The sequence below is a fragment of the Vigna umbellata genome, chromosome 3, assembly GCF_029865625.1.
Source record: "Vigna umbellata cultivar VRB3 chromosome 3, Vumbellata_1.0, whole genome shotgun sequence".
NCBI classification, from domain to species: domain Eukaryota; kingdom Viridiplantae; phylum Streptophyta; class Magnoliopsida; order Fabales; family Fabaceae; genus Vigna; species Vigna umbellata.
This window is the reverse complement of record NC_142167.1, coordinates 8,767,528-8,911,706: the sequence shown is the minus strand read 5'-3', so window position 1 is coordinate 8,911,706 and position 144,179 is coordinate 8,767,528. Positions and strand designations below refer to the sequence as shown.

At 33.2% G+C, this 144,179-nt stretch overlaps 10 protein-coding genes and 1 long non-coding RNA gene across 18 annotated transcripts; 4 read left to right on the top strand and 7 right to left on the bottom strand.

Annotated features, from left to right (window-relative positions):
* Positions 1-193: 193 nt before the first annotated feature.
* LOC148201571 (uncharacterized) lies at positions 194-3,715 on the bottom strand. The gene is made up of 3 exons (XM_088110623.1): positions 2,792-3,715; positions 822-2,714; positions 194-729 (listed from the first exon to the last, which is right to left on the bottom strand). The coding sequence occupies exon 2, from the start codon at positions 2,704-2,706 to the stop codon at positions 928-930; it is 1,779 nt and encodes a 592-aa protein (XP_087966749.1). The 5' UTR covers positions 2,707-2,714; positions 2,792-3,715; the 3' UTR covers positions 194-729; positions 822-927.
* Positions 3,716-4,453: 738 nt separating this feature from the next.
* On the top strand, positions 4,454-4,885 carry LOC124838309 (uncharacterized). Its single transcript, XR_007028832.2, has 2 exons — positions 4,454-4,595; positions 4,674-4,885. It is a non-coding gene; the product is annotated as an uncharacterized LOC124838309 (long non-coding RNA).
* Positions 4,886-30,696: 25,811 nt separating this feature from the next.
* Positions 30,697-32,282, bottom strand: LOC148201570 (uncharacterized). Its single transcript, XM_088109437.1, has 2 exons — positions 31,939-32,282; positions 30,697-31,669 (listed from the first exon to the last, which is right to left on the bottom strand). The coding sequence occupies exons 1-2, from the start codon at positions 32,280-32,282 to the stop codon at positions 30,697-30,699; spliced, it is 1,317 nt and encodes a 438-aa protein (XP_087965563.1).
* Positions 32,283-32,579: 297 nt separating this feature from the next.
* LOC148201569 (uncharacterized) lies at positions 32,580-33,038 on the bottom strand. Its single transcript, XM_088109436.1, has one exon. The coding sequence runs from the start codon at positions 33,036-33,038 to the stop codon at positions 32,580-32,582; it is 459 nt and encodes a 152-aa protein (XP_087965562.1).
* Positions 33,039-37,569: 4,531 nt separating this feature from the next.
* On the bottom strand, positions 37,570-40,640 carry LOC124838308 (eugenol synthase 1-like). Its single transcript, XM_047313876.2, has 5 exons — positions 40,420-40,640; positions 39,669-39,800; positions 39,303-39,531; positions 38,991-39,194; positions 37,570-37,934 (listed from the first exon to the last, which is right to left on the bottom strand). The coding sequence occupies exons 1-5, from the start codon at positions 40,624-40,626 to the stop codon at positions 37,735-37,737; spliced, it is 972 nt and encodes a 323-aa protein (XP_047169832.1). The 5' UTR covers positions 40,627-40,640; the 3' UTR covers positions 37,570-37,734.
* Positions 40,641-70,623: 29,983 nt separating this feature from the next.
* LOC124838313 (eugenol synthase 1-like) lies at positions 70,624-84,065 on the top strand. Its single transcript, XM_047313880.2, has 5 exons — positions 70,624-70,853; positions 71,656-71,787; positions 76,394-76,622; positions 78,575-78,778; positions 83,774-84,065. Exons 1-5 carry the CDS (start codon positions 70,668-70,670, stop codon positions 83,971-83,973), a joined length of 951 nt encoding a protein of 316 aa, XP_047169836.1. The 5' UTR covers positions 70,624-70,667; the 3' UTR covers positions 83,974-84,065.
* Positions 73,424-74,759, bottom strand: LOC148201568 (uncharacterized). 2 transcript variants are annotated; one of them, XM_088108544.1, is made up of 6 exons: positions 74,327-74,759; positions 74,085-74,246; positions 73,903-74,007; positions 73,761-73,836; positions 73,574-73,669; positions 73,424-73,490 (listed from the first exon to the last, which is right to left on the bottom strand). In XM_088108544.1, exons 1-5 carry the CDS (start codon positions 74,536-74,538, stop codon positions 73,580-73,582), a joined length of 645 nt encoding a protein of 214 aa, XP_087964670.1. In that variant the 5' UTR covers positions 74,539-74,759; the 3' UTR covers positions 73,424-73,490; positions 73,574-73,579. The 2 variants fall into 2 exon arrangements, with proteins under 2 accessions (XP_087964670.1, XP_087964669.1); XM_088108543.1 differs by having other exon boundaries at positions 73,449-73,669.
* Positions 84,066-98,695: 14,630 nt separating the features above from the next.
* Positions 98,696-104,335, bottom strand: LOC124838311 (eugenol synthase 1-like). The gene is made up of 5 exons (XM_047313878.2): positions 104,131-104,335; positions 103,536-103,667; positions 102,394-102,622; positions 99,108-99,311; positions 98,696-99,019 (listed from the first exon to the last, which is right to left on the bottom strand). The coding sequence occupies exons 1-5, from the start codon at positions 104,314-104,316 to the stop codon at positions 98,820-98,822; spliced, it is 951 nt and encodes a 316-aa protein (XP_047169834.2). The 5' UTR covers positions 104,317-104,335; the 3' UTR covers positions 98,696-98,819.
* Positions 104,336-118,095: 13,760 nt separating this feature from the next.
* LOC124838310 (hexose carrier protein HEX6-like) lies at positions 118,096-120,381 on the top strand. Its single transcript, XM_047313877.2, has 2 exons — positions 118,096-118,750; positions 119,180-120,381. The coding sequence occupies exons 1-2, from the start codon at positions 118,301-118,303 to the stop codon at positions 120,257-120,259; spliced, it is 1,530 nt and encodes a 509-aa protein (XP_047169833.2). The 5' UTR covers positions 118,096-118,300; the 3' UTR covers positions 120,260-120,381.
* A 14,056-nt stretch (positions 120,382-134,437) lies between these two features.
* LOC148201567 (hexose carrier protein HEX6-like) lies at positions 134,438-136,519 on the top strand. The gene is made up of 2 exons (XM_088110374.1): positions 134,438-134,887; positions 135,372-136,519. Exons 1-2 carry the CDS (start codon positions 134,438-134,440, stop codon positions 136,449-136,451), a joined length of 1,530 nt encoding a protein of 509 aa, XP_087966500.1. The 3' UTR covers positions 136,452-136,519.
* Positions 136,520-136,982: 463 nt separating this feature from the next.
* Positions 136,983-140,378, bottom strand: LOC124822493 (N-terminal nucleophile aminohydrolases (Ntn hydrolases) superfamily protein). Of its 7 annotated transcripts, none has more exons than XM_047294498.2 (8): positions 140,225-140,378; positions 139,883-140,067; positions 139,593-139,764; positions 138,944-139,008; positions 138,439-138,831; positions 138,308-138,366; positions 137,790-137,894; positions 136,983-137,387 (listed from the first exon to the last, which is right to left on the bottom strand). In XM_047294498.2, the coding sequence occupies exons 2-8, from the start codon at positions 139,988-139,990 to the stop codon at positions 137,168-137,170; spliced, it is 1,122 nt and encodes a 373-aa protein (XP_047150454.1). In that variant the 5' UTR covers positions 139,991-140,067; positions 140,225-140,378; the 3' UTR covers positions 136,983-137,167. The 7 variants fall into 7 exon arrangements, with proteins under 7 accessions (XP_047150454.1, XP_087967013.1, XP_087967014.1 ...); XM_088110886.1 differs by having other exon boundaries at positions 137,247-137,387; positions 137,778-137,894; XM_088110887.1 differs by lacking the exon at positions 140,225-140,378 and having other exon boundaries at positions 139,962-140,203.
* Positions 140,379-144,179: the final 3,801 nt, after the last annotated feature.

Genomic DNA, 144,179 nt, shown 5'->3' with positions numbered 1-144,179 from the left:
ATTATGTTTTTGTTAAAGATGAATTGTAACTAAGAATTATGGTGTTGAATAAAATGAGGATTGTCTGGAAATTGTTTATGTTGTTGTTTGTTTTCCCTTTAACATTGGACTGATACTGTTACTGGTGTATTCATTTATGTTGATAAAGAAAACAGTTCACAGCATAAGAAAGCACAGGCAGAGTATCTGTAAATGTGGACTTGGAATAAATAAAGTTAACTTGCCATTGTGCAAAGATGGAATACAACTCAAAGTTTAGTGGTCCCTTTGAAAATGAAGTGGTCACATACTATTAAATAACATAAGTTTAGTGGTCCCTTTCCACTACAAAAAATATTAAAAGCAACCACACCAACCACTGTAGCCAGTACTATAATTGTTCCCTTAGTGGGTCACTTTCAATTACAAAATTCAATACAATAAAGGGTTGGAACAAAGGCATCTTCAATTGGTACTAGCTTGGGACCCTAGATGTTGTGCAGCCAGTCTTGAGGATGTTCTTCTTCCAGCTTCGTGCCCTAATGCAGGTCCTGCTCCACTGGCACTTCTTCTTCCCCTTGAGGATGTTCCTCCTCCTTGGTGACTTGATGCAGCTCCTGCTTCACTGCCAGTTGTTCTTCCCCTTGATGCAGCTCCTTCTGACCTTGATGCAGCTCCTTGAGAACCTCGTGCACTGGAAGTGGCCCTTGTGCTGCCAAATCCTCCTGTACTGGAAGTGGCCCTTGTGTTCTGTAAATGGAAGTAAGCAACATTGCAATTGTAAGATTGTAAATAAGTTTGAATGTGTAAATAAGTGAACCAGTAAAAGATTGATTTTGTACCTTTTTGTTTGCCCTTTTACATGTTCTTACATTATGACCAAATTCATTGCAGCTGCTACACTTCATAAGAAGATTCTTCTTTGATAATTTTGTATGAGTGACATATTCATGGAGGCAAACTTGGTTGGGGTTGGTTGACTTTAATTTTAAATGTTCCAGCCTTCACTCTTAGCAATTCACCCACATAATCATATACACGAACATATTGTCGCTCTCCATCACCAACCAAAGAATCCAAGGCAATTTGCTTTGCCTTTCCAGCTTTCCAAGCAGTGATTCCAACACTGAATGACTTCTTAATGTCATCAATTATTTGGTTGACAGTCATGTTAGCCACATTTACAAACCTATCTACTAATACTTGTGCAATCCAGTTCACACTTGCACTTTTGTTTCCAAAGGTCCTTCCACAACTGTGTCGTCCAACCAAGGTTTTCACCCTAAATGTTTCCTTCCCTCCTACCTTGCTAGCCATAATCACAAAACCACATTTGTTTTTACAAACTGCCCTTACTCTGTTCAGGTCATTCTTCACAAACTTAACCTCTTTTCCATTTAATACACTATGCTCCAATAGTGCATTTTTGAATTCCTTTAAAGAACAGAACTCCATCCCCAATTCAAATCTGAAGTTCTTGTTCATATCATCTTTTCTAAACTTTTTAAATTTCCCCTTTGACCTCACATCCTCATCACTATCTACATTTGAATCCAATTCATCACTGTTGTATTCTTCATTGATCTCATGATCTCCAACTTCTTCATTCAGTAAAAATGAACCTTCCCCAACATTGCCTCTTCCACGGACACATTTCTTCTTCTTTGTCATTCTATTCCACCTATCCAAAACTGGATTAATGTTTCTCCGAAATTGGTCCACCCTATCATTCTGAACATCAAACCCATCATCTTCATTAGCCATTCTGTCTTCTTCACTGTCATCCATACATTCTTCAGCTGAAGCTTCTACTTCCCCCTCAACAACATTCCCCCCTTCCTCTTCTTCCCCAAGATAATCATATTCATCACCAAAAACAAACTCTTGTTCTTCCTGACCCATTTGAACATCTTCATGTTCATCATGACCATCACACTCTTCTTCTTCCTCACCCATTTCAACGTCTTCATGCTCATCATCACCATCACACTCTTCTTCCTCACTCATTTGAACCTCTTGCTGTTCATGACCACCACCATACTCTTCTTCCTCACTCATTTGAACCTCTTCACCACCACCAAACTCTTCTTCCTCACCCATTTGAACCTCTTGCTGTTCCTCACCCATTTGAACCTCTTGTTGTTCCTCACCACCATCACACTCTTCCTCCTCACCCTTTTCAACCTCTTGCTGTTCATGACCACCATCACAGTCTTCCTCACCCTTATCAACCTCCTGCGGTTCATTACCACCATCACAGTCTTCCTCACCCTCTTCTAGACCCATTCCACCCTCTTGTACAATCTCATCCACTTTGGAAACCACTTCCTCCGTGTCTATGTTTCCTTTTTCAACATCACCCTCTTCCACTTCCTCAGCCACTTCACCACAACTAAGAAAGTGAACTTCCACTGCCTCACTAGGAAGAACATGTTCAACATAAATTTCTACCTCTTCGTTATTCTCCTCTGCATAATTAGCCAAGTACAGTGCTTCTCTGTCATCACTCAATAATCTGACATTATTCATCAGCCTTTGTTTGGACCCCTTCCACCAAAGTTTGAACTCTGCATCATACTTAAATTCTCTAACTATTCCAACCGCTTCAAAATATGACCAACGATCCGGATCAACTCCTTTGATCACGTGTATCTCTCCTCCAACATACTGTAACCCCTTATTACTAACAAACTTCCCCATGTGATGCAAACAAATGTCGAAAACCATTTCTAGACCTACATTCACACATCAACGCTTTACGCACAAATTGGAACAACCATAACCGAAAAACAAAAACAATAGCTTAACTTACCTTTAAGCTTGTCTTTACGCTTGTCTGTGACGACCACCGGAACGACCACCGGAACGACCACCGGAACGACCACCGCAACCACCACCGCAAGGACAATCAAGATACAATGCTTCCTGTCAAAGCTTTCCACTACAATGCTTGCAGTAAAACTACGTTTTCCCCCCAATTGAAATATTTACTTTTCACAAATTCTGAACCCTATATCTAATTTCAATTAACAACGTAATTAACTGCTTAATCTAAGTTCAACAGTTAAACATTCCACGTGGCAGAGAGTGGAGGCACAGATCACAGCTCACGTGGCATCGCCGTTTGACACATCCACAAAAACTTAACGCCGTCCATTTTTAAGGACTATTATTCAGAGTTTCAAAACTATAAGGACTAAAAACCATCAAAGTTCTGAGCAGGGACTAAAAACAAAATCGTCTGATAGTTCAGGGACTAAAAACATATTTAACCCTTTTGAAAATGCAGAAAGGCCCTGGGATAATTGGGCTTGGACTTGAACAAAAGGAGTTTATTTAATTGCATATTTTGGGCCATTAGGTGGTTGTTCTGGGTGTTGCTCCCTCCACCACCACACCTTTCTCCCTCCACCTCTCCAATTTTTTTTAATTCCAATTATATCCTCAGATTAAAATTTTTTACTTTTACTATTTTAATTTATTTCAAACCTAGTTCTCCTACTTTACTCCCTGCACCCAATCTTTCCATCTCTCATTTTCGTTTAACAATTTGTCTTCTCCATTTCACTTCTCCTCCTCCGTTTCTTTCTTCTTCATTTTCCTTACATTATTAAAATACATTAAAAATATATTCAAAAATAATAAATCAAAACATTTAAATTAAATTATTAAAATATTTCCAAAATAAAGAATAAGCTAATAAAACAAACCCTAAAATAAAAAATGTAACCTTTAAACGGAGGTGACATCCTTCAACGGAGGTCAACATCCTTCAACGGATGTCAACATCCTTCAACGGATGTCAACATCCTTCAACGGATGTCAACATCCGTTTAAGGTAAAACGAATCCGTTTTTCCTTAAACGGATGTTGACATCCGTTGAAGGATGTCACCTCCGTTTAAAGGTTACATTTTTTATTTTAGGATTTTATTTGAAGGTTTATTTGAATACGCACCTGGAGGAAGCAACACACGCACTACACCACGAGAGCGACACTGTATCACGAGAAGGAGACTGCTTGATAATTCTTTCCACCACCAACCTTTGCAGCTTGTATCTCATAGCGGCGAAAGAAAGAGAGGAAGAAATATAATGTTAAAATGAAAGAAAAATATTTTACTCACGGGAGACTAGAATAGGTTATCAGTGGAATAGGTTGTGAATGAATAAAATTAAAAAGTAATAATCCTAAAAATAAAATTTTAGATAGAGACGTAATAGTAAATGGGAGATAGAAGAAGAAAGGTGTGGTGACGGAGGAAGCAACACCCGATTGTTCTGCACCGCTGCCTGGGAGTTGTTGCACAAGCTTTGGGCCAAAGCACAAACTAGGTCCTGGTTCCTTAATGGGTCGCTTGCATGGGTGTGGGCTTAAGTGAAAGGGTGAGTTGGTAGGCAGCCTTTGAGGGTCTTTGCTCGAGACTTCATTTGGAGAAGGAAAAACACTTCCTCGAGCTAGGGCTTATGCGAGATAATGCGAGAAAGAGAGGAGAAGAAAAAGTTGCAATCTTGCCTGGAGAAGAAGCTGATCGGAGCTGATCGAAGAGAGGATGATTAGAGAGCTGGTGATCAATGCGAACAAAGTCCGTTGGATTGAGGCCAAGCGTCGAAGAGGTTTTCTTCCCCTTTCCCTTCTCCTCTATTTTTTCACCCTATAAAAGAGGGGTCTGTAAATAGTTTTTTGTGGTACAGTGAAGGGTGACAGACTCCACGGGAGACGATTCATAACGAGCGAGAGAGTAGTTAGTGTAGTTAGATTTTCAGCTTTTCGTAGAGTAGAGAAACATTGCTTTCCTTCGCTGGAACAACTGTTGGCGTTGGTGACAGACCACGAACAGTTTGGTGATTCCAATACCTTTGTATTTCTATCGTTCTTGGTAATAACGAGTTTGATTTCTTTTTTATTTTTTTGTTGCAATTTTACATTCTTTGCTTTTTACTTTGATAGCTTTTATTTTCCAGCACTTGCTTTTACATTGAACGAATTACAATTGAATTTTTCAAATTCTTGAAATGACTTCTTGTTTCCTTTGAGATTCTTGAATTATTTTAGGTTTATGATGATTTTGCTTTTACTGCAATTTGCACATATTAGGTTTATGATGATTTTGCTTTTCCTACAATTTGCACATAATCGTTGAAGTTCTGTTCTTGTTAGTTTCTTTGAATCTTATTTATGTTCCTAGTTTTATATTTCTTCTTTCAATTAGTTTTCTAGTCATTGTTTCTTTTGTAATTGAATTTCAATTTCTATGATCATTCACTCAAGCATAAATCAATTTTATGTATTGCATTGGTTAGATAAATGAGTGTGAATTACAAAAAAAAGGTTCTGCAATTTGAACCAAAATACTCCACAGTGAGTTTAGAGCTTTACAGGGTGTCTTCCTGAAGTGTAACTCTTCAATCCAAATCAATTGCATTTGCCTCTGAATTTGATTTCTGCCTGTATCTTTGGTTAGTTTCTTGGTTTCTACATTTGCTAAATATATGTTACATTAGTTATAGCTTAGGTAATAAGTTCCTATTCTTCTTTCATTGGATTTTATTCTTTCACATAATGATTCTTGCTTTGTAGTAATTTTGAGTAGGATTTGCTATTATTTTCATTAGTTAGATTTTTTTAGTCCATTCTTAGGTACTATTTCTATTATGTTTTACATTACATTTCATTGTATAAATTCAATTTCATGTCTTTCTTTCTTTAGCTTAGAGTCTTTAATTCTTTCATTTTATTTTCATTCTTTTTAATGTCTCCACCTTGCATTAATAATTTAGATAATTATTAGTAAACAATACAAGACTTAACTCTACATTTTAAAACTTGATTTTTGCTGAGTCTTGGGATTGATTCCCTGGTGAGCCCTATACTTCATTAGTGGGGACTAGGTTTTGTTGACTTTTTGTGCGACCAAAAAGCCTTTTAATAAGGTGTTTGTTGACCTAATGAGAAATATAATGGGGTCTACATGGATGATATGGTCATCAAATTTGTCACTGCAATCGACCATTTGACACACTTGTAGGGCGGCTTTAACAAGGTATGCCACCATAACACGAGACTAAACTCGAAAAAAAAATGTTTCTTTGGTGTAGGTAGCAACAAGTTATTGGGCTTCATGATAACTTGATAAGAGATAAAGGCCAACACAGACAAATGCGAAGCCATACTCAAAATGAGAAGCTCAACCAACCTGAAAGAGGTCTATAGTTTGAACGATAGACTGATCTCACGAGCCCATTTCTTGCCATGCCTAACAAAAAAGGTAAAACTCTTCTTCAAAATCTTCAAAAGAGCTTAAACCTACAATTGGACCGAGGAGTGTGAAACCATGTTTCAACAACTAAAGAGGGAGGTTACAACACTCCCTGTCCTCAACAGTTCTTAACCAAACCAGTCCTTGACTTTTTACCTAACAACATCTTGGCGATCAACTCAGTCCTCGTCATGGAGGAAGACAAGAATCAATACTCAATATATTTCACAAGTTAGACTCTTCAACACGCATAAGGGTAATCGCCACCACTTTCACAACTTCAGTATTTGTGCCTGCACAAATTATCCCATTAAGCACATCTTATAGAAGCCCGAGCTAGCAAGGCACATGACGATATGGTCGGTAAAACTTTCTTAGTTCGGGCTAACCTATCAAAATAAGGGACTAATGAAATCATAGTTCTTAGCAGATTTCTCACTGAGCTCCCCGCTAAAGGGGAACAACTTGCATGATGGTCCTTTCGCGTCGATGGGTCCTCCAACAAAAAAGTAGTAGTGTAGTCATTATCTTAAAAAGACCCAACAATTTTATCCTATAACAGACCATTCATTTTAAGTTCAACGCCTCCAACAATGAGGTTGAGTATGAAGCCTTAATCATCAAATTATAACTAGTTCATGAGCTAGGAGTAAAAAAGTCGTGTTGCTACAATGACTCCCAATAAGTCGTAGGCCAAGCCAGAGCAAGTTACCAAGCTAAATAACCATTCTTGCATAAATATTTCCATATGGTAGAAAACCTCATGGAACATTTCGAAGAATTCAAGATCAACCATGTGCTAATGGAAGAAAATGGCATTGCCAATGTGTCATCTAAGCTCGCCAACATAAAGAAACTTGACCAACGTAGGAATCTATTCAAATAAACTCTTTCAAGCCCAAGTTAGGATCATTAAGATGTCCTTAAGATGTCCTTAAGATCTCCTCAACATTGTAGTGTTGGATGACCTCAATCTTGAGTAATCTAACTGTTGACGTGCTCCTCGCTGACCCAATAGAAGTAAAGCATATACGACAAAAAAACATCATTCTATATCGTGTAGAATGGGGAGATCTTCAAAAAAGGTTTTATCCTATCTTTACTTAAGTGCCTAGATTTGGAACAATCCCAATATGTATTTGTCAAGATGCATCACGACATATTCGACATGCAATCTAGATCTTGATGCATGGTCGTACGAGTACTAAAAGTCGGGTATTACTAGCCCACGTTAAGAAAGGATGTCCATGTGTACATCATGAAATGCCAAGAGTGTCTATAGTTCGGCCCACTACAAAAGGTTCCCTGAAAAACTACACATTATAACCCTCTCCCTCATCATTCGTTACATGGGACATGGACACACTCGACCCCTTTTTCCTAGCAACGGCACATGTCAAGTTTCTCGTAGTGGTCGTAGACTATTTAACTTAGTGTATAGAAGTATAACCATTGACCACCATCTCGGCCCATCAAGTTCAAAAGTTTTGTTGGAAGAACATTATCTGTTAGCATGGACTACCAAACTCCATAATTATTGATAACGAATGATAGATCATCGATGTTAGTTTTGATCAATTTCTTAGCCAGCTCGACATCAAACATAGACTTTCATCAGTTGAACACCTTCAAGCAAATGGGTAGACCAAAGTTGCAAACAAAGTCATCCTTACTAAGCTAAGGAAGAAGTCGGGGAAGGCTAAAGGTCTCTAGGCTGAGGAGATATTGACCATGTTATGGGGTTATCACTACACCCCACAATCGTCAACAAAAGAAACACCCTTCCGACTAGACCATGGCACTAATGTTATGATACCAATAGATCTCGGCTAAACTTTATGGCGACGACAACACTTTGACAAATTGCACAACAAAGAAAACCTCTGAGCCGAGCTAGAACTTATACACGTGATTCAAGAAAAAGGTCACGTAAGGGAGGCAATAGCCAAACAAAAAGTGATACGATGTTATAACTCCTGAGTTCAAGAAAGATCCTTCTAGAAGGGAGATCTAGTTTGGAAAATGCTCAATAGTGCCCGCAAAACTAGAGGCTAACTCACCCCCAATTAGGAGGTATCTTTCTTTGTAATGAACTCTCTCTAGAATGACACCTACAAACTAGAGGAAGCTTGGAGGAAAGCTCATCCCAAGAATGTGGAATGACACACACTTAAAGATTTATTATAGTTAAACATTTGAGGATATGTGTACTCTTTTTCCTTCATATGGATTTGATCCCTAAGTTAGGTTTTGTTGGATAAGGTTTTAATGAGGCATGCTTTACTTTCTAATAAAAGTATTATTTTCAAATCATATTTGTGTCTTTTTTTTTACACAAAGCTCTCTAAATTACTAAGACACGTAACATTAACAAAAAAATCTCAAGACGAGACACCGAGTTACTTATAAGATAACGTAAACAAAGGCCTCTAGACGAGGAACCAATTTACTCATACAAGTAACATTAATGAAAAGTCCTTCAGGCGAGACATTGAATTACTTAAAAAGTAATGTAAACAAAGTCCTCTAGACGAGACACTGAGTTACTTAGACAAGTAGTATTCAACAAAAAGCTCTTTAAGACTATGCACCAAGTTACTTAATAGTAACCCTAAAGCCCATTTAATGAGACATCAAGTTATTTAAAATAATAATCCTAAAACCTTCTTAACGAGACACCAAGTTACTTTCTTAAAAAGTAACGCTAAAACCTTTTTAGCGAGGTGCCGAGTTACTTAAACAATAACCTCAAAACCCTATTATCGAAGCGTTGAGTTACTTAGATAGTAACCTTAAAGTCCTCTAGGAGAGGAACTAAGTTACTTAAGCAACAACACAAAGCATTGAATTACTTAAACTCAAGTAGAGCATGGAAGGCCAAATAAAGGCCACGTTCAAGCATCAATCGCAAATTACAAGTCCAAGAGTTGAGCATTGCAAGAGTTTAAAAGAATGAAAAAATCCTAAGCAGAGTTCAATGGTCTGATCAACGACCTCCATAGCAAGGTTACCTTCTATCGAGTAGCTTATTGAGTAGAGTGTGCCTCTGGAGATAGTGTACCTAATTAGCGACGAGGTATCCGAGGAGTTGGCAAACTTGGGTAAGGACTTCGTGTTGAAAAGGCTATCGAGGAGCCGACAAAGGCTTTTCCTTTTTTTTACAAAAGATTCTTAAAATTAAATAATTATTTTAAATCAAACTTTTTTTTTGTTTAGTGTTTCGATTTTTTTAATCAAAACAAAATGTTGACATTTTTGCTTTGGTTCATAACCAATGCCAAAAACTCTCTCTTTTTACCTGGTCTTGATATACTGCAGTTGTGAAATTGGTACCAATTATAAAAAATAATTGTTATCGTATCTCTTACCTCCACTAGTGAAATGTATCTAAAGTAACATATTAGACAATGTGATACTACATGGTGTGGACATGTGTTGAATTCTCAACACCACTTTCAATTTTCAAAACTAACTTGAATAATTTCTTTTTTGTTTTGATTTATTTACTAGAAGTGCAAAAATTTATTTGTGTTACCTCAATGTGTATAATTAATAGTATTGCCACGGCATTTTTTTTTTTACATGAGTAGCTTATGATGGTTGTTAATGTAAGTCGTTAGTAAGTTTTTTCAGTAGTGAATGAACCTTCTTTTTTTCTTGGTGGTATTGGTTTTGGTTGCTATATGTTCTTCTTTCTCTATCTCTTCATATAGCTGACTTTCCAAACCTCTTATGATGGAAGGATCTATGCTTCTTCTTAGCAACATTTTTGCATTTGAAAGCAACGGAACCATTGCATGGACCTTGCATTTGTCTACAAATGCTACCTTGTATTGCCTCATTTCGTGTGGGTCAATTCAAAGTTATCTAAATTCACTTTTATTAATTATTTGCATAGCTTTGAATTTCTAATACTTTTAGTCTCTAATTGACTCGGATTAAGAAATGTAATGAATAATTAAATTCAATTTCTCTTTTCGATTTCTTTTATGCATGTAATGGCATCAATTACAAAATATCAACTAGAAAGGGAAATCAACAGAAAAGTGAAGAAATTGGCGAGAAATAATTTTCCATGCATAAAATTTTATATGCATCCGCAATAAAAAAAAGTCATAGATTATGATATTTCTGTAACTTTTAACACATATAGTGTAAAACTCAATAAAATTTTATATATGACCATTTTTTACCGAATAAAAGTGATGTGACAAAATCTTTTACATCGCTATCATATACACTATTTACTCAAATTAAAATGATGAAAAATTGATATGTACTCAGAAGTCAAACCAAAGTAATAGTTTTTGCGACAGTTGTGATGTTGGGTCGTTTCTTTCTGCAGCTCCATATATTTCTTTATGTACCTCTAAATTATAAAATTTCAATTTTATCATTTTTTTTAATTGTGGAAGCCATTGTTTTTAAAGATTTCTGGATTATATAACGCACAAAGCAATAATAATCACCAGATTATGTAATTTCAAAGCTGAATGATTTTCGAATTGTGTAATGACTTTATCTGAAAATTATTTTTCTTAATTTCATTTTTTTATTGTATAATCTGGAAGTACTTTTACTTTATAATTATACAATTTAAAAGTTCTTTTTTACATAAAAAAAAGTAACGTTTGAATTATGTAATTAAATAAAAAACGTTCAGATTACATAATTAAAAAATTTTCAAATCATTTTTTACTTTGAAATTAATTATATATGGAATAAAAGAAGAAACTGTCATTATTATGATGACTCTACAAATTTAGTATATATGGATTATGTGTGATCTCAAGTTATGCGAAAATAGTGTAAATTACATGTACTTATACTTAAATAGTAATAGTAACACTTCATTTTTAATAATATATAATTATTAAAAAAACATAACACATTTAATATCAAATAACATAACTTAAAGAAATATATATATATATATATATATATATATATATATATATATATATATATATAACTATTACATTGATTTAAAATAACATAAAACGTTTTTCAAAAACTAACATAAACAAGAATAAAATAATTTATTTTACACTTCAGCATCACTTTTGTCCTACACTAGATTTATTAGAACATCTACGTCTGTTCAGACCACTAACATGGTCATGGTAAACAAGAAAAAACACAAACAAACACAGAGAAACAAAAGGTAAGTTAATGTATCAAAAAAACTCATAAAACATATATAGATGTTAACACAAATAAACACTCATATCTACAACTCCTAAGACATGCAATCATTCATGCTAGACTTGACCATCTGGATACATGTATTTATATCACACGTTGGCGAGTTATGCACTTGTAATGACATCTACTACTCTGTAGAGCCATTACCAATGGATTTCATCATATCACACAAGATGTTAGTTTGTTCTTGTAAGACCCTTGAAAATAGTTGTAATTAAGATACTAGATTTTTTGAAATAAAAAATAATAATTTTATGTATAATGCTACAGTAAAATGCTATAGTAAAATGGTACAGTAAAATACGTATAGTGCTACAGTGAAATATGTACAGTGCTACAATAAGAATACCTCGTGAATCATGTGTTGCTACAGTACTGCTATAGGAAAAATGTAGTACAAGCTATAGTACTGCTACCGAAAAATGTAGTACAAGCTACAATACTGCTACAGTGAATTGTAGTATAGCTACAATACTACAACAGTACTACTACAGTAACCCTAACTTTAACTATAAATAGGGGTGAAAAATGAATTTTTGGGGGGATGAGAGTGAAATTGAGCAAGACTTTCGTCGAAAATAACGAGATATTAGGACTAGAATCTAAGCTGTAGAGAAGGTAGTAAGAGCTTCTGAAGAGGTGTTCTTCATCGAGGAAGGAGCGAGAATCAGATAAGGGGAGCTAACCTTAAGTCTTGTGTTTTTTGTATGATATGAAATCTTGAATATGTTTAGAATTTTGATTCTCTTTATGGATTTAGAATGATATTTTTCTTCTGTTGCATTTTTCTAGAAGGATAAGAAGTTGTTTAACCCGCTTTGCCAGATTCAACTTCTTGTTTCCCCATAACTTTTATTGTGTTTCTTTTTCTCTTACATTTTCTGGAAGGATAAGAAGTTGGCTAACCGGCTTTTCTAGATTCAACTTCTTGTTTCCCCAAAACTTTTATTGTGTTTTTTTCTCTCTTGCATTTTCTGGAAGGATAAGAAGTTGTCTAACCGGCTTTGCTAGATTCAACTTCTCGTTTCCCCAGAACTTTTATTGTGTTTATTTTTCTCTTGCATTTTTCTGGAAGGATAAGAAGTTGTCTAACCGGCATTGCCAGATTTAACTTCTTATTTCCCCATAACTTTTATTGTGTTTCCTTTTCTCTTGCATTTTTTTGGAAGGATAAGAAGATGTCTACCCGGCTATGCCAGATTCAACTTCTTAGTTTCACAGAACGTTTATTTTGTGATATTTTATTAATGTTAATTTATTTTGTGATATATTCATTTTGTATGGAATATGTGATGAATACATTTTATTATGTTGAATAAGTAAACTATAAAATTGTTAGAGTAAATATTCAATCAAATTGTGAAATGTAAAATTCTGATAATGTTTTTCCATTTTTCGAAGTTATCTTAGTAAAACCTAATTGCTACTTAGTCTACCATTAGATCAATCTAGAAATTTAATATATAGTTTATAAGACGTAGAAATTAACTTTGACCGTCAGGATCTTTAATTTGAGAATTGTACTTAGAGGAGATAATATTATAATTTTGGGTAGAATGACCATCACTTTATTTCTATCTCTAACTTATATCCAAAAAATCTAAATTCACCCTTCTTTTGCCAATAGATTATGTTGGAAATTTTGATAAATGATTCCAGAATTATATTACTATATTTTGACCACTCGAATTTGTAACTGGATGCCTGTACTTGGAGGAATTAATTTCGCAATTTTGATAGAGTCGACAACCCAATTGAATAATTTTTTCGAATTGTATAAATCTCAATCTCTACCTAGTTAACCGTTAGATTAACCTAAAATTTAGATATGTAGTTGCTAAGACATCTTGATGTATTTTGACTGTTCCATTTTAAAAAAAAAAAAACTAAGTGGTGTTTATTAAGGATCTCAATTTTATGTTCCTGAATTATGGATGCAAAATTTCAAATTTCCACTTTATTAATGGTTAGATCAAACTGAAATTTTTATCAATCATTAATTATGAAATGATGTTTACTACCGAGAGTAGTAATGGTTAGATCGAATTGAAATTTTTATCCAAGATTATAGTAAATTATGATTCAATTTATCAGTTTAGATCCTGAATGTGAAACTTGTACTAAGAACACATTTTTATGTAACGTAAAAAAAATAATTTTGGCTGATTTATAACCTTTTATTGGTGAAATTATGTTGAGTTTGTACTAGTTATGGAAAAGATGAGATTATAAGAAGAGTATGTATCTGACAATATGTTTATTTTATTTTGGATATTGACACGAAAATGAGTTATTATCAATTTATGATTAGAGAACGAACATGATTGAGTTAGGTGGACGAGAAGATATCATTTGTTGATGTTAGGAAATGCTGGGGTGAATATAAGAAATCATTAATTATGAAATGATGTTTATTACTAAGAGTAGTATATGTGGTTTATACCATGAGACCTTGATATGAGCAGAGTAACACATGAGGTTTATGAAAGCAGGTAGAGAGTGGTCTGGCCATAAGGCTTTGACATAAACATATTACTCATAAGTCTTATAGAAGCAGGCAGAGAGCGGTCTGACCATAAGGCTTCGTGAGTAAGCATAATATACTTGTAAGGTTTATGAAAATGAGAAGGATGATTTTGAAGAAGTTAAGGAAAAATGAATTAATGACATCAGGATAATTGTGTTAATCCATGATTGAATTATATGTTATAAATAAGTTTAATGATTGTATGTTATGGTTAGCTTACTCTTATTTGTTTGTGCTATGATCGTATAACTCATGTTATACGTGAGCAGATAATGTTGCATATCTAGTTGAAAAAACTTAGAGATGATGAGAGACATGTTAGGAAAAACTTTCAGGTATTTTTGTAAAAAGAATAAATTTGTATTGGAAAAATATGTTGTGTAAGACTTGGAAGTTTAATTTCGAATTTATGTTAAGTGGTGAAGACTATATTGTTTAAAGTTTGTAAGTTTGGAACCGTACTTTGGTTGAATTGAAATAAAGTTTGGTTGTTTATATCAAATATCAAATGAATTTAGTTTTTACTACTAGTAATACCCTTAAATTATTTGGGTGTTACATTGTGGTATCAGAGCAATGGTTTTCGAAAAGCTTTTGGGGCTATGGGGAGTGAACTTGTTATTCTTAGTAAAACTCTTTACTGTGTATGGTGAGAATGACTATTTGAAGAAGGTCATATCATATACTAAATTGTATTACTTTTTGTGGAAGAAATAACTTAAATCTTGACAAAGATGCAACAACAATAAGTTGATCAAGTACCTCAAAATCATTCTAGCTTGAATAACTCATGATCCTACTAAGTTTAATGGGGAGGCTACTCCTGATGAGGTCGACTCATGGCTAAAGTAGAATGAGAAGATTTTTCGAGTAATAACTTGCTCAAAAGAACAAAAATTGACTATTGCATCATTTCTTTTTGTGGGTGAGGCTGAATATTGGTGGGAAAGTATGCAATAGGTGATGACGGTTTGTGGTAAGGCTGTGAATTGGGAGAACTTTAAGATAAGGTTCTTGGAAAAATATTTTCCAAACAGTGCAAAATTCGCAAGGGAGGCAGAGTTTTTGACTTTATAACAAAGAAGGCTATCAGTGCAGGAGTACGTGGTAAAATTTAACTATCTCTCGAGATTTTATACCCAGAATATTATAGAAGAATGGAGATGTCGAAAATTCGAGGGAGGACTAAGGCATGAGCTGAAGAAGGTACTTATGGCATTAGAAATACAAGAGTTTCCAACATTGGTAGAGAAAGCCAAAATGATAGAATTGTTGGAGGTTGATCCAAATAGGGTTTCCAGACCTTCAAAGGGAGAATCTTCAATGAAATTCAACAAAAAGCCTTATGAAAAACCACAACTATCCTATCGAGGAAAAGTGAAGTGTTTTGAGTGTGGAGGAGCACATTTCAAATGTGACTGCTCTAAACTTATTGGAGAAAAGGTTGAAGGGAAGAAATGTTTCATCTGCAATGATCCGAGACACTTTGCTAATGTTTGTCCAAAGAAAAAAAAAGTGGGTGAATCACAACAACAAGATTATGTTGAAATAAAACCCCGGGCAACAGGAAGAGCATCCGCAATGTCTGCGGAAGAGGCTACTAAGCTAGGTACATTAATCTTACACACCTGTATGTTGTTAGGAGCATGTGTATATGTTTTGTTTGATTCTGGAGCCACACATTCTTTTATATCCCTTGCATGTTTGAAAAGACTCAGATTACCAACGCGTGATCTAGGGTGTGAATTAGTAGTTTGTATACCAGCTTCAGGACCAGTTTCGACCAATTCAGTTTGTGTCGGATGCCCAATCCAAATTGCAGGACGGAAGTTCAAAGTAGACTTGATCTACTTACCCCTTTAAAATCTAGACATTATTTTAGGAATAGATTGGTTGTCTGCCAATCACGTTCGTATTGACTGCGGGAAACAAAAGATAGAGTTTCTAAATTTGAATGATTTAGAATTAAGCTCAACTCGGGTCGTTTCGAAGCATATCAAAGATGGAGCTACCTGTTATGTAGTGTTAGCTTAGGAGAAAAGAGAGAATACGAAAGAACAAATCATCGGGATACCAGCGATAGAAGAATATGTTGATGTTTTTCCAGAAGAAGTACCAGGTTTACCACCTAGTCGAGAGATCAATTTCACAATAGACCTAATGCCAGTAGTTGGTCCGATGCCTATGGCTCCATACAAAATGGCTCATGCCAAACTAGCGAAGTTGAAAAATTAAATCGAAGATCTCTTGGAGAAGAAGTTTATCCGTCCAAGTGTGTCTCCATGGGGAGCTCCTGTCTTGCTGGTAAAGAAGAAGGATGGAAGTTCAAGGTTGTGTGTGGACTATCGAAAATTGAACAAGGTTACAATTAAGAACAAGTATCCTTTGCCAAGAATTGATGATCTATTAGATCAGTTGAGAGGAGTAGGGGTGTTTTCAAAAATTAATCTCAAATCTGGTTACCACCAGATTCTTGTCAAGACGGAGGATGTATAAAAGACGACTTTCAGATCTCGCTACGGACACTTTGAGTACGTAGTAATGTCGTTTGGTGTGACGAATGCTCCAACGATTTTTATGGACTACATGAACAAAATATTTTGGTCATGTTTAGATAAGTTTGTGGTAATATTTATAGACGATATTCTTATATATTCGAAGAATAAGGAAGAGCATGCAGAACACTTGAGGGTGGCGTTGGAAATTTTGAGAACACATCAGCTCTATGGGAAACTGTCAAAGTGTGAGTTCTGGTTGGAGAAAGTACAATTTTTGGGTCATGTGATTTCTGCTCAAGGAATCCCAGTGGATCCAGCAAAAGTTAAAGTTGTGCTAAAGTAGGAGCGACCAAAAAATATAACTGAAGCTTTGTAGGATTAGCCAGTTATTACCGAGGTTTATCGAAGGGTTTTCTAAGATTGTGGGTCCTCTAACTCATTTAACTCGCAAGGATCAACCATTTGTGTGGACTGACAAGTGTGAAGCCAATTTCGAAGAGATGAAGCAACAACTAACATCAACACCAATATTAGTCATTCCAGACTCCAGGAAATCTTTTGAGGTGTATTGTGATGCGTCATACCAAGGATTGGGGTGAGTTCTGATGCAAGAAAGAAGACTAGTGGCTTATGCATCTAGGCAGCTGAAGGCGCATGAGAAGAACTACCTGACGCCTGACATAGAAGTTGCAACAATAGTATTTGCATTAAATACATGGAGACACTACCTCTATGGGGCAAGTTTCCAAGTTTTTAGTGAACATAAGAGTCTAAAGTACTTGTTTGACCTAAAGGAGTTGAACATGCGACAAAGAAGATGTAGAACACCGTTATGTTGGTTTCAAGATGGGGAATCACTAATAGTAGGACCAGAGTTATTACAACGCACCACAAAAAGGATAAAAGTCATATGCCGACAAAAGGAGAAGACCGTTAGAATTTGAGGTAGGAGATCATGTAGTCTTACGAGTAACACCAACTACAGGAGTCAGGAGAGCTATCAAGATGAGGAAGCTGACACCAAAATTTCTTGGATGTATCAGATTCTCAAAAAGATTGGGCCAGTGGCTTATGAGATAACATTACCGCCTTGATTGGAAATTTGCATAACGTTTTTCATGTATCCCAACTGAGGAAGTATATTTCGGATCCAAAGCATGTGTTGGAAGTTGATGAAATTTAGGTCAAGGAGAACTTAAACATGGAGGTTACACCAATATAAATACTAGATGTTCAAATGAAAAAGCTAAGAGGAAAGGATATTCGCACGGTAAAGGTACTTTGGAATGAAGACACACAGGAAATGACTTGGGAATTAGAGGAATTTATGATAAAAGAATATCCATATCTCTTTTGTTAAAATAGTTAATTTTCAAGGGCGAAAATTTTTGTTGTTGGAGAGATTGTAAGACCCTTGAAAATAGTTGTAATTAAGATACTGGATTTTTTGAAATAAAACAAAAATCTATGTATAATGCTATAGTAAAATACATATAGTGCTACAGTGAAATATGTACAGTGCTATAGTAAGAATACCATGTGAATCGTGTGTTGCTACAGTACTGCTACAAGAAAAATGTAGTACAAGCTACAATACTGTTAAGTGAATTGTAGCACAACTACAATACTGATACAGTAACCCTACTTCAACTATAAATAGGGGTGAGAAATGAAGTTTTGGGGGAGGAGAGTGAAATTGAGCAAGACTTTCGTAAAAAATAAAGAGATATTAGGACTAGAATTTGAGTTGTAGAGAAGGTAGCAAGAGCTTCTGAAGAAGTGTTCTTCATCTAGGAAGGAGCGAGAATCAGGTAAGAGGAGCTAACCTAAGTCTTGTGTTTTTCGTATGATTTGAAATCTTGAATATTTTTAGAATTTTGATTCTCTTTATGGATTTAGAATGATATTCTGCTTCTGTTGCATTTTTCTGCAAGTATAAGAAGTTGTCTAACCCGCTTTGCCAGATTCAACTTCTTGTTTCCCCATAACTTTTATTGTGTTTCTTTTTCTCTTACATTTTCTGGATGGATAATGTTGCAGATGCAGTTGAAAAAGCTTAGAGATGATGAGAGACATGCTGGGAAAAACTTTCAGGGATTTTTGTAAAAAGAATAAATTTGTATTCGAAAAATATGTTGTGTAAGACTTGTAAGTTTAATTTCGAATTTATGTTAAGTGGTGAAGACTATATTGTTTAATGTTTGTAAGTTTGGAACCGTACTTTGGTTGAATTGAAACAAAGTTTGGTTGTTTCGATCAGAGATCGAATTAATTTAGTTTTTACTACTAGTAATACACTTAATATATTTGGGTGTTATAGTTCCCGTCTTTGGTCTAGGTAAATTCTCTATACTAGAACCTATTACTCCTCTCACAACATACTTCACCTTTCTCTACTTGAGATTGAATGGTTATTTGAGCATTGGGATAACTCCCAATACGGAATATGTACATCAATACATACACTGCTTTAACCACCACCAATCCTCCTTGGATTAGTACCAATGTTCACATATCATATTAAAAACCAGCCATTGTTTTAACATTCCCATAATCCCACACATTAAACACATCATAAGGGCTATATGAAAATTTAGTTAAAATTATGATATTTTCGCTTAGCTACTAAATCTTTTTGCTTAGTGAGTAGTGCTTGACAACACACTTGCTCAACCATAAGATCTTTTAGCTCAACAAGTAGTGCCTGACAACACATTTGCTCAACCACCATATTTGCTTACTCAACAAATGGTGGTTGACAATACACTCGTCCAACCACCATATATGCTCGTTCAATAAGTAGTGTCTGACAACACACACATCCAACGACGAGATACGTTGCTTAGAGAGAATATCACTAGGACTTACAAACTTAAATTCTTCCAAAAGTCACCCAATGAGTATATTCTCGTATAGCAACAGTCAAGTTAGTGAACTCTTTGACTTTGGTCTTGCCCGACTAAATTTTTATCGTCCAACGATAACCTAGTCAGTAGCTCTCCAACTTTGACTTTGCTCAACAAGTATATGCTTGCCCAACGAGTTTGCATAACTCTACAGAATATAATTCTACATATTTATGTCATTCCAACCTAAAAAATCAGTCAAACACTAACCACAAATATCAAATCAACCAACCATCATATTATACACAATTCAATGACTCAATTCACCTCAAATGCAATCTCAAGCATACAACATATCAACATTTCAACATACAATCACTAAAGACGATTCAAAACCCCTAACTCAACTCAACAAGTCATAATTCATCATATAACTCAATTTCACAAACTAACTAACATACAAACCTATAATCAACAATTATAAGTTGCCTATCAATTAAAATCATAGTAATTAGTTTTTCTTACCTGACAAATGATCAAATGGTTTTAAAGATCCTACAACAACTCCAAAAGCATAGGAAACTCTATCTACTGATACAAACAACATAAATACAATCGGGATACATTGTTAGTACACTACAAAAAAGAAGGGCATTATCGAAGGTCAGAAGCCCTCGGAAACAGCCGGAAACCGTCGGTACAAGGTAATTACAGACGACTTATTGACGGCCAAAGAGCCCTCGATAAATCACTTGTCGCTAAGATTTAGCGAGGGCTTATCGTCGACTTTGGTGGGGCGGCAGGGGCGCGATGCGACAGTGACAACCAAGTGGAGGCCGCGACGGGCCTCACGGAGGCGTGCGATAAGGGTTTCTTTGCCAACGCCGCTGGAGCTGCTGATGGCAATGATGAGAGGGTTGGGGTTGGGAGAGAGAGGGTCGGAGCTGAAGGGGGAGCTTAGGGAAGCTTCCAGAGGGTGGAAGAGATCAGAGAGTTCGAGCATTTAGGATCGGCGTGCTCCACTCCACCGGCTTCTTTCCCGCGGTGATAACCCTGGCCTTCATCACTTCACTTATGGTAATCCACGTCATTAAGTTTTATTTTTAAAATCGACACCTCTATTCATTTCAGAGTGCCACGTAATGATAAATTGGACAACTCATTCAGTAGTTGCCAGGAGAGCAACTCTGTCGTTAGTTTTTTAACGCCGTAGGCAAAAAGGATCAACTTGAACTATTTTTTACAAAACATAGGACGTTTATGAATTTTTGAGAAAAGAAGGACCAATTTGAACACATCTAATAAATGGAGGGATCAAAATAGGTATTAAACCTTATATACATTAAGGAACCAAACAAACCAGACATTTTATTTAAGGTTGCCTCCGATATTGACCTTTTCAAAGCCTATGAAAACAGACGCAAATAAGTCAAGAAAATATCACTATGAACTGAAAAGTTCATAAATATAAAATGAAGCTAGCAAATTGCAATCTCATCATGTCAAGAATGACAATGAACTGAGCAAGGTGAACTCACTGGTATCTTTCGGGAACATCTAAATTTATTCTGCAATAGGGAAAACAAATATAAAGTAAGAATATTTGTAAATTCAAGCTGAGGCAGTAACGTCAGAGATTACCTTCGTTGCATCTCTCTCCCTTAGAACGGATAATCGCGGCCTGTCGCTTCTGCTTGGCCTTAATCACAACGATCTTGGACCGCTCAACCTCCTGCTACGCCACCTGCTTCTACGCCACCGCTTGCGAGAACTCGCTGTTGTAGGAGAGGTGCGATTTTTCTACCACTACAACCTACAAAAAATCACAAGCTCCTCAAAATCGTCATTGGAGAGCTCCTAAAAAATGTCAAGGTCGGTAAGCTCTTGAAGCTTGGGTTTTCAAAATTATGGATTTGGAGGAGGAGAAGAAAAGGGAATTAGGGATCGGAAACGACCAGAACACCCGAAGTTCTGATGGAGGTATAAAACAAAGTACCCGAAGCACGGCTTTGGGTGCCAAATATTTTAGAAAGTACTGGAGGTGCGACTTAGAGCGTCAAATACTTTAGATATTTCACTTAATTGCGGCTTTGTATTGAAACCGCCGATAATTAGGAGAGATTTTCAAAATCTCGGGAAAGAAATCCCTAGAATACTGCTTTATTTTTACAGTGAAAGAGCATAAACCAACTCACTATTTTGCAGAAACTAATAAGATAAAGTTGAAGATCTTATCTCAAGAATTACTTTGATAGCTGCCTATATTTAAACAGATGAAAAAAAATAATAACTTTTATAGGAAAGTAAGAAAACTCTAAAAAAAAATTTATAAAAAAATAATGTGTTTTAAAATAATAAAATTTGTTAATTACAAAACTATTTATCGAGTTATTTTTAAATAAAATGTCATGTTTTTAATGTTTACACTAATTAAAAAAAAAGTTTACAATCTATTCACTAAAAACATATACAGTTGCCAACTAATAAAAGAACCATTGTATTAAGAAATCGTTTTAAAAGTCAACAAATTTATTTGATCTTTACGTTTATACCACTATTTTTGGTTTATTACTTATTTTTCAAAGTGTAATTTACAAGTGAGATTAAATACTTTTTCTATTTTATACCAACCTTTTTCCTGTATTAATTAATTTCTAAAGTGTTCAAATAAAACATAACTTAAAATGGATAATTATAAACTTATTCGCTTCCAATATTTACAATAAAAAAGATACTTGTTTACAATATATAGAATTGTATGTCACTTTTGTAGCATTGTAATCAATTCACAGCACGCAACAAAAGTATAATGCGAGGGTAAAACGGTAAATTACTCAGTTCTTTCCATGGCCTTTTCTAATTGCGCCTCAACAATTTAATCCTGCACCTTTAAATTTTCAAAATGATTATTTTACCTTTTGTAAAAGTCACTTCCACTTTCAAACTATTTAATTTGGAAATTTTGTAAAACAAGTTTTTTTTTTTAATTTCTGGAATATGAGTTTGAAAATGGTATTTTTTGAACAAACTTTTCGAAATAACATTTTTGGAACAGAGAATTATCAGAACACATGAAATGCGTTTTGGAACATGTTTTTAGAACATGTTTTCTGGAACAAGTTTTCCGGAACATGCCATTCATATATCTACTTATTAATCACTCAATATTAAGAAGAATTAAAAACAAGTGGTCCAAGATGCATATCAGAACCATAGATTCCTTATCAGCATCTTCTCAGATGAATTGTACATAGTAAATAAGTGGACTATCTTTTGTCAGAAAAAAAAACGGTGAGTTGAGTTTAGAAAATTTACCAACATTATTAAAATATGTTTCCGCGGTTCAAAAATATTTATATAAAGATTTAATTGTTGAATTGGTCTCCAAAATTAAATGGTTAGCGTCAACTTCCTCTCCCTCTTAAAAGAGATTTCAATTTCATCCCACTTTATATAATAGAATCAAATCGATTATATTAATTTATGTAATGATGTGACATAAAAATCTATACTTTTTTTTTCTCCTATACTCCTCTGTACTCATTTCTTTTTGTCTTTTCTCTGTTCTCATTTTCTTCACTCTACTCCTTTATTTATATGGATAAAAATCTATTGAGTGTTTCTCCTTACACCTTTATCTGGATAAAAATCTATTGAGTGTTTCTCCCTACACCTCACTAAGTTCATTCTGCACCTCCAAATTTCTTTTAGTTCCAAATGTGCCTCTGTCAGTAGCGTTAGTCAGTAGTTTTTGGTTTTATAAAAGGCTGACCCATTTTCAAACCTTCCTCTGCCGCATCTCACACTTCAAACTCTACACTCCCTTTCTAAAACACTTTTCTTTTGTCTCCGTCCTCCTGTGCCACATCTGAAAGCTTTCTCTACGCTCCTCCCGTGCTCCCCTCCTCCGTCTTTTTTGGTCTTCCTTCCGCCTCCTTCCTAGTGTTGGTGTCCTTGTGGGCTATTGTAGCAGGGTATCTTCTTCTCACAAATCTCACGTACATCAAGTTTTCTGGCGTTCAGGTTAGTAATTTAGATTTCGTTCGAGCTATAGTATACAATGCATGATGCGTGATGCTATGATAGAATATATGTATGTGCTTGTTTTCTTGTTGATCTGCTTGAGTTCAGGTTCATCTGTGTTGGGTTTTTTCCGCTTCGTCGTTGTTGGCCGGTGATGGGCGGAGTCGCAAGCTTAATCGTAGTTGGACTTGCGGTTAAAGCCTCCCGTAGTTGGAAGTGCGGATAAGTATACTCCTAGTTCGATTTGCAACCGCAGTTGGATCTGCGATTGGGTTTTTCAGCGAATGGCGGTGTTATCCGCAGTTGGAACCGTGGCTGAGACTAACCGCACTTGGATCTGCGATTAGTTGTCGTCGCAGATGGATTTGCGGTCTACGTTATCATTTCTGGTTTTTTGTTTTTTTTATTCTGTTAGTATATTTTATTTATTTTTAACATATTGTTTGTTTGTAAAATTTGATATTGATATATTCTTTAATTCCAATTTTTATGTTAGTTGTTAAATAAAATGTAATATATTTTTTAAGTTTATTTTAAATTATTTTATTTGTTTGTTAAAATTTGTTGAAATTGTTATTTTTTTTTTAAATTTTAAATATTTATATATTATTTATTATGTATATAATTTTATTTAATTTTTTAAAATTTTTTATGAAATTGCAATATTTATTAAATTGTTTATTTAATTAAATAATTATAATCATCAGTAAATTTTATTTTCTTACATATTATTTTTATTTATTTCTAATTATTTAAGTATTATATATGTAATTTTTTTGGAATTTTATATTTTTCGATTACATATTATTTGTTTGAATATTTTTTATTATATAATTATTAATTTTTTGTATATAATATGTTAATAATATAATTGGTTAATAGGAATGGTTAGAACTAGAGGTGCATCATCTTATCGTGGTGAGACTTCATCCTCTCGTGGTAAGCCATCATCTTCATCACATGATGAAAGGAGACGATCTACGACATTTGCTCGTAGAAGACGGGTAGAAGAATATCGCGTGAACATCATTGATGAGCATGATTATGAGGAGCAGGACGAGTTTATACAACATGGACATGGTGAGGATGATTATGTAGAGCAGAAGGATGTTCAGCAGCAGGATGACTCTAGTGAGGAAGAACATGAAGCTGAAGGTGAAGATGAAGATGAAGAGGGTGGATTCCCAAGAGGTCCACATGACACCTCCTTACTTACTCACTATACCCAACATGTTGCATTTGCCATATGGCAAGGCCGGGTTAGTGATCAACCTAAATGTTAATTGTTTAATAATTGTTAGATTATTTTTTTTATATAATTGTGTGTTTTTTTTAGGATCGAATGGGGATAAAGGTGGTCTCCCATGGCAAAAAATTGAAGCATTTTGGAATGTACCATGAGGCCATTGAGCCTTATATCTCCATGTCAAGGTTGGGTTCTTTAGTGAACCTCTCATACGAGTATGTCGATCATGGATTGATCGTTGTCCTTTCGGAGAGGTGGCACCTAGAGACTAATACTTTCCACCTACCGATAGGTGAGATGAGTGTCACATTAGATGACGTTCTGAATCTGCTCCACCTACCCATCATGGGTCAATTTTGTGAGGTTGAGGAGTTAGAGTATGATGAGGCTCAATCTCATATCATGGAGCTGCTTGGTGTGGACCGCGCCAAAGCTTCAGCTGAGATGAAACAATCACGCAGTCCAAAAATTAGGCTCAACTAGCTACACGAGGTCTAACAGAAGTGCATTGAGCAGGAGCGTTGGGAGTGTGCTGCTCGGGCATACTTGTTGCATCTACTTGGATGCACAATTTTTACGACTAAGAGTGCTACTCTAATTCGAGTCTCGTATCCCCTTCTCTTGCGAGACTTGAATGCTTGTTCGAGATATGCTTGGGGAGCAGTAGCACTTGCACATACATATGAGCAGGTAGGAGATGCTAGCTTCAATGAGGTTAGACAAATAAGTGGATATTCTACTCTTTTACAGGTACATTACCATCTCTTAAGTTTATTTTAATATATTTTAGCAATGAATAAAACAATTGAAGTAATGTTTTCTGTAGAGTTGGATATATAAGCACTTTCCTGCCATGGGAAGGAGGGAAGTGTTTGAGAGGTACACAAACCTTGATCCACGCGCTTCACGATACATACCTCCGAGGGTGGGTTGGAGTTTGATTGAGGGTCGGACATATCTGGATGCCCTCACTTATGATGCGGTTATCTGGCATCCATACGTTTCTCACACACGTACATGCCCATTCATGGCCATATCTATGTTTTCGAGATGGATCCGACTAAGCGACATGATTCATCGACATCTACCTGAACGCGTGTTGCGTTAGTTTGGTTTTAAGCAGACCATACCATGGTCGCCGTAGACTCTTTTGATGCCAGACATTCCTAAGATTGATCTACATTGGCTGCGGTATGTAGAGCATGCCATTACTAGTGTCGTTGAAGCTCATAAGCCATATGCATGTGTTGATGGATACATAGCGTGGTTTAGGCAGGTGTCGCACCCGTACAACACTCCAGGCGACGACGATGAATGACCCAGTCTTGCACCGCGCATGAGGCGAGACCTTCCAGATGACAGGCTGGTGCCTCCAGTTCGTCGTAGACGGTCAATTGAGCTAGGATTGTTGGTATGTATTGAAACTAAGTGATATGATTTTTTTTCATCAATTTTTGTTCTTGTTTACTTAATACATTTTTTTTTCTTATCTTAATTTCAAGGGGGTATGAGGCGTGTGATCAGGATGTTGTAGAGCATGTTAACCTATCGAGACATTATAGAGGACACTATAGCTTATCAACGTACTACTGAGACACTGGAGGTAGCTCTGTCAACACTCAATTTTGTCCGGGTTGTAAAAAATTCTATTTTTATTGGTTATTTATTATTTTCCTTTTTATTATTTTACCTTTTTGTTTTATTCTATTTTTATGTATTTAGATTTTTTGCTTTTAATTCAATTTCTATTTTTCTTATCTTCAATTTGTTTTAATAGAGTTAATTAATCAAAATAATTAAAAAATTGAAAAATAAAATTAAAACTGAAAACAATTAAAAAATAAAATAAAAATTAAAAAAAAGGGAAATAGAAAAAGAGAAAAAACGTGGGAAAGGGGTATGCGAGAGGCGTGTTGGAGGAGGGGGGACCAGGTGGTTAGAATAGGATAATTCCAAGATTTTGGGGGAGCAGAATTTGGTTCTGATCAGAGAGAGAAAAAAGGGAAAAGGGTGCACACGAGAAAACCATCATCTGGGATCATCATCCAGGGTCATCATTGGCACCAGCACCGGCAAGAGGAGGTCACCGAATACACAGCTAGCAGTAGCAGCAGCCCTAGCAGCAGGTAGGTCTTTTGTTCACCTGTACATTCAAATTCATCATGTATGCTTACTGCATAAACTCCATGCACCCCTGTCTCGCCAGCCCATGCACCATTATTAGAATGATCTATCCCACTCATGCTCATATGCACACTACACACTCATCGTTTCCAATACTGAATAGAGAGAAATCAATCAACATTAAACCAATCAGAAAACAATAAAAATTAAGGGAGGCAGAGAGGAAAAACGGTGTTGCGGGGGGCATTTGGCAGTTGAGAAAATACTCGAAAGGGGAAGAAGAAGAGTGGCGTTGGTGGCACCGGTGAGGTTAGTGGCGCGAGGGTGTTGAGTCCCGGCGGCCTGGAGCTGTTGAGAAGGAATCTGGTGGCCGTGGAGGTGACTGAGGAGGTAGACGAAGGTAGGCACGGGGAGCCTTATCGTGGCAGTGGTCGTGGAGATTTTAGTAATGGTGAAGTTGATGATGATGGGTGTTGATGACGCGAAGGGATCAGAGATGAACGTGGAAGAAGACCCTCCCTGAGAATCGCTGTTTTCGAAAAGAGAAAGGCGGAGACAGTGGCGTCATGACTGGTGGTGGTTCTGGTGGCGCGAAGTGTCGCCGGCGAGGCCAAGGCTTATTCTGGTTGAGGTGACGGTGGCCGGATATGGCAGAGGTGGTGGTGAGTTCGTGGTGCAGAGCTTGGGACCTTGGGTCAGAGAAGACGCGAGCTGGGGAATGGGGAATGAGGATGAACCTCCTGAACCCCTAGAAAATTCTAGGTTAGAAAGCATTGGACTGGGCCAAGCCCAGAAATGGGCGTACGTCTGGTGCATTGGGCCTCTTTTGGAGCGCTCGTTATTTGGCGTCCGTTCGCCATCTCCCCACAACGAACGCTTGTTATCCAAACAAACGAGCGCTCGTTAAAACTTAAGCCTTTTTGACCGTTCGCTCAACCTTCTCCCTAACGAGTGTTCGTTCTCCAAACGAATGAGTGTTCGTTAGCTAAACGAATGAGCGTTCGTTAGCCTTAAGCCTTTTTGACCGTTCGCTCAGCCTTCTATCTAACGAGCGTTCGTTCTCCAAACGAATGAGCGCTCGTTAGCTAAACAAATGAGTGTTCGTTAGCCTTAAGCCTTTACGTCCGTTCCCCATTTCAATAACGAACGTTCGTCTTTAAGCTCCCATTTTTTGAACGTTCGTTCGCCATTTCAATAACGAACGTTCGTCATTTAGCCCCAATTTTTGAACGTCCGTTCGTCACTTCAATAACGAACGTTCGTCCTTAGGCTCCCATTTTTTTTTTTTTGAACGTCCGTTCGTCTTCTCAAATAACGAGCGTTCGTCATTAAGCTTCATTTTTGAACGTCCGTTCGTTATTTCAATAACGAACGTTCGTCCTTAAGCTTCAATTTTTCAACGTCCGTTCGTCATCTCTTCAACGAGCGTTCGTCATTCAGCCTTCGCTCTCAACGTCCGTTCGTCATATCTCTTGACGAACGCTCGTCATTCAGCTCACATTTCTAAACGTCCGTCTGTTATATTCCACAACGGACGTTCGTCCTCTCCCCAACGAACGTTCGTTCTCTACCTAACGAACGCTCATTATTCTGAATCTCTTCCCAACGTCCGTTCGGCAGTTCCATTTCTTTTGTTTGTTCAATTTTATTTTGTTTTATCTATTTATTTTAGACATTTACTTATCCTAAAATATATATTTAATAATACAATATTGATAGTTTAAATAAAAAGAATTTACAAGAAAAGTTTTAAAGGTTTAAGCGCACGTGTGACCGCTCGCGTCGTCCTTGTGCTAAAAACCTTTTCTTCTTTTCTTAAATAAAATTTCAAAAATATGTTTGGAAGGTTTAAGCACACGTGTGACCGCTCGCGTCGTCCTTGTGCTAAAAACCTTTTCTTCTTCTTAAATAAAATTTCAAAAATATGTTTTGAAGGTTTAAGCACACGTGTGACCGCTCGCGTCGTCCTTGTGCTAAAAAACCTTTTCTTCTTCCTTAAATAAAATTTCAAAAATACGTTTTGAAGGTTAAGCACACGTGTGACCGCTCGCGTCGTCCTTGTGCTAAAAACCTTTTCTTCTTCTTAAATAAAATTTCAAAAATACGTTTAAAGGTTGAACACTCGTGTGATCGTTCACATCGTCCTAGTGTTCAATACTTTTCTCTCTTATTTACGTAATATTAAACGAGGGTATGAGTGCTCGTGCGATCGTCCGCATCAGCCTAGCACTCAATACTCTCAAGTCTTCCTAAATAAGCAGATAACGGTATGAGTGCTTGTGTGATCGTTCGCATCGTCCTAGTGCTTAATATCGTTATCTCTCTTTTCAAAAATAATTAAAAATATTTAAATATCATTTTAAAGGTATGAGTACTTGTGCGACCGTTCGCGTCGGCCTAGTACTCGTTACCTTCTTTTTCTCGAAAATATTAAAAATATAAAATCTCCAAAAATTAAAAACATCTGCTTTTCCAAACAACAAACAGTCTTTCAAACTAGAACTACGTAACCCTGATTTCTCATTTTGAATGAGAATACGTAGGAGCAAGGTCAATCCTTGTCGGGCCCAAAAAACTAAAAAAATATGTTTTGTTTATCTAGAATTTTATTTTAGGGGATAATTAAACATTTTGAAAGACCACATCATATTCGTGCATTTAGTTAAAGGTACTGCCTTAGGGCAGGCGTTGTGGGGTGCTAACACCTTCCCCACGCGTAACCGACTCCCGAACCCAATCTTTGGTTTTCGTGGACCGTGCTTTATCGTTTTGAGGTTTTTCCATAGTTTTCCATAATAAACTATGGTGGCGACTCCAAATCTCTTTTTAAAACCCGTTTCTTTTTGGATCGTCGTCCCGTCGCGATTCCGGTTGCGACAAGCTCGAAGGTATATTGAGGAGTATGAGTCTAGTACTAGAAGAGGTGGTGGTCATGTGCGTGGACGTGCATCATTTTCTTGAAAAGACATTGTTATATATGTTTACCTTTTTAATGGTAATTTATGAAACAATTATTTATACTTTAAGTATTTAAAATATTGCATGATTATGTATGATTTTAATACTTTGACTAATTATAATATATTTAACAAATTGTATGAATCGACTTTGTTGATTCAAATTATATAACGAAAAGTATTTACAATTGAAAAAAAAAAGTTACATAACAAACTTAGTTTCAATCTTCTCCAAGATCTATATAAGTCGAATTAACTCTCATTAACTCCATAAATGATTGCATCCTATGTGTATAAAATGAAGACCATGCTCGCGCCTATGGGTAACAATAGTTTGACGAAATTATGTCCACCATGGGTAAGGGACAACCCTGTTATAACTGAACCTGAAAAATTAATATTAGTAAGTGAATCATAATGGGTAATGGTTCACTTTTGATACGAAGGTTTACCTGATAAGTGTGAAAAACAGATGTTTTGACACTTATAAAGGATCTCAATTTTGTAATTATTCATGTTATTACTCAGTGAAAAGTCGTAATAGGAAGTAGATTTTGTTGTAAATTATTGTTCAGGAAAAGTTGTACAAAAGTGAAATTGTCAGCCAATTCTCGCATAGCATAAGTAAAATTCGCAGAGCCAGGAGAATACATTCGCACAGCGCACCACCATTGGTTCGCTGAGCGAATCATGCCAGTTTGGAGATTTCAAGTCTTGAATTCGCACAGCGCATCAGAGGCTGTGCGCTTAGCGAGTTGGTGTGCGAAATGACATCCATTAACAAATCTAATACATAGGATTCGATGTTGTGTGATATCTGTAGGTGGTGAAGTGCGTAATGGAAATATGGTAAAACTCTGAACATAGGACAAACATACTAAGATGAGATTGTATCGATTTGCAATTGGATAGCCAATGTCCGGTATGGTCATCCACTTCTTAGCATTAACCTGTAATGCATGTAGGTAAGTACTTATGAAAAGAAATACAAAATTAGAAATATGTTATGTTTATGAGGTAAATAAGAAATACCTATGATCGATCATGGACAATCAATGATTGTCGTAGTTCTTCCAATCGATTGTAGCTTCCTACTAGTTCTGCATATTCATCAAGCCACTCAGTTAATTCTTGGTAGAGGTCATGTCGGATAACGGGCCATGCCTCTTCACCTAGGCCCAACATAGCAGCAATACATCGATAACCGCAATGACCATCAGCAACAACATTAACAACATCTACAATGTATGGACGACAGATCGGATGAAATTGATTTAACATCGGTACTATCCTTCGTGTTTCTTCTTTGGCCTTCGATTTCACTTTTGACTTTTGTGCTGAAGACTCTATCATCGAATGTAAAGTGTCAACATGCTCAAAATATGATGGGTCACATTTTGTAGACCTCTCATGACGTGCAACTTTAGTCTTCTGTGCACCTTTTGTTTTCACTTTATGCGAAGGAGAAACCATAGATGTCATCTCTAGGCAAACAATTTCGACCATCTTCTGCTTTATGTTGACTTTTTCACTAATGTCAACCTTCTTGAATCTTTCTTGTACCAATTCAACTTCACGATCAATGCTAAACTCTGGAAGCGATTCATTAGAAACAATACTTGAAATGCTTAAACGGGTCCACATAACATGAATTTCACCAAGAGGAATTAATCCAAGTTGATATCGTGCTAATACACAAGCACATGGTAGGTTGTACGTTGAGCTCAAAATGCATCCACAACGAGCACTGTCCATACCTATTTGATTCACTCGCTCAATTTCATCAACAATAAGTCCTAGAGCGTATCGTGAAACACGTCCAACAAGTCTTCTATATATCAATCCTTTGTAAGCATCACTCATTATGTTAAGACTTTTTTCAAAGGACGCCTTGATCTTATTATGTTGTAGGATATTGATGTTATGCATAGCATCCCAACACGAGCATAGGTCTCCCATACTAGATCCCAATAATCTCTTCAGGTTCCAGTGCGCAGACTCAACCCTATCACATATCACATTAATACATTACACATAAATATGAAATACATAAGTACACAAGCCGATGAAAATAAAAATTACCTGTTTGTTGTAGTGTTGACTAGAGGCATAACTTTGTTCGTCCATGCTTTGACGAAGTATGTCTTGTACAGAATGATCCAAGTGTGGTTGACATAATAAAAAAATAAAGGCCATGCAAAAGAGGCATACTCAAGACGATGAACATAAGCACTAAACATCGACTAGTCGTCACAATCCATGACATTCTACTACATGTCCATCAACACATCCCATGCCTCAACCTTATCTACTAACATCTTGCATTTCGCTCTAACATTTTTCGTAATGTGGAATGTACATAGCATTTGATACGTCTCCGGAAAGACATTACTAATTGCATTTATCAAAGCAAGGTCTCTGTCAGTGACAATAACGCGTGGACCGCCCTCTGATGTCAATAATAATCCTTTGAACCTTTCTAATGCCCAACTGAAATTATTTTGGCGTTCACTTGAAAGCAATGAAAAGGCGGCTGTGAATGTCAAACTAGTTGATGTGACTCCCACAATCTCCAGCGATGGAAGTCGGTATTTGTTCGTCTTGTACGTCGTATCCATTAAGAAAACAATATTAAATGAATTGACTAAGTGCACTGAATCGGGATGTGTCCAAAACAGGTCACTTACCACGTCAAAATCGTCCAAACATCTACTTCTCTGGATGTATTTGTCTCTATCTAACAACATAATCAACTACTGCATTTCGGTTCTCGACCCTCTCAAAGATCGTTTGTACGTGTACCTCGCATTATATATTTGCTTTATCGTGGTCACGTTATCTTCATTATGTTCTTTCAGAGTCAAAAGAATATTTGATGGATTTACTTGACTATTAGTCATGTCCACAAGAATTGACTATTCAGCAGCATTTAACCTCCCCACGAAAGGATGGCCGACCAAAGTCTCTACTAATTCATGGTTGTGATAGCCGCACATAACCTTTAACACCGAACCCTCTCCTTTAGGTTGACCCCTCAACCTAAATGGACACTTACATTTTCTTGTGCCAGATACACTAGGTTGAACATCTGGCTTATACTTCCTATACTCCCCGCTTCTTTCAAAGCCTAACAAAATAAATGTATTTCTGTCAGCTTCACCAGTTGTTGTGTCAGATCTTATAATGACGACAACAAATCCAAGATCAAATGCAATCTTTCGAACCCATTCAATTAAATCAGCGTGTGATGGAAATATTTGATCAGTGGAAAACTGATCTGTGTAATCACCCTCACCCACTTCTTTTAGAAAAGAAGAAAACTCCGACATAAAATCAGAATTTATTTGAGAATCGAAAAATGGATAGTTATCCATCTTATATAATTAAATATGACCTACAATAAATATTACAATATTAAAATTTAATAAATAACAAATAAAAAATTAAGGAAAACTTTTAAAATTAAAATCAAGCTATAAAGAAGTTGTTTAAGCTAATCTTAGTCAAAACTTATATTTTTAGAACTAGAAATAATGATTATGCTCCCCAAACTAGATAAAGTATCTTTCTTTCCGAAGTGGACCTTAAGTTCAATTTCCAGAATCAAAATATACTACATTTCTCATCTTAAAGCCGCACTAATAATACATAAATCAAAATATATATTGTTAGCTTTTACTAAGGGCAAAAAAAAAAGATAATTAGAGAAGGACATTGGGTTGCTGGAGAAGGCAAAAGAATGGTAAGACATAATTGGAGAAGAATCGAGAGACCAATCTACGGCACAAGGTAAGAAGACTATAATGGACACTAATATTTTCACTATTAGAAACCTCATAAGTCATCCAACTTGATTTCATGTAGCTGACAAAAACCAACGACAGAAACTATATGTTGCTATGCACACTCATGCAGGTTGCTAGACAAGTGGCTTTGCAAGCACCATGGTTACAGGTTTCAATTCTCCCACTAAGCACAAAGATCTACCAAACGGAGGATATTCTAAAAAGACTAAGAACATGAAAATACTAATAAAGAAATCCACCGTATTATAACAATACTAACAACATGAAAGTAGTCACAAAATTTATCTCAATGGCTGAGTCTGGGAAAAGAAGCTTGATCTCTACTTCCATATTCACCTTTTCAACATGAAAATCAACTAAGCTAAAAATTACCTAGGAGGTTTTTCCCAACTTCGTGAAATGGAGGTCATTCATGACTAAATCTATGACTAATAACTAACACATCTAGCATAATCCATAAATAACAAATATTAAATCAAAAATCATATACCATAATAAAGAAAAACAAAGGAAATTAGGTTGCACAGTGGAAACGCACTTGAAAGTGCGACCCTTAAAAACTGCATATCGAAGTGCGGTTACGAGCAGCCAAAAATCAAAGTGCGGTTGTCTATAACCGACGTTCGAATGGCTTCAATCTAAAATCGCAGGTCCAACTACGGTTAAGTGTGTTTAAATGAAATGCTAACCTGTGATATCTTCTTCCTCTCGTCCAATGCCACAACACCACCACCAAGGATAACCTCGCACAGATCACCGCCACCACAAATCACAACCACCAACTCAAAACACTCACCCAGTGAACAAAATGCCAACAATAGTGAAAAAAATGCTATGCTACAGTGAGTGAAACAATGGGAACGAAGAAGAGGGGTGCATGTTAGGGTTTATACAATCAGAAAAATATTTGGGTTGGTAGTTAGAAAAAGTGTTGGTGGTTAGGAATCGTTAAGTAATCATTAATTATGTTTTGACTTTATTAAATGAAGGACAAAGATGTAAAATTGGGGGTGCAAGATGAAAGAGATGGGGTGCAGGAAGAATCACTCAAACCTATTCGGTTAATTAGGAACCAACTTCCTTTAACTATAAACCCAAAATTCTAACCCTAATTTTTGAAATAAAAATATAAATAAAACCCCACTTCAAAACGCTTACTCAGTCAAATAATTATAATAATAATTATTATTATTATTATTATTATTTTATTACTATTATTATTATCATTATTATTATTATTATTTATTATTATTATTAGTTATTATTATTATATTATTATTATCATTATATTATCATTATTATTATTATATTATTATTATTAATATATTATTATTATTATTATTAAAATTATTATTATTATAATGATTATTATTATTAATACATTATTATTATTAGGTTTAATCATTCAGGAGGTCCCTATTTTGGAGGAGAATCTCAATTTCGTCCTGTTCTTTTCGGTTTCTCAATTGGGTCCTAATTTTGTGAAAATTGTAACAATTGGGTTCCTACCGTTAAATTGGGCCCAACAACATTAGTGTGTGGTTGACGTGGCCTGGAGTCCTTTCTTAATTGATGTGGCACACTAGAGTAGAGGCACCTCAATTCTCTACTATTTTTTATTTTTTCGGATTTGAAAAGGAGCCTAAGCCCATGCCATTTCAAGGTATTCCTCTCTCGCAGAGGGAAAAGAAAGCTTTCCCATCGCTTCTTTTCTTGGCTAGCCGCGCAGGGAAAGGATCCTCTCTTTAGCAACAAGATTCACGCCGAGAGAAAGGTTCATCCGAAGCAACCCTACCATTAGCGCGTCGATGGTCGTCCTTCCTATCCCGGTGACCGTGTTCACGAGGAAGAGTTCGCAGTTGTGAAGCCAATGGGGACCTTCCAACAGCGAGGGTGGCAAGAGCGACGATGATTAAACCCGATTGGACGAGATTTGGAGGGAAGGTCAAGATAATGGAGACTGGCTCTTAGCGGCGGTAAGGGAGATTCAAGGTGGTGTAGATGGTGGAGTTGAACGGAGGTGGGTTAGAGATTCATGATGCGACTCTGATGAAGGAGAAGACGATGACGCAATGGAGGTAGTGAGGCGCGCTACGGTGGCTGACGATGGCTTGGAGAAGGGGCGGAGGCGAAGGGGAAGCGCGATGGTTCAGGGTAGATGAAAATGGTGATGCTGAGGCGCAATTCACGGTAGCTGCTTAAATGTGGTGGAAGTTGCGGTGGAGATGAGTGGAGGTTCACGGCACTACCGTGATGAAGGAGAAGACGGTGCCACGATGATGGAGGAATGAACCTAGGTTGAGGTCCGAATGGGACTCCAGCTTTTCTTTTCTTTGTATTTTAAAAAAATACAATTATCCACGTCAATTAAGGTGTCTCTACTCCAGCGTGTCACGTCAATTAAGAAAGAGACTCCAGCGCGCCACTTCAACCACACACTAATGCCGCTGGGCCAATTTACGGTAGGAACCCAATTGTTACAATTTTCACAAAATTAGGACGAAATTGAGATTCTTCTCCAAAATAGGGATATCCTGAATGCTTAAACCTTATTATTATCCTTATATTATTTATTATTATTAATACATTATTATTATTATTATTATTATTATTATTATTATTATTATTATTATTATTATTATTATTATTTAGGATTTGAATTAATTCTTACGTAAAGAGAGAAATAGAAGGGAGAAAATGAGAACATTAAAAGAAGTATAAATATATATTTATAATGTTGCGACACCAATAATTGTATTTTTCATATTGTTACGTTTTTTCTTCAAAAAAAATTAAGTGCATCTCGTATAAAAGCAGAGGAGAGAAAAAAATATAAATTTTTTTGCCATGTCACATAAATTAACAGGCTTGATTGGGGTATCGTGAGAACGAATTTGAGACCTTTTCAAAAGGGAGACGAAATTGACACTAACAACTGAATTTGGGACCAATCAAACTTTATATAAAAGTGTCAAAACATATTTATAGTTTATGGGTCAACCAAATTCATTTTTAAAAAAATCTTTTTTAGAAAACTTATTTTTTGGAAGCCAAAGAAAAACTTTAGTATCTAAAGTCCTTTCTTAAGTGGGATACACTCAGAGTAAAGTGAGTTTAGCTCTACTACAAGGTTTTAGTTAATTCTTAAAAACAGTATCATTTATGTATACATATAAAATTATATATTTTATTAGACAATCTAATAAGTTAATATTTTATTATATATTAAATCAATATTTTTATATCATACTTATTATTATGTTATTAAATAAAATATATAATATATAAATTTATATCGTTATTAACTATAATCTCTTTATTAATTTTATCAATTTCTTAAAGGAAAAAACTTATAGTATTTAATACAGTGGTGCATAGTACAAAGTCTCAATCACGTAAGAAACATGGAGTCTAACTAAAATGTGAGAATATTGGGTTAATTTTAATAAAATTCACACTATTTTCTTTATAATTACTAAATATTATATATATATATAATATTTATATATTAATAAAGATAAATAAATAATTAGTAGAAGTTAAGTATAAATTTAAGTCATACACTAAAAATAGAAAAAAAAAACAACATATAATAAAAAATCCATAAACTTATTACTCATAAATACATTATTTTAAACTTTCAAATTGAAATGTCGTATTTAGTTTTGATTCATATATAGATGAATTTTTCGCACAACAAAATTAAATGACTATCTTATATACTTTAGAAATATGTTTAGTCACTCAAGAAAAATTAAATATGTTTAATAAGTTAAGGATTTCAACATCCTACTCTTGCATAATTTTCATATATAAACAAGCAATCAAGTTTATTGAAACTTCTTATAAAGTCTATGTTAATTAGTTTGATTAAAATGTTTCTATAGAGTTCTTTGTCAAATTAAAAATACTTATATTCATGACAAATTAGGAGGTAATTACATTTTTATTATATTCAAAATGATTTTTTTTTTCTAAAAAGAAGACCCATGGATTGATCTAACCTACATGGCTTTTGTGAATATTTTAGTTCGTTGACTTTTGTAATGGAGAGACTTTTTAGTCCTAAATTCTTCACTATATCTATCTTACATATGTGTAAACAAACCAATGTAAAATATATTATATTGGACTAAAATCATGCTAATTAACAATTATGCTCACAAACTATAAGAGATTTATTGTACACAATCTTAAATTTGAATACAACATAAATAAATTGATTCTAAATTCCAAGGCACTAGAAGAGTAGTATAAAATATGTTCATTCAAAAGCAGCAGATGCGGGAGGCAAAGGATGAACAAGAAAAATATCAAGAAGTTGATCAATGGAGGTATAGTTGTAATCAGGATATAACTCTGAAGCTTCGAGATCATCTTTCCCTAACTCAAAGTTCATGAGGTCTCCTTTAACAAACACACTATGGAGAATAGAAACTGGAATATTATGTGGAGAAGGTAATGCTGCATCAACATTCAACAAGTTTAATTTTAACATAACAAAGCATGAAGAAAAACATATATAATTAAAATGAAAATGTAATCTAATTATAGTGAAAAAAAATCAAATTATAATGAAACTTTAAATTTCAACATTAAAGACTGAATATATAGAACTTTGAAAATAGGAGATAATCTAAGTGAAACAATAAACCTAATTGTTCTTATTCAATCCAATAAACCTAATTGTTCTTATTCAATTCAATAAACATATTAAAGAGCATCATTCAATAAGGGTTTTTAAGTCTCTTCATCATGGAATAACCCAATTTTCATCTATTTGGATCATATTTATATATTATAACTAAATCTTGATACATAATTACTATTTATTATGTTGTTATTATACTCTCCATGTAAATATTATTCTAAAATGTACATAGATCCATGGTTTATGTTGATCCTATAAATACTAGCACTAGCAATCAAATCACAATTAGAATTTTGTCAGTTGTCCATAAGTCTATGCTCAAGATGCAAATAAAAACATTAATAAATTTGATTATTGTACCGACCGTCCCATCAACCTTGAACATAACTGTCCAAACGGTTAGTCTTACTACAAACACAACTACGCATTGCTTCTTAGACCAAACAGTTGTCACCAACATACCGAACGATCAACTTATAGAACAGTTACCTCTAATACTAACCAATTTAAGAAAAAATATGATTATTACCAATTAGGTCATAATTAGGTCGTTCCTAATGCAAAAGTCATTTTAAAATCTTTAAATATAGGTTTGAGGTAAAGATGTAGGTGATGATATTTAATATACATTAATAGCTTGAGTTGTTGAATCTTTATTGATTTTGATATCAGAATGCCTTGGATAAGTAACCTCAAATATAAATGATCAAAAATAACATCAGACACCTTGTACATCATTAAGTCATTAACCTCGACTCCCACACCAGAAATAATTTTGATAGGTACTAAATGACTCTAATATCAATTTTAAAAAAATATAATTCAAGTTTATATATCAAGAAAAAGAAGTTAAAAAGAAAATGTCTTACTCCGTGATAGATTGATAATCTCTTCCTCAGATACAAAATCTTTGATAAAATTCTTTCCAGTTTTCTGTTCCCACAATGATATCAAATCATTTTGTGATACAATGTTCTTAGAGGGTCGATAAATAACAACACGATTGCATGTTCTTGGATCATCTGCTACTTTAATGGAGTACATGGCAATATCTTCTTCATAGTTTAGCACAGCTGAAATTTACATTAGATTTTCTTCATCATCAAGGCAATGTGTAGAGAAAATAAATGAAAAATGTCAAATAAAATAAAATAAAATAAGTAAATAAATAAAATGTGTACCTTTGGCATGACCATTGCCATAAACAATAGTATGATTGTTTTCTTCGTGAGGACGAATCAAATAATTAACAAAGTATGCACCAAAGCAATTTGCAGAGATATAGGTAAAAGGGATCTTAGATGCTTCAATTTCCCTTCTAATTTTTCTTTTCTTATCAAGGAAAGCTTGAAATGGAGGAAGAGGGTTTACTCTATCTTCTTCCACCCCAAAATCCGATGGAAGAAATCTCTGCAACACCAATTAATATAAAAAAAATTCATCAATCATCAGCTATTAAAAATTATTTTATCTTATATTTTTTATACAAAGATGTGATAATGTTAACTTAATTGACAATCTAATAAATTACAAAATGTTGTCAGTACCTTAATATTACCAGCAACTTTGATAGCTTCTATGATTTTGAGTTGCTCCATCACTTGAGGGTATGGAAGTGCACATATCACAATGTCTACCTTTTCAATCACTTTCAAAATCTGCTCATGCTCAAGTTCTCCCTGCTCATAGCAACCATACTCATCAGGAAGAAAAAATTGTATAACTAAAAGTAACTTAATTTTCTAAAATTAAACTTTCACCTAAAAGTTTAATACATAATTATATTTTCAAGGATAACCAAGTATGATAAGAAATTAAATGTATTTATCAAACTAAAATTATATCCCCTGTATATTCACAATTTTGGGAAAGAAAAACAGAACAAAAATTAGACAAATTAACTTATATAATTAGTTTCACAAAGTCAACTCTAAACATAATTTAACTTTATAGAGATTTGCATTTAAAGATAATATTTTTTAAATAATGTTAATATCATATTAAAAATAGATTTTAAACCTAACTCAACACTCATAAAAATAAAATTTATACGTTAGAAAAAATTTATCTTATTTTTAATCGATACAAAATCTTTAACTATTTTAATTTTGTAAAAAAACTCGTTAAATAACTCGTATTAATTGGAATGAAATTAAAATAAGTAAGACGTAAATTTGAAGTTATAAATTATGTTTATGAGATTGAATCAAACATAGATCTACATAATGAGAAATATTTCATCTTAATTTTTTATTCAAAATTCCATGTAAAGGGGAAGAAAGAAGAGAATAGACTAACTTGGATAAGGGTAACTCCCATGTGGCTGAACTCCTTGCAAAGTTGTATCTTTGAAGAAGAAGTTTGTGAATTAAGAGAACGAGTATACACAAAAGTTGGATGTCCTAAAGAAACACTTGCCTTCACCAAGTACTTCCCAATATAACCAGTTCCTCCAAATACAACTATCTTACTCTTCATTCCCTCCATTCTTAACAAATGCTGCATATGCTTACAATGTGACCACACCCTCTTTTATAACTTCTTTCCAACTTCAAAACCTGCCAAAATACATGCATTTTTTCTGCTGTAAAGCTTCCAACTTTCAAAAATATCTTTGGACAAATTTGAATTTCAATTCATTTCTAAAATGTTATCAAAATTTTAATATAAACACAACAAAACAAGGGGACTTAAATTAAAACTTTGAATTTGTATCTTCTGGACTTTGTGGGCAGCCACTGGATTTGGAAGGATCCACAAGTGGTGAATAAATTGTGTTTTGTTTTTTTTTAAGTATATGATTCGAATTTAACTTTTTATTATTTTGGATAAATGAAAATATTTATTGACTAGTTAATATTTTTTTTTAAATAAATCTTGATTCTTTTTGTGAGATTAATTGTTGTTTTTTTGTAAAAGATTCTCCTTTAAAAGAAAGTTGCTGTGGCTTGAAATTTGATAGGATGGTTGAAAAAGTTTTGGTGGCGACCAAACTTGTTGGTAAAAAGGTTACTTTAGACGGCCGTCTTAGCTGGATTGGGCTTTATTTGAACTAAAGAGGAAATAGGAAGAAAACAAAATGGATGATGCTCCCTCCATCACCACTGGATACTTCTTCCACTCTCCACATTATTTTAAATATAATTATATTCTTAAGTTAAAAAGATTTTTACTAAAGAGGAAATAGGAAAAAAACAAAATAGTAAGTGGATGTTGTTTAATTTGGAAAAAAGAAAGCGTAAAATAGGTTTTCTTTGAATAGAAAAGGAAATAAAAATAGAAAAATAGTACGTGATATTGTTTAATTTGAAGAAAAAAAAAGTGTAAAATGATTGAAAAATTTACAATAGGTGTAACTTATGTAATAAAATAAATTTTTAATACATATTTAGAAAAAATGGAAATCGTTTTTAAAATATAAATTTAAAATTAAAATTAAAATATATTATCAAATCTTAATAAATAAAACTTTTACATTTTAAAATATAAATATATTGAAATGAATTATTTATAAATATAAAATATAAATTTTACATTAATTAATTTTATTATTTTATCAATTTAATATTTTATTTATGCTAAATAATATATTCTAATGAAATATTAGGTTTTTTTAATTGTTTTTTCATTATAATATAAAACACATAGATACACATAAATAATAATAATAACAGTAGGTTTGAAACATGATTAATTATGTAAAAATATCATAATTATACATATTTTTCTTTCTAAACCCCTTGTTTTATTAAGGTTTAATTAGTGGGATCGTTTCTATTTTGAAGGCTATGTATTAAACGGGTTCACTTTTAAAAAATTTCAATTTTGTTCTCAAATTCGTTAATGTAAATTAATCAAGTCTTTTCTTTTACCTAGTTTAAAACGTTATGTTTTTATGATAGTTTATGCAGTTGGCACATAAGGATTTTTTGATATAAAATTTTGGACTGATAAGAAAAATCAAAAGATGAAAATCTTGACGACTTTAACAAAATCAACAAAATAGCTGGAGAGCTCAACTAAGCGTATTAAAAACTCAAACAACTCATCAAGACATCTAGAGAGTTTGATAAAGTGTATGGAGAAGTAAAATAGCTCGACAAGACATTAAGAGAACTCAGTAAAGTGTATTGAGAAGTCACATTGCTTAGCAAAACATTAAGAAAGCTTGGTAAAATGCATGGAGAAGCAACATTTTGACAAGACATCAGGAGAGTTCGATAAAGTGCATGGGGAAGTAAAATAACTCAGCAAGACATCGGGAGAGCTCGGTAAAGTGCATAGAGAAGTAACATAGCTCGGCAAGACATCAAAGAGCTTAACTAAGTGTATAGAGAACTAAAATAGCTCGGATAAACATACAAAGAGCTCGATAAAGTGCATGGAGACGTCAAATAGCTCGATGGGAAGTCTAAATAGCTTGATCTGACTTGCCGAGATCTTTAGATTTTTGTCGAGCTATATTACTTCTCCATGCACTTGACCAAACACTCTTGATGTCTTGTTGGGCTATGTTACTTCTCCATGCACTTTACCAAACTCTCTCGCTGTCTTGTCGATATATATTACTTTTTCATGCATTTTACTGAGCTCTCTTGATGTCTTGTTGAGGTATGTTACTTCTTCATGCACCTTACCATGCTCTCATGATGTCTTATTGAGCTATGTGACTTCTCTGAATGTCCTCTCGAAGTGTTTGAGTTTTTCATGCTTTTAGTCGAACTTTTCTAATGTATTGTGGACCTTTCCACCTCTCCAATGTACAATTACAAATTTTGACATTATACACTGTCCTTTGCCACGTCACCACACTCTTAATGTCGTTTTTAGAAAACTAATGATAAAGACTTAATTGATGCACATTAACGAATTTGAAAATAAAATTAATTTTTTTTAGAAATAAGGACCCAATTAACACATTATCCTCAAAATGATATCTAAATAATTAAGACTTTTATTAAATTAGAAAAATTATATATTTTCTTTGTGTTTTGTTTTTTTGTGCTTTACTTTATAATATCTATCAATTAAATGTAAACAGTGGATTAATGATTCAAACAGAGAGTAAAAGGTAAAATTATATTTTTATTTTTATTCTTTTCAATAATTATAGATAATCTTCATTGAAGATGTTTACGATCACATATTAGTAGAAATATAAAAACAGGCCGGTTTATAGGCGTATAATAGGTGAAATAGTAAACTTTAATGATTTAATTTCATTTATATTGTTAAAAAATGATTTATTAATGTTAAAATAATTAAAATTCGAAAATAAAATACTCTGTACCTATTTTGTTTTGTATTTTTTTATGCATGGAAAACTATGAAACGTCATTTTCAGATTTCTAACTTAATCATATCTCACACGAAAGAAGAAAAGTGCATTCACATGGCATGTAGGACCTTGGCGTATTGGGTTGGATAACAAAATAGACATGTTTATGTTATGTATTTATATAATTTTCAAAGAAAAAATTTAAATGACAAATAATAATTTTATTTATAGTTTTTGAACTATAATTATGTTGATTTGTCTCATTTGTTCGTCCTGTTAATTTTTGTTTGGATTCCCTTGAAAATAAATATAATAGAAGTTTTTCTAATCTATTAGAATTAGAAAAATGATCTTTCATATTTACACAATTATTTGTTATGGTAATTAAAAAAATAATCTTTTGTAATTATAGAAAGTAAGAAAAGATGAAATATTGATTTTTTTAGAGCTAAGTGTTTATGTTTTATTTTTTTTTTCAAAGTAACAAGATTCTCAATCAAAATTTTTCTACATATATTATTCGTAATATTTACTTAAATATCATTTTATAATTTATGTTAAAAAATTTGTTGAAAATGAAGACTAAACTTTATTTTGACACATTATTAAAAAAAAGTTAGAATTAGGTTACATGTAACGTCCCAATAATATAGTATAAATATTATATAAAGAATTATCACATATATATTATGATAAGACAACACAATTATCCAACTAAAATATAAAGTATAAATATTACAGTCATCCAAAATAACTATAAAATTTAAACTTTAGTTATAATCTGACTAATACAAAACTATATACAATACAAGTCTACCAAACCTAAGCTGTCGCATCACCACCATCCAAAGCCTTCTCCAGGGAAACCTCATCTCCCTCTCTCACACCCAAAGGATGATCATTGCAAAGGAAAGAACACCAACACATACAAAACACAAAAACAAACTGATAGGCTGTCGTTGAAGCTATCAAATTAATACTACTTTTCAAGGCAACTTCAGTATTGCCAAGTAGTATTCAAGAAGGTAGATAGGGCTAAAGTAACCCTGAGTCGTCTCTCAACGAACACGGAATTGCTTTTGAATATCTGACTCTTACGAATTCTATGCAATGCTTATGGATAAAAGTAATGTTTGGAGAATGTTTAAAGAACAAATAAGAAACTTAAAAATAGTTACGATGAAATAGGCTAATTCCACTGCTTTTCCAAGATAGATTCATCATCGGTTATTCACGGATAATTGTTCAATTGATTATTATTTAAGTTTCAAATTAATTAAAGTACATTCTTAATTAATTCGAGGGCGATCATGCATTTAACCAAAGTAAATTCTCAATCAAATGCAAAACCTTTCTAGATTATTCACAATAAATTCAACCAAAGTACATTCTCAATCAAATTCTATTGTGTTTAATCATGTCTATTCTTAAATCTCCTAACCAAATTAAAAGCTAATCAATCAAAGTAAATTCTCAATTGATTATAATTGAAATTATTACTAATCAATCAAAGTACATTCTCAATTGATAGTAAAAACCATTTAATCATATGAAAGTTCCTAAATTAAATCAAAGTAGATTATCAATTTAAACCTAAAAACCCTAAAACTCATATAATCAATATGCATGTAGATTCAAACATATTATGATGCAAAAATCTTTGCTTTTAACAAGATAAAGAGATGAAAGACATAGAGAGAACAACTTAAATCAATAATCAAAGTAAACAATTGCATTAACTGAACGTAACCTCAGAATCTGTCATGGAATTACAGCAGAATAGCCCTAGATGCTTAGCTCTCCATGAATGGAGTTGAATACAAGATGAAAGAAAAGTGAGAGAAGTATGAGAGAATGAATTAAGTGAAGTCCCTTTTTCTGCCTCCCTTGGGTCTCTTTATATAGGCTTGATTGGGCTTGGACTCTAAATAGTTTGTTGATAAGATATTTTCTGTTGATATATTATATCTTTCAAATATTCATTAGATTAAATCAATTTTAAAGAATATTTGATAGATATTAACTCAATTATCTTATATCTTATATCTTCCAAATAACTAAAAGATTTAGATAATGATAAAATTATTTGGAAGATATTTTCTGTTGATATTCCCAAATTAAATTCAACAACTGAATTTTATCTTTTAGATTTTCTGACTTTCCAAAATTGCACAAATACCTTGAAATTTCCTCCATCTGCACTTTAACCCCTTCTGAATTTTCCAAATAAAATCTGATTTTGGGCCTTGAATTGCCATTTGGACCAATAAAACTTATATTCTGAGCTGCACAAATAAACATTAGAACATCCAAGAATAATTTATGCACTAAAACTCACTTTTACGTCTCTTTATTTTCCAAACCCAACAATTCCAATCATCACAAATTCACTTAAAATCAACCATTTAAGCACAATTATCCCATCAAAAATTTGAACTTTAAAGCATAAATGTGGGCATAAATATACACTCATCACAAACACAAACAACAGGGTAAATTAGTTTAAATAAAAGAACAAACATACTATTTATCAACTACATATCATACAATCATATATAGACATTTCATCACAAAAACACTTTATGCATGACACTACACTCACTTTGACCGTCCGGACTTAGAATGATTGTCGAGCTATAGCGGGTTGTGCACTCGTGGTGGGTTCTACTGCTTTGCAAAGCCATAGCCAATGGGTTTCACTGTACCACACTCACAAGGTTAGTCTGTTCCGGGCATTAGAGCATATTGGAAGCCTCCAAGACTAAGACCTCTTGCTACTCTGCACGACATGGATCAATCCGCTCTACGTGAGAATGAAAGACCATTGGAGTTTCAGGATAACCCCCAAGACTGAGCTCCTGCATTCATTCTAAATATACTTGAATCTCACCAAGAGGATTCACTTTGGAACTTACTTTCACCACTTTGAAAACATACTTTGAATCTTAACTCATGACTTTATTGCTCATACAACTCATACATAATCATACTTCATTCACAACAAATTTAATTTATATTTCAAACAAATCAAGAACAAGAAAAGAAAGAGTACTCAAAGACATGAACCAGTCGCTCAGCGCATACCCTCGCTAAGCGACTATAGAGTATTCTTGCACAACGAGCCGGGTCATTATGCGAATCAACAGACAGTGCCTCCAGGTTCCAACCCACTCGCTTAGCGACCCAGGTCGTTGAGCAAATAAAACTTCCAGTGGTAACAGGCCCCAAATACCTTGCTCAGCAGATACTCGCTAAGCGTACCCATTCGCTATTCGAATAAAACACACAATGCTCTTAGACCTCAACCAGTCGCTCATCGCACATTCTCGTTGTGTGAAAGTAGAGACAGTGACTCAGACCCCCAACTTGCTAAGCGAAAAACCTGAGACAGTGACCCAGACTCCTTGACCTCTCGTTGAGTGAGTGAAGTCGCTCAACGAGTCTACATAATTTTGTAGCACGAAAATTGCAGAATTATTGCCCTCAAACCACTCTTGACCAAATGAACATATTTTTCCCAACTTCTAATCCTCCTAGATCATGTTATACACCCAATATTACTTAACTAAGTGTGTTTAAACCATTCTAACACCAATCTAAACAAGTAGCCTCAAGATCTCACCCAAAAACTTACAAAAACTCAACTTAGAGACTCAAATTGAATTCTACCATTTGTGGCACAATTCGAAACAACTTAGGTGATGGAAAACCATTTAGGACATTCCATTCAAAGGAGTACCAACTTAACTTAAGGCTAAGAAAGGAAAGTTGGAGAAGGACTTTTAAAAAAAAAGAACTTTCTTGATTTTCTTTCTCTAAAGTCTTAGAAGGATTATCTTTAATATGTTTGTATGTGTAGGGTTTAATAAGGCTAGGAAATCATGGATCGACTAGCCAAGAAGCTTGATGAATCAAGAAGAAAGGAAACTTCAAGAGTAGAGAATCAAGTTAAATCTTTACTTGGATGCATTATACAATTGCCTAGCAAGCTACTCTAGGAAGCCTAACGTGAGCCATATTTTAGCAGCTTTGTTGAAGAAGAAAGAAGCCTCGCGCCCAGCGGAAGGGAGTTTGTGCTCAGCGGCTAAAACTGCACCAAACTTGTTGTCCACGTACTGCTAGCTTGTTGCCCACGTAGCCACTCACGTTTCTTCACCAAGATGTTTGCTTATTGTCCACGTGGAGCTTCACGTTTATTCACCCTTTCACAACTAGCATTGTTGGAACGTTAGCCGAGTAAAGGCGTGAACCAGGAGCTTTGTATTTTTTCTTTTTAAATAGCTTGCTTAGCCATTGTAAAAGATACCTTTGATTTAAATGAAGAATTGATTCTGTTGATTTCTGTCCAAAACTTTCTTCTTGTTGAAGGTCACCGAGAGAGAGCTTAAGGGTTTCCTCTAGCCTCTCTCCCTAGTTAGGCTCAATTCCTAGCATTTCTCCACCCATCCGCATCACATTTCAGCACCCAAATCTCTACCTTCATTCCACTTTTCTCCATCACCACTTCATCACTTTATCACCACCTATTGGAGTGTTGCTTTAATTCCTCTTGATTCCTTACGTCTTCATTCCACCGAACACACCTACTCTTTCAATCCTTCTTCATTCTACTGCGTTCTTTCATCCATTCATTCACATAACCAGCTGCTTGCATCAGACATCCAGTTGTGAAAATAGAAGCAGTTGCGTCCATATCTATTCAAAGAAGAAGATCTGGTTGATAGCTTCCACCACCAGAACCATCTGGATCCTTCTTCCATCATTAGGGACTCTAACAAGTCCCAAATGGTTTACCAAGACTCTCCAAACTGACCATTTGCACACACAGAACTCCAAACTCAAGTTTTCACTACCTCACTTCCTCCAAATTAAGTTTTAACACAAGTAGAACTCTACCTCACCACCACCATACACTCACAATTCAGATTTCTATCAATTTTAGATGCCAAAACATGACATATCCCAACTCATACTCAATTGTACAATAAACAGTTCTCCAACCATTTCCTTCCTTAAGAACACATTCTAGACCAAAATACTCTACTATCAAATTTCCCCTTTCTTCCAACAATTTCAATCAACACCAAAATACTCTAACAGTACAAATTCAACATCTCATACACACATACAACCAGATTCATCATTCATATAATTACATATCATCATAAAATTCATAAATTTCACTAAAATACCTAAATAATCAAGAACACCAACTAACATTCAAATTTCAACAGTTCATCATTCATACACTATCAATTTATACAACATACATACAATTTAAAAGTAATTAACTAGCTCCCCTTACCTCTAGAAATTTGTACAACTCTACAAAATATCCCGACCGCGACTTGCACCGCAAGGAAATTCTAAAAAAATACCCACAAATCACCGATTGGTGATAGGAAACCAACTTTAGAACCTAAATTGAGTTAAGAATCAAGAAGGAGAAACTTACATCTCATGCAAGGCAGATTTCCTTGCATGATCACACATTATGAAAAAAATTTAAGAAAAAGGGAACGAACTTACTGACTCAAAATAAGAAATTGATCGTTTGCAAAGAAAACTCTCTACGCCAGGATCACCTAGACACTTTTTGATCGTTGAACAGATGATCCAAGTGTGCGAAAAGTTAGAGAGATGTGAGAGAAAGGGAAGAGAATAGTGCTTTAGAGAGATAGAAGTATTCTAGATAATGAACCGAGCTTTAGAAAGTTCTATTTATATTATAAGATTATTTTATAATAAAGGCTTAATACCATTATTGGTCCCAATTTTATTTACTATGTTCGATTTGGTCCTTTTTTTTTGTTCAATGTAGTCCTAAAGATCGTAATTTATGTTAGTCCTTTTTGCAAACGTTGCAAAAATCGTTAACGACCAAATGTCCATATGTGTAATCAGAGAGTGAAATGTCATTTATTGGTTGACGTGGAGTCCTTAAGGGGTAATGAGGTGGATTTATTATTTTTGAAATTCTATTTCTGATATTAGGGTTCTTCTTTTGAAAATTAAATTAAGGGTATTGGGTTGATCATGGTTTGGGAGGGAAATATGCAAGATTGGGAAGAACATCAGTGATCGTGCTGTTTGAATTAGAAGCATTCATTTTTGGGAAAGTCATGTGTCGCATCTCCAACCCATCACCGAATCAACCTTCCCTTCACCTTCGCCCTTTAATCGGCCGCCACCGATGTTCCAAAGCTGTTGTTTTCCTCACGCCTCTCCAACTTCGACGTTTGCCCGTCACCTCTTCAGCCTCACCGCGTTGCCGTGAATTGTTGCATCAACCGCGAGCAACCACCACGAGCTCCTCTCCGCGAGAATGGAGCACCTGTTAAACCCCAAAATTGCATGATCTTCCCCATCACAAAAAAAATCGTTAAGTTTTCTCACCCACCAACAACAATATAGCGCCTACATCATTCATCATTGAGGTCATCGTTGCTGGCGGCAACCCCCATTGGAAGTATTTCTGAAGCCGACACCAGTATCGCTCGTTGTTTCTCCATTCCCTTTTGCACGAAACATCCACACCAACCTATGTCTTCGTCTCCTTTGTCTGGCCAATACCACCAACATTAGTCCAGGCGTCGTCCTAGTCACGATCGAAATCGTTGAAGAACTTAAGCAGAGTTGCCATTGCCGGCGGCGGGAACGACATCGCAGCGACCATGGAAGAGAGGGTCGATGTCGCCGCTACTTCTACAAGCCGAGATCATTCTCTACCCCCAACTTCTCGTCCAACCAGGACGATCACTCGTGTTGTCGCTGTTAATGAAGACCGTCTTCGACGGGGAAGGTGGTGGGAATACCGTCACGACCCTCCCAAACCACAATCAACCCTTCAGACCTCAATACCCTTAATTTAATTTTCAAAAGAAGAACCCTAATATCAGAAATAGAATTACAAAAATTATATTTTTAATAAATTATATTTTTAATAATCATTTTTAATTATTTAGAAACAATTTTTTTAATATATTTAAATAAATAAATATAAATTTAAAATATTAGTGTAAATAATTAACTTAAATTATGATTTAAATTTTAAATTTGTTATTATAAAATAATTTTATCACTATTAAACAATTTAAAATATCATTAATTTTAAATAACAAAATTTCATTATGCAAAAAAGGTAATAACATATTACTTAACAAATACAAAATAGTTGTAACACGTTATTTTATGTAACTTAATTTCATATATCATTTGATATTTCACATAATTAACATAATAGATTTATTAAAATGTTTACGATATTTAATAAGTTTGTAAAATTTGATTGAGACTCAATTTATTTAAAAAAAAAAAAATCATCAGAATCATGAATAGTAAAAAGTGCTATTTAAATAAATATTAAAAAGGGGTTTCTCACGGTTTTTTTTCCTGCACGATCAAACTTTCTTTTATTGCTAAAACCACTTTTCTTATAAGGTAATTCTTTTTCTCTCTCTTTACTCATTTTTCTCTCACTTTTTCTTAATTTGAACTTGCACATTCTTTTCCTACTTCTTTCTTCTTTGTTTACCTTCATTCCACTCATTGAATTTCATTTTGTTACTTTTTTCCTTAATAAATTGGTTTTGTTCGGTTATATTTATTTATAAATGTTTAGTATAGAATAAATGAAGGTAAAAATGATTGATTCAAATATAGGATTACATATTAAAGAAAATAAGTTTTCAATTTTGAAATTTAATTATAAATTTTATTTAATTTTGAAATTCAGTTAAAAGTTTTATCAGATTTTAAAATTCGGTTCACAATCCTTATCAAATTTTTAAATTCGATAAAATCTTTAATGAAACTCTTAACTAAATTTTGAAATCCATTATATATTAATTAGTGTTTTGATTTTATTAAAAGACTTACTCATTATATTTCACTTTTGGAAGATTAAATTGAGTATTACTAAATAAATATTTTTATTTTTATTTTGATTATTGTGCTATTAAATATAATTTGATTATTTTTATTATTCAAAAACTTACCCATTACGTTATTTAAAGAATACAATTTGTTTAAATTCAGTTGTAATAAATAAAAATAATAATAATTGATATATTATTATTGGAATAATTAATGATGATAAATTATATCATTAATTTTATTATAATATCATTAATAATATTATATTAGTTATAATATTATTAATAATATTAATAATAAATTATTTATGAATTAAAATAAGTAAATATATTTAGTGTTTACCAGATTTCAAAATTTGAGAGAAATGATTATCGGATTTCGAAATTTAATAATCAAATTTAAAAATTTCCTTAATTAAATTTTAAAACTTAATGAGTTTCTTACTTGAATTTTGAAATTCGATGAATTTTTAACTAGGATTTCAAAACATGGTAAGTTTTTAAATTAGATCTTGAAATCCAGTAACTTTTTAAACTAAATTTCAAAAATTCAGTATATATAAAAAAGATAATAGAGAAAAAGAAAATGTGTGAAGATTTGGGAATACATGATCCAATAAATATAAATGATACAGTAAAGGTATTTTAGTAAGTAATTGCCTAATTGTTTATTTATTTTATATAAATTTTTACTAAAAGACAAAACTACAAATTTGAAGGTGCAGAAAAAACTTGGAAGTAGAAAGTATAAATCCTCTTATTAAAAATAATATGTCATTGTTTGGGAAAAGAAAATTAAATATGCACAAAATCAATTGCTTCACTCAGTAGTAAAATATGAGGTTAATAGATTTCAAAGGACTTTGTTTAAATAAAATAATCTGTAAATTTTAAATATACTTTAAGAATGTAATATATTTTTTAAAAGAATATTATTAAGATTTTGTAATTTTGGATTTTAAAGGATTTATAAGAAGTTAAAAAAGTTCAAACAATTTTGTAATATGAAACTTACATGTGAATTATCGTTGGGTGTATTAATAGATTTTGATCCTAATTAATAGATGGATAATGATATTTTGACAACATTTTTTTGACAACATTTTAACATCATTTATGTGTCATTCTGTGATTGGACCATGTTGGTGTTTATCCTTATTATTATTGATTGCGGAGTAATTTTGAACCAATCACATGATAACACGTAAATGGTATTAAAATGTTGTCAATAAAATATTGTCAAATATCATTATCTTTAATAGATTTTGATCATAAATCATATGTTAGTGTGAGGTGTATTTGTTGAATATTCATCTTTTGAAAGCCATTAAGTTTTCATCATTTGTATTTAAATGTAATTATGATGTGTTTTTATAATAGGTTGAGAGCTATGAAGATTTGTGTCCTTAATTAGGTAAGAATGATTGTGTAAGTCTTTGATGAGACACATTGAAAGTAGAGTGGAAGTGTGTGCCGTCGTTTAAAGTAAAAAAAGAGTGTCGTTTAGGATTACCAATGTATTCATATTTCCATATTTGGAAGTATGTACATTTCCAAATAGGGCTGGGCATAGTTAATTAAAAAAACTTAAACTATAGTTTATTTGTACTGTTTTAAACTTAAAAAACTTAAACTAATTTTACTTAAAACTAATTATACTTATTAATAGTTCAGTTTAAAAATATTGAACTGTTTTTATTCTAGTATAGTTAACCAGTTAATTGTGTTTCAGTTTCCCAATTCTTTTTCTCAATCACAATTTCTCTCAAAATTAGGTTTTCTTTTCCCTTTCTCCACCACAGTTTTCGCTTGCCGCCGTTGAAGGTTTCCGAAGGTTCGTTGCCGACTTGCTGTAGTCAAAGACTCACCGTCCTCTCGTCACTTCCCGTTCGTCAAAGGTTTGCTCGCCGCCGTTGAAGGTTCTCGAAGGTTCGTTGCCGTTGAAGACTCTCTGTAGTCAAAGACTCGCCGTCGTCGAAGACTTGCCACTGTTGAAGGCTTTGCCGCACTCTGCCGTAGCCAAACTGTTGTCGAAGACTCGCCCTCGTCAAAGGTGAGTTTACCAGGCGGCTGTGAACTTTTGGTGTGAACCCTAGTCGCATTGTTCGATGTGATTTTTAGCATTTTTTTACCTTGGCATATTTGTGTCTTGTTTAGCTTTTGACAGATGGAATCCATGCTCTCCCAATATTTTTTCTGTGTTGATTGTTACCATCTGGTATGACTGCTGTATGTTACCACTAAATTTTCATCTCGTAGCTACTGTTTTATTTAATTGAATGTTTGTTTTTTTATCTGTATGAGAATACAAGAAATGGTATGGTTGTGTCCCTGTTGGTTCACGAGACAGAGAAAGTAGCCACAAAATTTGTGGGCATAATATACAAGACACGACCCTGCTGGATTCACATTGAGAGCTACCATAAATTGTGTTAGCATTACCTGTTTGGATATGAATTCCAAGCTGCAACGTGTGAGCATCTTGTGATGCAGATATGCATGAGTATTTTACTATTATAATAAATGGTCTTGGGAGTTTAATATGATGGGTTATGTTGTTTAGGAGATAAGCATATGATAAAACAGAGACAAAATAACAAATTGTTGCAGAAATGACACTTATTCTCACCTCACAGTTCAAAGCTAAAACAAGAATATATTCAGCCGAGTATAAACAAAATGGTGTTAGTACATCTTTTTTTTGGAAAAAATATTATGATTATTTATGTTCTAGATATGATAAATCAATAGGCATAACTTTACTAAACCTTTGAATTACCTTCCACTTATTTGCTGTTAGTTTTAACTTTGGTTGTGTTGTGTCAAAGTTAACATCCATGTAGTTTATTCTTGATATATACATGAAAACAGACGGGAATACAAAATATTGAATTAAATCATTAATGTGCAGCATCAGTCGTTATGATGTTGTTACCATCGCTTCAGATTGTGCATATTAACATATTAAAAACTAGCTCAATTTCAAAAATGAGTGTGGTAAGCTTTAAAGGTAATTTGATTGTACACTGCAGCAACATATTGATCCAATTTTCATTTGCAGAAATTGATAAAAAAAAACTCTAGAGTAAATAACCTAAGTCAAGGGTTGGTTTTTTTATCACTCTGTCTTCTATTCAGTTTATTTGATGTTCATGTTATTACAGTCAAAATGAACACATATACTTTGAAAATGTGACATACTGGTCGAAATTTACTAGTATGATAAAATTAATTTTTTTAATATAAATTCAAAAACAGATTCCTAGTAATTGCTCACTTACCCTGTAAACTCTAAATTATACCATACCCATAGCACTGTATACTTCCACTGTATGGGCAGCTCAATTTACAATGATCACGATATGCACACCCATAACACTATATATATAAAAAGTAGAAGCAGGTCAAGTAGTTTATTTTGTTTACAGTGGAACACTATAAAATTGCCTTTTGAAATACATTTAAGATTAAATACTTTAAGTAGAGAAGAAACTTTTGAAATAGATAAAAATTGGATTAGACAAGATCATGAAGCTAATTTTAATAAAGAAAGGAGAGATTGGTATTATAAAACATTTACAAAACAACAAGTCTATAAATCTAATATATAAGTTATTCAACGTACCACATAAAGAATTAGATTCATTAAGATTAAAAAACGATACAGATTTAAAAATAGAAGAATTGAAAAAGAAATTAGATCGGCTAAATAAACCATCAGTGAATACATTAGAAGTCTATAAATTAAAAACATATCCAAAGCTTATAAACTATTATCATCATCCTATGACTGCTGATGTGCAGTCTGCTGATCTACTCTATTTCTTTTTATTTCTATTGGGTCCTCTTTTCTCTTCCTTTTGTTAACTCAAAATCTAAATAGATATTAATCTTTTTTTATCTAACTAGTATGTTTGAAATTATTGGGTGAGTACAGACTGACTAGGTACTTTAACACTTAACTAGATACGTAATATCATCATCATTTAGATAAATTTGCCTTTTGTTTGATTGAACTCTTAATTAATGTAGTGACGTGAATGTCAGAAACGGTAGAAACCCTCACACCAAATACTTCTAGAATGGATTATTTACCTCCTTGTATCGATTCATCGTCAACTGAGAATAGTAAGGGTCGATCAGATGTGTGGGGACATTTTACTAAACAAAAACCACATTCTGAGAAGAAGGCCAAATGCAATTATTGTGGTGATTTGATTAAATATTTGGCTGGAACAAGTGGGATAAGGAATCATTTGGCGAGATGTAAAGAAAATCCTAATAGAGAAGCATTCAAAAGGCAAAAGCTTTCATCATCAATTGCAGAAGTTAGTGTTAGCCCTTCACCAACTATTTCTAAATTTGACCAAAATGCATCTCGAATGAAGTTGGTGAAGATGTTTGTGAAGTCTGAGCTTCCTTTTCGATTTGTGGAAAATGAGGACTTCCGTGACTTTGTATGGTCCTTGCAACCACGATTTGAAGTCCCATCCCGCACTACATTGAGACGTGAAATATGGGAACTCTATGAAGAGGAAAAAGCAAAGTTGAAAATGTTTCTATCAAAGCAGTGTGAGAGGGTTTGTTTAACTACAGACACATGGACATCAATCCAAAACCTAAATTACATGAGTTTAACAACTCATTTTATTGATAATGATTGGAAACTTCAAAAGAAAATTTTGAATTTTTCTCAAACAACGAGACATTCAGGAGAGCTCATTGCTAAACATGTTGAGGCTTGTTTGAATAATTGGGAGTTGAAGCGAGTCCTTAGCATCACAGTGGATAATGCTAGCGCAAATGATGTTGGGGTCCAATACCTTAAAAGAAGGATGTTATCATGGAATTGTCTTGTTTTGAAGGGAGAATATGTTCATATGCGTTGTTGTGCTCATATATTAGGTTTGATTGTGAAGGATGGCTTAAAAGAGATAAAAGATTCAATTTCAAAAGTCCGGAGTGCAGATAAATATGTGAAATCTTCTCCTGCTAGATTTGCTAGATTCAAGGCATGTGTTGAACAAGAGGGAATTTCTTACAAAGGTATTGTTTGTCTTGATGTTGAAACTAGGTGGAATTCAACTTACTTAATGTTAGAGGCAAGCTTGAAGTATAAAGATGCCTTTGTCTTGCTAGATATGCAAGATAAGAAATTTGGGATTGAAATGGCCAAAAGTAATGATGGTGTGCCATTAGAAGAAGATTGGGAATATGCGAGGTCTATTCTACCATTTCTAAAGATATTTTATGACTCTACCCTACGTATTTCTGGTTCATCTTATGTCACGAATCATATGTATATGAAGGAGGTGTTTTGAAGTTCTATTTTGTATTGAAGAGTTTATAAAGACTTATTTTCAGTTTGTAAGTTTTATTTAGCATTATATTATATGTACTTGTCAAGATTGATTTATGATATGTTCTTTGATTTTTATTAATGATGCTCTTCTCATGTTTAATTTACAGGATGAAGTGCAGTTTTATTAATGCAATTTTACTAGTTAGTGTTGTATAGTTAGTGCAGTTCTTGGTTAAAATTAGTATAATTCAGTTCAAAATTAGTATAGTTAGTAGTTCAGTTCAGTTTATAGTGTAGTTTAGTACAGTTAAGTATAGTTCAGTTCAGTACAGTTTAATAAAACAAAAGCAGTTCAATTCAGTTTTTCTCAACTATTTTATAGTGCAGTTTAGTTTTTCTGAACTAGTTTTTAGTTCAATACAGTTTTTAGTAGTGCAGTACAATTTAGTTTGATTTGTCCACCCCTATTTCCAAATATATTTTTTAATATATTTGAGAATACACATCTTCAAATGTATTTTAAGATTTGAAAATATGTTTTGGAACGCGCGTTTTGAAACGTATTTTTTCAATATATTGCATAATGTGTATTTTGAAAAAATATTTTTTGAAATATATATTTCAGAATATATTTTTAAATTTATTTTACAATGCACCTTCCAAAATATATTTTTGAATATGAAAATATCTTTCAGAATACATAAAGCTGCAGAGTTAATTTTTAGATTTTTATTATAATTTTAATCAAGGATAATTTTGGATTTATGGATTATATTGAAGTACATGAGAAAAAAAAGGGAGGTTTAGGAAGAAATAGTCCAAAGACAAGCTAACGACCTAATGAATTGGTCTGCCAATATATTTTTTTAATTCTTTTATTTATTTTCCTAGTTTTATTTTAAGTAACAAATATAATTATTTATCATAATAATAAGAATTCTGCTAATTAGTACTGATTAAGAATAGTTAATAAAGATTAAATTTTACAAACATTCATTATTAACTTTGATATTAAATGAATTCTGACATTAATAATTATTAATGTAGTTTGATTTTAGGCTTAAATGCTTACTTTTTCGGTGAATTTCTCTTTATTATCCGATTTTAAAAATGAAAATATTGGGTGCCTATGTTATGAAAAATACATGAATAAGGTCTACAAATAAAGAAAAAGTTCAACAAATCATTAAAGAAAAAGTCAAACAAGAGATAGAAAAAACTGGACAACAGAAGAGAGGAGAGAAAAATTACAACCACATCAGCATGAACTTAACGTTTATTCATACAATTTTTATAACATAGGGACCAATGTCTTCATTTTTAAAACCGGATACTAAACAAAAATTCACCTCTTAACATGAGGACGAAGTAAATATTTAAACCTTGAGATTTAGAATATAAAAATATTTATAAGTGTTATACAGTTGTATTTGATAATTTATTTGATGTTCATGAAAATAAAGTTTAAAAAGAATTAAATAATAAAATAATTTTGAAACTGTGGTACCGTTCTTTTTCTTTAACCGTTTCTCTTTTTTTAACTGTTTTTTTTTTCATTTTAGTGTTGTCAAAAATTAATATATAATTAAACGTAAAAAAATTTTAAATTAACCGCAGAAAGCAACAAACCAAAATAAAAAGCGTTTCTTTTGTGTTTAGAAAACATTGTAGATATAAAAGACAAAAAAATAGATTTTTATATTTAAAAAATGTGTTATATGAATTTATATTATTTTAATTAGTGAAGTTAATTATTCCATATTTTAAAAAATATATAATAGAATCAATGATTAGTAATTATATTTTATTCAGTGTTATGAATTTATATTATTTTAATTAGCGGAGTTAATTATTTCAGCATTAATTATATCTTAAACAGTATTTTTAAGTCATTTATTAGCTTTCCTTAATAATAATAACCCATAAATTGAATGTAGAAGTTAACAACTCAAAGTAATAATAGAAAAAAAAAATCATGAATGCAAAAAAGGTCTAAAACATAAGAAAAAACAGTCTTCCATATTGAGTGAGATTGTTTTATGGGAATAATATTTATACATATAAATAAAATGTCATACAAAATTTAATCCGCAATATAACTCATTAAACTTTGTACGATTCTAAATACTATATTATATTTGTTAGTCTTCTAAAAATCTCACTTGAATACCAAGAAATTTTGTTGTCCTTCTAAAAATGTAATTTGTAACCATGTTGATAAATAAGCTTTTTTAATTATATTAAAAGAAATTAAGTTTAAAGTTTGTGACAAAGTTGGTAAAATTATGTTGTAATATGATTGTTTTTGTTGGAATGATATTACACTTACATTTGTCTTTTTTTCTCGTAGTCTATTCAATGTCGATCACTCACTTTTTTTTGTCTGATAGTCTATTCGATCAACTATATATGAAAAGTATTATGAAGTTTAAGTTTGTGTTCGTTTAAGGCATGTTACCATAAATATCATAGGTTCAAAAGTATTAAATGTCTCATTCATATGTAATATTCATAAGTTTTTGAATGAGTTTTTACTAGCCTAATGATGATTCAATATCCTTCTAATCTTGTTTAGTGTGGTAATTTTGTAATTATATTCAATTATTGATCTTGTCATACCCGATCAGACATGTAAATCGACACTAACTATCTCAGATTGTCTACCCTGATCAAATCAATTTATCTTTTTCTTTGTTCCATAAGCAATATGTACAATGATCATTTGAGCATGAACATTGAACCATACAAGTTTAAAACAAGTTTTTCTAATATTACATGATAGACTTGGGATTATGAATGATAATGGTAAAATTGTTAATTTGGTCCACTTTACAGGGTGTAATCCTGATCCATAAGGACTAGAGCAAAAAACTCCATATGGCTAAAAAGCTTTTTTTATTGGGAAAGCTTGTAGGGTCAAAATGTCCACAAAAGTCTCATGTCATTAGTGCAAAATAGACTTAGTAAGTTTGTGAATTTAAGTCTATTAAAAAAAGTACTTAAAAAATGTGCAATGACAATTTTGTAAATAAAAATAATATTTTTACATTTGTTACTTTTCTAATAAACTTAAATTAAATTAGTATTTTTACATCTATTACTTTTGTAACAGACTTAAAAATATGTTATTTTTACATCTCTTACTTTTTTTAACATACTTAATTTAATATTTTTACATTTGTATCTTTTATAACAAACTTAAAAATGTCTTTTAACCTACCCCAAGTGCATTCACATCTTCACTTTCACTTGCTAATCCCGTAAAAAAATTCATTCTTCAACATTTTCACTGCTCCATCTAGCCTTAACAACCACCAACAGCAGCAACATTTTTCCAGCGACAACAATATTCTTCTGGCGACAACATGATTTTTCCGACAACGACAACAACAACAGGTACAATAAATCATTTCTTTATGAGTGAATGATGTGCATGTTCTGTTTTAAATGATAGGTTTTCTTAGGAAAGTGATATGGTGGGTGTAGAAGATGAGTATATATAAAATGATATTGCAGTTTACTTCTTTAGTCACACAAATGGTGTAGTTCTCTTCAGTGTTTCTACAATTTTAGAAAATATTAAGATTGAGTATAAGAACCCAAAACCATTATTTAATACATAACACTAGGTCGATGGTAGAAGTTCCTTCGGCATTAAAGCCACCCTGGATATTCCCCCGTTGCCATTACCATTGAAAGTACTACTACTATCAAAACATGTTCACCGTAGTGTCTGAGTGTTACGATTACCTGCATATTGGCCATTGTTGATGGTTGCACTGCCGAAATCCTGGGGACCGCTAGCATGGTTGTTGAATGAGTTTGAAGAACAACTGTTGTAGCCTTTGGCTGCTTGCTCAGCCTCGATCGTTTCCATGATTCTCTGTATTGAGTTGGTTAGAATCAGTTGGTTTGTTAAGATTACTTCTTAAATACAATAATCAATTTGTATCCTAATAGTTTTTTGTCTATTAGGGTTCCTATTATTTTTTCCCTTTTCGATTGTGAGAACCCTATAAATAGGGTTTCTCCTTTTTCCCTTTCCCCCGGTCGTAACAAATATTAAACACACTACAGAGTAAAGATACATGATTGCTTTCTTAACTACGTTTTGTGCGTTCTCCACCTGTGTGCTTTGCCTCTATGTGCGTTCGCTTCTTCTCTTTGACCATGGAAGCTCCCAGAAGCCCTTTCCTCTTTTCACGTTATGTTTCTCTTTCTTTGTACCATTCCTAATATGGTATCAGAGCAGGTTTAAGGCCTGCTCTACTTTCGTTGTGCCCAGCTTTCTGCAAACAACGTTCTTGTTTCCTTCTTGCTTCAACCTTGGTGTGAATGGAACACATGGATCAATCAATCAATCCTACCAGTCCTTTTTATCTACATCCTGAAGAAAATACAGGCCTCACTCTTATTTCTCAAGTCCTAAATGAGACCAACTATTCTTCTTGGAGTACAAGTATGAGAAGGGCTCTCCTCTCCAAAAACAAAGTGAAATTCATAGACGGATCTATCAAGAAACCTCCAAGGGAAGATGCTATTTTTGACACTTGGGAAAGATGCAATATGATGGTCCTTTCTTGGATCATAAAGACACTTTCTTCACAAATTGTAGAAAGTGTAATATATGTTGAAGATGCCAAAGAGTTGTGGGATGAATTAAAGGAAAGATTCTCAAAAGGTGACTACTTTAAAATTTCATATTTGCTTCAGGACATCCATTCAATTAAATAAGGAGAAAGAAATGTTAGCCAATTCTTTACAGATTTAAAGATTCTTTGGAAAGAATTAGAATCTCTTAGACCTATACCTAGTTGTACATGTAACATTCCTTGCAACTGTGAATTGTCAAAAATATCTCTCAAATACAGAGAAATAGAGCATGTAATATGCTTTCTGAAGGGGGTGAATGACACTTACAACACTGTGAGAACTCATATTCTCTTAATGGAACCTGTCCCTAGCATCAGCTGTGTCTTCTCCCTCATCATGCAACAAGAGAGGCAAGAAAGACAAGACATAGGGACCACCAATCGAAATACTGCCAACCAGAATGCTGAAACAAAGATTCTAGTTAATGTTGCAAACAAATATAGCCACTGGAAACCTGAGCAAACCTGGAGGGGACAGGTACGTGGTGTTGGATCACATGGATCAGGAAGAGGGAGAGGAAGAAACTCTAATGATGGGAAACAGTGCTCATACTGCCACAAAATGAACCATACTATAGATGAATGTTATTCTAAGCATAGCTATCCACCATGGTACAAAAAGAATGACAACAATCAGGACAAAGGATTGCAGAGTGACTGGAGTTCTACCAACATCTGTAAAAGTGATTCTAACCCAGAAAGTATACAGGCCACTCAACAGCCCAACAATAGTGTTGCCTTCAATTCTTTTACCCCAGAACAAATGCAAAAACTTTTCAGAATGATAGAAAAGGATAATAATTCCTCACACAAGGTCAATCAAGTACAAAGAAACACTATGGAAGACAAACAAGGTAAGGGTAAATCTTCTTGGATTATTGACACTAGAGCCACTGACCATGTGACTCATGAGAAAGAACAATTTGTTACCTTTTATAAAATAAAACCTATATATGTTAAACTTCCAAATAATTCCACTGTCATTGCTGAACATGCTGGAACTGTCCAATTTTCTAAAGATTTTGTCATCTTTAATGTGTTATACATTCCAGATTTCTCTTTTAATTTAATTTATGTCCAGAATCTAATTAAGGACTTAAACTGCACACTAACTTTTTCCTCTGAGATGTGTCAGATAATGGACAACTCTACATTGAAGATGATTGGGCGTGCTAACATCTCCCATGGACTTTATTACTTACAACTTTTTCCCATCTCTGACCAGAACTTTGTTCACAAATCTGTTTTCTCCTATGAGTGTGTTGATGTGAATTTGTGGCACTATAGATTAGGCCATCCAGGACACAAAACTATAGAACAAATATGTAAAAGTTTTCCTTATGTGCAAATGACCTCTAATACTGTTTGTGATACTTGCCACTATGCTGAACAACATAAATTACCTTTTTCTAAAAGTGTTTCTTTATCCAATGAATGTTTCGACATAATTCACTGTGATATCTGGGGTCCTATCTCTACTCCTTCTGTTCATGATCATAAATATTTCCTTACTATAGTTGATGATTGCAGTAGACATACTTGGGCTTTCTTAATGCATAATAAAGGTCAAACTAGAGATCTGTTGCAGAATTTCATTATAAGAGTTAAAAACCAGTTTAATAAGTCTATTAAAACTATTAGATTTGATAATGGACCTGAATTTAATTGTGTTGCTTTGTATGATTCTCATGGAATTGATCACCAAAAGAGCTGTGTTGAAACTCCTCAACAAAATTTTGTTGTGGAGCGCAAACACCAGCACATTCTAAATGTAACCCGTAGCCTTCTTTTTCAGTCTAATGTTCCTAATGCTTATTGGTCCTATGTTGTCACTCATGCTATATATCTAATAAATAGGCTGCCTTCTACTGTTCTTAATGGCAAAACCCCTCATGACATAATGTATGATGCCCCTCCCACTTATCTCAATTTAAAAACTTTTGGGTGTTTGTGTTTTGCTTCTACTCTTGAAAATAACAGGAGTAAACTTGATCCCAGAGCTAGGAAGGGAGTCTTTCTTGGTTATAAGAATGGTGTCAAGGGTTATATTGTGCTTGACATCAATATTAGGGAACTTTTCTTGAGCAGGAACGTGGTCTTCTATGAAGATGTTTTTCCCTATAAAGACCAACAAAGCAGCAGGGAAACCCACAACAAGGAAGAAGACAAAATTGCCTTTCTTAATGACCTTATATGCAGCTATAATCCTATTGAAAGACCACCTGAAAGGGATACTGATGACTAGAGACATACTGAACTTGCTAATACTAACAATAACAACAACAACAACCCTGCTGAAGGAGAAGAAAATTTCAATCACAGAAGATCTATCAGAGTCCAACGAACTCCAAAATACCTAAATGACTATGATGTTAGGATTTCATTTTTGATTTAAATATCTTTCTTTTAAATTAACACCACAAACTAAAAGGAGTGATAATAAATATTCACCTAAATTGGAGTGGGAGTGGGATACGAGAGATAGGAAGAAAGAAAAAACAATAGACAATAGTAACTTATAAAATAAAATAAGAGAAAAATATATTAGGCTAAATATAAGTGTTAAATTTCTGTCTCTTTTGGGAATTGAATGAGAATTTCTCTTCATGTAAAATATGAATTTTTTAAATATATTGTTGGACATATAACTAACAATTAGTATGGAAATAAAAACTTTAGTTTGAATCAACTTTTAGTTTAGATTCGTTTATCTCGACCTTCGTTCTAGATCAGCTTATTTAGATCGGAGTAACTTATTACTATATTTCATATGAAAAGTAATCTTAATATTTATTTGATATTTTGTGAAAAATATTCGTTGATTTCTTTTATACTTGAAAAAATATTTTAAAGTATAAATTCATATAAAAAAGAGTATAATTCTCATAAAATTAAATATTAAAATATTTGTGCAAATAAAATTAGTTGTTAAATAAATTTAAATAATTTATCCAACTTTTTTAAAAAAAAAACAACTTCAATTTCATATAAAATTAAATTTTAAACCGTTGTTCAATAATTAAAATTCTCAACTTTAATCTAATCACATTTTTTTTACTTGAGTTGAAATATGACTATTGTGTTATCAAATACTTGTATTTGTACTTTTGCCATGATCTTATATTACTTTCTACTTTTATATAATTCTCGTTTTACACTTAGATTCTCACAAGAAGAACAAAATCTATCTAAGAGTGGGTATTGAGAAGATTCTTACCTAAAACCTCTTAGCTATGATAGAAGAGCTTAAAAGTCCTTTTTGCATGAATTCAAATTTATCCTTAATCAAAATATGCACAAATAGCTAAAAGTCAAACAAGGTATCCATAGTCTTTGGGCACTTTTCTTCCTAATAATGCAAATTTTGACTAAGCATTGGAAGACAACATATGTTATTTTCTATTATTTGGTCAATATAATTGGCTCTAACATCTTATGTTTAAAGCATTTGGAAGAAAGAGATATATGAATTTAATTGCATCATTGTAACTATGACTTTACATCGAAATGGTTGGTGTTTGATTTTTAAGTACGAAAAATGGTAGCTTTCTAGCAATAAGTCATAGGGTGTAGATTAATTAGGTATTGAATTTTTTGCACCATTATTCGTGGCATTCAACTTTCAAGGAATTACTTTAATTTTCGTTACTTAATTGTTATTGTTGTAAATTTCAATATTATTTTTTAAATATTCTTCTATTACACTTTTAAAATTTTACACCTTTTGCTATAAGAATATATTAAAAAATTATGATGAAACGATCTTGTTTTATAGAAACACGTCAATATTTTATTATTCATTTAACATAGTTGAAAATTACTTTATAATAACAGTTGGACAAGTAACCTTTGTTAAAAGTAAAATAATGATAATTAGTTAAGGAAATGTTATTGAAAGTATTAACGCTTCAAAAAAATACTATGTTATGCACAAAATTGATAAAACAAAATTTATTATGTTATTGAAAGTATTAACGCTTCAAGAAAATACTATGTTATGCACAAAATTGATAAAACAAAATTTATTGATGAATTTTATAGACGGATTTTAAAATTTTAATTATCTTAAAATTTGATAATAATTCAGAATTTTTAAAATATATATATATATATATATATATATATATATATATATATATATATATATAATAAAATTTGTAAATAGTTCTACCTATGTGGAACACCCACAATATTTAAGTTTCTCTTTAAATATATTTTTATAAATAAATTGATAAATTATGAAAAAAAAGACTTTGTAAAAATTTAAAAAAAAAATTGATTTTCTTGTGTCAACTAGTTCCTTCCTTAGTTGTCTCGATAAAATTATGATCACAACCTCAAATAATTGGATTATGCTGTAATTTTTATATAGTATTATTGAAATATAGTTCTCCAGTATGACTAGTAAGATTTATAATTGAAGGTTTATGCTAAGAAAAATAAATCCCGTATTTTAGTATAAAAATTAGGTCTTTATATACTCTATAGTTCTTAGTTGTCATGGTAAAATATTATTCTTGTTTCTTTAACCATTAAATCAAGATTAAATTTTTATCTCGATTTCTTAAGACATATTACTTTATTTTGATCGTGGGGATTTCTAGTTAGAGGTTGTGGTTAGAGAAAAAAAAATTCATAATTTGATCTAGCATCATCTATTTTCTGTTTCAGGTTATTTCAATAACAATTCGATTCTAGCTTTGTTAACCGTTGGATTAAGCTCAAAATTTAGCAATATGTTCTTAAGATAATATTCTTCACTTTGACTATTTAAATTTACATTCAGAAGTTTGTAATAAGAAATATTATTTTCGCATTTTAGATAAAGAACAACTTTTCTAAAAAATCAAAAGTCTTATCCCAACTACTATAACTTGTCAAATGTGAAATACTATCATGATATTTAAACCCTAAATGATGGTTTTACTATTACATGCCTATGAATCTATAGGAAAAATAATAATAATATAATAATATAAATGTTCTATATAATGTTAATAAGATAAGTAAATAAGATAGTTTGGTAGTTGCATCTATCCATCTTTCTTCCTCGTACTTTTCCATTTTCTTCTTCTTTGTCTATTGATCAAAATTTTAAAATACTTTGAAAAAAATTATTCAATCTATTGAGAAGCAGTGTTTTACTTAGATAAGTTATTTTTAGGTAAGAGAAATCTATTTATTTTTATAAGTTTCAAATTTATTTTAATAGTTATTTATTTTATTTTTATGTCCTTTTATTTATTTATTTATTTATTGTTCTTATTTTTTATTAGTGAGATGTTTATAACCTCATTTTTATTTATTGATTATTATTATTTTTATTTCGTTAATGAGATTTTTATAACATCATTTTTATTTACTTATTATTATTATTTTATTAAGATGTTGATAACTTATTTTTATTTATTTATTATTATTATTTTATTTATGAGATGGTGATACCTCAGTTTTATTTATCGTTATTATTTTTATTTTCTTAGTGAAGCGTTTATAACCTCATTTTTATTTATTTACTATTATTATTTTATTAGTGAGGTATTTATAGCTTCATTTTTATTTATTTATTATCATCATTGTTTTTATTTTATTAGTGAGGTGTTTAACCTCATTTTTATTTATTTATTTTTATTATTTTTATTTTATTAGTGAGATGTTTATTTATTGTTGTTATATTTATTTTATTAGTGAGGTATTCATAATCTCATTCTTATATATTTATTATTATTATTATTATTATTATTATTATTATTATTATTATTTTTATTGGTGATGTGTTTATAATCTCATTATTATTAATTATTTTCATTTATCTATTAAGATGTCCATAACTCATTTTCATTTATTTATATTTATTTATTTAAGTGAAATGTTTTAAACCTCATTTTTATTTATTTATCTCTATTATTGAAATTAATTTTATTTGCTGCGATGTTAATAATCTCATTTCATCTCGTTCTTACTTGTGAAGTACTTGAACACAAAATGAGTTTTGTTCATCTATAAAATAAATTAAGAGGAGAAGTAGTATATTGACTAGAAAAGTGGAGAGCCTTCGAAATCGATGTGAGACTTTCAAGCCTATTCGCTACCGTCATAAGACACAATAATGTCACGTACTATGTTCGTAGGAATAATAGTTCTTAACTCAAAAAGAAAAATTTTAGTCTTAGTTTAAAAAATAAGAAGAACATAGTTTAGAAGTTCTGAAATGGTTAGGTAAAATTGGTAACTCAAAGTAAAAACTATTGGATGGATGCTAGGAGACGTAATACCTAAAAAGTTTTTATTTTCAAAAAATAAGATATAGATTAGTTGCTTTGAAATTGTAGTATGTTGTGTAATTGAGAAATACCTAAAATTATTGTATTGATATATGTTGGATGAATTGTATGAATATGAATATTTCTAAGGAGAAATATCCATATTATGTAGTGTAATGTATACATTGGTGTATGAATTCCAGCATGTAGTCATTCTGACTCTACTAAATTCTCATACTCATATAGAGAAGGGGATTTAGGCGGTGAGAACCAAAGGAGGTTCCTAGTCTGTGGGAACGAGATGAAATAGTACAGTGACTTAAAGGATGGAAGGGAATTAACCTTGTAATGATGGTTTTTGTAATAAGGATGGTGATTTTGGGATAAGGGAAAATATTGTTATTGAAGATGAATATATTGTATAAAATTTATGATAAGTACAAGACTTTACAAGAACATTGACACCATATGTATATGTCTCTAAAACTAGAGTCTTATATGTTTTTGTGTTTAATATTAAAGGATGAGTCAAATGATTAATATTTTATTACTAATTGATTGATATGATATGAAATTTTTTATGATGATTTTTTATGACTTAATGAGAATGAATGGTATGAGAATTCTTGAAGTGAGGGTGTGTCTGAGAATGAATAGAATTTAGGTTTGAATACCAAACCTTTGAGATCATGTGATACAAATATATTATGAGAATTCTTGAAGTGAGGGTGTGTCTGAGAATGAATAGAATTTAGGTTTGAATACCAAATCTTTGAGATCATGTGATACAAATATATTATGATTGTGATCATTTCCTAAGGAGAAGTGTCACATTCAATAAGATATGGTTACATTGAGTTTGAATCCAAAGAGTGAAGTTATCCTGATTCTACTAAACTCTCATACTCATGTAGAGAATGGGATTTAGGTGGTGGGTATGGAAAAACGTTTTGAATGAATTGATTTTATCATTGGGTTAGAGTAGTATAAATATACAAATTGATAACGTAAATTGGAAATAGTCAAAGGAACAAACTCCACCAATTTAGCACTAACAGTTAGCCTAAATAAAGGAAAAGGAGATATACAAAAGCTGACTAATAAAAACTAATTATTATAATTTAAAACTAATTATTATAATTGAGAGTGCTACCGAGATACAAAAAATAACCAATTATGGAGATATAATCATCCTTATCACACTCCTAATCTGCATCTGAGTAAGCATGAAAGGTTAGTAGAACAATTTCTGGGATGAAGATGCCTTTGTTGAAAGAGCCCGCCAAATAACGGAGCACCCGTTTGAGGGCAGACCGATGTGTCGTTCTAGGGTGTTGCATGAACTGCACAAGTTTGTTGGTGCTGAAGGCGGTGTTCAGGCGAGTAAAACATAACTATTGAAGACTTCCCATGAGTGCGCGATACTCAGTTGGGGAAGGTAGGAGATCATTAGAATCCTTGAGTAATTGAGCACTGGCAAACAAGGGAGTGGATGCTGATTTTGTGTTAACCATGCCTGATTTATGGAGTAGATCAGTGATGTATTTCCTTTGCGAATTTAGCACTAACAGTTAGCCTAAATAAAGGGAAAGCATATATACAAAAGCTGACTAATAAAAACTAATTATTATAATTTAAAATTAATTATTATAGTTGATAGTGGGAGTCAAAGGAGGTTCTCAATCATCGTGACTTAAAGGATGGAAAAGACTTAATCCTGTCATGGTGGTTTGAGAAAAGAATGTTGAGCTTTGTATACAGGAAATGTCGTTATTGATGTTAAACCTAATGTGGATAAAATTCATGACATGTGAATGATTGACACAAGTATTCAACTCAATGCATGAGTATTCCTGAAATTTTGTCTAGATCCTGTTTAAGTTTTAATAGATGATGGTGACTATATGACTAATACGATGTTGTATATTGACTGATAAAACTCAATTATCCAAAATAGTTACTACAAACATGATTTAAATCTTTTTAAAAATTTATGATATAAATAAGTTTACCCTTCATTTATTTTGTGGTGTTTTAGTGTCTACCTATAATAATCATATATATGTTCAAATTATATACGTGGATAGAGAATCACATAGATGACGGTGATGGACATGTGTAAAACTTCAAATATGATTACAAAGAAATATGTATACCAAATATCTTCCTATTAATGCAATATTCATATTTTCATGTAAGTACGAGATACAATGATAGTTATCAATATTAAAAAAACATATTTTAATAGTTGTTAAAATTTCTTAGGGCACTTATATAATTATACAATCTACCTAGTAAAATTGGTTAGATTCTAAGATAAAGAGAAAATTTAATCAACAAATTAGCATTTATTACTGTAAGAATATGTTTCAACAAATTTGTCTAGAAAAATATTATTGCAATTATAAAAAAAAAAACTTTTTATCGTACAACTCTATAAATAAATATCTTATACATTCGACCCTACCTTCTACCACGCAGGTGGTTACCACTTGTTTTGATTTCTTTAATAATATCCAGTGTTTGGTAGGTGCGTATGAATGGCATGTGATAGAAAAGGTAGAACGTTATTATTTAAAATAATAACAAGTGAAATATTGGGACAAAATTAAAAACACGTGAAACAGCCATTTAACTCTTATCCTTGGTTAGGCATCTTCTTTCTCTGACCATATATTATCTAGGCTGAATACCCTATTTTGTCCTCAATTTCGCTCGAAAATGTCAAATTAGTCCATCCTTTAAAAAATGCGTCAATTACGTCTTCACTTAATAAAATTTGCATCAATAAAATTCCTTTCGTTAAACCGTACAAACGGCGTTAATTATTTTTCTCTCTTATTAAGTAACGCCGTTTGTACGGACTTAACGGAAGGGATTTCATTGATCCAAATTTTATTAAGTGAGGACGTAATTGACGCATTTTTTAAAGGATGGACTAATTTGACATTTTCGAACGAAACTGGGGATAAAATAGGGTATTAAGCCTATTATCTACATGAACTTCCACTATGTGGGACCACTTGTTTTGATTTATTAATGATAAGTAGGTATCAATATAGCATGTGATACATGTCTTTGAAAATAAAGCATTTGTGATAGAAAAGGTAGAACGTTATTATTTAAAGGGTTAGGTTAAGCATTTGATAAGCAAGATGAGAAAGAGAGAAATAAAAAATGGAGAGAAAGAATAGGATTATTGTGTTTGGAGGAACTGGCTACATAGGGAAGCATTTGGTGAAGGCAAGTCTCTCTTTAGGTCATCCAACTTTTGTCTACACTCGTCCTTTCACTTCACAAACTCCTCCTTCCAAGACACAACTTTGCAAGGACTTCACCTCCATGGGAGTCACTCTTCTTCAGGTTATTTACATTCTCTCTTCTAATAACAACTCATAATAAGTTTGTGTTTCGGATGTAATAACAACTCATAATAATTTTGATTAATAATAACCTAATTATGGCTAAATTGGTGATAATTACACTTTGTTTAAATTGATCAGAATTAATATTAATATCTAAGTTGTTTGACCGTTTGGTCTTGTCTCAATCGTATGGTCATGAAGAAAGCTCGTGTGAAAAGTAGACGGTTCGATCCATATCATAGATCGGACAGTCATACGATATAATTTGTATTGAAAATTTAGGTGCGAACCTGAGTTTTGTACAAAGTAAAAATAAGATAATTGAACATCATATAATAAAGATATTCATAAATTCACTGTCTTAATATTTTGAGATTTTGAATTGAAAAACATGTCAATTTCTTATATGAAATGTCTTTACGGTGAATTTCATTAAAAATATCATCATTTTGAATTTAGTATAAATAACTAATTATAACAACTTAGTATAAATAACTAATTGTAACCACGCTAAATAAATTGAGAAAGTTAAACATGTCAAAAACTTGCTATCAGTTTATATTTAGTAAAAAAGACTAATAATGATAACATAGAGTAGATTTGAAAAAGTTGAACGCATTTTATTAAATATGAAACTAAAAATATTTATGATCAACTTGTTCATTACTTTTTCATATTTATAATGGAAAGATTCTCGGAAACATTTGTAATTTGTTTGAAACATGATCACTCTTTCTCTTGAAAATAAACTATATATAGTTGCTCATTTTCATTGTAATGAGTGTGAATTGATGGAGCAGGGAGAAGTTGAGCATGAGCAGATTTTGGCTGTGATTAAAGAAGTAGACATTGTGATATGTGCACTTCCATTCCCTCAAGCTATGGAGCAACTCAAAATCATAGAAGCTATCAAAGTTGCTGGTAATATAAAGGTATACTATAACAACATTTTCATTAATATCATTTTTAGTGGCAAAGAAAAATATTTTTAATGAGTTTGGAAATCTTTACTTATATGCATATTTTTTTTAGTATCAAAATAAGTTTAAATTCGTAAACCAATATAACTTATTACATGTTGGAGTTAAGTTTCAAAAAAATATAATTTTTTAAGTATGAGTTAAATTAAATTTAAGTTACTTAACCTGTGACATAAAAGAATTTGAATCAAGTTAGTGTTGACCCATCCATCAACAACAAATCTATATAATTTTTTTTATCATTTTTTATAATTATTTATTATTTTTATATAGTTTCACAATTTAATTTTTAAAAACTAAAATATTATTCAATAGTATTTACATGATATAAATGTTTTATTTATTTGTTTATCCAATTATATAAGATAAATTTTTAATATTTACTTACTATCTTTACAATTTTTCTAATTTCAATTAATATTTAGTGAAATATATTTTTTTACATAGTCAAGTCAATCCATTTAAATCACTCATTTAATCTACTAACTCATAATGGTCAAATTCATTTACAAATATATGATTAAAATATGTAACTTCTAAACCTTTAAAAAAAAACATATCTAACCAGCATTTCATTAATTTCAGCACCTACAAGGGGACACCTTAATGCTTGTCGGCTTAAATGGAATACATTTTAAATTTCATACAGTGTGTACATAAATACATAAATTAATATAGCTATAGCACAGATAAAATATCACAAAATTTATTTATTTTTTCCTTTTCTCATGTAACTACTGTTATTAAATTGTCACACATTTATTTTCAATTACGTTGAGTTCATTTATGACTAACTTTTTAACCTAATAATCTATTAAGCAAAAAATTGATATAAATGAATTTTGATTGAGTAAATAATTTTCATCCAAAGTATTTTATATAAGTAAATGTTTTTTTTATTTGTAGATAATATATTTTTTATTTTAAGAAATGGATCATGAATTAGTCCTAATACATTTTTTGTGAGCATTTTGATCTTATAAACTTTTTTCTTATGTAAATTTTTTGTGTTGAAAACTTTTTTGATGTGAATGTGTGTAATTATAAAGAATCTCACTAGTGCAGCGAAGGGAAATGGTAGCGGTTGTTTTTTAAAATACGCTTCGATTTTCGAATCGAGATAGGGGACTTTTGACCTCGGTTACAACCGATGTAATATGTTGAAGGATACTATCTTAGTTGCTCTAGAACCGAAGCAATAACCTGGAGCTATGGCAACGGTTCCAGCTTGAACCGCTGCCAAAGAGCTATTTTTATTCTCTCTGAAATAAATTATCGTTCACCATATGACATTGGTTTTGGTTGAATCGAAGCCATATGTAGGCTTTCTACCTTGGTTTTGGCTACAACCGAGACCTATTCTCCTGCAATTATTTTTAATAGTAGGTTTGTTTTTGTGATATCTACTATCACAAAAACAGACTTGCATATCAAATACAATATATACAACACAGATTCAACACAATATTCAATATTTACATTACATAATGTTTAAAACATAATGTACAAAGTCTAATAACTATAAATCAACATGTTCTAATGTATTTTAAATCTAATAACTATAAACTATTATATAATCTAACTAAATGTTTTGCAAATGTCTTCCTTAGGAATGTAAGTGGTTTCTCAGAAAGTGGAGAAGGAGCCTTGAATCTCTGCACAAGACAATTGATATTAATTAGTGTATATGAATTCCAAATGTTGGAGAAAATCAAAATTCATTAAATTTAAATATTACTGTTTCCTAGTCTCTTGTGATATGGGCACGAATAATGTGGGCCATCCAATGCATTACATAATATCCGCACTCATATGACCCACTCTGTCTGTTACACTACAATATATCATCACAGTTGTAAATAGTTAGTGAAAATCATTAAAACAAAAAAAACTATAAGAAGGTATGGCTTTAGCATATGTCAAACCTTGAGAGCAACCCATGCAAGCTTTCTACCGTTAGTAGTTGATCTCCCAACTAACATCATACATGCTGCAATAAAACTATATAAAAAAAACTTTTAGCATTCATTTATATAACAAAGAAAGTCCAAACATTGAGGTTCTTACCAATCAACTGCTTGTCTGAGATGTTTGGGAGGAGACTTGTGCAATGAGTAGAACCACAAAGCATAGCTCTCCGGTATGGAAATAACAAGTAGCTGCCAATGGTGCCTGAAATTGATAATAACTTAATTTTTATATATTAAAATCAGATATAGATCTTTATGAAGTTAACAAACTTCACTTACCCGGATATATAAGGAATAAAATATATTTCCTTCTCGCTTCCAAATCTGCTAGTGAGATATGTTGTGATGTCATCAAAATCATTTGCTTCGTGAATGACTTGGGGATCAATTAACCCATAAACATCATTGTACCCCAAGTTGTTATTGACACCAAGCATATACCTAAAATAAAAAATTACCTTTGATATAAGTATACTTGATATATAAATCAATTTTATATAAATAATTGCTCATATACTTACATCATCCATAGATGAATTAATGTAATATTCAACTCTTCTCTTCCCGACGCAAGCTCCCTGACATCTTGGCTATGCAAGTATATTGGGACCTCAAAGCCTCTCCCAAATACATTGGCATCATATTCAACCTTCATAGGCTCTAATGATGTCACAAAGTTGCTGCAATGCACCAACAAGATTGTCCTTAGATAAACGAATCTTCTCTTGTTCATACGTCTGTTCTTACATGGAAAAATAGGATAAGTTTCGACATCAATAACATGTAAAATTTAAAATTGACAAGTGTAAAGTAGAAGTCCATACTGGGGGGTCAGAAACCGAACCAACCAAGTGTTTAGGCCAAGCGATAAAAGTCTGGAATGCCTGTGCCACAATGAAAATCTCATCTGTGGACAGAGGAACTGAGGTATCTGGTATGATAATATCGTCTACTAAGACCTTCACCTCATCCTCTGATAGCTCCATACCATGAACAACAGTCGCTGCCTTAAACACTGTTCCACGAGCTACCAGCATCGTCCCGGTACCATCTAAAACGTATAGCAGACATGGACTATCATCGTCCATATCATCCCCTGGGACGAATGGTGCTGGACAACTTCCTTTCCCGCTTCTCCCTTCTAGAGTAAAGCTTAGATTATAAAAATAATAAATTATTGAACATAAATGTTTATTGATTTTACCTGTGAGAGGCACAATAGGTTCCTGTACTGGAGATGGCTGCGGACGCATCCCATAACTCTCAAATTGTTGTTGGAACTGGCGCATAACTCTGTCAGTCACTTCTGTAGTGACTTCATCATACAATTTTGTCCTAAGCTCCTCCCTAAGCTCCACCCTAAACTTTTTTGAGATCTCTTGTGTCAGCCTTTGTTCTTGTTCTTCGTTGTATGATACATTCTTACAAAATTATATGATCCTATTAAAAAGTAAACTTTAAACATTAATATAAGAACCTGATAGTGTGAAAAAGCCAATAACAAATGACAACCCGCGAACGGTAGAAAATTCAACTCTGCAAAATTCAAACCTACAAAAAGAAATATTAGTTTTACAAACAAAATCAAACATCAAAACGCAACAAGAAAAACTAACGAAAAATTACCTCTAAGGAACAGAATCGTAAATCCCAAATAAAAAAGACATTTGGAACAATTTTGATCAGTTAAAAAGCTTCCTAAACGTTGACGATGGCCATGGTAACAAGAAAATCCAAATTTAAACGGTGAAAAATGAGTGAAAATGGAAGAAGAAGGCAATGACATCTCTCGAGAGGATGTATAGAAACTGTTTTACGCGAAGACGACAACACTGTTCCTTCGCGTTTTCTTTTTTTTAACCTACTAAAGGTTATTACCTCGATTCCCACTAAAACCAAGGCGATAAAGGTAATACAGCCTCGACTCCCCGCACAACCTAGGCCTATTCTCTTTAAAAAGAATTAAAAATAAATATGAAATGGCAGTTTTGAAAATTTTTTCAACTTTTTTGTCTCGGTTCCCGCCATAATCGAGGTCACATCCTCTGTTAAAATTTAAATTTTATTTAAAGATTTAAATTTGTTCAGATCAGGCTTTATGGCATCGGTTTTCAAGAGAACCGAGGCCAAATCCTTAATTGTCTGACTACCACCTTTATGACAACAGACTGTAGATGTGGAATGTCAGATTCTTGCAAGTGTTTTTGGCTTCGGTTCTGCAAAAACCCGAAGCCAAAAGCCCCGCACAGGGATTTTTATCAGACAACTGACTTATTTGTCAGTTTCTTCCAGTAGTTTTTGGCCTCGGTTCTGCAGACAACTGAGGCCGAAAGCCCTGCACAGGGATTTTCATCAGACAACTGACTAGTTTGTCAGTTTCTAGCAGAGGTTTTTGGCCTCGGTTCTGCGGACAATCGAGGCCATATACCCTTTATGGCATCGGTTCGGAAGCAACCGAGACCTATACTGTCAATAAAATTTTAAAAATGTCACCCACGCCATTTTATGCTTGGGTTACTGATGAATCGAGGTATAGACACGGTAATATCTCTTTTTTTTTACTTGTGTCTGATAAAATGGTGTTGCAGAGATTCATTCCAACAGGGTTTGGTTCAGAAGAAGAGAGAATAAAGGCTCTTCCTCCATTCCAAGCTGTGCTTGATGAGAAAAGAAAGATAAGAGAGAAGATTGAAGCTGCTGGAATCCCTTATACTTCTGTCAATGCAAATTGTTTTGCTGCATACTTCATAAACTATTTGCTTCACCCACATCATAATGTGAAAGATATTGTTGTTTATGGTACTGGTGAAGCCAAAGGTATAAAATCCCACTACTCATTTAATACATTCTTCTATTTATTCCGATTAATGAAGAACAAAAATGAGAGAAAATTTGTAGATTTTATTTTATGTTTTTTAATTAGAAAAGTTAAATATATTTTTAATCCGTTAACTTTCAGTTAAAAATTATTCAGTCATTTTAACTATAATTTTATTTTTTTATCTTGGAATTCATTTGATTTGATAAATAATATCTTTCGAATAAATGATTATCTAAATTTTAATATATAACTATCTATATTTGATATGTGAAATAACACTATCAAATATGGTTAAAGTCAAATAACTATTAAGTCAAGAAAATAGGAATTTAATTAATTAAAAAATATATAGAAATGAAAATTAATAAAAGACCTACATATAAAATTCAAATTACTAATTAAATTTAATATAATATTAAGAAAATAATTAAACTTAATATATATTAAATAAATAAATAATCGGTTTGCTCGGATATATATAAAAGATATATATATATATATATATATATATATATATATATCATCATTGAAAACTAGTGTACCTTCCCTTCTTTTTAACTACAACTCTAACTTGACTATGTGTGTCAACTTACAAATATGTTGTTGAATTATTAACAATATTATTGTAAAAGAAATATTTTTATTTATCTATGTATAGATAAATAGTCTAATTCAACTGTGGAGTAAGAGTGCTATATAGAATAGAATACATAATAAAGTTGAGTGAAACAATAATATAAAGAACAAAATTAAAAAAAAAAATACTTTTATTCACCGAAAGGTTTTATATACAAAGAGTCTAATTTAAAAAATTTCATATTAAATAAAGATAATTAAATAAATAATATGAAAAGATCTATAAATTTATCTTAATTTTTTTTGGGTTAAAAATAGTATCAAAATCATTATATATAGAATGACTCATGGCATATATTTAAATTATTTTATGAAATTTTTATTATAATTGTTACTTTTCAATAGGATTCAATATTATTTGTTTATTTTAGTTAAGAATGACAAAATGGATTGTTGCTTGTAAACTAACCTATCAATCCGTCAAAATGAAACAGGTTGGATTGAAATCTTGAATATGTCAGTTTGTTTTGGTTGGACTTATTTAGTGTATTAATTAAAATAATTTAATGTAAATGTAATATTTATTTTAATTTATTTCATTAAAAATATTAATCAATTAAAAATTTAGAATATATTTATATGATTAAATATGTTTTTAATATATATATATATATATATTAATATATATAAAAACAAATTTTAAAAATATAAAATAAAAATAAAATTGTAGGCTAGTATGTCTCGTTGTAATTTCTTACATGTTTTTGGCGGATTGAGACCAAATGACCTGTTTTACTGCCCTGAATTTTGATAAATCTCTATTCTCTTTTTATATATAAAATTATAATATTTTATCCATACTTTTTAGAATGGTAAAATATATACATTTAAATTGTAATTTTATTCTATTAGCACATTCTAACGTAATACTTTTTAAAATTAAAAATTAGAGTGAAAAATAAGTTAACTTTTTTTTATCATTTAAATGGTATGAATATACAATTATATTTTAATTTAAATAAGTTTTTATGAATTAAATTTTAATTATTAATTTTTAGTTACTTTAATTAAGAATATTAATTAATTAAATGCAGAAAACATTTACATATGTACTTTTTAGCATATAAAGAGAAAAAAATAAAAAAAAAAAGGTTTCAACTTGTGTTTTTAATATGCCAAATCAATACGGACCAAAACAGTCCATTTTCTCACCCATAACACTTTTCACTTTTTTTTTTCTCTTTTTTTCATTTCACATCATGCATTCAAAATATCATTTTAATTTTCGAAAAATACTATATATACTGAAATAACTTTAGTCCATTATTTGAATGAAATTAAGATCTGATATATATAATTTGTTTGATATCAGCTGTACTAAATTATGAAGAAGACGTGGCTATGTATATCATTAAAGCAGCTAATGATCCAAGAACATGCAATCGTGTGGTATCTTGTCGGCCTTTGAAGAACATCATAACACAGAATCAGTTGATATCATTATGGCAGCAAAAGTCTGCTCAAACTTTTACCAACACTTTCGTTTCTGAGCAAGAAATTATCAAACTCTCACAGAGTAAGACAATTTATTTTCTTCACATTTTATAAAATTTATACAAACATTTTTATTTGCATTTTGTTTGGCTCTTTTCTATAACACTGTTTTTTATTAAAAAAATTGTTCAGTACCTAAAACATGTTGTATCAAGAAAATCAAGTTAAATTTTAGTAATTGTTTCGGGTGACGAGAAATCGAGAACTACAATTAACACTCTTTTACACTCTTTTTTTTCGATTATTTATTGTTGTATCAAATTTCAATTATAAAATTATCTTCAATCTTTTATCTTTAAACTTTTTAAACTTTTAGCAGATACATGTATGATATTCAAGTTAATTATGTGTCAAGTCGTTTAACATAGTAAAAAATTAAATAAGTGTAATCATTTATATTTTTATTTTACATTTATATTTATAGATTTCCAAGTAAACTTTTAATTAAAGTTGATTTAATTATTAATGTTAACAGATTTGTCAATATTACTATGTGAGAGTAATACTTTTGTTAGTTAGGTTTCTGTTATCGATTAGTTTTGTTTTTATGAGTCTGTTAAGTTTTTGGTTAGGGATTTCTAACAAATCCCGCTCCTTTTCTTTCTCTTTACAAGAATCCTGTATAATCTAGGGTTCTCTGTTTTCTTTGAACAATACAAGAAAAATACACATTTAATATACATAAAAGTTTCCAGTTTTACTTACCTCTCTTGGGTCTCTCTCTGTTATGACGATTCTCCACCTTGAGACTCTCTCTGTCTTGACAATCCTCTGCCTTGGTGCTGCTACTGTGACGACCACGGAGCTTTTGCTGGTTTTCTCTTCTTTGGCTCGCAACTCTTCTTTTAGGGTTCACGTTGGGTACCATTTCTAATGTTAATCATGACCAAAATGTGAATTTGATTTGCATTGTTAATGTTTAATAAAAATATGATCGGTAAGAAATCCCAACTATGGGAAACAATGCTCTCACTACAATAAGATGAACCACATTGTGAATGAATGTTATTCTAAGCATGGTTTTCCACCATGGTACAAGAAAAATGACAATAATAATCAAAAAAGAAGGGGACAAAATGAATGGAACTCTGCCAATGCTTGTTCTGCCTCTAGAGAGACATATTCTACTCAACAAACCAACACTGACTCCACTCTCACTTCTCTCACTCCATAACAGATGCAAAATCTGTTACAGATGATAGAGAAAGTTGATAACTCTTCCCATAGCATCAGTCAAGTGCAAAGAGACAAAACAGAGGACAAAGAAGGTATGTTTTCTTGGATTGTAGATACAGGAGCAACTGATCATGTAACCCATAACAAAAAACATTTTGTCACCTTCCATAAGATCAAACCTATATCTGTTAGATTATCCAACAATTCCATTGTCACTGCCCATTATGCAGGAACCATACAATTTTTAAAAGATTTTGTTATCTTTAATGTTTTATACATTCCCGATTTTTCCTTCAACTTGATTTCTGTCCAAAGTTTAACTATGGATATAAACTGCACCCTAACTTTTTCTTCTAAGATGTGTGAAATATAGGACAACTCTACCTTGAGGATGATTGGATGTGCTAATGTCTACAAGGGCCTCTATTACCTACAATCTTTTCCTGTTTCTGAACAAAATTCTGTACCTAAAACTGTTTTCTCTTATGAGCATGTAAACATAAACTTGTGGCATTATAGACTAGGCCATCCTGGACACAAGATTGTAGAAAAGATATGCAAAAATTTTCCTTATGTACAAACTGTTTCTGACAATGCTGGTGATATATGTCATTTTGCCAAACAACACAACTCCCATTTCCTAAGAGTAATTCTTTATCTGCTAGTTGTTTTGAAATCATACATTGTGACATATGGGGACATATCTCCATCCCCTCTGTTCATGGACATAAATACTTTCTCATTGTAGTTGATGATTAGAGTAGACACACTTGGGCCTTTCTTATGCATAATAAAGGTCAAGCTAGAGATTTATTGCAGAACTTTATTGTAAAGATTAAAACTCAGTTTGACAAAATTATCAAGATCACTAGAACTGACAATGGGCCTGAGTTTAATTGTCCTAGTTTGTATGACTCTCATGGTATTGAACATCAAAGAAGCTGTGTTGAAACTCCCCAACAAAACTCTGTTGTAGAGCGTAAACACCAACATATATTAAACATAACCCGTAGCTTACTCTTTCAATGTAACATTCCCTATGCCTATTGGTCTTATGTTGTCTCCCATGCCATATACTTGATAAATAGGCTTCCTTCTCCTGTTATTAATGAAAGAACTCCTTATGATGTGTTATATGATTCCCCTCCGACTTATCTCAACCTAAAATTTTTTGGTTGTTTATGCTTTGCTTCTACGTTAGAAAGTAACAGAAATAAGCTAGATTCTAGAGCTAGAAAATGTATTTTTCTAGGCTATAAAAATGGTGTAAAAGGCTACATTGTCCTGGACATTAACACTAGGGAAATTTTTATGAGTAGAAATGTCATCTTTTATGAAGACATTTTCCCATACAAAAATGAACAAAGTAATAAAGAAACAAACAATAATGAAGAAGATAGTATGTTTTTCCTTAATGATTTATCCTGCAGATATGATTCTATCAATAAACAGAACTTTGTTGAAAGTCACAGAGATGACCAAAGCTCCACTGGGAATAACAGAACTGACAGCAGCATTGAACCTATAGAAAATGAGGAAGATCACAATCATAGAAAGTCCACCAGAGTCAAAAGGACTCCTGATTACTTGAAGGATTACGTACATCAGGCTGACCAGCCCTTATCTAAATCCCTATGTGTCAGAAACGGTTTGAAGACTCCTTATCCTATCTTTAACATTCTGTCTTATGATTCCTTGTCTGAAAAACACTTGAAATACACCATGGCTATAACTGCCAGCAGTGAGCCCAGTTCCTATGATGAAGCTAGAATCAATCCTAAGTAAGCAGATGCTATGCAAAAGGAAATTAAAGCCTTACATGACAATGGTACCTGGTTTTTAACCCAACTTCCCCCTGGAAAGAAGCCCATTGGATGTAGATGGGTATACAAAATCAAATATAAGGCAGATGGAACTGTGGAAAGGTATAAAGCTCGTTTGGTGGCGAAAGGTTATACCCAACAAGAAGGAATAGACTTTCTAGATACTTTTTCACCTGTTGCAAAGCTTACCTCTGTCAGATTGCTGCTTGCCCTTCTGCCTCAAAGAACTGGTTCTTACATCAGCTTGATGTTGATAATGCCTTCTTGCATGGGGACCTAAATGAAGATGTCTATATGGAACCACCACCTGGTTTAAATGCTCACACTAAGGGATAGGTTTGCAAATTGACTAAATCTCTCTATGGTCTAAAACATGCCAGTAGACAATGGTTTGACAAACTATCTACCTTCCTTATATATGCTAATTACACTTAATCAAAGTCTAACCATTCTCTCTTTATCAAGAAAACATCCACAAACTTCAAAGCACTACTTGTGTATGTGGATGACATTGTTTTGACAGGGAACTCTATGGCTGAAACTGATCATATAAAGGCTCTACTGCATCAGCACTTCAAAATAAAGGATCTAGGAGAACTCAAGTACTTCCTAGGATTTGAAGTTGCTAGATCTAAAAAGGGTATACATCTTTGTCAAAGAAAATATGCTTTTGATATCCTTAAAGAAACCGGAATGCTGGGAAGCAAGCCATGTTCTACACCCTTTTTGAGCAACACGAATTCTTTGTACAAAACAGAAGACTACTTTGATGATCCTAGTTCTTATCGTAGATTAATAGGGAAGTTACTTTATCTTACTAATACTAGACCCGATTTATGTTTTACTGTCAATTTGCTAAGTCAATTTATGCAAGCACCTACTAATTATCATTATCAGGCTTTGCAGCATGTTCTTAGATTCATCAAGTCCAGCCCTTCAGAAGGACTATACTTTGCTGCTGACTCTGGCACACAAAATAAAAGCTTTTAGTGATTCAGATTGGGCAACCTGCCCGAACACAAGAAGATCTACTACGGGTTTCTGCATCTTCCTAGGTTCCTCCTCATCTCATGGAAATCAAAGAAACAAAATACTGTTTCGAGATCTTCTACTGAAGGTGAGTATCGAGCTCTTGCTGCCACCGTTTGTGAGATGCAATGACTTCATTATCTTCTTCAAGATCTTCACATTCAACCCGCTGCTACAGTTGTTCTTTACTGTGATAACAACTCTGCTAGGCACATAGCTTACAATCAACGCTTCCATGAACGGACCAAGCATATTGAGTTGGATTGCCATGTTGTACGTGAAAAGGTTCAAGCTCACCTTCGATCGGAAGAACAACTCGCTAACATCTTTACAAAATTTTCTCATCGTGTTCGTTTCAGATCCATCATCCCCAAGCTTGAATTAGTCAATATACCGTCCAGCTTGAGGGGAATGTTAACAGATTTGTCAATATTACTATGTGAGAGTAATATTTTGTTAGTTAGGTTTCTGTTATCGATTAGTTTTGTTTTTATGAGTCTGTTAACTTTTAGGTCAGGGATTTCTAACAAATCCCGCTCCTTTTCTTTCTTAATCTAGGATTATCTGTTTTCTTTGAACAGTACAAGCAAAATACACATTTGATATACATAAAAGTTTCCAGCTTTACTTATCTCTCTTGGGTCTCTCTCTGTTACGACGATTCTCCACCTTGAGCTCTCTCTGTCTTGACAATCCTCTGTCTTGTTGCTGCTGCTGTGACGACAATGGAGCTTTTGCTGGTTTTCTCTTCTTTGGCTCGCAACTCTTCTTTTAGTTAGGGTTCACGTTGGGTACCATTTCTAATATTAATCATGATCAAAATGTGAATTTGATTTGCATTGTTAATGTTTAATAAAAATATGATCGGTCGACTTAGTGATAAGTCGTTCAATCTACATTGGGATCAAAATTGACATACCAACTTTTACCTGGAGACGAATAAAATTTTTGATGTTAAATTTGTTTTTTATATATGATTCATCTTGCAGCCTTGCCCTTTCCTGAGAATATTCCAGTTTCCATCATTCATAGTGTATTTGTGAAAGGAGACCTTACGAGCTTCGACATTGGAGAAGATGACCTTGAAGCTTCGTTGCTATATCCTGATTATAAGTATACCTCCATTGATGAAGTTCTTGATGTATTTCTTCTTCACCCTCCAACTCCTGCATCTACTTCTTTCGGATGAACTTATATTAAACTTATACTGCGTAAATCAATCTTTGAGGGTAAGATTTTAGGTTATTATGACATCTATTATGTACAATATTTCAATTTCTATTACTTATCCATCTATTTAATATTTTAGAACATTTTATCATGTTTATTAATGAAATATTTAATCTATAAATCAATATCGTTTTAATAATATTTTTTTTATTTCGACAATTTTTAATATATATAATTTTAGTTTAGATTCACATAATTTTAATTATATATTTATCATATTTAAAAAATACACACACACACACATATATATATATATATATATATATATATATATATATATATATATATATTAGAAAAATAAGCTTTATAAAACAAATTAAAATAACATACGCAAAATGAATAAATAAATTTCTTGTGCAATTCTTGAGTGAAAAACTAAATCTACGTTTCAAAATTTTATTATTAATCATCTCACATATCTCATTCGTAACCAAACAATTATTCTTTGTCTCAACAAATGTTATCAAAGAACAATTTGATATTTTATTGAGGACATATATTGAACAAGTCATACAGAAAGATAAAATCTAACTCATAATTAAACCTTATCATCAATAATAATGGTTCCTTGTGCATACTTTTATGTAAGAATCTCTTGGGATTTCTCACCACATGACATTTTAATTTACATAATTTAAATTAACATAAAATGTATGGGTTTCAAAGCTCAGTACCCCAATAATCATATTGGTTAGATCATTATCCCAAGTAACTATTTTTATTTTTCACAACTAAATCAACGTCACATATGAAACCAAACTCTTTTAATGTCACATCAATCATTCAATTATAATAAATATACTGTATAACATTTTATATATATATATATATATATATATATATATATATATAACCATTTAATTCCGTCACGTGTCATTGATTCATATTGTTGAAATTAAAATAAACAAAAAATACGTAGAAACTCTAAAAGGATTTCTCACGCTTTCTCTTTTTTGTTTCGAAATTTCATTTGAAACTTGCAAGAGGGTTGTACTAGTTTAACCACCGTTGCTACAATTGCAATTTCCAACCATCAATTTCTCGTTATTAGTTTTACTTCTTGTTGGTTTTGAAGCATCATTGAACGACCAAACCACCATTGACATTGAGTTTTGAGGTTCTTGGCGTTTATTTCGGAGGTTGCAACTATTTGTAGTTGTCGTTGTTTGTTTCGGAGGTCGCAACTATTTGCAGCTGTCACTCTTCATTTTGTCTTGTGTTGGTTTCGAACCACCATTGAAGCACCATTGAAGCATTGGACCACCATTGACATAGGTTTTTAAGGTTGTCATCGTTCGTATCAGCTTGCATTGGTTTCGGAGCACCATTGAAGCATTGAAGCACCATTGACTTCGATTTTTGCAGTTGGTTGTTGAGCTTTCGGTTTGGCTTTCTTGTTCTTGTTCAGTTTGAACTTTTTTAAACTTTTTTATTTTTTTATCATTTAGGGGTTGTTGTTGGGTTTATCTCATTTTTTCGTGTACGGTAGGTATTTTTGCAATAAAGGAAGTTGGTGAACAGAGTGAACGTTGTCAAGGAAGCAGAAAGGTATGTGAGATTATACTATACTTCCAAATAGTTTGGGTTATTTTTGTATTTAAATAGAAACAATATTTTTTTATGCAGTTAGTTTTTAGACACTCTTGCAAGACAAAATTCATAGGTGATTTAAACCAAAGGTTGAGCAGTGAACGAAAGAATTATACCAACAAAACATTTTTACAAAGGTTCAACGCTATACAAACAATGGACGTAGTAAAGACTTCGTCCAAACCGGTCATTAAACCACACCTGCTTGTAAACAACAAAATTGAGGAAAAACTTCGTAAACTTCTGGATCCCTCCCAACAACCTTGTGTTTTTGAACATGCACACATCCATCGATGGAAATTCTAGTGCAACCAAAGACTAAAGACTATTAATTTCAATATTTGTGTAACTTATGTTATTGTAGTACTGCGTAGCAGGTGTTAAGTAGATGACAATATCGTTGTCTTTCTCCTTTCATATTATTATTAGTTCTCATATTAAACCAAATCATCATTGAAATATGTCAACATCATCAACAGACTGTAAAAAGAAAACTTCACAATTAGGTGAGGATGAACTATGAAATAAGTAGGGACCTAAAATTAAGCTTCTGCACAGAGAGGTCATCACAGAAATTCAAATAAACTTGTAATAGCAAACAAAAAATCATTGTCATTTAAATGCACAAACTACTCATCTTTGAAGACAATAATGACCACATATTTAATGAACTATATCAACAAGCTTGAAAAACCTTCCAAAATCTTAAATAATAAGGTAGGAATCAAATAAGAAATAAGTGTGGACCAACAATTAAACTTCTGCACAAAGAGGTCATCACAATTCATGAAATCAATTTTTAAGTGGAAAAAATATTCTTACAGAAATTAATACACAACCAACTCATCTTCAGAAAATAATGACCACATTGTTAACAAACTCCATCACCAAGCAACCAAAATCTGTAAAACTAACACAATTGGGTGGGCACCAAGGGTCAAATAACTGGGGACCTACACCTATAGTTTTGCATATCGAGGTTAACACAGTTCATGACATCAAGTTTTAAGTGAAAAAAAAATATTCTTTGACAAATTAAAGCACAACCAACTCATCTTTAGACAATGATGACCACATTTTTAACCAACTTCATCATCAACCAACCAAAATTAGTAAAAATCTAACTGCATAATCAGGTGGGCACCAATGGACAAATAATTGGGGACCTACGACTTTACTTTTGAAAAACAAGGTCACAGTTCACGACATCAATTTTTAAGTGAAAAAAAAATACTCTTTGACAAATTAATGCACAACCAACTCATCTTCATGCAATGATGACCAAATTTTTAACCAACATCATCACCAACCAACCAAAATCTGTAAAACTATTATTGCACACTTAGGTGGGCACCAAGGGTCAAATAATAAGGGACCTACAACTATAGTTTTTCACTACGTTTCCAAAAAATTCATGACATATTTTTAAGTGTAAAAAAATATTCTTTGACATATCTATGCACAACCAACTCATCTTTATGCAATGATGACCATATTTTTAATCAACTTCATCACCAACCAACCAAATTCTATAAAACTCTTACTGCACAATTGGGTGGGCACCAAGGATCAGATAAGTAGGACTTTCAGCTATACCTTTGCACAGCAAGGTCAACAAAGCCATGACATCAATTTTTAAGTAGAAAAAATATTCTTTGACAAATAATGCATAATGAACTCATCTTCAGGCAACAATGAGCACATTTTTAACATACTCCATCATCAACCAACCAAAATCTGTAAAACTTTTACTGCACAAATGGGTAGGTATAACAAGGATTAAACAAATGGGGACCTATAACTATAGTTTTGCACAACGAGGTCAACATAGTTCATGACATTAATTTTTTAGTGGAAAAACATATTCATTGACAAATTTATGCACAACCAACCCATCTCCAGGAAATGATGACCACATTTTTAACAAACTCCATTACCAACTACCAAAAATCGCACTTAGATGGGCTCCAAGGATCAAATAACTAGGGACCTACAACTATAGTTTTCCAAACCAAGGTCAACACAGTTCATGACATCAAGTTTTATTTGGATAAAATATTCTTTAACAAATTTATGCACAACCAACTCATCTTTAGGCAATGATTACCACATTTTTAACCAACTTCATCACCAACCAACCAAAATCGATAAAACTATTACAAAACAATTGTTTGGGCACCAAGGATCAAACAACTAGGGAAAAACACTTATAGTTTTGCACAACAAGGTCAACATAGTTCATGACATCAAAATTTAAGTAGAAAAAATATTCTTTGACAAATTAATGCACAATCAACACATCTTAAGGCCATAATGACCATATTTTTAACCAACTTCATCACCAACCAACCAAAAGTTGTAAAACTCTTATTGCACACTTAGGTAGGCACCAATAGTCAAATAACTGGGGACCTACAACTATAGTTTTGCACAACGAGGACCACACAATTCATGAAATCAACTTTTAAGTGGAAAACGTATTCTTTGACAAATTTATGCACAATCAACTCATCATGAGGCAATAATGACGACATTTTTAAGCAACTTTATCACCAACCAACCAAAGTTGTAAAACTCTTATTCTAGTCTTTGGTAGGCACCAAGGGTTGAATAACTGCGGACCAAAAAATCTAGTTTTTTACAGCGAGGTCCACACAATTCATGACATCAACTTTTAAGTGGAAAAAATATTCTTTGACAAATTTATGCTCAACTAACTATTCTTTAGGCAATGGTTACCACATTTTTAACCAACTTCATCACCAACCAACCAAAGTCTATAATACTCTTACTGAATAATTGGGTGGGCACCAAGGATCAAATAACAGGGACCTACAACTATAACTTTGCACAGGGAGGTTAACACAGTTCATGACATCAATTTTTAAGTGGAAAAATATTCATTGACAAATTTATGCTCAACGAACTCATCTTTAGGCAATGATTACCACATTTTTAACCAATTTCATAACCAACCAACCAAAATCTATAAAACTCTTACTGCACAATTGGATGGGCACAAAGGATCTAATAACTTAGGACATACACCTATAGTTTTTCACAACAAGATCAACAAAGTTCATGAAATCAATTTTTAAGTGGAAAAAATCTTTGACAAATTAATGCACAATCAACTCAACTTAAGGTAATAATGACCACATTTTTAACCAACTTCATCACAAACCAACCAAAAATTGTAAAACTCTTATTGCACACTTAGGTAAGCACCAAAGGTCAAATAAATAGGGACTTACAATTATAGTTTTCTACAACGAGGTCCACACAATTCATGACATCAATTTTTAAGTGGAAAAAATATTTTTGACAAATGGTTACCAAAATTTTTAACCAACTTCATCACCAACCAATCAAAATCTATAAAACTCTTACTGCACAATTGGGAGGGCACCAAGGATCAAATAACTAGGGACCTACAACTATAGTTTTGCACAACAAGGTCAACACAGTTCATGACATCAATTTTTAAGTGGAAAAAATATTCTTTGACAAATTAATGAACAATACACTCATCTTTAGGCAATATGACTACATTTTTAACCAATTCCCTTACTAACCAACCAAAATCTTTAAAACTCTTACTGCACAATTAAGTGGGCACTAATGATATAATATTTGTGGACCTGCAGCTATAGTTTTGCACAGCGAGGTTAACACACTTCATGAAATCAATTATTAAGAGAAAAAATATTCTTTGAGAAACTTATGCACAACCAACTAATCTTTAGGCAATGATGACTACATTTTTAACCAACTCCATCACCAACCAACCAAAATCTATAAAACTCTTATTGCATACTTAGGTGACACAAGGGATCAAATAACTAGGGACCTATACCTATAGTTTTGCACAGCGAGGTCAACACAGTTCATTACATCAATTTTTAAGTGGAAAAAATATTCTTTGACAAATTTATGCACAACCAACTCATCTTTAGACAATGATGACCACATTTTTAAGCAACCCCATCACCAACTAACCAAAATCTATAAAACTCTTACTGCAGAATTGGCTGGGCACCAAGGATCAAATAATCGGGGACCTACAACTAAACTTCTACACTAAGAGGACACAATAGTTCATGACATCAATTTTCATTCGTAGTTGAATGCACAAACAACTCCAACCTCAGTGAACAAATAGGTGGTGGTAATTATGACCAAAGAATTTCACAGCAAAATAAACATTCAGATTTGGTAGAGACTACACCAAGAATAAGAAATCACTCTGTCAGAGCGGTGCAATGGAATGGTTAACGTGCTCAACAAACCAAGAGGTGGTGAATTGGTTTCTTATCGCAAATCATTTTTAAATAATTTTCTCACGTAAATATAAATTCCTTAAAATAATTTAAACATATTAAAAGAGTAAGGAAGACAGAAAATTGTACAAGTAATTTTTATCTTGGTTCGGATCACAGAGATCCTACATCCAGTTGTTAATCTAAATCGAGAATTAATTCTTCACTAGCACAAACCAACAAACTGTTAGAATCACAAAGAAAATAAACAAGTTGAAGGTTAGAACACCTCTCTTATTACCCCAAGAGATGAAACTCACTTCCTCTATAACCCACAAGGGATGAACACCTCCTCCGAATGCTTCATGATGACCACACCTCCTTTGAATGTTCACAAAGGATGACATGCTTTCAACTCAACAACAACAACAACACTCAATCACACTCCCAGTGAAAGTTCTCTTTCTATGCCAACACGCCAAGTTCTCAAAGCCACAACATAAGGGTTATACAAACCCTAGAACACTTATCACCGCATAGTACAAATAAGAATTTTGAAATACATTTATTTCGTATGTTGTATTTTGTATTTTACAATGAGAGTCTCAATTTAATTTATGGAGATCTCACTCAAGGATATCTCCAAAAATCTGTTGTCAACTAATTAACGTGTGATAATAAATTATCCAATTATGGTAACTGATTATGCATTTAATTAATGCACAATGGTAAAAAACTTGCTTAAAAATTCTCATAATTTTCCGTGATAATCGATTATGGTAAGTCATAATTGATTATTGATAATCAATTCTCTTTTTGTCTAACTCACTTCCTTTTTTTTTTCTTTGTGAGTTTTGGGGGTATCCCCACTCATAGGTCTGAGATCCACATCTATGAATTGAAAGGTCTGAATGATCCACTCTATAATCAATTATTAGAATCAATAGGTCTTCGAATCTTTCATTTGAAAAAGGGAAACCCTTATTATTGGATGGCCAAGATACTTCCCAAAAATCGAAATTCTTGATCAATGGAGGAACAATATCACCATTTTTGTTCAATAAGATACCAAAGTGGATGATTGACTCATTCCATACTAGAAAGAATCACAGAAAATATTTTGATAACACAAATTCCTATTTCTCAATGATATCCCACGATCCAGACAAATGGTTGAATCTCGTGAAACCTTTTCATAGAAGTTCATTGATATACTATTTTTATAAAGCAAATCGACTTCGATTATTGAATAATCAATATAACTTCTGCTTCGAATGTAACAAAAGATTCCCTTTTTATGTGGAAAGGGTCCATATCAATAATTAACGTGTGATAATCAATTATCCAATTATGGTAATTGATTAAGCATTTAATGAATGCACAACGGTACAAAAACTTGCTTAAAAATTCTCATAAATGTCCGTGATAATCGATTATGGCAAGTCATAATTGATTATTGATAATTGATTATTATAATTTGATAATCGATTGTCTTGAGTATAAAATGAGGTTTTCTTATTCAAAACACATTTTAACGCAACCTAAGACAAACAATACATAAAATCAAAGATAAACCACAACCTATACATAAATCTACTAAATTACAAAAGCTTTAACACAAGACAAATCTTCATGAAAATCTTCTTACAACAAGAGCACTTGAGATTTGACTTTGAGACATCATTAAAACTTTTTCTCTTCAGCTTTATGCTAACAATCTACCCTTATTTGATGATGATAAGAAACTCTTTGATTTACTTTGATTTAAAACTTTTTGTAACCTGTACTAATCTATAACTCATACATAACTTAAAGAAAATAGATTAGTAAACAAGAGATAAATATAATTAAGTCTTTAAACATATTTCTCCCCCTTTTTTATCATTATTAAAAAGCGCTATGTATGATTAAAAAAAATTTCTCCCCCAAAATATAAAACTCCCCCTTAATATAAACCAAAAAAAATAAGGCAAAACAAACAAATAATAGTTATCATAATTTTTATTAAAGAAAAACAAAAGGTATAATTCAAAACATAGGAAATACAATAAATTTAGAAATCATAACAAATAAATAAAAAGAGTATAAAGAAGTATTTCTCCTTGTTGAGTTGCTTAAACAAAATTTAAATGGCCCTAAATTTGATATTTTAAGAAAGAAAGAGAAATAATTATCAAATTTTTATTTCATTTTAGAAACTCCCCATAATTTGACAAATCATATTTTACCAAGCTTTGGTGCACACCCAAAAGCTTCTTCCTTAATTTTGAAAAAACCTACAAAATAGAAAAATAATATTTTGGTACCAAAAAATACTTATTTGGGTCTTTTAAAGTTAGAGAAAAATTATTTTATAATAAGAATCCATGCATATATTCCCTTTTGAACACCATAATGTTTTATTCTACATTTATTTGATGTATGACCATTTTTCATGCAATAGAAACAATATGTATGACCATTTTTCATGCAATAGAAACAAGTAGCAACATTTGGGTTCCTATAAGTAGTTCCTTGTCCTATCCAAACTTTATGGGTTCTTTCATATTTATATTTATTTCTATTTTTGTAATTATAATCATAATAATTTTTATTATATTAAGGAACATACTTGATTTTATTCTTATAATTACAATCATGATAATTATGATTGGGAACATTTTTAATTTTATTATTATAATTATAATCTTAATAATTATAATTATTTTTAGGAACTTTAACAACCTTTTTGATTTTCAAATTATTACTACTTTAAGCGTTGGTTGTTTTATCAAGAGGTTTCTTTTTATTTAAACATGAAATATATTCTTCATTTTTAGGATATTTATCTTTCTCATAATATAAAATTTTATTTTCCAAATCTTTATTTTCTTCAAGAATTTTCATGATTTGATTTTAATTCTTTAAATTCTTTCTTCAATTTCTTATGAGAATTATCTAATTTCTCTGATTCAATTAATAATTCTTTGTGTCAAGTAATTCACTCTGACTATAATTTGAATCTTCAGAATTGCTAGAGGAACTTACTTACTTTTGAGAGATGTCATCATCCATCAAACATATGTTGGCTTGCTCATCAGAGTCGCTTGAGCTTGTTGTTGATTCATTATCTTCTTCCCAAGCAATATATGCCTTCTTTTTCTTGAAGACTTTCTTTTGGCCTCTTCCTTCACCTTTATTTGGGTTTGGACAATCTGCCTTCATGTGTCTTTTTTCTCTGCAACCATAACAACGATAGTTTAATGATGATTCCTTATTTTCCTTCTTCCTATTTTTAAATCTTCTTTTGCCCTTGGACTTCATGAACTTGTTAAATTTCTTAATGAAGAGATCCATATTTTCTTCATCTTCTTCAGAGTCTTCTTCTTCATTAAGATGTTTGCTTTTATCAATCTTATATTTGAAGGACAAAGTTTTTTTCTTTCCTTTCTCTTCATCCTCGTTCAATCTCCCGAGATCCAGTTCATGTTCTCTCAACTTACCAAACAATGCAGCCATTGACATAGTGTTGAGATTTTGTGACTCACTGATGGTAGTCACCTTTGGTTGTCAAGTCCTGTCCAAAGATTTAAGAATTTTTATATTTAATTCATAATTTTCAAAGGACTTACCTAACCCAATGAGATGATTCACTATATGTGTGAAGCGCTTCTGAACATCTACAATAGTTTCTCCTTGCTTCATGCGGAACATCTCATACTCTTGGATTAAAGTATTTCTTTTGCCTCTCCTAACATCATTAGTTCCTTCATGGGTGACTCTCAGCATCTACCACATCTCTTGAGTAGTCTTACAGGTTGAGATCCTATAAAATTCATCAACAGTTAAAGCGGATGATATTATGTTACAAGCCCTTACGTCCTGTTGGGATCTTCTTATATCATCACCATTCCATTGTTCTCGTGGTTTGAATTCCTGCAAATTGTTCATAAACACAGTAGGAACCAAAAAACCATTTGTGATAGTTTCCCAAATCTCACTATCAATAGGTTCCATGAAAATTTGCATTCTCACTTTCTAAAAAGCATAGTTTTCTCTAATAAACAATGGAGGTCTATTGATAGAGACACTCTCAGCAAATGTTTGATGTTGCCCCGTCATTTTAAATTACTATCAAAACAAGCTTTGATACCAATTGTACGAGCGGTGCAGCAGAATGGTTAACGCGTTCAACAAACCAAGAGGGGGTTGAATTGGTTTCTTATCGCAAATCGTTCTTTTAATAATTTTCTCACGTAAATTAGAGTTGTCAAAACGGGTAACCCGACTCGACCCGGCTCAACCCACCACGGGTTGGTAACTTACTGAGTCAACCCAACTCGACTCACTTATTAGCAAGCTGAAAATGTTCAAACCCGGTCCGACCCACCACGGGGTTGGTGGGTTAAATGGGTTGGCTCACCGACTCACTTAATTATAAGTTTTTTTAAAATAAAAGTTATAATTTTTTTAATTCAAATCTAAATAAATTTCAATCTAAAATTATGTTAAACTCCAAAGACAATTCAAAATAAAAAAAAATCATACAATCCAAGCGTAATCCAAAAATAAACTCAAAAGGCGAACAAATAAGTTTTTAATATTGATAATTTCTTTATCACTTGTCCATTTATAATATTAGAGTCTTGAATAGATAAATCTATAATATTTTTCTCTCTTAAAACATCTTTTCTTTATCCTCATCTACAATATAATAAAAAAAATGCTAACTAATAATATTGAAACACAAAATAATAATTAATTAAATTTAATTAGGTGGGTTGATGAGCCAACCCGGCTCACCATGGGTTCAACCCGGATGAGCCGGGTTCTAAGTGAGCTGGGTTGAAAACTAACTCGCATAAAAAATTACAATTTTTTCAAACCCAACCCGGCTCAAACCCGTGGTAAGCCGGGTTGGCTCACGCGTTACAACCCATTTTGACAACACTAACGTAAATATAAATTCCTTAAAAACATTTAAACAAATTAAAAGATTAAGGAAGAAAGAAAATCACACACGTAATTTTTTTCCTGGTTCGGATCATAGAGATCCTACATCCAGTTGTTAATCTCAATCGAGAATTAACACTTCACTAGCACAAACCAACAAACTGTTACAATCACAAAGAAAATAAATAAGTTGAAGGTTAGAACACCTCTCTTGTTGCCTCAAGAGATGAAACTCACTTCCCCTGTAACCCACAAAGGATGAACACCTCCTCCGAATGCTTCACGAAGGATGACCACCTCCTTTGAATCTTCACAAAGGATGAACACCTCCTTTGAATCTTCATAAAGGATAACATACCTTCAACTCAACAACAGCAATATCACTCAATCACACTCTCAGTGAAAGTTCTCGCTCTATGCCAACACGCCAAGTTCTGAAAGCCACCGCATAAGGGTTATACAAATCCTAGAACACTTATCACCGCACACTGTAGATGAGAATTTCGAAATACATTTATTTCGCATGTTGTATTTCGTATTTTAGAATGAGAGTCTCAATCTAATTTATAAAGATCTCACTCAAGGATACCTCCAAAAATTCATTATCAATTAATTAACGCGTGATAATCAATTATCCAATTATGGTAATTGATTATTCATTTAATGAATGCACAACGGTAAAAAACTTGCTTCAAAATTCACATAATTATTCGAGATAATCGATTATGGCAAGTCATAATTGATTATTGATAATCGATTATTATAATTTGATAATCGATTATCTTGAGTATAAAATGAGGTTTTCTTATTCAAAACTCATTTTAAGGCAACCTAAAACAAACAATACATAGAATCAAAGATAAACCACAACCTATACATAAATCTACTAAATTACAAAAACTTTAACACAAGATAAGTCTTCATGAAGATTTTCTTGCAACAAGAGCACTTAAGACTTGACTTTGAGACATCATCAAAACTTTTTCTCTTCAGCTTTATGCCAACGCACTCACAACTACAACCCTGTTATAGACAAATGTTTAACATATAAAATGCTCGTTCTCATCTTCAGAAGCAGGATGATGTTCAAAGCAACACTAAGATATAGGAACTTGCAATTTTATTATCATTAAATGTAATTAATACATTTCTTACAAGATCTGTAACAATAATTATGTAGTTTAAAGGTAATGAATAGCTTATCTAACTTGTAACTGTTAAATACGTAATACATAATTGAAGAAAATCACAAACGACATTGCAACACTCCTAAATCTACAATAACATCTACATCAGCCCTAATTGTTGTAACACTTCTTCTCTACGAACATTGTAATTATCCAGAATCCAATCACAATCAAAATTTCCTTAAAGTGTTGGAGTTCCTCTTGAAAACAATCAAATGCAGAAAAAATTAAGAAAATGTCCAATCTTTTATCAAAATTTCAAAGTATAACAAGTCTGATTACTTAGGCTTGTGAAATCGGGCGTTGTTTTCCCTTCATATTTAACAACACCATCCCACAACTCCATAGATTTCACAACAATAACTCCACAATCATACCTGCATCAAACAAAGTCCAAAATACAATTAATTTCATACTACTTCAATGAAAGAAACATATATTTTAATGAAAAAAAATCAACACTAAAAAGTTGCATGTTGGGTTGGATTAGAGTGTGCACGTGTTGTACTTGGGAGATGGTTTATTCTCTTCATAACGATTCACCTTGTTGTGAAATGAAAATGAAACATTGTAAAAAAAACTAAGTACATGTAAACAAATCGAAACTTTACACCTAATAACAATCCCTAAATCATAAAAAAAATGAAAACATTGAAATTTTTTTTCCAAAGAATCGAACAAAAACTAGAAAGCAAAATTGAAACCTCAACAACAACAATGGTCCTTGAAACCAACGCAAGCTAAAACGAACGGCGACAACTGCAAAAGCCTATGTCAATGATGGTTCAATGCGTCAATGGTGTTTCAAAACCAACTCAAGGCGAAACGAATGGCGACAATTGCAAATGGTTGCGAACTCCGAAACAAACAGAGAGAACCTAAAAAACCCACGTCAATGATGATTTGATCGTTCAATGGCGCTTCAAAACCAACGAAAAGCGAAACAAACGGTGGAAAATCGGTGGTTCCAAACTCCGATGTTTGTAGCAATGGTGGTTGAACTCACACAACCCTATTGCAACTTTCAAATGAAATTTCGAAAAAAAAAAGGAAACCACAAACATGAAATTCCTAATTTTGAAGTTTCAACGCCATTTTCTGTTTATTTTAAATATGTGACCAATCATGACACATGACAGAGTCAAATAGTTGTTAAAAAGAAGAGTTAAACACTAGTACACTAAGAGGATATGACACCGGTTACTTTTGCTTATAGGCACCGGTTCTACAACCGAAGTATATACCAGCGAGGTAAAAAGGGGTAAGTTTTATGCCTCGGTTGTGAACTGGGTTAAAAAAGATAGGATTTATGCCTCGGTTTTTTAGTAACCGAGGCAGTAACGTGTTAGTTTTTTAATTTTTTTCACTAGCCTCTGATCCTCTGGAGCTCTCAAGCATAAACCCAAAAATTAAGCAGAAACCCAAAAATTAACAGTGAACAAGCAGATTCAGAAACCCAAAAATTGAAATAAAAATTGAATCAGAAAATAAGGAACAAGCATATTGATTCTTCTTGTCATCTTCATCACAAATGAATGTTATTGAATCAGCAATACATGAACCCCGTTCAAATCCCTAACCCCCAATCCAGTCAAAACCCCGTTCAAATCCCTAACCCCCAAATCTAGTCAAAACCCCATTGAAATCCCTAACCCCCAAATCGGATGACCAACAACCGCAGAGACGCTTTGTCGTGACCACCACTGGCACCAGAAGGGGGCTGGACCGGAAGGGGGCTGGACCGGGTGCTAGGCCAGCGGCTCCACCACTGGCACGAGCCGCACTAAGCGGTGGAGTGAGATCTGAGATCGCGTCCGCTGGTGGTGTGAGATCTGAGATCGCGTCACGGGTTGGGGTTGCGGGGTGGGATGCAGCCATGGCTTTGGGCAGCGAAAACGGAGCGGCTGCGTTGAAGGAGAGGTGGCGACGGCGGAGCAACGGAGTGGTGGCGACGAAGATGCGGAGCGGCGGAGTGGTGGCTTTGAGATTTGAGCGAGAGAGAAGAAGAGAAACTGTGAGAAGGAGATCTAAGCGGCGGAGCGACGGAGCGGCGGAGTAGCGGAGTGGTGGCTTTGAGATTTGAGCGAGAGAGAAGAGAGAAAAAGAGGAACTGAGAAGGAGATCTGAGTGAGAGAGAAGAAGAGGAACTGAGAAGGAGATTTGAGTGAGAGAGAAGAAGAGGAACTGAAAACCGGTGCAGTAACAGCGTCTTTAGACACCGATTCTGCGTCGAGCCGAGATTTTAAAATATCATTATCTATCTATATATATATATTTTGAAGCATTTACATAGAAAACAAATATGTATTTAAAATATAGAAATATTGTTTGAGTTGGATATCATCGCTAACATTATTTGAAAAATGAGTAAATTATGAGACAAGAGTTTATAAATAGAATTATATATATAGGAACATTGTACTATCAGATATTCATCCAACAAGTCTCTCAAACTAAATCTAAAAAAATTTAATTACAAAAAGTATGAACACTTAAGACCTAATGAAACCCAAACAGATAAATAATAAAAAAACAATTACAATATTCAATAAAGATCCAAAAAATAAATATACAAAAATAGAAAAGTTTTATTTTAACTCCAAACCTAGCATAATACTTAAAAAAGAAAAGTAATGATAGGATGACACATTTACATTCATTTAACACATATTATAAAATTCATTTAACACATATTATAAAAGTAAAATAATCATAAAAAAAGTGAGTTTTTGTAGTTTTTTAAAAAAGAAGAGTAAAAAATTTACAAAGATAGTATGAAATAAACGTAAAAAATATGTGTGTCAAAATATCATTTCTCAAAACAGACACTTGAAAGTTCATCCAAAAGCTGCTGATGCAGGAGGCAAAGGATGAAGAAGAAAAATATCAAGAAGTTGATCAATGGAGGTATAGTTGTAATCAGGATATAACTCTGAAGCTTCGAGATCATCTTCTCCAATCTCAAACTTCACCAGGTCCCCTCTAATAAATACACTGTGAAGGATAGAAACTGGAATATTCTGTGGAGAAGGTAATGCTGCATGCACATCATGCAAAAACTTTACCATTAACAAATACTTATAGTAATCACCAAAACTAACATGCAACTTAATAAACTTTCTTACTTTGTGATTGTTTCACTAGTTCTTCTTCCAAAATAAAAGTGTTGCTAAAACTGTGACCAGATTTTTTCTCCCATAATGATATGAGCTCATTCTGTGATACGATATTCTTTGGAGGTCGATAAATTACCACTCTATTGCGTGTTCTTGGATCATTTGCAGCTTTAACAGTGTACATGGCAATGTCTTCTTCGTAATTTAGTACAGCTGATTAATCAGAACAAATTTTAATCTCAGTATAAAAAAAATTATACTATGAAAATAAAATCACATCATATATGTAGAGAGAATAGTATCATGTCATGTTATCACTTTAATATTTGCTGCAAAATAAAGTGTTGCGCATGCATATCTTATTTTTATTCTTTAATTTTACTATCCATTTTTTTTTCATTTTATCATCAAAATTTCAAATTTTTACACATTTTATCATCATGTTTTTTACTTTTAAACATTTTACTATTATGGATTGATAAAAAAGAATCATTTTCAGAAACAAGAATTACAAGAAAATATATATATATATTTAGTGTTGCTTAATATTCGTTTCTAATAAGTAAAAATCAACTATAATTAATCACTAGCATCATATTTTCATTGCATATGCAACAAACTCAAACTATAAACGACAAAGTAAGTATCAATTGAAAATAGACGTGTACAAGTGATAAGTATCCAATTTAAGTGAATTTTATGATAATTTTGGCATTTATTTTGTTTGGATTATGTTTATTTCACTCTTCTTTAGTTTGCTTTGTAGTTTTTATATCAATAGAGAGTTAAAGTAGAAAAATAAAGAAAATGGTTGAAATTCAAACAATTCAGGATAAAACTGACACTGGTGCAACTTAGCTGCAGATTTGGGGCTTGAGCCACATAAACAAACCCATTGTAAAGAAAAACCTCAAGCATTAAACCTAAGGCCAAACCATGAACACTTCTTCTCATAGAAGTTATCTTAGGGGTTGAAACACTAGAGCACGAGGCTTAGGCCACAAGAGCAACCCTAGGAGGAGAAAACCTCAAGCATCCACCTTTGGAAAGACCTGGAATGTAACTTTACAACTTGAGCAAAAAAAGTGCAGCTTAAGCCCTATGAAAGGAAATGTGGAAAGATTTGGAATAAAACCTCTACAGCTCAAGCGCCATAAGTGGAGCTGAGCACCACCCTGAATAATTTATGAATAAAAACCTCATGCCTTCATATTAGACATTGAGTGAGGGATCAAATATGTAGTGATAGAGTAAGAATGAGTTTGTGAGGCTTGAGAGAGATACTTTGATTATAAATCTTATGTCTAGATGTTGTTGAGATTACATTGCAATATTTTATGAGCAGCTGGACTCTCTCGTGTCGAGGTTGGTTATAATCAATTCTAACTCTCTGTATTTTACTTCTTAGTTAGTTTTTTATGCTTTCATTTAATTTGTTTGTGAATTAGTTTGTGCTTGTTGTTGAATGACTAACCACTAATCTTATTTTACTACAATGGGATAGAGTGAGAACTCATTATAAGAAAAACAAATATTATCAACGATCAAAATTCGTCAGAAACGTAAAAAAATAATCGATAATGACTTTTTTTACAAATTTCCAACGAGACAAAATGAATTGGTAATAGTGCAGTCGGTAACATTTATCGACGAAATTTTATACTCGTCCATAATTATCAAAGAAAAATTTCGTCAATAATTACAAGAAAAATTCATTGGCAATTATGGAAAAAAAATCTGTATTACCGACGAATTTATCGAATCAAAAATATGTTGGTAATTAAAATTTCAAAAATTTGTCAGTAAAACCTTTGGATAATTCAAATTTACCGATAAATTCATTTTCCTCTATAATTTCAAGAGTTTTTGTAGTGGTTGATTTTAAGTTGTGGTTCATCTATTTCTTATCCTACTATTAGATGTTAAGAATATATATAAGGCTCTAGTTGGTTATAGAGTCCTGATCTTAATACAATTTATTCATTCAATTAGTCACTAAAGGATCATATTGAAGTTTGATGATCTTAAATTCTAGGTGTCAGGAATGAATCTAGAATTACATTTAAAGAGCACTCCCTAGACAATAAATGATTTGCATAAGTACATAGGCAATCTATATAATATATTCTACTATCAATCTATATAATATATTCCACTCATGGCCTGTATACTTCACTCAATCTATATAATATATTCTACTATCAATATTTTTCAAATGAAAAAAAAAAACTGCCAATATGCTTACTAAATTCATGTGGATATGACAATCCGGTTTCGATTGTTTCACAAATGACTTGGTACATTTGTCAATAGGTCACATAACTAGATAATTTTTTTAAAACTTGACATTGTATGATATTCGAGATTTTTGGGCTTAAGTCTAATGAACATAAAAATCACAATCTAAGTTTACCCTATTAAAAAAGGCCACCTTCACGTAATTTTCATGCTACACATTTTATGATGAGTTCAAGTTATTTGGCTTTGTGAGCATAAATCATCATTGTCAGGTTTAATTGCGATTAATTTAATGAAAAACTGTTTTGATTCTATATGTAGATTTAATCAATTGACAAAGATCTTTTTAATATACTTAAGACATATAATGACAATTTTGAACTCATAAAGTTTAACACATTTATAATATTTTATAATATATATATATATATATATATATATATATATATATATATATATATATATATATATATATTGTCACCCATGGGAAATTGTTTGCCATTTCAGTCATTCATATATGTATACAATAAATAATTACGTGTTAAGACTATTATATTATTAACCAAAATATTAAGTGATCTAATTAAGTATTTCTATGACTAATAGCATATATGTATGAAGTATTAACTCTGCAAATATTATATCTAATATTCTAATTCAATGAGTAGCCAAATTAAAAATATGAATGTTTTAGAAAAAGTAACCTACAATACATAAAGGGGCCGGTTGTGGTCGCATGTACATAATATTTTTGTTTTTTTCTCTATATTTCCATCAAAAGAAAAAAAAAAGAACGTAAGATGTTGTAAAGTTGGAAGATCAAATACTTTTAGTGCATATTGTTTTCAATGGTCAATTCAGATACATTTATGCTTATTTCCTGTTCTATGGGTATTGAAGATTACTCAAATAATTAAAGAATTTAATTACTTATTAATTATTGTTCTGGTTTGGAAATATAATCTAACAAAATATATATTCTAGAAGAAAATAATATCTGCATGCATATGTGTATTAATTGTAATAATTTACGTAGATAATTTGTGAGATTTGATACCTTTGGCTTCACCATTCCCATAGACAACAATGTTCTTCACATCTTCATATGGACGAAGTAAATAATTGACAAAGTATGCAGCACAACAATTTGCAGAAACAGAAGTGTAAGGAATTCCTGCAGCTTCAATTTCTCTTCTGATTTTCATTTTCTTTTCAAGCAAAGCTTGAAACGGAGGAAGAGGCTTTATTCTATCTTCTTCTGCTCCAAATCCTGATGGAACGAATCTCTGCCATGCAAATTCACAAACACTATCTTATTAAATATTACTGAAGAACTTTTCTACATATAATCTAAGTAAATTCATTAAAGTATTAATACAATATTGAATCATACAACATTTCTCAAACTATTTAGATTAACAGCTTTACACAGTCGGAAAACCTAATATTTTCTATTAAATTTAACTTTGATTTTAGATCAACTTTTATATAAGCATGGATATATGAGAAGGTATACTAAGATAATATCTTAATTTTTTAGATAAATAATTTATTAAAATAAGAAGACATAATAATAAGGAATATAAACAGTTTTTATGGGAAGGGTCCTACATGCAAGGGAAGTGAGAACGAGTGGACAATACTTCACAACCACATCGTTAAGTTCATCCATTCTCAGTCACACAAACCCTATCATTTCTCTTGCTTTATTTTTTAATTTTTTTATTTTTATATAAAGTAACCCGTGTTGTGATTTAGATTTTGAAAGATTTATGAATAGATTATTTAAGGGTTATCCATAACTCAATTCGTTTCTATCTAACTCAATGTGGTTCTCTTGTGGACAAATTGATGGGAAAAACAATAATATAACTAAAATTTTGAAGAATGCAACGAATATAATTTATAATTTATAATTTCTCTTAACTTATAAGAATATATGAAAAGTAATTATCAAATAATAACAACCAAAATTAAAAAAAAAAGGATATCAAAATTTTTAACAAGAAAAATTCTCAAAATTCTATCTAACTTTGACCTAAAATGTACGATTTATAACTAGGTTATGAATATGGTAAATAAAAATTAATTAAAATATTATAAATAAGTTGATATTGTAATAAGCATTATTTATTATTTATTACACCTAATTTGTGTTGAGAAGTCTTAAAGAGTATGTTTTGCATGAAAAAAGTGTACCTTTATATTTCCAGCAACTTTGATGGCGTCTATGATTTTGAGTTGGTCCATGACTTGAGGGTAAGCCAACGCACTTATCACAATATCTGCTTTTTTAATTGCTTCCAGAATCTCTTCATACTCCAGTTCTCCCTGTGCTTGCAATTTCGACCCATTTCAGAGAATAATTAACTATTTTTCACTCTCACCACATTATTTAAACGTGTTTTTTTTATTATTTTATGATTTGAGTTCAGAGATAACTTTTCTTCTTTAACTCTCAAAACAACATTATACACTAAACATGTGATGTCTTTTTAGGTATATGAACCTAATTTTTTATAAGAGTACGTAACATCACCTTCAATAGATTTATCACAAATTTTTATTAGTAAAAATGTGTTCAAACTTTTTATTTGCAATTGGGACCCTTTTAATAAAAGTGACCACTTCAAATAATAATCTTTTTTTCAAAGGAAAAAGATGCACTAACAACACACTTTCACCAAATTATTTAAATGCATTTCTTTTTTTTTTAATGATTTGAGTTGAGATACATTTTTGAAACATAACTTATTATGAGTTGTTAAATATTTAAAGAGAGAATGTAAATAACCTGAAGAAGAGTGACTCCCATGGAGGTGAAGTCCTTGCAAAGCTGTGTCTTGGAAGGAGGAGTTTGTGAGGTAAGAGGACGAGTGTAGACAAAAGTTGGATGACCTAAAGAGAGACTTGCCTTCACCAAATGCTTCCCTACGTAGCCAGTTCCTCCAAACACAATAATCCTATTCTTTCTCTCCATTTTTTAATTCTCTCTTTCTCATCTTGCTTATCAAATGCTTAACCTAACCCTTTAAATAATCATTTTCTACCTTTTCTATCACATGTATCACATGCTATATTCATATCTACCTATCAATAATTGAACATTAATAAATCAAAACAAGGGTCCCACATATGCGTAGTCAGAGAAAGAAGAAGCCTAACCAAGGATAAGAGTTAAATGGCTGTTTCACGTGTTTTTAATTTTGTCCCAATGTTTTTATGAATGTTGTAAATTTGATCTTATCATGAAAAATAAGCTGTTTATGTCATGTTTCACTTTTGTAAGACATACTTTCTATAGAAAAAGACCTTCACATCTAAATTATTGTACGTGGTTACTAGTAAAACAAACCCATCCATATCATTTTTATGGAAAAAATATACCAAGACAACAACCAAAAATATCAAAATATATAATAAAAACACTAATATTTTTAATATTGTACGGTTATATATTATCATTCATTAAACAAAAAATGTATATTAACAAATCTCTTAACCAATATTTTTAATATTGTACGGAGAAATTGGTCTTTTAAAATAATGGGACCAGATTAAGAAAAATTTTAAAACAAACAGAAAGAATCATGATAATATTGAGATAAAAATAAGCCTATTTAATCATTAATTATATATACCTACCTTTAAAACGAGTATTAGAAAATGCGTGCACATGTCTACACAGCTCACATGTGCAACTTTCATGGCAGGGGATTAATAAATTCCATGGCAGGGGGCAAATCGTATGCAGTCTGAACGAGATCTCTACATTGAAGTCGTTAGGTGTTAGGTATGGAAATAACTTCTTTTAGAATTGGAAAAGATAAAGTCCCGCCGCATTGAGAAATATTTTAATTAAGATAATGAAAATTACAAGAATTTCATAATATAAGATAAATGATAAACTAAAAATATTAAAATTTAATCAGAACAAGTCTTCTATTATGCCTTTAATTTCTATAATATAATATTTATCTGATTTATTGAGATTTGTTCGATTTATTTTTTGTGGGATACAAATAATTGTAGGTCATCGCGATACCTTACCATGTGTGAGTTTAGGATGAAATTAATAGATAAATTGTAACAGTGCTAGAGAGTAAAGAATAGTAATAAGAAGGCTTAAATGCTTAGTTAGTCTCTATGTTATGAGGTAATTTTCTGTTTACTATCTGATTTTAAAAATGTAGACATTTGGTACCTATGTTTTGAAATTTGTATCAAACAGTCCTATCCATTATGTTGTAAGGAACGGTGTTAAATGTTAAATGATGTGGCAAATAACTTATCTGACGTGGCAAAAGATAATTTTAAACCAAAGGCAAGTATGAAATTATTATTTGGTTACAATAAATTAAAGGGTAACGTGCTTGCCTTAAGACATTGATGTTGAAGGAGCTTAGGTGAAGGAGCTGAGGTGAAAATGGTGAGCTGAGGTGGGGTGACCTTCGTTGTTTGGTTGGTGTGAGGTGGGTGCCCTAAGTTGAGGAAGTATTGTTGTTGTCTTGTGAGGTGAAGGAGGTCGTTGAGGTGGAGTGCCCTTCGTTGTTTCCTTCGTGTGAGGTGGGTGCCCTATCGTTGTTGTCTTCTCTGGTTGTGGTTCATTATTGAGTCACGATGACGCAATGTCAATGAATCACTATTCGTCTTGTTCTCGGGGGAGCTCTCGTGGTGCTTCATCAAGAGGAATGCTTGGCAGCCAAATATGCTATTGTGGAGAGCTTGCGATATTGAGAGTCGCAAAAACTTATAAGAATGAAGGCAAGCCTTTTTGGGGCTACCCTAATTACAAGGTTTCTTCCCTTCGTTTTGTTTTTATTTTGGGATACATTTATTTGCTTTTTGCTGAGATGATTTTAGTTGGATGTTTTGTACAGCGTAGTCGAAATGAAGAAGTGCGACGATGTAATTTCTTCAAATGGGGCACTGAAGATAATGTTGATGAAAGGGATACTACAATTGGGTGGGAAAGGAGAAAGATTATTAATTTGGAAAAATCACTTTTGGTTTGTCAGAGAAGAGAAAAGGTCTTAATGTGGATGTCATGTTTGATGGGGTTGATTAATATCGTCTTTGTATGTGTTACGTTTTAATTTTGTTGAAGTGTTGTATCAGTCACATTTTGTGATGAAGAAGTTAGTAAAATTGTAGTGTTTCTTTGACATTAAATATGAATGAGAATCTGGTTGTAATGAGATTGTGCTTGTAATGACATTGTATTTAATGAAGAATGAAGTTTGAAATCAGAGAAGCCAAATTAATATGTTTATTAGTTTTCATTAAATATAATAAATTTTGAAATCAGTCATGCAAAATGAATATGGCTACCGCAACTACAAAAAATATAAACAAGTTTCAAATCAGAGAATCCAAATTAATATTGTTATGACAATAGAATGTGACAGAACCCAAAATTTTAATCCAAGGTCGAAAATACTTCACAGAACATCACATATCATCCAAAAGAGTTCAGATATCATCCAAAATGTAAAGGTCCTTAAGTGCAAAATACATGACAGAAAGCAACAGTATTTAAAGTCAAATTACATATCCAAAATAGAAAAAAGATGTACTTAATGTTTGAATCTAGAACAATCTAAAGTGGTGGTGTGATTTCATCAGTCTGGGGTTCTTGAGTAATCTGACTTGCTTGAGTTAGGTGTGGTGAAAGTTCTTGAGAAGGGTGTGGGTGGTCTTGTTATTGACTTCCTTGTGGGCAATTAGTTCTTCTATGCCCAAGTTGCTACATATGGAACATCTCTTAGGGATTCCTTTTTGTCCAAGTTGTGTATCATCTCTTAGGGCAATTAGTTCTTCATACGTGGAGGTTCTGAACCAGTGCGGGATGAACTCTTCTGGATTCATGTTCAAAAACCTCATTGTTGTGATTGCATGACAGCAAGGAATTCCTGATACACTCCACTTTCTGCAGCTACAGTCTCTTTTGTCTACATCAACGACATACTTTTCACCTATGATGGGTGTATGACAGATCTCAAATATTTGCATCCCTGACCAACTGCAAAATTATAAACAATGAATGTTCAATGGAAACAGTATAAACAACAATAGTAAAGGAAATCAGTACTTGTCATACTTAGGTATCCAATATTTTGTCTTTTCTAACTCTTTCTGTAGCCTCTTTTGAATTTTGGGGAAAATGGGACCTTGAAATCTACTTATCTTCTCTCTATTGGATGTCCACCTCTTCATCATGTATATACGAATCTCTTCCATCATTGTTATGATTGGTTTCCCCCTTGCATCTAAGATGACACTGTTAAATGCTTTTGAAATGTTATTCACAAGTGCGTCACAAGAAGGTCTTCCTGTAAATCTGGATCTAGACCAAAATCTGCAAAAATATTAAGTTAAACATTTAGAAAAGAAGCAAACATTTAGAAAAGAAGCAAACATTTACAAAACATGAAACAACAATTACAGTTTTAAATATTAGCTTGGGTGGAATAGCTATCAAGTGTTTGAATGCATCTTCATTAACGTCCTTAATTTGTCGCATCACTGACTCCCATGCTTGAGGATGTGTTGATGATGTTGCCTTCCATAGTAATTGTCTTAGAGTTATGCCACTAAATTTCTTCCTGAAATTTGCATATATGTGCCTGACACAAAAACGTTGGTCCACCCCAGGCAAAAGATTTTGTAAAGCTGGCAAAAGTCCCTATCACAGGAAAGAAAGAAAGTATGAGTCTTAAATTTCCATCGTCATCAAAGTAATAAATAAAAGTTACACATGTACTTACTTTCTATTGATCTGATACAAATGTACACCTAGAACAAAAGCCCCCACCTCCAAGATCATCAATTAACCATTCTAAAAACCAAGTTCATGTTTCCTTATTCTCTATTTCAACAACAACATATGCTAACGGAAACATTTGGTCATTGCCATCTCTTCCAACAACAGTTAAAAGTTCACCTCCATATTTCCCTTTTAAGAAACAACCATCCAAATGTATAATAGGCCTACAACTCACAAAGTTGTCCTTACATGCTTTGAAACAGACATACATTCTCTTGAATATGGCCTTATCCTCAGTTGGTTCTACATTAACTTTAATTGTTGAGCCAGGGTTTGATCTAAGTAACTCGTGTGCATAATCAAATAGTCTTTCATATTGTTGTTCGAAACAACCATCAATGTTGGCGGATGCCATTGCTTTTTCCCTACTTGTTGTAGACCTAGACACACCAATGTTATACTTTTTACAAAATTTATTGTGCAGGTTTTTCATATTAATATCTGGATTTCCTTTCATGCTCTTCTCTAACCTCCCACTTAACCATTTAGAGGTAACTAAACCAATTTTGAATTCCCTACTGCATGTATGACTGTCTAATATTTTCCTTAACTGCCATGTAGGTTGGGTACTCCTATATCCACAATATGCATACGATGGACATTTCCCTTGTGAACCAATACATTTGACGCATATTCTTCTGTTTTCATTCTTAGAAATCTTCAACTTCCTACCGTTATGTACTCCATAAGTTTTAATTGCATCAGTGAAATCTTTTTTTTCAGGGAAGTATGTTCCCAGTTTCCATTTATATTCTTTCATACTAACTGGCTCTGAGAAGATCCCAAAATCTCCATATCGGGTTGTTTCATTATCTGATTCATCATCACTTAAATAAATACTGCCACAACTATCAGATTCCCACTCACTATCAGATAATCTCCTAGCATGTACATGCTTATTTTGAGTAGGACATCCACTTCCTATACCCACTTCAACAAGCAAACTACCTTCGTGTTGCTCTTCTTGGGGTTCTTCATCTTCTTGCACTATAACATCCACCAAATCATCTTCATTCACAGAAGGGTCTTCATCAGAACCTACCCAACTACTAACATCAAACTCATCCTGTACATCCCCTACACCACCACCAACATCATATTGCCCATCCCCTACACCACCACCAACATCATCCTTAGCATCCCCTACACCACCAATGATATCATCCTCACCATCCCCTACAACATTCCCTAAAGCACCCTCTACACCACCACCAATGATATCATCCTCACGATCCCCTTCATAACAAACACCATCCTCACCATCGTCATCGACTTTAGAAACTTTATCTCCATCCTCAGCAACTTCTTCTTCACTCCCATCTTCATCAACTTTATGTTCAGGCAGTTTACCTTCAACATCCTTAACAACATCATCGACCTCATGTTCATCAGGTTCACCAACTTCACCAACTTCATCTCCATCCTCGCCAACTTCTTGTTCACCATCCTAAACAATTCCTTCTTCACCATCATTCTCACCAACATTACCAACTTCACCTCCTCCATCTTCACCAACTTCTTCTTCACCCTCTTCACCAACTTTATCTTTACCATCTTCACAAACTTGACCTTCACCCTCCTGACCAACCTCATCATCGTGATCTTCACCTTCACCACGATATTCCAACATTTGAATATAATCTGGTTCGAACACCGTGTGAACCACAAACAAATGAGCTTGACCATTCAATATCGCAATGCTGACCACAACAGGACACACTAAGGGGACAAGAAGACATCAAACTTCCATGGGGGACCGAAACTACATGAAAGAACTCATAAAAAGTGCACCTTTCACTGTTTTGCTTCGAACAAATACCACTGTTATCGCTATCGCTCACCCACCGCAATAGCTGACACACTGCAAGATACTTCACAACGCCTTTTCGCTCAACAAATCTCCTTCCACAATGACAATCCTTCACTCAGTAACAACCTTTGCTCATAAATCCAACCACAAGAAGGAACGAAAAATCCCCAATTTATAACCTACTATTTCTAATGTTTTTGATTGTAAAATAAAAAACCCTAATTACTTTATTTCCCCAATTTTTCGTAACCCCATTTCAAATCCCCAATTTTGGCTGCCACGTCAACTTACTTAAGCCAACTCATTGCCACGATGCAATTTATTGCACAAATCACATCCACAGTCACGAAAACGTTATCAATTTTAACGCCGTTAACTGCGTGGGACTGAATTGATACAAATTTCAAAACATATGTACCAAATGTCTACATTTTTAAAACCAGGTACTAAACAGAAAATTACCTCTTAACATGGGGACTAAGTAAGCATTTAAGCCTAATAAGAATTATAGAATGCTACTTTATAAATAAGAGAATCAAGTCTATATTGACAATCAGTATATTGTAACAGCAACAAAAGAAATTGGAATTCGTGAAAACAGAACATGGTGGCTGTAGTGGTCTTTAAAATATGTGAGCATCACAGAGGAAAGATTTATTCCTGAAAAAGAATAGTCCAGAGAAGAGGATTAGGTCAAGGAGACAGAAAGAATATTCAGAGAAAAGGATGCAGAGGGAAAGATCATACCACACATGCCTTCACTGAATGAATTCCTTCAACTTTATACTCTCTCTCTTCATACGTGTACTTTTACGAAGGTCGTTATTTGGTGCCTTCCTTAACATGTGTCTACCACCGTTACCCCCTTCCCCAATGTGTGTTACAATATCCCCTTCTTTAACAGTAACTTTGTCCTCAAAGTTGAAATTGGGGTAGGATTGTTGTAATTATGCCAAATCTTCCCATGAGATGTCAGCTGCACTTAAGGAATCCCATTGCACTAGTCTTTGTTCAACTTGCTTCCCGTTCCTAACAGTTATTCGTGAGTCTAAGATGCTGATAGGTTGAACAAGAGGTCCAAACTCACCTGTAGTAAGGGGTAATGGTAGGTATTGTTGCTTCTGATTTCCATGAAATTTTTTTAATAAGGAGATGGGGAAAACTGGGTGTATCTTTGTTGATTCAGGAAGCAACAGTTTGAAAGCAACATGTCTGATATTTGCAATGACTTCAAAAGGACCAAAATATCTCAAACTTAATTTTTGGTGCTTCCTTAATACCACTGAATGTTGTCTGTAAGGTTGAAGCTTGACCAAAGCTAAATCCCCAACTTCGAAAAGAACCTCTCTTCTCTTTTTATCTGCTTGGTTCTTCATGTAATTTTGAGATTGGTACAGTTTGGCCTTCAACTTGTTTAGCAAAGCATCACGCAATTTCAGACTCTCCTGTAATGTAGGTGGATCCTCTTTATTGTATTCATACCGGATGAGAGATGGTTGAGGTTTACCATAAACCGCTTGATAGGGAGACATACCATACTACGGTGGAATGCAGAATTGCACCAATATTGTGCCCAAGGAAGCATCTCAAATCAAGTTTTAGGATGATCAAATACATAGCATCGTAGATACATCTCTAAGGTTTTATTGAGATTTTCTGTTTGTCCGTCAGATTGTGGGTGATATGAAGAACTCATGGCTAATTTAGTGCCCTGTGAATTGAATAAGTGTGTCCAAAATGAACTTATAAACACCCTATCCCTGTCAGAAACAATTGACTTGAGAAAGCCATACAATTTGACAATGTTCTGGATGAAAGTTTCAGCTACCACCTTACTATTAAATCCTGACTTTAATGGAATGAAATGGGAAATTTTGGATAGCCTATCTATCACCACCATTATATTCGAGTGACCCTGTGACAAAGGTAAGTTGGTGATAAAATCCATTACAATATCTTCCCAAATAAGTTTAGGAATAGGAAGGGGTTGAAGGAGGCCTGTTGGCAAAGATTGACTGACTTTTGCTTGTTGACATATGACACATTCTTTGATAAATTTTCTGATATCCTCCCTCATCTTGGGCCAGTAAAACTGGGCTCCAATTCTGGTCGTGGTTCTAGTGGTACCAGCATGTCCACCCACCTTAGATGTATGAAATTGAGCCAAGATCATGTTGATTAATGTCTGGTCTTGAGGCACCATAATTTTCCCCTTCTTAACAATGACATCTTTGTGCAAGGTATATTCTTCAAATTTTCCTGCATTTTTAACACAATTCTGGTAGATATGTAATAATGTTGCATCATTTTGTGTTGCATCCGCCACTGGTTTTAATCAAGAGTTCACTGGTTCTGACCATGCCATTACAAGACTTCTAGATAAAGCATCCGCAGGTATAGTTTCTTTCCCTGGAGAGTATTGGATAGTGAAATCATATCCAAGGAATTTAGGTAGCCATTGTTGTTGGTCAGGAGTCTGTAATGTCTGATCCAATAGCTCCTTCAAACTATGCTGATCTGTTTTAATGATGAACTTATGGCCTAGAAGATAATCTCTAAATTTGGCCAATGATTCAGTAATGGCATAGAACTCTCTTGTGTAAGCCGACTATTTTTGCATTCTAGGTGACAATTTCTTAGAGAAATATGCTATTGGATGTTTGTGCTGACTTAAAACAACTCCTATTCCGGATCATGATGCATTAGTTTCCAAAACAAATGGTTCAGCAAAATTAGGAATTGCTAGCATAGGTGCAGTAGTTAAAGTTGTCTTCAAAGCTGTAAACACTTAGTTAGTGGTATCAGTCCATTTAAAAGCCTCTTTCTTCAATAAATTTGTTAAAGGAGCAATAATATTGGCATAACCTTTTACAAAGCGCCTGTAATAACCCGTCAAGCCTAAAAAGCCTCTTAATTGTTTCAGATTTGAAGGTATACGCCAATTCCTGACAGCTTCTAACTTGTCAACATCAATCGCCACACCATCACCAAATAATGTGTGACCTAAGTAGTTTATCTACTGGACTCCAAAAGTGCATTTAGAAAATTTTGCAAAGAGATGATTATTCTTGAGAATGGTGAGCACTCTTTCAAGGTGGTGCAAATGATCCTGCCAGGTTACGCTATACACTAGTATGTCATCAAAGAATACTAGTACGAAGCGTCTCAACAAGCCTGTAAATATCTTATTCATGAGACTTTGGAATGTGGTCGGCGCATTGGACAACCCTAAAAGCATGACCAACCACTCGTATAAACCCTGATATGTTATGAATGCAGTCTTGTGTCGATCCTCCGGTTTCAACAGAATTTGATGGTAGCCCGATCTTAAATCCAACTTAGAAAAATAGCAAGCTCCATAAAGTTCGTCAATCAGCTCATCTACTGTTGGGATTGGAAAACTATCCTTAATAGTTATAGCATTTAAAGCCTTATAGTCAGTACATACCCTCCAAGAACCATCTTTCTTCTTGACCAAGATGATTGGAGAATAGAAAGGACTACTGCTTGGTTGAATGATGCCTTCATGCAACATATTTGCAACCAACCATTCAATTTCTTCTTTCTGACTATGAGGATACCTATAAGGTTGGACTTTAACAGGGTTGGAGCCTTCTAACAGTGGTATTTGATGAACATGAGACCTAGGTGGAGGTAGTCCAGAAGGATTGTTAAACACTGAACTATATGTATTCAGTAAAAGAGCCAAATCTGGTTTCATTTCAACAGGAAGTTGAGAAGGAATAACATCCTCTTGAACCATTTGCATGTTGTACACTTCCGCTATAGCATTTGTATTGACCATTCTTCTTATGTGATGTAATTGGGCAGTATGAAAAAGATGATCATTGTCACCTTGTAATATACTGAATTTCCACCATGTAAAAACTTGATTTGAAGTGTATCATAATCTGCCAAGTTAGGCCCAATAGTTTTGAGCCAACTAGCGCCCAAGATGAGGTCTGCACCAGAAATTGGTAACAAAAATGCGGATAATAGAAAAACATTGCCCTGAGCTTGTAATTTTAAGTCTTGAATCAATCCCTCTGACTCCATATAATTGCCATTACCGACCATGACACGAAACTTTGGAGCTTGAACAATTGGAAGCTTCAAGAACTTTTCCACCCGTGGCTGGAGAAAATTATTTGAGCTTCCTCCATCAATCAACACTGTGACTGACAACGTGCCTATAGAAGCCTTGAATTTGATTGTCCTGACTCCCAAACCTCCTTTTAAAGCATTCAAGGATAGGTGATGGGCGTCCATGGTTGATGTATCTTGTTCTACTATGTCATCTGGGGGTTCTTTCTCTGCTTCCTGATCTTCTTCACCAAGTTGCAACAAAAAACATTGTCTATTAGGACACTTATGGTTGAAGGAAAATTTTTCATCACAGAAATAGCATAGACTTTTTTCACGTCTCAACTGCATTTCGGCAGGGCTTATCCTTTTGACATTGGGGTTTTTTAGTTGAGGCCCTGGTGATGTGGGTAATAAGGGTGGCGTAATTGATTTGACCTCAGAGAAAGGTTCTTTGATTGTGTTTCTGGATGATGAGTTGTAAGGAGTGGAGAAGACTGATGATGTTGTAAATCTTGTGGAGTATGAGGATGATGACTTGGTTATATTGGTATATTTTTCTTCATATAATTTGGCCAAAGCTACTGCTCTCAACAAAGTTGCTAGAGTCATGGCTACTACATCTCGTTTAATGTCAACCTTCAAGCCACTAATAAAACAATTGAGAACAATTTCTTCCGTCAACCCTTCCGATCTATTCACCAGCGCCATGAATTTTAAGTAGTAATCTAAGACAGAGCCATGTTGTTGCAGCTTGAAAAGATCTGCCATGGGACAATCAAATGGTGAAGGTCCAAATTGAGACTCCAAAGCACGGCTTAAAGTTGTCCAAGTGGAGACTGCCTCCATCTTTGGTAACATCTGAAACCATGGTACCACCTCCTTCTCAAAATGCATTGAAGCAATTTCTACACGATCTGCATCTGGGTATTATGATGATTAAAGAACTTGTCGGCTTTAAATATCCACTCTAGCACCAGTGAGGAACCATCAAAGTGAGGAAAACCCAGCGAAATGTCTCGTGTCATGGAAGTCACTGTGATTGGAGTAACCCTTGCTGTGGAACCTGAGTTCGATGAACTCCCCATAGATTGAGACGCATTTTCTAACAATTGTTGCAACGCTATTTGAATCTGGTCCATCTTCTTGTCCTGCAACTTGGATTGAACTGCAAGAGCTGCTTCGAGCTTCTCCATTGTTTGCGATAAACGACGCAGATCCTCCACGTTGTTTTTTACTTCGTTTTGTAAATCCTTCAAACAGGTATTCTCAGCCATGGAGTCAATGAAAGCACCAATGTAACAGTGCTAGAGAGTAAAGAATGGTAATAAGAATTATAGAATGCTACTTTATAAATAAGAGAATCAAGTATGTATTGACAATCAATATATTGTAACAGCAACAAAAGAAATTGGAATTCGTGAAAACAAAACACAAGAATGGTGACTGCAGTGGTCTTTAAAATATGTGAGCATCACAGGTGAAGATCTATTCCTGAAAAAGAATAGTCCAAAGAAGAGGATTAGGTCAAGAAGACAGAAAGAATATTCAGAGAAAAGGATGCAGAGGGGAAGATCATACCCCACATGCCTTCACCGAATGAATTCCTTCAACTTTATACTCTCTCTCTCTTCATATGTGTACTTTTACGAAGGTCGTTATTTGGTGCCTTGCTTACCACGTGTCTACCACCGTTACCCCCTTCCCCAATGCGTGTTACATAAATGAATAATGTTTATTCTTAATGGAATGAAATTGGATTTCATATGCTTTATGTTTTATTGATGATATAGTAACTATAAATAATAAGGTGGATATTAATTGTTTCTAATTCTACAAAGATACTTATACACCATTGTTACAGGGAGACAAATATTAAATGTTTGGGTTAAATATGTTTTTGGTCCCTTAACTTTCATTGAAAATTGGAATTAGTCCCTCTTTGAAACTTTGGACCAATTTAGTTCCCAGACTTTAGAAATGTGTGAATTTAGTCTTTTTAACTAAATTTTGTTAACTTTATTTGATGTTTCAAACACATTTCTCAGTTAACATTGAAACAAAAATGTGTCAAAACTCAAATGTTATCATGAAACTTACTTGAAACATCAAATAAACCTAACAAAATTTAGTTAAAATGACTAAATTCACACATTTCTAAAGTTTGGGGACTAAATTAGGCCAAAGTTTTGAAGAGGGACTAATTCCAATTTTCACTGAAAGTTAAAGGGCCAAAAACATATTTTACCCTGAATGTTTTAGGCTTAAGCATATCTTTAGCTTTTACCAGAACATATATGATCAGAAATATTACATGCCTAAGGTTTGTGACAAATTTTCATGTCACATGATCAAGATTTTATATTTACTAGAAAAAGTTAACAAGACTTGGTTGTCATGTTGAGATTGGTCTAAGTTACGACAACCTTATACTCGTGTAATGATAGTAATGAATGTGCAGCAATTTTGAACCTTTACTATAATCTTATATGGAATTAAAATCCCATTGTTTTGCAGTCAGTCCCTCTATATCTCTCTGAAATGGCACCGAGCAATTAACATCGGTTTCCATCTTTGTGTTGGCATTGGTGCTCTATCAGCTAATCTGATAAACTTTGGCACAAAAAAGATCAAAGATGGTTGGGGTTGGCGTATTTCCTTAGCTATGGCAGAAGTTCCAGCCTCAATATGCTCACTTTGGGGTCACTTTTCCTCCCAGAAACACCCAACACAGAAGGGACCATCACAAGGCTAAGCAAATGTTGCAACGCATCTGAGGCACCAATGATGTTCAACAAGAACTTGAAGACCTCTTTGAAGCAAGTGATATTTCAAACACCCTTTTAAGAACATCTTACATAGAAAGTATTGACTTCAACTTGTCATGGCTATAGTCATACCCTTCTTCCAACAGTTCATAGGAATCAATGTCATTTCCTTCTATGCTCCAATACTCTTCCTAACCATTGGATTAGAGGAAAGTGCTTCTCTTCTTGTGAGATTTTCCAATTGGAGATTAGATCAGCAGCACAAAGTATATGACTGTTGCTATGAATTTTCGCTTTACCTTCATAGTTGCTCAAACTTTTCTCAGCATGTTGTGCCATTTCAAGTTAGGTACATTCTTTTTCTTTGGGATTAGGTGGTGAGTATTGTTGGAAGTCTAACATCAACTAGAAATAAGATTAATTTATAATTTATAATATATAAATAAATGTAAATCTCACAAGCCAATTTTATAGAGTTTAATTAGATTTAAAGTTCCTTAACACGTATCAAGTTAGATTTAAGCCTTATTATAGCAAGATTTGTTTGGACAGAAGTAACATGAAAATAGAATCACTTTAAAATAGAAAGTATATATTATATGTTTGGATCAATAAAAGAATATGACTCAGATACATAATAGAAGAGTATAGTACAATAAAATCAATAAAAAATTTGTATTTGGTGTGATTCTAGCTAGTAATTAGTATGCAGCATGTGGACAATATAAAACAGTATTACTTTTTAATAGAATTATAGACAAAATCTAAACACATGATCATCTTCAATGAAATCATATACAATAATTTTAAAATTTCTAAATATCAAATCACCTGCAATACAAGAATAACAATAATTAGATAATCTATAGAATATTATTGAAAATACAACTGATTACTGTTACCGTTGAAAAAATTTCATTGTAAAATTTATATTTTTTTCATTTTCAAGATCATTATTTTATTTTAGTTCCTACCACATGTTTTCAAGATTTTCAGTCAGGGATTCACTCTAGGTTGTTGACATTCAGCATCACGTGCAGTGTTCCTAAGCAGTGTCAATATGAGTTAACTCCTTGGTCCTACTGGTCCCATGCATTTCCCCTCCACAAGCTAAAGTTAGTCAAATTGCACAATTATCACATTGAGGAAAAAAATCACCATATACGCTGCTGATTTTGTCTTTCATCATATAGTTAGAGGCACATCTCTGTCACAGAACATATAAAATCATACCCTATTATTGAGGCAACGCAAGTTTGACATTTTTAAGTAGATTAAACTCTTATGCCATAATTGAGGCAGTGCAAATTTCAGCAGTGACAGTTATTGTAAAAATCCAAACCAATATACTGTGATGAAGTTTGGTTGACCACTCAAGTGAAAAAGCACAACACGCTTATCAATTATCATGAACCGTATATAAAACTTGAACCAATCTCTCTAACCTTGTAGCTGTGCACAAAAGAAGAGGCTATCAATGGCTGTTGGGTTGGCTATAGCAAGTGAAAATGTCCAAAGCAATGGTAAGATAACCCTTTATGTTGTGCTGTCTTGTATGATGGCTGGCATGGGAGGTGTCATCTTTGGCTATGACATTGGTATAGCAGGTGGGGTGACCTCAATGGATTCATTTCTGAAGAGGTTCTTCCACAAAGTTTATCTTAAGAAAGAAGATGCCAAAGTCAGCAACTACTGTGTATTTGATAGCCAACTCTTGACCTCTTTTACATCCTCTCTCTATGTTGCTGGCCTTTTTACCACCTTCTTTGCTTCTTATGTCACCAAAGCCTTTGGCCGCAAAACATCCATTTTGGCCGGCGGCGCCGCCTTCCTGGCCGGTACAGCTCTTGGAGGTGCAGCTTTTAATGTGTTGATGCTCATATTTGGTAGACTTCTGCTTGGAGTTGGAGTTGGTTTTGCAAACCAGGTAGCTATCTTTTCCTTCATTTTTCTACACTGTTACAAGCATTTCAAACATTTAGTACAACTTAAGATACTTTTCACCAAGAAACCCCAACTTAGGATGTCTTTCTTGGTCTCCCTCTCCTCATTACAGAAGATTAAAACTACGTAATTTACTTTCCTGAAATTTGGGATCTAGCTTCTTTTTTGCAGAGTTCACTTAGACTGTTGAAGACAAAATGAAAATAAAAGAATAACCATTGATTATGATTTATGATTCATGATTTATTTCGTGCTGGTATAGCTTTTAGGATTACTGCAACATCCAAATTACACGTCCATAAAGGGATTTTTGGTGATTCTCATGCTTTCTGATATAAGTTGGGCAAATCTGATGACTACTTGTCTGCAAACAAGGAAGTAATTTCTTTCAAATTGTGTACTGATTCTGTAGGCTGTTCCTTTGTATCTATCTGAAATGGCACTACCACGACTAAGAGGAGCAATTAGCAACGGCTTCCAATTAAGCATTTGCATTGGTAGTTTGTTGGCTACCGTAATCAACTATGGAACAGAGAAGATTGAAGGTGGGTGGGGTTGGCGTGTGTCTCTAGCCATGGCAGGCGTACCAGCCACAGTTCTAACACTTGGTGCACTTTTCCTCCCTGAAACTCCCAACAGCTTAATCCAACGCGGCCATGACCATCAAAAGGCCAAGTTAGTACTTCGGCGAATTCGAGGCACAGAAGATGTGCAAGCAGAACTTGATGATCTTATAAGAGCAAGTTCTTCGAAAGCCAACAGCAAACAATCGTGTAAGATCATTTTCAAACGAAGATATAGGCCTCAGCTTGTGATGGCAATAGCTATGCCATTTTTCCAGCAAATGACAGGTATAAATGTCATTGGTTTCTATGCCCCTTTACTTTTTAGGACAATTGGGTTAGGAGAAAGTGCATCGCTGTTTTCAGCTGTGATCACGGTAATTATAGGTACTGCCTCAACATTCTTATCAATGTTCGTAGTTGATAGACTAGGAAGGAGGGCCTTGTTCATGATTGGGGGCATTCAAATGATTGTATCAGAGGTTGTAGTTGGTGGTATAATGGCCTTTCATCTGAAAGATCATGGTGGATTAAGCAAAGGGTATGCTTTTGTGGTTTTGGTTATGGTATGCATATATGTTGCTGGGTTTTCGTGGTCATGGGGGCCATTGGGTTGGTTAGTGCCAAGTGAAATATTTCCTTTGGAAATTAGATCAGTAGGGCAAAGCATCACAGTGGCAGTGAGCTTTATCTTCACTTTCGCTGTTGCTCAGACTTTTCTGGCCATGCTTTGCCACTTGAAGTCTGGGATTTTCTTCTTCTTTGGAGGATGGGTGGTGGTGATGACTATATTTGTGTACTATCTTCTGCCAGAGACAGCAAGAGTGCCACTTGAACAGATGGAGAAAGTGTGGCAAGAACATTGGTTTTGGAAGAGAATAGTGACTGAAACGAGTCATGAAGACCATAAACGTGAGATATCAATATGATACTTGAAGGAAGTTCGAAATCAAATGTTCTACAGATGTTAGCTTAAAATTTTGTCTAAATATCATTTGTCTATACATCAAATGTACTACAAAGCAATAAAATGGTTCAGTTTGGAATGTTAGATTCTAATTATTAAAACAGTTTTCTCCACTCTTAAACTATACCTTAACAGAAGATGTGCTGGCAAGTGACATGAATTGAAAGATGAAGTTCAAGCATGAAAGTATAACTGCTTAGAGAATCAAGGAGGTTTTAAATTCCTCATTATTTTTCTTTAACCTTATAGATAAGAAATTTTAACCATGAAATTGAAATACATAATATTTAAATTATTTAGAATTGAATTATCTTCTCTTCTTAAATAGTTTGTTTAGATGAAATAATTGAAATACCTTAAATTTTAATTTTCTCTTTGGATAAAGCAAATTAATTTTTCTTTTTAGACAAAATTCTACTTTAAAAATATTTGATTCTACCTTTGGATCGGGTTGAATTGGTTCGACTTTCGACCCAAGTCGTTTAGACCCTCGACTATGGTCGACTTCGCACATCCTTATTTTTTAGTTGAATTGTCTCCACCTTTGACATTAAAAGTTCATCACAAAAATGACTTTTGACATCAAAGGAAACTCTTGACATCTTAACCAAAGATGTCAAATTGACTCGAAGTTGAAAACATACGTTCAAGAAGGTCAATCATGTGAAAGTAAGATGTCCTTTAACAACAGATCACAAAACACCAACGTCTAATTGATGCCATTTCAAATTAAAATCGAGCATCATTTGATGTCTCTTAGTGAACTAGCAGACATCAAATCTGCCTTTTTTTAAGTTTTGTTTATATTTATAGTTTACCCAAATCTGAAAAATAGAAAATATTCCATCACAACTCAAAAATTTATCAACATATATGACGTACCAAAATTAAATCTATTGACACCAAATGAAACTATTAACACTAAAGCTATCAAAACTAAAACTATTAAGATAAAACTAAAACTTTCATAATCAAAATTTTGTCCTCAACAGTTTTCAACCAAAGTCCTAATGCTATTATGGGTCCTAACTTCATCGTTCTAGTAAACACACTGCCTACTCCTATCTTATTTTCTTCATAGTGTCATCCGTTATAGGTGATGAATTCTTGAACTACTGAAAAAATAACACAACTTCATTGTGTATCGATATTAATATTTATAGTTGGATGTGATTTTTAATATTTGAAAGGTTGTCTAGAACCTGATATCATCACAAACAACATCATATGTTTTCTCTTCATGCACAACGAAAGAGATAAATTGTAAATCATCAATAAAATTGGCCATGAACTATGTTTGTTACTTAAGTTCCCATAGGGATCCATATCATTTATAACAAGTCTAAGTCTTAAGTTTCTTGACTCTGCACAAAATTATAGAAATATTTTATCAATCTTCTTGCATTATGGAAAATTAGTTGGGTGTTAAAGAATATTATCACACTTTCTTCCATCAACATGCCACTTCAGGTTTTTCACATTTTTTTAATGGAAAACAATGGTTTCCACCTAGGTATTATAGGTAAGTATCTCACCACCTTAGTAGGTGGACCATCTTTGTCTTCGTCACTACTATTTTCATCAATTCTTTTTAAACCACGATAAATCACATGGTGGACACACCTTCAGTGAAGCAAACTCGCCTCAATAAAATACACAATCATTGGGGCATACATGTATCTTTTGATATTTCAAACTTATTGAACATTGAATTTTCTTCTTCTCGTAAATATGGATAGGTAATATGTTTTTTTTTTCTGGAAGCATCTCCTTCAATAACTCTAATAATTTTGTGAAACTTTTATCGGTCCATCCATTCCTTGCTTTTAAACAAAACAATTTCACAGTTGCTAATAGTTATGTAAAGTTAGTGCATCTTGGGTACAACTCTTCATCTGAATTAGACTTAAGAAAATCATATAAATGAGTTCTTCCACAATTCTTTTTACCAACATCATGATCCATGTCTTCTAAATGATCATTTATCTATTAATCTACATAATATGTTCCTCGTGACGTAGTAGGCTTGTGTAATACTTCTTCATGCCAAGTCTAAGTTGTAGAATTCCTCACTATAGCAAATATGAATAGATAAGCACGCATTGTGTCCAAGTCTAGATGTATTTGATTAAGACAACGAACACAAGAACAAAAATATATCTCCTTCACAAAAATTGTGTTCTTGAGCATATTCCAAGAACTCCCTTTCCATACTCTTCGTTGATGTGACGTTCATTCATCCATCTTCAATTCGTATTATGTTCGTAACAAACTCCATCAATCTCAAATTTTTAACTCTTACAAGATGAGGTTGTACCCATTCAGAAAAAATATTTTTCATAATTTGCTAACAAGAAGTCAAACATCTAAATTTGACAAAATTTTGGTAACATTTTGCATTGGTCTCTGAAGTATACGAAAAGAAAGTGATCATGCATGACCACGATCAAGTATGCATCCAGAGAACAAAACAACATGGTCTCAATCGAAAGTTAATCAAATATATGCATAAACCTTAACGCATGTGTTATAGCGAATAATGAAAAATAATTTTTTCAAACGGTCTGATCGAACAATTGACATTTAACGCAAATGATTAAATTCAATATTTAGTGTGGGGACCAAGTATCCTGATAGAATGTGAGACCAAACCTATTAGTAGTGCCTCTCCATAGCTCGAAAGAGAATGTGGGGGAGGTTGGTTGATCATGAGATAAAGGTGAAAAAAGGAAGGGGGAGCTTAGTGATGGATGAGGTAAGCTTGGTTAACTTTTTGAGTAATGAATTGGACGAGTTCATGCTTTTGTGTGATGATGAGGATGATGACCATGAAGTCGGAAATGATGATGACAATGATGAAAAGGATGCTCCAATTAAGGATAACCAAGAAATTAAGGAGTAGGCTCATGAAGAAGTGATTTCATACAAAACATTTAAGACGAAGCCAGAGACTAGTGATGTAATTTTTTCCCGTCACAGGAAAGAGATATCGCAGTTGGAGAAAAAAGAATTTGAAATGAAAAAGGCTGCAACTAGAGGTAGCAAGGCTAAGCAGAAAGCTAAGAAGAAGCAAGTGGAGAAAACATCTTTTCTTATAAAGAAAGGTGTTTCAAAAGATGAAGATGAAGATGTTGAGAAGAATCGAATATACTGAGATAACAAAGAACCTAATGAGTAAAAATTTGGACAAAGCAAAAATCAAGTCGGCAAAAACAAAGAACAAGTCAGTCAATATTGCATAGAAGTCAATATTGCATAGAAGTCGACAAAAATAAATGAGAATTCGCCCAAGGTAAAAAACAAGACGGTCATAATGAGAACGAAGTCGACCAAGAAGTAAACAAAGAACATGATTGTTAATAAAGGAACAAACTCAGTCTCAATTGATGCACATAAAAAATAGAGATGTAGAAAAGAAAGATGAAATAAGACAAAATTTAAGTTTATGAAATAATTTTGTAAGAATAAACTTATATTCAAGAGTTACTATGAGAGGTGGTGTTTATTGTTGCAGAGGGAGCAAAAGTCAAAAAAATTATTTTGTTATTTCTGGTTATTATATAACTGTGTTATTATAATAATTAAACACATTATGACTTGGAAATAAAAGAATAAATATTTGTCTTTAAATTATAAAGTTTACGTAAAATAAATATACATCAGAAGTATATTAAAAAAATCTGTATATTTAGAAAATCTGAGTGTCATTTTCATAAAAAAATATTCTTATTCTTCTTTCATAAATATATACATATATATATATATACATATATATATATATATACACATATATATATATACATATATATATATATAGATATATATATATATATATATATATATATATACATATATATATATATATATAGGTTAAATGGCTTGTTGATGTTAATATTAGGGTAGTTTTCATAATTTCTTTCCACCATTTTGAATGTTGTCAATTTGGTCTTATTTCTTATAAAAATAAGTCAATATAATTTCTTCTACATCAAATTCATGATTACATCAAACACTCTATGAAGACTCTGTGTGATCTTAAACAGCAATATGAGGACATTATAAAACAGCTTTATTTTTTAATAGAATTATATAAAAATTAAATACAGATCACCTTCTATAGTTTGAATCAAATCATATAAAGTAAATTTTAAAATTTCTAATAATCAGATCACTTCTCCTGCTAATAACAGATGAGATATTAGTGGTGAGATTTTCAGTCAGAAATTTTACTCAAGGTTATAGAAAATCCACATCATGTGCAGGGTTCCTAAGCACTAGTCAATATTGTTCAGCTCCTTAGAACTATTGGCCCCATGCATTTCTCTTCCACAAGCTCAAGTTAGCCAAAATGCTCAATTATTACATTGAGACAAAAAAATCACCATTAATTCTGTTGATTTTGTCCTTGATTATATGGTTAGAGGCACATCTCTATCAGCACATATAAAATATCATTCTACCATAGAAGCAATGTAAATTTGACATTGCTTAGTAGATTTGAGATATAAATTACTTAAAGATAAGACCAAATTACTGTAATGATGAAAATTCAAACCAAGGTTGAGTACACAAGTGAAAAAGCACTACTTGCTTATCAATTATGATGAACCATATATGAAACCTCAATCAATCTCTCTAAGCTTGTAGCTGTGCACAAAAGAAGAGGTTATTGATAAGTGTGAAAAAGAGTTGTTTTTATACTTATAAATGAACTCAATCTTGTAATTATTCATGTGGTTCCTCATTGAAAAGTTGTAATAGGTAGTAGATTGTTATGTAAAATATTGTACAGGAAATGGTGTATTATTTAGATTCTGTCAGCCAATTTTCGCAAAGCGAAAGCCAAAATTCGCACTGCCAGGAAATGGAAATTCGCATAGGGCACCATTACTTGTGCGCTGTGCGAATAACATCAGTTGAGAGGCAGCGGTTACACAAAATTCGCATAGCGCACCAATACATGTGCGCTAAGCGAATTAATGAATTTAAGTGGCTTTAAAAGACGTGAGCGCATTAATGAATTTAAGTGGCTTTAAAAGACGTGACAGAGCGACAGAAACCAGCTTCGGATAGAAGTTCCAGACAAAAGGAAGAAACGAAAACATCTCAGGAACTTCCGGAGACTACTCCAAGGCATCAAGACACCATTGTTGCAAGGGATTGCTTCAAATGTGTACGTTTTAGATGATTAGGAGTAGTTAAATTTCTCTTTCGTTGGGATTGGATGTAATGAACTCACTGTAATTTTCCTGTTCAATATATCGTTGTTCGTTCATATGCTCTTTCTTGAATTTATTATCATTGTATGAAAATATAATGTTATTTGAATGTCTTTGATTACTGGAAAGTAACTTTGAACATGAACGTAGATAGAGCAATTAAGTGATTGGGATCTAGGGATAGACTCAATAACTTGATCATTCTTAACATCGGACTTAATGCAAATTGTATGTTAAATTGACTAAGGGATTAGCATTTTAATATATTAATTTAGAACTAGTTACTAAGGGATTAGGACTAGTATGCCTTGATGTGAATGTTTGAATGAAGTAATGATATATTGAACAGAGTTTTATCTTCATATGATTCATGAAACCCAATTCCAACGAAGTTTCATTTAAATATAAATTTCTTGCACACCAACTGTTTGATAAAAATACCAAAAAGATTTTCTTGTGTTGTTTTGTACACTTTGATGTCTAATTGAGTTATAAAAGGAAGAATTGTCCTGTGTTGCACAAGTCCCTTGGGAGACGATACTTTGAACTTACTCTATATTACTTGGAACGATTTGGTATACTTGCCAAAAAGTTATCAAGTTTTTGTCACTCAGTTTAGGACAAATGATAAGATTCCAATACATGTGCGCTAAGCGAATTAATGAATTTAAGTGGCTTTAAAAGACGTGACAGAGCGACAGAAACATTCTCTTCAAAAAGAAGTTCCAGACAAAAGGAAGAAACGAAAACATCTCAGGAACTTCCGGAGACTACTTCAAGGCATCAAGACACCATTTTTTTGCAAGGGATTGCTTCAAATGTGTACGTTTAGATGACTAGGAGTAGTTTTTCTTTCGTTGGAATTGGATGTAATGAACTTACTCTGATGTAATTTTCCTGTTCAATATATTGTTCTTCGTTCATATGCTCTTTCTTGAATTTACTATCATTGTATGGAAATATAATGTTATTTGAATGTTTCTGATTACTGGAAAGTAACTTTGAACATGGACGTAGATAGAGCACTTAAGTGATTTGGGATCTAGGAATAGACTCAATAACTTGATCATTCCTAACATCGGACTTAATGCAAATTGTATATTAAATTGACTAAGGGATTAGCATTTTAATATATTAATTTAGAACTAGTTGCTAAGGGATTAGGACTAGTATGCCTTGATGTGAATGTTTGAATGAAGTAATGAAATATTGAACAGAGTTTTATATTCATATGATTCATGAAACCCAATTCCAACGAAGTTTCATTTAAATATAATTCCTTGCACACTAACTGTTTGATAAAATACCAAAAATAGTTTCTTGTGTTGTTTTGTGCATTTTGATGTCTAATTGAGTTATAAAAGGAAGAATTGTCATGTGTTGCACAAGTCCCTTGGGAGACGATACTTTTACTTATTCACTGTATTACTTGGAACGATTTGGTATACTTGCCAAAAAGTTATCAAGTTTTTGGCGCCGTTGCCGGGGACTTGTGTTCCAACACAAGGCAATTTGGGCATTTATGACTCTTTTAGACTTTGTTGTGAATTTTCCTTTTTTGTTTTTTTTTTTTTTTTTTTTGTTTTTTTTTTTTTTTTTTTTTTTTTTTGTTGTTGGGTATGCAGTTGGCTTTAGTATTTTAAAGACTTTCCATTGATTTAGTTTGAACTTAATGCCTGTCTCGGGGTACGCTTTAGAGCTTGATGTTGTTATTGAAAGTTCTTAGGAATGAGATTTCAGTAACAGAACTAACTAAATCAAACTAGATGTGCAAATCACCAGGGATGGGGTTGTGTGTTTGGATTCACTGTTTTGGAACTTAAGGCAAGTTTGATGGACTTCTTACACCAAGGGATTGGGTGAGGGTTTGTCATACTTAGGTAGGCACAACAAGAGGGATCTGAGTGTTCTAACTTCAGAAAACAGGGAAAGTGGAATTCTTTGCCAATTGTATGTCTCTTTTTGTTTGAATTTCTTTAGATGTTTCTAGTTGTTGGAAGATCCTAGGGATGGGATTCCAACAGCTGAAAGGGGAGTACTAAGTGATCTTGCAACAAGAGGGATCTGAGTGAGGTTATTTAGGAAATCCATTTCAATCATTTTGCATATTGGAATTGTTGTTTGGTTGGTGTGCTCATGTTCTGTAATTTTTTTTTCTTCTTTTCCTTATTTCTTTGTTTGTGTTTTATTTTATTTTCTATTTCACTTCTCTCTATGTTACTTTTTGCAAGTGCAGGTGCAGATGAAGTTATCTTCAATGTTTAGTTATGTTATTTATGTTTTGTAATATGTTTTGAACTATGTGTTAGTTGTAAAGACATGTGACTTTGTGATTTAATGATTATGCATTGTCTTGATTAAGTTGATGTGATTCTTGAAAATGATAACACATATGACTGTGGTTGCAATGTGCTTCATATATTTTTATTTGTGTGTGAGTATGTATGACCAGATCTGTGAGTGTTGAGAGCATATATTGATTGAGAGATATTGAGTTGTCTAGATATGGAATTGGCTTTTGCATGATTTTGATTTTACGTATATACACACATTTTTTGGTTAAGGATGAAAAAGGCCCTGTTGATTATTGATTATATAGCTACTTGACCAGATAGCCAACCTTTAGACATCATGATACATTTGTGAACCCTTTTGAGCCTTGAAAATTTTTTCCTTCCACCTTGAGCCTATTAGATGATATCCTACCTTACACCTTAGAAGAGAACATGTATTATGCTTTAAAAGAGGTTAAGGTTGAATTCAAGTTTGTGGGAAGAAAAGATCAATAAAAAAAAAATGCTCAAAATGAAAAAAAAAAAAAAGGTTGAGCTGTGAAAGAAAATGGTATGTGATGAATGATATATTTTGGGATTTGAGTACTGGATTGGGAATTGAAGTTGTTCTCTTCTTAATAGGTGTCTTTGAATCCAAGAAAAACCATGATTCTTTTTCTAGCCAAGCCAAGCCTTATCCTAAAAAGACCTTTGGACTTAACCAATAGTGTGTGAAGTGTGTGAATCAAATGAAATGCCAAAGCTGATGAAGTTCTATGTCAATTCTACTGTCAGGAGGACAAACACTTGAGTGTGAGTAATGAAATGCTGATCTGGTTGTTCATATTCTATGCACAGATGATTTTGTGAGTGATGTACCATGTCATACTTGTTGAAATCTTTGGGAATACATGTGATTTTTCTGATGTGCCAAGTCATTTTATCAAAGTGTCAAATGTCTGTTGTGTTGTTCAGTTCTTTCTGTGATTTCCTGAGGGCATGAAATAGTTCAAGTTTGGGGGAGTTGATAAGTGTGAAAAAAGAGTTGTTTTTACACTTATAAATGATCTCAATCTTCTAATTATTCATGTTATTACTCAGTGAAATGTTGTAATAGGTAGTAGAATGTTTTTATAAATTATTGTACAGGAAAGGATGTATAGTTGGGAGTCTGTCAGCCAATTCTCGCATAGCGCAAGCCAAAACTCGCATTGCCAGGAAACATAAATTCGCATAGCGCACCATTACTTGTGCGCTGTGCGAATAACATCAGTTGAGAGGCAGCAATTACATGAAATTCGCATAGCGCACACACAAATGTGCGCTGTGCGAATTAAGGAAGTTTTTGGTTTTAAAAGACGTGACAGAAAGGCAAAAACGATCTTCTGACACACGAACATAGCCAGAAAAATACTGGAGAATTCAGAAGACGATCAGGAGACCTGTCAAGACATCAAGACTTCACTTTCTGCAAGGAATTGCTGTAAAGAGTACGTTTGAGATGTCTAGGATAGGCTAAATTTTCTGTTCATTGGAATTGGTTGTATGACGAATTATTAATGTAAATTTCCTGTGCAATATATGTTTCTGTTCTTGTTCTTTTCTTGACTTACTCTTGATTATACGGAAGTATTAATCTTCTTAAAGGTTCTTTTGTACTGGGAAGTATTTTTAGAATCAGAAACGTAAGAAAAGAAACTAAAAGTAACTACGCTAGGAATGGTTTCTGTGCTTTTGGTCATTCTCAACATCTGAACTTAATGCAGAGTTATTTGATGAGTTAATTAAGGAATTAATAATTCAACAGATAATTTTAGAACTTGTTTTAAGGAATTAAACCAAGATACTTTCATGTGAATGCTTGAACAAAGAATATATGTTGTCCAGGATTTTACTCTAATATTAGTCAAAGACCAATTCCAGTGATCGTTTGTCGTATTGTTCAATCTTAATTTTCATCTAATTGATTAATTTCATGTTTAAGTCCAAAGTCATAAATATTTTCATCAGTAATTGACCTTGATAAACAATTATAATTGATTAACGTAACTCAAATTCCCTTGGGAGAACGATACTCTTTTACTTATTCACTGTATTACTTGTAACGATTTGGTATACTTGCCAAAAAGTTATCAAGTTTTTGATAGTTGATAAGTGTGAAAAAAGAGTTGTTTTTACACTTATAAATGATCTCAATCTTCTAATTATTCATGTTATTACTCAGTGAAATGTTGTAATAGGTAGTAGAATGTTTTTATAAATTATTGTACAGGAAAGGATGTATAGTTGGGAGTCTGTCAGCCAATTCTCGCATAGCGCAAGCCAAAACTCGCATTGCCAGGAAACATAAATTCGCATAGCGCACCATTACTTGTGCGCTGTGCGAATAACATCAGTTGAGAGGCAGCAATTACATGAAATTCGCATAGCGCACACACAAATGTGCGCTGTGCGAATTAAGGAAGTTTTTGGTTTTAAAAGACGTGACAGAAAGGCAAAAACGATCTTCTGACACACGAACATAGCCAGAAAAATACTGGAGAATTCAGAAGACGATCAGGAGACCTGTCAAGACATCAAGACTTCACTTTCTGCAAGGAATTGCTGTAAAGAGTACGTTTGAGATGTCTAGGATAGGCTAAATTTTCTATTCATTGGAATTGGTTGTATGACGAATTATTAATGTAAATTTCCTGTGCAATATATGTTTCTGTTCTTGTTCTTTTCTTGACTTACTCTTGATTATACGGAAGTATTAATCTTCTTAAAGGTTCTTTTGTACTGGGAAGTATTTTTAGAATCAGAAACGTAAGAAAAGAAACTAAAAGTAACTACGCTAGGAATGGTTTCTGTGCTTTTGGTCATTCTCAACATCTGAACTTAATGCAGAGTTATTTGATGAGTTAATTAAGGAATTAATAATTCAACAGATAATTTTAGAACTTGTTTTAAGGAATTAAACCAAGATACTTTCATGTGAATGCTTGAACAAAGAATATATGTTGTCCAGGATTTTACTCTAATATTAGTCAAAGACCAATTCCAGTGATCGTTTGTCGTATTGTTCAATCTTAATTTTCATCTAATTGATTAATTTCATGTTTAAGTCCAAAGTCATAAATATTTTCATCAGTAATTGACCTTGATAAACAATTATAATTGATTAACGTAACTCAAATTCCCTTGGGAGAACGATACTCTTTTACTTATTCACTGTATTACTTGTAACGATTTGGTATACTTGCCAAAAAGTTATCAAGTTTTTGGCGCCGCTGCCGGGGACTTGTGTTCCAACACAAGGCAATTTGGGCATTTATGACTCTTTTAGACTTTGTTGTGAATTTTCCTTTTTAATGTTGTTGGGTATGCAGTTGGCTTTAGTATTTTAAGACTTTCCATTGATTTAGTTTGAACTTAATGCCTGTCTCGGGGTACGCTTTAGAGCTTGATGTTGTTATTGAAAGTTCTTAGGAATGAGATTTCAGTAACAGAACTAACTAAATCAAACTAGATGTGCAAATCACCAGGGATGGGGTTGTGTGTTTGGATTCACTGTTTTGGAACTTAAGGCAAGTTTGATGGACTTCTTACACCAAGGGATTGGGTGAGGGTTGGGAGACGATACTTTTACTTATTCACTGTATTACTTGGAACGATTTGGTATACTTGCCAAAAAGTTATCAAGTTTTTGGCGCCGTTGCCGGGGACTTGTGTTCCAACACAAGGCAATTTGGGCATTTATGACTCTTTTAGACTTTATTGTGAATTTTCCTTTTTAATGTTGTTGGGTATGCAGTTGGCTTTAGTATTTTAAGACTTTCCATTGATTTAGTTTGAACTTAATGCCTGTCTCGGGGGTACGCTTTAGAGCTTGATGTTGTTATTGAAAGTTCTTAGGAATGAGATTTCAGTAGCGGAACTAACTAAATCAAACCAGATGTGCAAATCACCAGGGATGGGGTTGTGTGTTTGGATTCACTGTTTTGAAACTTAAGGCAAGTTTGATGGACTTCTTACACCAAGGGATTGGGTGAGGGTTTGTCATACTTAGGTAGGCACAACAAGAGGGATCTGAGTGTCCTAACTTCAGAAAACAGGGAAAGTGAAATTCTTTGTCAATTGTATGTCTCTTTTTGTTTGAATTTCTTTATGCAGTTTGCCTACAGATGTTTCTAGTTGTTGGAAGATCCTAGGGATGGGATTCCAACAGCTGAAAGGGGAGTACTAAGTGATCTTGCAACAAGAGGGATCTGAGTGAGGTTATTTAGGAAATCCATTTCAATCATTTTGCATATTGGAATTGATGTTTGTTGGTGTGCTCACGTTCTGTAATTTTTTTTTCTTCTTTTCCTTATTTCTTTGTTTGTGTTTTTATTTTATTTTTCTATTTCACTTCTCTCTATGTTACTTTTTGCAAGTGCAGGTGCAGATGAAGTTATCTTCAATGTTTAGTTATGTTATTTATGTTTTGTAATATGTTTTGAACTATGTGTTACTTGTAAAGACATGTGACTTTTTGATTTAATGGTTATGCATTGTCTTGATTAAGTTGATGTGATTCTTGAAAATGATAACACATATGACTGTGGTTGCAATGTGCTTCATATATTTTTATCTGTGTGTATGAATATGACCAGATCTGTGAGTGTTGAGAGCATATATATTAAGAGATATTGAGTTGTCTAGATATGGAATTGGTTTTTGCATAATTTTGACTCTACGTACACACACTTTTTGGTTAAGGATGAAAAAGGCCCGGTTTATTATTGATTATACAGCTACTTGGCCAGATAGCCAACCTTGAGACACTGTGTTTCATTTGTTAACCGTTTTGAGCCTTGAAAATTTTTTTTCCTTTCACCTTGAGCCTATTAGATGATATCCTACCTTACACCTTAGAAGAGAACATTTATTATGCTTTACAAGAGGTTAAGGTTGAATTCAAGTTTATGGAAAGAAAAAAAAAATCAATAAAAAAATGTGATAAAAAAAAAAGCTCAAAATGAAAAAGAAGGTTGAGTTGTGAAAGAAAATGGTATGTGATGAATGATATATTTTGGGATTTGATTACTGGATTGGGAATTGAAGTTGTTCTCTTCTTACTAGGTGTCTTTGAATCCAAGAAAAACCATGATTATTTTTCTAGCCAAGCCAAGCCTTAACCTGAAAAGCCCTTTGGACTTAACCAAGAGTGTGTGAAGTGTGTGAATCAAATGAAATGCAAAAGCTAATGAAGTTCTATGTCAATTCTACTGTCATGAGAGGACAAACACTTGAGTGTGAGTAATGATAAATGCTGATCTGGTTGTTTATATTCTATGCACAGATGATTTTATGAGTGATGCACCATGTCATACTTGTTTGAAATTTTTGGGAATGCATATGATTATTCTGATGTGCAGAGTCATTTTATCAAAATGTCAAATGTCTATTGTGATGTTCATTTTCTTATGTGATTTCATGAGGGCATGAAATAGTTCAAGTTTGGGGGAGTTGATAAGTGTGAAAAAGAGTTGTTTTTATACTTATAAATGAACTCAATCTTGTAATTATTCATGTGGTTCCTCATTGAAAAGTTGTAATAGGTAGTAGATTGTTATGTAAAATATTGTACAGGGAATGGTGTATTATTTAGATTCTGTCAGCCAATTTTCGCAAAGCGAAAGCCAAAATTCGCACTGCCAGGAAATGGAAATTCGCATAGGGCACCATTACTTGTGCGCTGTGCGAATAACATCAGTTGAGAGGCAGCGGTTACACAAAATTCGCATAGCGCACCAATACATGTGCGCTAAGCGAATTAATGAATTTAAGTGGCTTTAAAAGACGTGAGCGCATTAATGAATTTAAGTGGCTTTAAAAGACGTGACAGAGCGACAGAAACCAGCTTCGGATAGAAGTTCCAGACAAAAGGAAGAAACGAAAACATCTCAGGAACTTCCGGAGACTACTCCAAGGCATCAAGACACCATTGTTGCAAGGGATTGCTTCAAATGTGTACGTTTTAGATGATTAGGAGTAGTTAAATTTCTCTTTCGTTGGGATTGGATGTAATGAACTCACTGTAATTTTCCTGTTCAATATATCGTTGTTCGTTCATATGCTCTTTCTTGAATTTATTATCATTGTATGAAAATATAATGTTATTTGAATGTCTTTGATTACTGGAAAGTAACTTTGAACATGAACGTAGATAGAGCAATTAAGTGATTGGGATCTAGGGATAGACTCAATAACTTGATCATTCTTAACATCGGACTTAATGCAAATTGTATGTTAAATTGACTAAGGGATTAGCATTTTAATATATTAATTTAGAACTAGTTACTAAGGGATTAGGACTAGTATGCCTTGATGTGAATGTTTGAATGAAGTAATGATATATTGAACAGAGTTTTATCTTCATATGATTCATGAAACCCAATTCCAACGAAGTTTCATTTAAATATAAATTTCTTGCACACCAACTGTTTGATAAAAATACCAAAAAGATTTTCTTGTGTTGTTTTGTACACTTTGATGTCTAATTGAGTTATAAAAGGAAGAATTGTCCTGTGTTGCACAAGTCCCTTGGGAGACGATACTTTGAACTTACTCTATATTACTTGGAACGATTTGGTATACTTGCCAAAAAGTTATCAGTTATCAATGGCTGTTGGGTTGGCTATAGCAAGTGAAAATGTCGAAAGCAATGGAAAGATAACCCTTTATGTTGTGCTGTCTTGTATGATGGCTGGCATGGGAGGTGTCATCTTTGGCTATGACATTGGAATAGCAGGTGGGGTGACCTCAATGGATTCATTTCTGAAGAGATTCTTCCACAAAGTGTATCTTAAGAAAGAAGATGCCAAAGTCAGCAACTACTGTGTATTTGATAGCCAACTCTTGACCTCTTTTACATCCTCTCTCTATGTTGCTGGCCTTGTTACCACCTTCTTTGCTTCTTATGTCACCAAAGCCTTTGGCCGCAAGACATCCATTTTGGCCGGCGGCGCCGCCTTCCTGGCCGGTACAGTTCTTGGAGGTGCAGCTTTTAATGTGTTGATGCTCATATTTGGTAGACTTTTGCTTGGAGTTGGAGTTGGTTTTGCAAACCAGGTAGCTATCTTTTCCTTCCTTTTTCTACACTATTACAACCATTTCAAACATTTAGTACAACTTTAGATTCAATTGGAGACTAGACAATGTTTATCTTGCCAACAAAAAGGAGAACCTCTTGGTCTCCCTCTCCCCTTTTTAGAAGATTAAAACTATGTAATTTTCTTTCCTGAAATTTTTTAGGATCTAGCTTCTCTTTTGCAAAGTTCCTTCTGACTGTTGAGGACAAAATGAAAATAAGAGAATAACCATTTGATTATGATTTATTTCGTGGTGGTTTAGCTTTTAGGATTACTGCAATATTCAAACTACACGTCTAATAGAGGGACTTTAGGTAATTCTCATGCTTTCTATATAAGTTAGAGATGTCTACTTTGCTGCAAACTTGGCTCAACCATCCCACATACAAACATTTTCTTAGTTATTTTACCAAATAAAAATAACAAGACCGTAATTTCTTTCATATTTTGGACTGATTCTGTAGGCTGTTCCTCTGTATCTATCTGAAATGGCACTACCACGACTAAGAGGAGCAACTAGCAATGGCTTCCAATTAAGCATTTGCATTGGTGGTTTGTTTGCTACCCTAATCAACTATGGAACAGAGAAGATAGAAGGTGGGTGGGGTTGGCGTGTGTCTCTAGCCATGGCAGGCGTACCAGCCTCAATCCTAACATTTGGTGCACTTTTCCTCCCTGAAACTCCCAACAGCTTAATCCAACGCGGCCATGACCATCAAAAGGCCAAGTTACTACTTCAGCGAATTCGAGGCATAGAAGACGTGCAGGCAGAACTTGATGATCTTATAAAAGCAAGTTCTTCAAAAGCCAACAACAAACAATCATTTAAGGTCATTTTGAAACGAAGGTATAGGCCTCAGCTGGTGATGGCAGTAGCTATACCCTTTTTCCAGCAAATGACAGGGATAAACGTCATTGGTTTCTATGCCCCTTTACTTTTTAGGACAATTGGGTTAGGAGAAAGTGCATCGCTGTTTTCAGCTGTGATCACGGTAGTTATAGGTACTGCCTCAACATTGATATCAATGTTCATAGTTGATAGAGTAGGAAGGAGAGCCTTGTTCATGATTGGGGGCATTCAAATGATTGTATCAGAGGTTATAATTGGTGGTATAATGGCCTTTCATCTGAAAGATCATGGTGGATTAAGCAAAGGGTATGCTTTTGTGGTTTTGGTTATGGTATGCATATATGTTGCTGGGTTTTCGTGGTCATGGGGGCCATTGGGTTGGTTAGTGCCAAGTGAAATATTTCCTTTGGAAATTAGATCAGTAGGGCAAAGCATCACAGTGGCAGTGAGCTTTATCTTCACTTTCGCTGTTGCTCAGACTTTTCTGGCCATGCTTTGCCACTTGAAGTCTGGGATTTTCTTCTTCTTTGGAGGATGGGTGGTGGTGATGACTATATTTGTGCACTATCTTCTGCCAGAGACCACAAGGGTGCCACTTGAACAGATGGAGAAAGTGTGGCAAGAACATTGGTTTTGGAAGAGAATAGTGACTGAAACGAGTGATAAAGAACATAAACGTGAGATATCGATATGATACTTGAAGGAAGTTCTAAATCAAATGTTCTACAGATGTTAGCTTAAAACTTTGTCTAAATATCATTACCTTGACTATAAAGCAATACAATGGTTCAGTTTGAAAAATTAGATTATAATAACTAAAACAGTTTTCTCCACTTTTAAAGTATACTTCTTACTTGACAGAAAAGTGCTGGCAAGTGACATGAATTGAAAGATCACGTTCAAACATGAAAGTATCAAAAGTTGATAGAATCAAGGTGGTTTTACAATCCTCACTATTTTTTCCTTGAGAGTAGCTTATGGCATAAATGATTATTACTTGATATAAGCTTAAATAAGAGATCTACTCTGCTTGTATTTGCAGTGATCTATCTTAATCGGTATATAGGGTGGAAAACTAAGAATAAATTCCAATGTGATGGAGACGTGTTCATCCACATTCATTTCAAGCACTTTTTCTATACTTCATGTACTATCTAAATCAAAAAAGTGACAGAAACGTGTTGTAAGTCACTTTTCTTATTACTTGGGCGGACAACATTAAAACTGTAGTATGAAACTCGTGCAAACATTGTTAAAATTGTAAGCAATCATTCAATCATTGTTAATTGAAATATCAGACGCAAGAATAATATTACAATACGAGCACATTTAAGCACTATTAATTCTCCTCAGTCAACAAAATTTGAATTCATTTGTTGGGAGATACTCATTTCTTGAATAGTATCAGTCTCAGGGTAGCACGGTAAAAACTTCAACGTCTTTCATTGCAGGGCTCCTTACTGAGTATTTAAATGTCCAACCATGGCAGGCACCAGCATGCTCCCCCTTTTTATTGAGGGCAACAACTGCTCCCAGAAAATCTGGAAATTTTTTCGCTATTCGTGCTATTGCATCTTTGGCAGCAAGTTTGGGATCCATTCCCAACCTCATACTTTCCACAACTTGATAGCTGAAATTGAATAGAAGTATTCATCTAGATATTCAGAATTGAAAACACATAAGAATATTTAATTGAAGTGTAACTATACTGTAGTAAGAATGCTTGAAAGTTGAAATTACCAAGGTAAAGAATATGTTTTTTACAGGTCAATGCACTAGAAAAATAAGTTTAATACGCTAGTTGCAAAAAAATTATCATTTAGCTATTAACCAAGAACATTACATGATGGACCAGTTGTGCTCACCCCCAAATAGAAGTTGCGTACCAAAATTAATAAGCAATAGATATGCAATGAAAATAAGACACCATCAAACTGTCTGTGTGTATGCCAATATGCATAACCTCTGAAGAGAATCTAACAAAAAGTAACTCAGTATGTAAAATAGAGAAACTAGAGACTTTCTGTGCTACCAAGGAAGGAAGCGCATCATGATGTCACCATCCCCAGTTGCACAACATGCACCAACTTCCTCTACAGCATATGCAGAGGATCCAGCTATGGGACCATCACCTACCCTGTAATCAAAGAAATACATATAAAAAAAACTTAATTATAAAAATCAACGATAGAACAGACTAAGGGTGATCAATTTCTGCTGCATTAAATAAGTGTGAAGTTCATATCCAAAGAGGATATGTATTTGGAATTGACAGAAGCACTTTCCCCAAATGAAAAACACTCTCTTAGAGTGATATGAATAAAGACAAGACAGTCTAATTTCTAAAGCCATTCCTTCTCGAGTTACGTATATAGCAGTCATGAAAATTAATGGGAATTGGTCATAATCAGAATGAAAAGGACTAAAAACCAATTTCATGTGACTTTAAATAAATCAAGATAATTTAGCTTGAAAACGAAGAAAAGTTTGGCAATTCAAGAAACAAAAAGACCATCAGTCCACTTGTAATACTGGCACACAGAAGGTTACCTCCCAGGAATCTTGAATGTTGCCCCATTCGTTGATGTGCCAACGGCAATGTGTCCCATCTGTGCCAAATAGAACTTGTCATTTGCATACATAAAGTGATGTCAAAAGTTCAATTTTATGCTAAACCTTACTCTATCAATAACAGCCATTGATATAGTATCATGGCTATGAAGACCAACACGAGGTAATCCAGAATTACTAGTCAGAATATGACCAGTACTGGAGCATGTTTCACCAGGATGCTGCAGGTAATGTGTTGGACTATAAGGACCACAACTATTTGCAGGTGACACATTTTTCCTGAAATTTGGTTGACATCGACCATCTTTCCATTTGGTCCACTTCTCCATGGATTCTGGTGAACTCAAGTTTGTAGGTCCAGGAAGACCCATTGAAATAGCAAATTCTGATGCTTTCTCTCCTACTAGCAAAGTATGTTCAGTATGTCGCATCACTAACTTGGCAGCCTTGATTCCATCAGTTACGTATCTCATGGCTGCAACAGCTCCTACTTCCATTGTCAACTGTGTGTCCCCTTAGCAGAAGATGGGTCAAAAAATCATGCCAGATCAAGAAAACGCAATATGCATGACACAAAATAATTAGCAGATCAAGAACATGGTAATTCGTAGCTACCCCGTCCATGATCAGAGCATCAATTGTAGTTTCTCCATTCTCATCTGGACTTCCACCTGGACCAACTGTTCAGAATAGGATATTCAAAAGGCATGCACAGCAGTAGATATCATGAAGACATGAAGGGAAAAGTCAAAATGGAATCTCAAGATGGTCAAGGACTATAAACAGAAAGAACAAATGCAGAACCAAAAATCTGTCTGATTCTTTCATTTAGGGGTAACAACACATAATTTTTCAAAACTCTTCCCTTCCCACGAAAAAGCATAACGTCAAGTAAATGTTATTTTGTGAACCTTGGTCTTTCTAACGGCTCACATGGCGGTTTATGCAGTGTAGGAGGGATTAAAATAAAAAAAAAAATTATATTTGAGAAAACATAAAGACAAATAAAATAAGTATATTGCAGGACTAGTAGCATGTTTAAGCCTATGACTTTGTGAGCCTAGGGTTAGTATCAATCCAATAAGCACTAGATAAGAATGGAAGAAGCTCTTAGCAAAAATCAACTATCAAATACTTCAAAATCACAACACGGAGAGGTAAGTTCACACCCAATCTACGGTTTCCATTGAAGCAATAGGCAAAATAGGTTCAAATATTTCATATTGAAACGTCCTTATTATGTTCCAAACATTCACGTTCCAACCTGTTCCATCACACCTCAGTTCCTCACATGTAGAGCATCCTTCAACCACGGAATCCACAGCCGAAGAGCCACCATCAACAGCCTTCCATGCAGCTCTGACAGCCTCAACGAAGGGCCACGTGCTCACAACCAAAGGGTACTCTTCCGATTGCACGGTTTCATGTCCCACCACCTGATTACAAACAACACCCATCATATCAAAACTTGGCTAAAGTGGAAAAAGTTAAGACTTTTAGGATTGGGAACTCAAAATTACTTCTACTCTGATTAGAGAAATGATTTGAGAGTACCACAGAGAATAGAGGGAGAAGGAAGATAATGACGAAGGACTTTGCAGGCATGGAGATGGATTGGTGATGGAGGTTGTACCACTGTTCTCCGAGGTCTCTGAAACGCATTACGAGCAACCCAATTTGGAGATTTTGATTGGGATAAGAGAACGCTTTTCAAGACATTCAAGACATTGTTGTTGGAACTATTGCAGAAAATTAATATACAGATCAAATGGAAACGATATATTAGAATATAATTTGATTTGAAGATAAGGAATAAGATAAGATATTCTATCGATTCAAAGAGTAAAAACACATCATCAGATTCGATTATCAATGACTAAGAGAAATATCTTCAACCTGGTTTTCTGGTTTAACAACTACACTTCTCCCGACGTTGAAAAAACGGGGATTATGTGGTATGGTTATTGCAAGTTTCCTCAAACGCGAAGCTAGATTGACAACAATGAAAGTGATCAATTTGAGTTATTGAGTTGACTCTAATCAGAATTGATGTGATCATTTTGAAGTGATAAATTAAATATATATATATATATTATATATATATATATATATATATATATATATATATATATATATATATCAATCTGGATTGAATTATTGAATTTTAATCTTTTGGCTTATCACATGTTATGTTGATAACGGTTGATTTTACTGTTTGAGAGTAAATTTTTATTTGTTCTTTTGTTTTTAGTTTATTTTTATGAATTAAGAGAGTTGAAGTTATAGTTGAAGATTTTATCACTAAATTTCTTTGATTTTGTAGAAAATTGGGATGAATTGGAAGAGGAGTTAAATGTCAACAAGTTGGAACTCAGAAAGGACAGAAAGACCATCAGAAGAGAAGGTTGCTAAAGGTCGTAGAATGCTTGAGCACCCTCTCATGGGGCCCTCAGTGCAGGAGCCTTGTAGTCACGCTTGGGCGCCCTCTTTGGGACGCTGAGCGCCAACTTATATGTAATGTCTCACACCTGGGTGCCCTAAGTGGGGCGCTGAGCGGTGTCAACGTTGGCCCATGATCCAATTCAGCTTATTTAAGGATTTGATTGACCTAAAGAGAGTATATTTTGACAGACTTAACACAAATTCATATTTTCTTCAATTCTATGTAGGCAGAAGTGGATGTGGAAGCTCTCCTCTTTAGTTTTTAGGGTTTTTTATCCTTTTCATTCCATTGTTCATCAAGTTTCTCCATGACGATGGGGAACTAAACCTTATTTGTTGTTGGGGGATGATGTAACCTTGTGAACTCTCATGTATTTGAATTTATTCCAATATTTTTATGCTTCTTTCATTAATTGTTAGGGTTATTCTTCTTTGCTCAATGATTGTTATGTTTAACTCATTCATGGCATGATTATTGGTTTTCGTGATATAGACACATACAGGGAAACCTAGATCTGGAGAATTTTCTCCCAAAAGCAATATTGCCTAGACATAGGGATATGAGTTTTGGTTATCTTAAGCTTATAAGCGTAATGCAGAATTAATTGCTAGTGATACAAGACATTGTGATCTAGTAATTAAAGATATGCTTTCTTCGCCGAGACATCGGGTTTTAAGTAATTTAGAAAGTGATATTAACATTAATGAAGAAGATGAATTCATATGTGCATGAGAGGAAACTCGGTGAAATCTAAACTCCCAACAACATATTCATCCCATATTCAATATCATTCATTCACCTTTGTGTTTTTCTTTCAATTGGTCAAAAGTGCATTCATATTTACTTTCATGTTTTGCATTCAAAATTACAAATTGTTCTTCAAAAGTCGTAATTAGTTAAGTAATTACATAATTGTCTAGTGCCGTGAGTCTCTTGGGAAACAATACTTGGTCTTACCATTTATTATTACTTGATACGATTCGGTACACTTACCGACATCTTAACACTTGTACACAAAACATATTCTAATACACCTCACTAAGCCAAAAACTAGATTGCTTTAGTAACCCCAATCAGCTTCCTGAGGCTTTTAAATCTCTCAAATTTGAGAGCTTTAGTTAGAATGTCATCTAGTTGCATTTCTAATCTACAGTGGCACAACTCCAGCTTTTCATCCTTCACCTGCTCATATATAGTGGAACTTTGTTTCTATATGCTTGCTTCTTCCATGAGAAGCCAGGTGCTTGGCCAAATCTATTGCAGATTTGTTATCAATACACAATTGTATCTTTTCCGTTAGTTCTATCTTCAACCCCTCCATCACAGATTTCAGCCACATAGCCTGACACGTTGCCTCACAAGCTGGAATATATTCTGCTTCACAAGATCTTAAAGCCACCACCGGTTCCTTGGTTGATAAAGGAGAGTCTCCAAGGAAGAACAAGTACCCTCTTGTGCTTTTCCTATCACTCTTATCTTCACACCAGTCTGCATCAGAATAGGCCTTTATTCTCACTTCCATACCTCATTTTCTTCTTGGAAACATAATGTCATAGTCGTGTGTGCCCTATATGTATCTTAGAATGCGTTTCACAACATTCAAGTGTGATATTCTAGGATTTTGCATGTACCTGCTCACAAGACCAAGACTAAAACTCACATATGGCCTTGTATTGCACAAGTATCTTAAACTTCCTATCATGCTACGATAGAAGGTAACATCAACAACCTCCTCTTCTGGATTAATTTCCAATCTTAAACCCACTTATGTAGGTGTATTTGCAGTATTGCAATTCTGCATTTCATCCTTCTTCAACATCTCTTTAGCATAGCGTGATTGATGCATCACTCTCCCTTTCTCGGTTTCCACAAATTCTATGCCAAGGAAGTGATTTAGTTTGCCTAAATCACTCATTTCAAACTCATTCAACATATGAAGTTTCAAATTCTGAATCACCTTCTCATTGCTTCCGGTAATTACCATGTCATCTACATATAGACATACAATTAATCTTTCAACTCTCCCTTCTCTCTTGTTGTTCTGCATATAGACACGATGTTCTGAAATACATCTCTCAAAACCAATGTTGTCCATGAACTTATCAATCTTCCGCTTCCAAGCTCTCGGGGCCTGCTTTAGCCCATACAGGGCTTTCCTCAATCTGTAAACCAATCCCTACTCTGCTTTAACTTCAAATCCAAGGGGTCACACCACATACACTTCTTCTTCTAATCTTCCATTCAGAAAAGCTGACTTCATATCCAATTGATGTAATGACCAACCAAACTGATTTGCAAGAGCCATCACAAGTCTCACCGTTTCCATCCTAGCCACAAGTGCAAAGACCTCACCATAGTTTATTCCAGCCTTTTGCAAAAATTCTTTTGCATCCAGTTTTGCCTTATATCTCACAACTTCTCCTTGTGGATTTACTTTAGTTTTGTAAACCCATTTCAAACTAGTCGGACTTTTATCAGTAAGCAGCTCAGTCAACTCCCAAGTATGATTTTTCTCTATGGAGTCAATCTACTCCTGCATAGCTTTCACCCACTTATCATCTATTGTTGCTTGCTCAAATGTCAGGGGTTCAACTTCAGCAACAAGAGCATAATGGACCAGGTTTCCCTCTGAACTTACTACAACATCATAGAACAAATCATAGTCCTTCAAATGTGAAGGAAATTTTGACGTTCTAGATTATCTCCTCTTATTTCTTTCTTGCTCAGGAGACTTCCCTTCCACTGGATCACATTCATCTCTTGTAGTCTCATCCTCCAACTGAAGAGTTATACTCTTTCTCTCCATAGACTTCCAATCCCACACTCTTTCCTCATCAACTATCACATCTCTACTGACCGTAGCTTGTCCAGTTTCTGGATTGTACAGCTTATATCCACCAGTTGGATGATAGCCAACCAAAATTCGTGGCACTCTTTTATCATCCAGTTTTCTCCTTAACTAGTCTGGCACATGCTTGAAGCAGACAAAGCAAATACTCTCAAATGCTCCACATTTGGCTTGATTTTACTCCAAGCTTCCTCTGGGGTAATATTCTTCAATCTTTTAGTGGGCGTTTTGTTCAAAATATATGTTGTAGTCAACACTGCTTCCCCCCATAAAAACTGTGGCAACTCCTTACTCTTCAACATGCACCTTACCATATTCATTATGGTGTGGTTCTTCCTTTCTGCCATGCCATTATGTTCTGGTGTGTAAGGAGGAGTAAGCTCATGCATTATTCCTTTCTTCTCACAATAGGTCTTGAATTCTGCTAACATGTACTCACCCCCTCCATCCGTTCTTAAAACTTTTAGCTTCTTGTCACTCTGCCTTTCAACCAAGGTTTTAAACCTTTTAAACACCTCTAGGACTTCACTTTTCCTTTTGATCAGATAAGCCCATGCTTT

What these genes read in the sequence shown, in the direction of transcription:
- LOC148201571 (XM_088110623.1), bottom strand. Translation starts at nt 2,706, where the DNA reads ATGGTTTTCGACATTTGTTTGCATCACATGGGGAAGTTTGTTAGTAAT.
- LOC148201570 (XM_088109437.1), bottom strand. Translation starts at nt 32,282, where the DNA reads ATGGATACGACGTACAAGACGAACAAATACCGACTTCCATCGCTGGAG. An exon ending in TGGGATGTGTTGATGGACAT is followed by an intron (nt 31,670 to 31,938) that starts GTAGTAGAATGT and finishes GATATGTGATAG; the next exon opens with GGTTGAGTCTGCGCACTGGA.
- LOC148201569 (XM_088109436.1), bottom strand. Translation starts at nt 33,038, where the DNA reads ATGGATAACTATCCATTTTTCGATTCTCAAATAAATTCTGATTTTATG.
- LOC124838308 (XM_047313876.2), bottom strand. Translation starts at nt 40,626, where the DNA reads ATGCAGCATTTGTTAAGAATGGAGGGAATGAAGAGTAAGATAGTTGTA. An exon ending in TGGGAGTTACCCTTATCCAA is followed by an intron (nt 39,801 to 40,419) that starts GTTAGTCTATTC and finishes TGCTATGAGCAG; the next exon opens with GGAGAACTTGAGCATGAGCA. An exon ending in AAGTTGCTGGTAATATTAAG is followed by an intron (nt 39,532 to 39,668) that starts GTACTGACAACA and finishes TTGGTGTTGCAG; the next exon opens with AGATTTCTTCCATCGGATTT.
- LOC124838313 (XM_047313880.2), top strand. Translation starts at nt 70,668, where the DNA reads ATGGAGAGAAAGAATAGGATTATTGTGTTTGGAGGAACTGGCTACATA. An exon ending in TGGGAGTCACTCTTCTTCAG is followed by an intron (nt 70,854 to 71,655) that starts GTTATTTACATT and finishes TTGATGGAGCAG; the next exon opens with GGAGAAGTTGAGCATGAGCA. An exon ending in AAGTTGCTGGTAATATAAAG is followed by an intron (nt 71,788 to 76,393) that starts GTATACTATAAC and finishes ATGGTGTTGCAG; the next exon opens with AGATTCATTCCAACAGGGTT.
- LOC148201568 (XM_088108544.1), bottom strand. Translation starts at nt 74,538, where the DNA reads ATGAACAAGAGAAGATTCGTTTATCTAAGGACAATCTTGTTGGTGCAT. An exon ending in TTAATTCATCTATGGATGAT is followed by an intron (nt 74,247 to 74,326) that starts GTAAGTATATGA and finishes TTTTTATTTTAG; the next exon opens with GTATATGCTTGGTGTCAATA. An exon ending in TTTATTCCTTATATATCCGG is followed by an intron (nt 74,008 to 74,084) that starts GTAAGTGAAGTT and finishes TATCAATTTCAG; the next exon opens with GCACCATTGGCAGCTACTTG.
- LOC124838311 (XM_047313878.2), bottom strand. Translation starts at nt 104,316, where the DNA reads ATGGAGAGAAAGAATAGGATTATTGTGTTTGGAGGAACTGGCTACGTA. An exon ending in TGGGAATGGTGAAGCCAAAG is followed by an intron (nt 99,312 to 102,393) that starts GTATCAAATCTC and finishes CTGATTAATCAG; the next exon opens with CTGTACTAAATTACGAAGAA. An exon ending in ACTAGTGAAACAATCACAAA is followed by an intron (nt 99,020 to 99,107) that starts GTAAGAAAGTTT and finishes ATGTGCATGCAG; the next exon opens with CATTACCTTCTCCACAGAAT.
- LOC124838310 (XM_047313877.2), top strand. Translation starts at nt 118,301, where the DNA reads ATGGCTGTTGGGTTGGCTATAGCAAGTGAAAATGTCCAAAGCAATGGT. An exon ending in GAGTTGGTTTTGCAAACCAG is followed by an intron (nt 118,751 to 119,179) that starts GTAGCTATCTTT and finishes CTGATTCTGTAG; the next exon opens with GCTGTTCCTTTGTATCTATC.
- LOC148201567 (XM_088110374.1), top strand. Translation starts at nt 134,438, where the DNA reads ATGGCTGTTGGGTTGGCTATAGCAAGTGAAAATGTCGAAAGCAATGGA. An exon ending in GAGTTGGTTTTGCAAACCAG is followed by an intron (nt 134,888 to 135,371) that starts GTAGCTATCTTT and finishes CTGATTCTGTAG; the next exon opens with GCTGTTCCTCTGTATCTATC.
- LOC124822493 (XM_047294498.2), bottom strand. Translation starts at nt 139,990, where the DNA reads ATGCGTTTCAGAGACCTCGGAGAACAGTGGTACAACCTCCATCACCAA. An exon ending in TTCTCCCTCTATTCTCTGTG is followed by an intron (nt 139,765 to 139,882) that starts GTACTCTCAAAT and finishes GTTTGTAATCAG; the next exon opens with GTGGTGGGACATGAAACCGT. An exon ending in ACATTCAAGATTCCTGGGAG is followed by an intron (nt 137,895 to 138,307) that starts GTAACCTTCTGT and finishes CTTTGATTACAG; the next exon opens with GGTAGGTGATGGTCCCATAG.